At 35.0% G+C, this 144,179-nt stretch overlaps 2 protein-coding genes, 3 long non-coding RNA genes and 1 pseudogene across 6 annotated transcripts in view; 4 read left to right on the forward strand and 2 right to left on the reverse strand.

Moving 5' to 3' along the window:
* The first annotated feature begins 29,665 nt into the window (after positions 1–29,665).
* On the forward strand, positions 29,666–52,785 carry LOC145269419 (uncharacterized). The gene is made up of 2 exons (XR_013865047.1): positions 29,666–29,909; positions 48,377–52,785. It is a non-coding gene; the product is annotated as an uncharacterized LOC145269419 (long non-coding RNA).
* Positions 52,786–64,707: 11,922 nt separating this feature from the next.
* Positions 64,708–73,451, forward strand: LOC145269422 (uncharacterized). The gene is made up of 2 exons (XM_080125105.1): positions 64,708–65,195; positions 71,439–73,451. The coding sequence occupies exon 2, from the start codon at positions 72,109–72,111 to the stop codon at positions 72,967–72,969; it is 861 nt and encodes a 286-aa protein (XP_079981231.1). The 5' UTR covers positions 64,708–65,195; positions 71,439–72,108; the 3' UTR covers positions 72,970–73,451.
* Positions 73,452–86,293: 12,842 nt separating this feature from the next.
* LOC145269913 (U2 spliceosomal RNA) lies at positions 86,294–86,426 on the forward strand (annotated as a pseudogene).
* A 4-nt stretch (positions 86,427–86,430) lies between these two features.
* Positions 86,431–105,094, reverse strand: LOC145269420 (uncharacterized). Its single transcript, XM_080125102.1, has 2 exons — positions 104,845–105,094; positions 86,431–89,263 (listed from the first exon to the last, which is right to left on the reverse strand). The coding sequence occupies exon 2, from the start codon at positions 88,639–88,641 to the stop codon at positions 87,511–87,513; it is 1,131 nt and encodes a 376-aa protein (XP_079981228.1). The 5' UTR covers positions 88,642–89,263; positions 104,845–105,094; the 3' UTR covers positions 86,431–87,510.
* LOC145269427 (uncharacterized) lies at positions 105,073–106,810 on the forward strand. 2 transcript variants are annotated; one of them, XR_013865052.1, is made up of 2 exons: positions 105,073–105,358; positions 106,429–106,810. It is a non-coding gene; the product is annotated as an uncharacterized LOC145269427 (long non-coding RNA). The 2 variants fall into 2 exon arrangements; XR_013865053.1 differs by having other exon boundaries at positions 105,073–105,231.
* A 14,522-nt stretch (positions 106,811–121,332) lies between these two features.
* Positions 121,333–144,179, reverse strand: part of LOC145269424 (uncharacterized) — a 26,838-nt gene continuing 3,991 nt past the window's right edge. Inside the window, exons 2-3 of the long non-coding RNA XR_013865049.1 lie at positions 130,610–130,734; positions 121,333–121,591 (exon numbers count right to left, since the gene is read on the reverse strand). This is a non-coding gene — a long non-coding RNA (uncharacterized LOC145269424). The remainder of the gene's footprint in view (positions 121,592–130,609; positions 130,735–144,179) is intronic.

Consider the following 144,179-nt stretch of genomic DNA (forward strand, 5'->3'; position numbering starts at 1 on the left):
AGAGTTTTGTGTTTTTATTCCAAATAATACCAGAAACTGTAAAGGTTTTTTTGCAAAACATGCATCAAGTGGGTGTGGTTCGAATAAACTTATTTTATTAATATTTCTACAATAACAAATGGAATAAAGTCATACAATTATAATAATAAAGAAATAACAGCATTTTTACAAATTCAGATAATTACCTGTTTATCAGAAATACTTTAACATTAAAGCAATGTTTTCTGTAAAAGTCAGGATCTACTGTTGAGGTGTATGGCCTATGCATTTCATATTTTCTAGAATAAATCTGTAAAAAAAAAATCAATAAAAGTTTTACATAAAAAATGTGTACTTTTCATTCTTAATTGGTAAAATTGCATTTATGAAATTCTAATTTTTTTAAAATAAAGGAAATATGCAAGTCTAGTGGTACTGATGAGTTGTGATACAACGAAATAAACTACAAATATTTTAAGCCTGCCCCACTTTGGGTAGAGCACTATCGTAAGTAATCTCACACGCTACTTAATTGGCTGAAAAATGCGACGCTTGTTGTTTGTTTATAAACAAGCAGTTAGAGCACTGTAACAGTGGTGGACAAATGTTTGTTTAAATAGACATTTGGCGAGATTATTTATGGGCACTGCTCCCGTGGGTCGATTGGTAAAAATAGTGACTGTCAACGCGATGGTTGTAGGTTCAATCCTCTGCTTGGGAGAGATGCTAGAATAGCAGCACTGATGAGTTGCGATACAACGAAACAGGACTGTATGTCGACTACAAATATATATATATATATATATATATATATATATACACACACACACACATATGGCATAATCACATTCACAGACTGGTTCCCGTCAGAACACAGAAGTTAATCAACATTGAGTCTGGTCCGTACTAAAATTGGTTATTATTTGGAAATTCTAGGCATTGTATGTGCTTTCTGCTTATCTCAGCATTTTTTACAGTGGTCCTGAAACTCCAGAATTCCATTGCTTCACCACTCCACATAGAGTTCCGGTAAGTACCATGCCTCATTTCTATATATATATAAAAAAAAAATAATCATAATGGTTCGAACTTGCATGAAAAAAAAAAAAAAACAAATAAAAGTAATTGAATTTAAATAATACTTACCTTTTATTTACCAAATTGCTTTGAAGAAAGAAACAATTACAAGATCTGTTAATTAAAACGAGACGAGTTTTCTGATGGAAATCTACACTCAACATGACGACAGGAAAAGCAACTTCGCAGAAAATTAAAGTCAACTTAATTAAAATACGTTATTAACAACGCCGACTCAGGAGAGGTGTGGTTGGAGATTGCGCAACTCTTGCCACAAAAATGCCACACACAGGCAGTCAAATTTGCAATGGCGATTTTCCCAAAGATTCTGACACCGCTATGCAGGCACCCTTACAGTGCGTATCCATAGTCTGTGAAGATTGAATTAAGCTACCATGTATGCATGTATACAAATCGATAAGAAATGATAGTATAAAATTTTAAAAAATTGCCCATCTTCATTTACATGTAAACTCGAGACGATTGTCGGATTTTAACCGACTAAAACGGGGAGGGCGAGGCGTTTCTGCAACTTGATGGGTTAAAACAGAACTCGACGTAGAAGGCAAAAACAATGAAACTCTTGCCTTGTGTGGTGAATGGTGAACCCTTCACGCCTTTTCTTGGTCAACAAGAGTTGCAATGAATTGCCCCGTTGCTTACAACGACCGATCGTCTTTGTAACAGTAACTATGAAGCGGACTGCTGGACTAAAACAAAAAGACCAACCAACAATATCGCCGATAGGGGGTATTTTTATACCTACTAGTCGATTCTATGCAAATGTTAAGTCCGATCCACGTGAGTGAACAAAAAACAAACACTATTGTAAAATCAGTCGACCAAGCACTTTCAAACCTTTTGCTTGAGCGACTGCCACACAGAATTCCATTGCTTCAATGCTTCACATAGAGTTCCGGTAAGTAAAAATTACCACACCAATTAGCAGTGTCAGAAATTTCGTGAAAATAGTGAATAATTCCACCCCATCTTTCCAAGCTTATAACTCCTCGAAAAATGTAATTCAAGCCCTAATTTTTTTTTTCAATTAAAGGAGCAAGGACCAAGGTTTTATTAAAAAAAACAAAAAAAAAACAACAACAATGTGTTTTTTTTTTTTTTTAAAGGTTTTAAACTTCGGACTTTACAGGTAAATTTCTAAAAAAGCGATTTGTTTTTTTGTTTTAAATTTGAATATATTATTTATTGACCTTTTCTCTTCAATTTGTGATATATAAAACTCCACGACATAAATTAATTATTTACTTTTTAATAGACATTTCAAAATGAGAGGCGTGAATTATTCGACCCCCTATCTTTCTAAGCTTATAACTCCTCGAAAAATGTAATTCAAGCCCTATTTTTTTTTTTCAATTAAAGGAGCAAGGACCAAGGTTTCATTAAAAAAAAAAAAAGACAAAAAAAAAAACAATGTGTTCTTATAAAATAAGGTTTTAAACTTCGGACTTTACAAGTAAATTTCTAAAAAAGCGATTTTTTTTTGTTTTAAATTTGAATATATTATCTATTGACCTTTTCTCTTCAATTTGTGATATATAAAACTCCACGACATAAATTAATTATTTACTTTTTAAGAGAAAGTTGAAAATGGGTGACACTTGGGGGGGGCGTGAATTTAAAAAAAAACGTTTGTCTAAAATATTATATTCGGTTTATTGGAAAGAACATAAAATTTCACATTGACCCTGAAAATATCGTAAAAATAGAATCAATAGAAAAAATTTTATAGATTTTTAAAATTTAAAAATTGAAAAATATTGAGTTTAAAAATTGAAAAATATTGAGTTCGGAAAATTCATTACTGTTTAAAAAAAAAAAAAGAAAATATTTTTATTACTTTTAAAACAACTGTAATAGTTTATTTTGGAAGTATAATCCATAAAGAAAATAAATAACCCACTTTTAACAGAGAAATTACGAGATTTTTATATTGTATTCGCGGTTTCGTGTTAGGGGTGTCAAAAATTCCTACAAAAATTCTGATACCTCATTTCTATATATATTAAAAAAAAAAAAATCAGGTAATCGTGAAGAAAGAGAGAGCCTGTTTCCTCCGTTTGACTATAGGTGGCGTTACTGTCTGTCCACCCAGTTACGGAAGCACAAAATGTATATAATGCCACCCTTAAAATAAAAATAAATGTTTTTGTTATATTTTAATTTTAAACATGGTTTTTTTTGGGGGGGGGGGTGCAAACATATTTAAGTTTTGTTTTTTGTTTTTTCAAACATATTTACGTTTTTTTTGTTTGTTTTTGCAAGCATATTTAAGTTTTATTTTTCCAAACATTTACGTGTTGTTGCTTGTTTATTTTAAAACATTTACGGTTTTTTTGGGTTTTTTTTTTTTTTTGCAAGCATAAACTAAATATTTTTGAAATATTTTTCTTTTTGAAAAGTTTGCTTATGCACTTATTGGTACCGCGCTATTTTTTAATAGTAGTTTCAAGTAAGATTCAGGTTTTACAATATCCTTTTTCAAATATATATATATATATATATATATATATATATATATATATATATATATATACTTGCGGAAAAGGTAAAATAAGTGCAGAAAAATTAAGAAAAAGGGGGGGGTCCATAAAAAAGATAAAAGAAAAAACGTTGATTTTTTTTATTATTATCATAAGAGCGTAAAAAATACTCGCGGAAAAACGGTTGTACCCATAAATATGTTTAAAAGAAAAATATAGCAAAAACATTTAGTTTATGCTTGCAAAAAAAAAAAAACGTAAATGTTTAAAAATAAACAAGCATCAAAACGTAAATGTTTGGAAAAATAAAACTTAAATATGTTTGCAAAAAAATAAAACTTAAATATGTTTGCACAAAAAAAAAAAAAGAAACATGTTTAAAATTAAAATATAACAAAAACATTTATTTTTATTTCAAGGGTGGCATTATATACATTTTGTACTTCCGTAACTGGGTGGACAGACAGTAACGCCACCTATAGTCGAACGGAGGAAACAGGCTCTCTCTTTCTTCACGATTACCAAAAATCATAATGGTTCGAACTTGCATGAAAAAAAAAAAACACATAAAAGTAATTGAATTCAAATAATACTTACCTTTTATTTGCCAAATTGCTTTGAAGAAGAAACGATTACAAGATTTGTTAATTAAAACGAGACGAGTTTCCTGATGGAAATCTACACTCAACATGACAACAGGAAAAGCAACTTCGCAGAAAATTAAAGTCAAGTTAATTAAAATATGTCATTACAAAACTGTCCATCTTTTCGGTTAATATTAGAAATAATATTATTATTTAATTGCTCGCAACGTTGTCATAATTTATTGCGAAAAAACAAAATATCACAGGGCGGAGGAAAGATCATTTTGACCCGGTGAGTCAACAACCGGCGGTTGACGAAGACAAGCCATTTATTTTCTCTTAGAATAACGTCCCCAACTTGACATGTGTTGTATTTTAAACATGCGAAAATGTTGATCAAAACATAAGAAAATTGATTTTATTCATTGAAATATGTTTATTTACAGACAAGATTGAAAGTAAAAATATTTCTATATAAAATAAACTCGATTCTTATTTAGAATTCAACCTAATGTTTTTAAAAAATACAAAACAATCACGACGACATATACAGTCCCCATCATCACGGAACGAAAATGTAATATTTCGAACATTATGTAAATTTTTGAAGTAGTTTTATTTTTAAAATCAAAATCAAATTTTATTAATAAATAAAAAGGAGTCGTTGATTCGTTCTCGCCTCCACACACAAAAAAAAAGGTAAATTTTCAGATTAGGCCCACCTCCATAATTTTCTTTTAAATGATGAATTTTAAAAGTTTTTGAATATGCTGAATACGAAAATCGCATTGAAATTTTGCAGAAATAAGTAGTTATCGAGATATAAAAAGTTGTATTATGCATTGTATTCTTTGGGGGCCATTTTTTATGCGCGTGCGCGCGCGCCATAAAAAATCTATTCATGTATGACTGACACCTACCGGAAACACTTTTCTGGGATTGCCCCCCCCCTCCACTTAGCGGGAAAATCCACTTTTCTTTTTTTTTTTTTTTTACATAGGCATCCCCACATTATCAAGGCCAAGAGACCACTCAAGGATAAGGGTTAAAGAGTGTACAGAAGAAATTGGACAATATAGTAATCATTAGTAATGAAAATTTGGTAAATTTGATAACTTATATAGAACGGCTCATCAAGAACTTATTTACGTTAGACTTGAAGACAACCATATTGTAGTCAGCCGGAAAGCAGGAAAACGGAAGACAATTCCACAGGCGTGCAGTTCTAAGAAAGAAGCTTTGTTCATGGAATCTACGTTTAGGTTTAGGCACAGATAAAGAGTGGGGGGAATTATTGATAGTGTTTACAGGTAGACGAGTGTTTCTTGTGAAAGTTTGGCGAGAGGGGACCATAGATTGAAGCTCAGTCGAATACTTTTCATGAAAATAACGATACATCAGAGACAAACTCGCAACATCTCTTCTGTGAGATAGAGGTTGCAAGGAGGAGAAAAGGACATCTCCTACGAGGCTATGAAGTCTATTTTGAACTCTATCAAGGCAGGACAAGTCCTTTCTAGCAGCTCCTGCCCAGATGTGGCAACAGTATTCCATCCTTGGACGTACCTGGCTCTTATATAGGTAGAGAATAGCATCAGCAGTGAGATATTTACCGGATCGATAGAAAGATCCCACCATTTTTCCAGCGGCCCTGGCAACAGATTTGATGTACGTGTTCCATTTAAGATCAGGAGTAATGGTCAAGCCCAGAAGCTTGTCAAAACTTGAGGCCTCCTGAAGACGAGAGCCATTCATTTCAATTGATGCGAAATGTGGATTAGAATGTTGATGATGTAAAGAGAGAAGCTTGGTTTTAGATGCATTAAAAGTAACTAGCCACTCCTTTCCCCATTGTACTACGTGCTCAAGATCAGAGGAGAGAGAATTGGAGAGAACTTGGTCGTTTACTGTCTTAGATGTGCTACCATAAATGGTAGTGTCGTCAGCAAATGATGTAAGGATGTGATTTGGAAGATCATTAATGTAGATCAGGAAAAGAGTTGGGCCCAGGATGGACCCCTGAGGGACACCGGCATTAATACTGTGAGCTTCTGATTTTTGCCCCTCAACTACTACTCTCATGAACCTATCAGAAAGAAATGATTTAATAATTGAGAACACTTTTCCAGCTATACCATAGCTAGCGATCTTATGAAGTAAACCTTTATGCCATACCCTATCAAAGGCTTTAGATATGTCAAGAGCAATTGCCCAAGAAAGATTGCCACCATCGAGAGATTTGCTAATCCTATGCGATATAACTGTAAGCACATCTGCTGTAGATCTAGCAGAACGGAAACCATATTGAGTGTCACTAAGAAGGTTATTTTTGTTGAGATGTTTGATTACTTCTGTATTTAACACAGATTCTAGCAACTTACTCATGACGCACAGGAGACTTATTGGCCTGTACTGAGAGGGGGATGAGCGATCACCTAAATTCTTAAATACAGGGCATACTGATGAAATTTTCCAGGGAGATGGGAAACTATTCTCCTTAAGACAACGTTTAAACAGTTTTGCAAGTATGGGCGCTAGTTCAGGTTGAAGTTTTTTGAGTACTATAATTGCAATACCGTCAGGGCCAGTTGCTTTACTGGAATCAAGGTTTTTGATTAGCTTGGCAATATCACGTACAGATATACGTATATCACATAGCGTGTTTTCTGATACAGGAGGAAATATTGGGGGTTGCGGCCTTGGTCGCAAAGGGTAGAATTAGCTGCAAAGTTCTTGACAAAGAGTTTGGCTTTGTCTGATGCTGACGAGATTACCTCAGGTCCATTGATAATAGTTGGGATGGAGCACACGCTTCTGTTCAGGATTCTGTTTGCTATTTGCCAAAACTGGTGGGAACCAAGCCACTGCTCAGCTACTTTGGACTTAACAGATTGAGCATACAACTCTCTTGCGTTCTTTATTACTTTCTTACAATGGTTGCTGCAGTCCTGAAAGCGGCTTTAGTTTCCATACATCTATTACGTTTGAAGCAGTGGAAAAAGTGATTTATGTACGCAATGGCAGCAGCACATTCTGGAGAGAACCATGGCTGGCTGTTAGGTTTTTGCTGAAACTTTTTAGAGAGTATGAAACGGTCAATACCTACAATTAACCATTCCGTCAGGTCTAATACTATAGAGGACACATCCTTTTTAAACATGGAATGCAGAGGTAGATCAGATATAAATGTACGAAAGCTATCCCAGTCAGCCTTAGTGTATCGATATACTGTACGATGGAGAGGTACGTCTGGGGACTTATTACATTTCATTTTTATCTTAATTGATACAACAGAGTGGTCGGAAGATCCAAGAGAATGTCCCCCCTCCGGTAAAAAAAAAAAAAAAAAAATGGTGCCCGCAAAACTTAAAAAAGCAAAAAAATATTTTGAAAAATTAATTTAATGATTATTAAGAGAAGAGGGTTCTTTTGCTCGTTATGAAATTCTACTTCATTGCTCTCTGATTTACGGTCCATTTCTTTCCCGACGTGTCACGTAATTTAGAACCCCCTCTTATTAGTCATTAAATTTATTTTTGTTCAACATTTTTTATGTTAAGATACATAAGTCAATAATCTATGATCATCGTCGAAAATAAAAAAAAAAAACTTAGGGAAAAGGTGAAAAAAACAGATTTTTAAGGGGTGGGCAATATTGTACAGGTCTGCGAAAAATCCAATTTTCTGAGCCTGACAACGCCCCCCCCCCAAGAATTGATTTTTTTTGCCTTTATATCTCAATAACGACTACAAAATTTCAGTGTGATTTTCGTATTCAGCATAGTTGAAAACCTATAGAAGTCGTCATTTAAAGAAATTCAAATTCAACAATCACCTTTTAAAATTACTTTTACTGGTTTCGGGTATGCTGAAAACGGATATCACATGTAGATAATCGTTTCTCCATTCGGTGGAATCTGTCAGAGCGATCACGAAATTCCGTTTGGAAATTCTCTCAATGCCCCCACCCCCGGCTCCAAAAATAAACACGCTTTGGCGCTAACAAGAATATTTGATACGATTGCCTGCATAAACCAAATTCACAACCCAAAGATTTTTTCCGCCTGAATAGTTACATCGCTTCATACAGCATACACTCTCACCTTTTTTTTTTTTTAAATAAGAATTTCGGGTTTGTATTACTGTACACATAGATTCGAAAAAGTTCTCAAAAAACAAATATATAACAAATAAATGTTATCAAAGGCAAGATAAGTTACTTTTCTACCTAACTGGATATATTTTTCGGGTTTTTATTCAATGTAACATGTTTATTCAGCTCGAAAACCATACAGTGTTTACCAATGTATTGGAACATTCAAGATGGAGTCTGATTCTCTCTTTAACATGGTAAGTTTGGGAAAAGATGTTATAAATAAAAAAACGGATAAAATACTGTTAAAAACTCGCTCAATACATGTTACTGTGACATAGCTTGACATATATTCGGCGGGTTTTTAATAGTATTTTGTATAGTTTTTTATTTATAACACCTTTTTCCAAACTTACGGTGTTAAAGAGAGTGTGAGACGCCATCTTGAATTTTCGAATACATACTGTATGTTTTTCGAGCTGAATAAATATGTTACATTGAATAAAAACACGAAAAATATATCCAGTTTGGCAGAAAAGTAACTTATCTTGCCTTTGATAACATTTATTTGTTATAGATTTGTTTTTTGACAACTTTTTCGAATCTATGTGTACAGTAATACAAACCCAGAATTTAATTTTTTTTTCTTCACTTCAAAAAATCGCAGAACATTTTTTGCACATAATTATCATAAAAAGTTCATTTTTTGCACATATTTTATAAGAATTTTTTGCACATATTTTATCATAAGAATTTGATTTTTTTTTTCTTTCATAAAAATAATCGTTGACAATGAGTTCTACCACAGAATATTGGTTAAGTTCCTGATTTTTGGTGAATTTTTAAAGGGAGAGAGTCAAAATCAACATTTTGAGCATCCGCATTTATTTTGCCCGTACCTACAAGTATTCGGGTAATCTGGAAGAAAAAGAGAGCCTGTTTCCTCCGTTTAACTATAGGTAGCGTTACTGTCTGTCCACCCAGTTATGGAAGCACAAAATGTATATAATGGCACCCTTGAAATAAAAATAAATGTTTGTGTTATATTTTAATTTTAAACATTTTTTTTTTTTTGTTCTTTTGCAAACATATTTAAGTTTTTTTTTTTTTCAAACAAAATTAAGAAAAGGGGGGGGGGTCCATAAAAAAGATAAAAGAAAAAACGTTGATTTTTTTTTATTTTAAGAGCGTAAAAAATACTCGCGGAAAAACGGTTGTACCCATAAGTATGTTTAAAAGAAAAATATAGGAAAAACATTTAGTTTATGCTTGCAAAAAAAACAAAAAAAAAAAAACAAAAAAAAAAAACAACGTAAAAACAAAAAAAAAACGTAAATGTTTGAAAATAAACAAGCAACAAAACGTAAATGTTTGGAAAAATACAACTTACATATGCTTGCAAACACACGCGCACACGCACACACAAACGTAAATATGTTTGAAACCCCACCCCCCTTAAATATGTTTGCAAAAATATATAAAAAAAAACATGTTTAAAATTAAAATATAACAAAAATATTTATTTTTATTTCAAGGGTGTCATTATATACATTTTGTGCTTCCGTAACTGGATGGACAGACAGTAACAACGCCACCTATAGTCAAACGGAAGAAACAGGCTCTCTCTTTCTTCCAGATTACCAGTATTCGTTCGTTTAAAGGCTTCCAAATTCCTTTTCAAATTTTGAAGGGTTATAATTCAAATATTAATAAAAAAAAATATATCTGATTTGTTTACGAAAAAAAAAACAACAACAACAAAAAAACGTTATTCTTTCTGGTAGATTTAATTTCGTAATGACTCCAATTTATTTTTTTACTTTTTTTTATTTTCAATTTTTACATTACGCTCTAACATTTTTTTTTTATTTTAAATTATCGATCATGTAAGAAATTATCTTACTCGTTTTTGCCTATGGCATTATGAAAGAAACACAGAAAAGCAACAAAGGCTCACCTTAAATCCAAGAATAATTTTATTTACAAAAGGGTAAAAAAGGAGTCCATATTGCAAAAGAGTACCCTCTTTAGCTTCTGCCAAATGGCGGGTAGTTCTTGCCTTGAAAGGCGAAGGTAGTTTTCTTCTTGTTGAAGATGCTGGTAGAATCGGCCGCTCGTAGAATTGGTTGAGGGTTCTCGAAATCCTTCCAGACTGTCGATACGAACAACGCACTTGCGTTCGATGTTCATAAAATAATATGCCCTCTTGCGGGCAATGATAATGAAGTAATTAATCCGTAGAACATTTTAGCCTCCGGCTAATATCCGCATTTAAATGAGTGGAGAAATGAATGGGGTAGAACCATGCCTTAGTTCATTAGGCATAGAGCGAGATTACGCACGTCGGCTTTGCTCGACGCCAAATTGAAATCTGTTTTTTGAAACACAAAATTCCCGCCACTTCTGAATCCTCCGCAGCAACTGGACAATGCAATACCATTGGTCGAAATAATCGCGTGATGGTAAATCACGCCGTTATCGCCCTTGCTTCTGAAATTTCTCACACACTGCCAAAGGAAGGAAGAGAAAGAAATGGATACTCATTTCTTTCTTTTTTATCGGGAAATTAAGGATTGTCGCCTATTTGGACAAGTTATTACAATGAAATTCTGTCCCAAAGGACTTAATATTAACACAATAATAGCAATTAAATTCAATGTGTGTCTGTTGTCAATCTGAACTTATAACGATCTCTCTATGGCAAACAGAGAATGTATTAGTAATAAAAAGTATGACTCTACTGATGAGTCTATAAAAGGAATATACAATTATTAACTTGGTGTTTGGTCCGCACAATCCGGACACACCCAATCTTCAACGGTAACTTGTTGGTCCACCCCGACACAACTAAAATAGTACCACTCATTGCACGAGTCGCAACACATCATAGGTGTTGTTCCGTTGTTGATGACTGAACATGTGGGGCAAAAGAAGGGGCCTCCTTCTTCCACAAATTCTGCTAATGCAGGTTCAGGATAATGTTTTATCTTTAAAGGATAAATATTTTTTAAGGAATGAATTTGGACACACCCGTCTTTCAGCACTGAGGCCGAACGAACCTTGTTGTCCTTTCCGACCAATAATTTTACTACCCTACCCAACCCCCAGAAGGGCCGGGACTTATTAGGAGCTTTGACAAAACAATTTCACCCTCTGATATTTTAGAGGTTTCATTTTCTGTAATGTGGGCGTCTACTTCTCCAATTGAGAGCAAGTAGTCATTATGCCAAATACGTTTGAATTTACTGACAAATTCATCTCTCATTTCAAGGGAATGTAAGAGCGAATTTCTATTTAGAGGTTCTGGACAAGGGTCCTCTGAATCGCTAAGATTGATAAGCAGGCGGGGATGATATCCTGTCTGCAAAAAATGGTTGGGAGTCAACCCATCAAGGCCTTTATCAGAAGCTGAAATAAATGTTAGTGGCCTATCATTTTATGGCCTTTTGAACATCTGAAAGGGCGGTTAGGAACTCGAAATAACCGACCCTCCTCCTACCCAACAACTTGGAAAGACACTGTTTCACAGTTTTAATTAATCTCTCCCATACTCCACCATGCCATGCAGAGTACAGGGGAATTGTATAATGAACAATAGTAGTGGATTTGAAATATTCTCTAAATTCATCAGACACAAATATGTCTGATAATGTAATATCCGACGCTATGAAAGATTTGGCATTGTCGGAATACATATGAGTTGGTACACCGAATAAGTTGGTGAACCTAACGAACGCTAACAAGAAGGATCTTGCGCTCATGTCCGGTACCAATTCCAAGTGTATGGCACGTAAACTCATGCAAGTAAACAGTAGGATGTACATTTTGACATCCTCATTATTATTTTTGACAAAAAAAATGTCCAGTAAAATCCACCCCTACACATTTGAAGGGCCGGACAAAATTTACTCTATCAGAAGGCAGTTGAGACCCAGAGGGTTCTTTGTACGGTAGAGAATTAATTCTCTTACATATAACACAGTCACGGAGAACCGACTTCACCGCCTGTCTCCCTTGGGGGATCCAAAAACCCGATAGCCTCACCTTGCTAAGGGTTGAATTTGCTCCCATATGACAACAATTCTGGTGAGCTTCAATAATGACCAATTTGGTCAGGTGGCTATTTATTCCTAATAATATAGGAAATTTCACTTCATATGGAAAAACCTCGGAGTTCTGAATACGTCCTTGAGTCCGTATCAGTCCCTCCCTATCTAGGAATAACCCAAGGGCCGTAATTCTTGGTGGAGCAGCCCTATTAGATGGTTGTTGCAAATAAGCAAGTTTTCTGGGAAACGCTTCCCTTTGTAAATGAGAGAAGAGCAACAATTTAGCTCTCTTAACGGTGTCAGTCTTTCGGTGAGGTAATTTATCACCGAATCTCACAACTTTTTCTAAGACATTAATAGCCTTAGTTAATGAGGAAAAATCAGATATTTTAATTGGCAAGTGATTCTCGTTAGAAGCAGTTTCATCCAATAACATACAAGTTACCATCTTTCTGTTAACATTGTTAAGACAAGGCAAGGGGGACGTGGACCAGCTGATTTCAACTTGATTAAGCCAGTCTGGTCCGCAGGTCCAAAATTTGAAAAATTGTTTGAACTTAGAGGCAGTAATACCTCTGGTTAAAAGATCAGCTGGATTATCCGACGAAGGAACATATCTAAATTTAGGGTTTATCCCATATTTAAGTTTAATGTTTTCAATGAACTTATTAATGTCTGACACGCGATTTTCAATTAATATTTTTTTTTTCGCAGCCTTCCCATTCAAAATCCATGACAGGGCTACTTGTGCGTCAGACACAACAAAAAAGGATTTGATATTGATGGGCGCTAGAGCACCCAAAACTTGTGGAATAACTTTAAACGCTAGAAATATAGCTAATAGTTCCAAAACAGGTAGTGATTTTCCCTTGATGGGTGCCACTTTTGCCTTGGCGAATATCAAGGAACACTGAGCACCTTTTTCGCATACACGGAAAACCCATAAGCATGCTTAGAAGCATCGCTAAAGCAAATAATTTCAACAGGGGATTCCGCTAGGAGAGTACATCTAGGAAATTCAAAGTTCCCTATACAATTCAGCTCGCTGGCATGTGCTTGCAACGTGGCCTTAACTTCTTCAGGGATTTGTTGATCCCAAAACAACTCCTTTTTCCACAGTTGACTAATAATGATATTCCCCTGCACGGTGACAGGAAGAAGTAAAGATAATGGATCATATAGACTTGAGACGTGAGATAATATCTTGCGTTTGGTATTGGCATTGCCATCTATTACAGATGGAGCGAGTTTAAGGGTATCCCTTTCAACAGAATATTGATACCCCAGCACCTTTTCAAAGTTGGGGGAAGAAGACAAGATAGTACCGTCTTCCATCATTTTATTTTGTATGCTCGTGCAATTGGAGTTGCAGGATTGGAGTTCAAACCCCGCTTCTCCGAGTCTTTCGCGGACTTTATTATACACATCGGTTAGAGTATCTCGGTCACTATTAGTAGTAACTAAGTTGTCAACATAGAATTTATTGGAAATCGAATGTGAAGTCAAATCGGCTTCATATTTTTTGGCATGATGCTTAAGTATAAAGCTTAATATAAAAGGGCTGGCATTGAACCCAAATATAATAGTATTAAAACGGTAGGCGCACAATTTGCCATCTACCTTGAGGAAAAAACAAAATCTATTTTTATCTTCAATAGATTTTAACCTGATCTGTAAACAAGCTTTGCGCAAATCGCCCAAAAGCACATATTTTTCTTTACGGAAAGCTAGTAGAATATCTAGCAACAATGCAGTCATGTTAACACCCGAATAAGTAGCGTCGTTAATCTAAACGCTACCTTTACGTTTCAACGAACAATTGAAAACAGGGCGGATTTTTGTAGTTATTCCCAGACCTTCTTTAATTACTGGCCGATGGAGAATCCATTTATAATTCTCATAAGTTCCATGTGGAATGGAGAAAGGTTCGATAATTCCGCAGTCTTCGTATTCTTTGAAGACCTGTATATAATCGTTATACAATCCCTTTCCTTCCAAGGACTGGGCCACCCTATGCATTATTCGCAGTGAAGGCACATAATTGGACTCCACCTTGAGAAGCTTGTCATGCTCCCAAGGCAGCTCGACGTAATATTTTCCTTCCTTGAGAACTATAGCCTCTTCGAAGGCATCTATTTTTTCTTTATCAATTGGAGACAACTGGTTGGCATCCTCGTTACCTATGGAGTCCAGAGAAAAAAACTTTTCTACTCCACGTTCAACAGCAGGACCGTCAAAAAAAGTTTGCAGCACATCCTCGTAAGATGTTACTGGCTTTAATACACTATCAATTAAATATGACTGACACATAGGGAGTGTTTTAATAACTTGATCGAAGGCTGGCAATTTTCCCACAGCCTTATCATTTTTGTTTAAAAAATTTGACCCCTCACCGAAGGGAATGATATAATTGCGGAGTTTCCAAGCGGAACCTCCCAAGCACTTAATTAAACTGAGATTATGGATTCTAGGAATAAGATCCAGGCCAATGATACCGAGAATGTTAGAACCGTTTAGTTCAGAATAACCAGGGCAAAACTTATACCCTTTTTCAGTTAAATTCGACGTAATCTCATCGAACCTGTTTACGTTAAATTTCAATTTCAAGTTTTCAGCAAACAATGCATAATGATAAAAAGGACGCTAATGTCCCAATTTAATAGACACTTCCAGCTCTGAAAGACGTAAGGACTTATTCCCCACGAGGGTATTGACAGACATTTGTACCGTCTCAGGATTTAGATTACGGTTGTGAATCAACCGGTCCAAAATTGTTTTAGAGAAAAAGGATTTTCGGCTACCTGTATCTATCAGACAGAAAAAATAAACCGGGTGCCCTTTAACCTTCATAGATATCTTGAGTACAGGACTAATACTCTTGTCCTGATCCGCCACGAAAGTATGTCCCACAAAGGACTTAGATTCTTTTGGACACATTAAGGAATAATGGTTTTTTGTACCACAATTACTGCAAGGGAAGGGGAACCCCTTAACCCCCCTGCAACTGAACTCTGAGTGCTCACCGAGGCACCGGGGACATAATCTTAATTCTTTCGGTCGAATAATTTTAGATTCCAAATTTGGAAATTTAGAACAAACTTTTGTCAGGTGACCATCAACCTGACACAATTTACAAAATTTATTTTCGCCATTTTTGATGAAAGGCTTAGAGTTATTATTACTCTGAAAGGACTTGATTTGTTTTGGCTCCGAATTCTTCGCCACGAGGGTTCCAGCATTCAACGAACCCGACATGTTTGGCGGGAATTTTTCCTGCTTTGACGCATTCAAAGGCGACGCCATTATTATGTCTATAACGTCAACCGTATATGTTAAAATAGACTTTAAGGAAGGAAACCGTTCACAGGATTTATTCATTATTTCTCTGCGAACACTGTTCGGAAATTTAGCGAACAGAATATGAGCTATCAATCTTCCTGAGGTTGATTTATCTGTAAGAAAATCCGTGCCAAAGGAATTATCCATTTCCGTCAGTTCAAGTTTGACTCGCTGGACGAGGATTCTGATATCCCTCAAAGACGCAAAATGGTCTGGTTGTGGAATAATGTCATCGAATATTTTGTTCATAATTGCTGAAGGATTTAAATATTTTTCCTTCAGACACTCCAAGGCTGCTTCGTAATTCTCGGGAATCACATCAAACCTAGAAATAATATTAAACGCCTCTCCTGGTAATTTGGATTTTAGCAATAATAATTTATCTGCACTTTTCATGTTCGCAGTACATAATTAAAATTTCCTTAGGAACCCACGGAACTCAAACTTATTGGGAGTTGGATCCCCACTAAAGGGGGGGGGGCACTCCAACTCCATTTTCATGGGAACAATGTCCCTTGATTTCTCAATCTCCGGCTGGAGCTCAGCTAGCCTGTCGTGGACTCCCGCTTTAAACATTTCGAAATCACGACATATACTTAGTATTTCCTCATCCGGGGACTTGAAAATTAACTGATCCAATAAATCGTCTACTTCAGACAATCGTTTCTCGATGTGGGAAGAAAAATTATTTATACAACGCCCACCTCCTCTCTCGTTCATCCAATCCAAAGAAGCCGTTATACGAAACTTTTTAGCTTCTATTCGACCAACAAGATTTGAATTTGCCATGTTCGAAGGACACGACACAAGAAAAGAAAATGGCCGTTCCCACGTGGGGAAATAAATCAAAGGCGCGAAAAGGATTCTCCGACGAGAAGCACTACTATCTGAAGGGGGTTACGTCAACAAAATTCGAAACTCTCAATGAACAAGGAATTTAAACCCATAAGAACAGTTCAGACTGATATTCGACAACACATTTCAACAATGAATCAATTATAAATTCAAGAATCAATATATAATTTTTTTTTTCATACATTATTCAAACGATTACAATTATCGTAAAATATTTGAAAGGTATTTTTTTTTACGAATTAAAACTTCAGTTTACAATTTATATGAAATAATATTTATTTTCAATGAATAAGTTCCTTTATGGACCATTACAATTTAATATAAAAATGAATATTCAATATTATTTTTTTTTTCGTTAAAGCACATGGTCCCTTAAGGACCATTACAAATTAATATAAAAATGAATATTAAATATATTATTTTTTTTTAAAGGCGACACAATGAAAGGAAAAAAAATCCAAAATAATGTGGGGGGGGGGATATCTTTTGCAATAAAAACGATGTAAGAAATTATCTTACTCGTTTTTGCCTATGGCAGAATGAAAGAGACACAGAAAAGCAACAAAGGCTCACCTTAAATCCAAGAATAATTTTATTTACAAAAGAGTAAAAAAGGAGTCCATATTGCAAAAGAGTGTCCTCTTTAGCTTCTGCCAAATGGCGGGTAGTTCTTGCCTTGAAAGGCGAAGGTAGTTGTAGTTCTTGCCTTGAAAGGCGAAGGTAGTTTTCTTCTTGTTGAAGATGCTGGTAGAATTGGCCGCTCGTAGAATTGGTTGAGGGTTCTCGAAATCCTTCCAGACTGTCAATACGAACAACGCACTTGCGATCGATGTTCATAAAATAATATGCCCTCTTGCGGGCAATGATAATGAAGTAATTAATCCGTAGAACATTTTAGCCTCTGGCTAATATCCGCATTTAAATGAGTGGAGAAATAAATGGGGTAGAACCATGCCTTGGTTCATTAGGCATAGAGCGAGATTACGCGCGTCGGCTTTGCTCGACGCCAAATTGAAATCTGTTTTTTGAAACACAAAATTCCCGCCACTTTTGAATCCTCCGCAGCAACTGGACAACGCAATACCATTGGTCGAAATAATCGCGTGATTGTAAATCACGAGGTTATCGCCCTTGCTTCTGAAATTTCTAACAATAGTAAAAAAAAAAAAAAAAAAAACGTTTTTTTTTTTTTTCTGTTTTTAATCTTCAAGTTAAAATGTCTCTCCTTTAGATATCAACAAAAAATTTTTTTTTTAAATAAAAGATCATTTTTATTTGTTAATTCATTTATTTTTGGTTTCTTGCGTATTTTTCTGTTCGGAAAAAAAATCTTGTTACTTATTTGCCGGTTTATTTGACTGAGATATCTTAATACCTGGAGTTCGTGGAAAGTTTAAATGTGATGTTCGTTTTCAGTAGGCACTGCCAAAAATGGCCGCAAAATCAAGTTGTTGTTATTTTTTAAAAACTAAATTACATTTATTAAAATCCATTATTTCTGAGTAACTTTTTTTTTCTAGAAAGATAAAACCCTGAATTTTATCATATAGAAAACAGAATAATGTAAAACTTTTTCTACTATTTTTAATTAAATTTTAAATGTTAAATTTTCCCAAAAAGTTAACAATTGACATTTTTTGTCTTGCACAAAAAACGTACATAAATATTTAAAAAAAAAAGGTTTTTGAAATAATTAATTTATTTATTTATTGTCTAACTAAGATTTAGGATGATTTTCTAAGAGAATATGCAAAAATATTATAATATAAGTACCTGAATTTCTAATAATTCCACTTATTCATATAGGTAACCAGATATTTCGCGTCGATCTAGAGTCTATATCGACACTGTTTACGTTTGCGTTTGATAAGAAGCAAAGTATGGAAGACCAAACAGGCCAAAAAAACTTATTTTTCAGTGACGAAAATTTCAATGTATTATTAACGCTGAGGCTGGCCAGTACCAGATGGGTGACCATTTGTATGAGTTTGGTTTTTAATGTGTATGGGTGTGGGGGCCATGCTCCCCAAAATGGGGGGGGGGGCAATTTAAAGCAGAATTAAAAAAAAATTATTTCACCGTGTTTGGTCCACCGTAGTCGAAAGGCGGCAAACGTTTTCAAACGGGATCGAAAAAAATGATGCTATTTTTAACACAAAGGGCACAATATTTATTGAATTTTTTTTTGTATCGATTCTTCAAAGCATGCCCTGTTTAATAATGGTCATGCATTATTCGGCTCGCTAAAAAAAAATTGTTAATTTATTTATCAAAAATTTTAAAATGGCTTTTTTCGTATAAATATTAAAAAAACTTTTTTTTTTGTTTTGCTTAACTTAAATTAATTATTTTACTTAACATATTCACTTAATTTCACACTTCAAAACTCAAAAGCGGGATAATTAATCACAATCGAAGTTCTGATATTCAGACGTCAAAATAAGGTATGCAAACAATTTTTTTTTTTTTAAATCTATAATTCTGTCCCTTACAACAACATAATATCTTGTGTTCAGTTTCAGATTATTATTTTAAGCATATTTGTTCCCACTTCAAAACAGGGGGGGTTGTAAGCAAAAAATATATATATATATATATATATAAATATCGTTTATGAAAACTAAGTACACTGTTATAAAGTTCATTCTTCTCCTAATAATCGCTGAAAATTTCGTATTGATCGGATAATTACCTGATTTTTGGTAGATTTTTAAAAAGACGGTCCGTCAAAATGTACTGACCTCCCCCCCCCCAGTTTTGGCGGTGCCTAGTTTTCAGCATACCCGACCGATTAAAAATCGTAATTTAAAAGGTGAGTGTTGAGTTAGAATGTTCTCTCCTTTTATTTATTTATCTTCTTTTTTTTTCTTGCGAACATGAAACATTATTTAGTAATACATACTCAACATGGAGAGGGGATGATGTTTTGAAAATTTTAAAAATTGTCCTGTTGGACCGAATGTATAAAAATTACCAAATGTTTTGATTTAGGAAAACTCGTCCCCGTTTGCTAGGAAGGAAAACTGGTCTCTTCTCGAATAAACAAGGGACCAGTTTTCCTACCTAACAAGAAGGGACAAGTTTTCCGGGTACGAGTTTTCCAGAGTTTGGCAGGCACCATTTTTTGTGGGGGAGGGGGTCTCAGTTTCAGAAAAGTGGATATTTCGTTAAGTGGAAGGGGGGGGGGCATCTCAGAAAAGTGTTTCCGGTAGGTGTCAGTCATACATGAGTAGATTTGTTTATGGCGCACGCACGTGCGCGTAAAATGGCCCCCAGAGAATTCAATGCATAATACAACTTTCTATATCTCGATAACTACTTATTTCTGCAAAATTTCAATGCATCTTCGTATTCAGCATAGTCAAAAACCGGTATTCCGGCATAAAGCTCGAGACAATAGTCTCTAACCCCCTTTCACAACAAAAGGAACTAATTTCCCTATACACCGCTTTTGGTTACTATGGGAACAGCTAATTTTTGTGATGATTCGATTTTTAATAATAAACACATTTTATTATTTTAAACAATATACAGGACATTTTAAAAGTAAAACAATATTTGTTTAATAGTAATTATTAAAGAAAAAGTTAAAATTTGACTTTTTTGGCCTTTTTTATCTAAAAAATGTGGTTTTGTCTTTGAATTTGGCCTTTTTTACTGAAAGATTTGGCTTCAAACATTTATTATAGTCTACAATATACAGGATTTTTTTTGAAAGTATAAACAATATAATCACATATTTATTAATTTTTGTGATTCGAGGAATAAACCAATAAAATCTATTTTGTTTTTTTATTATTGTTGATTTTTTTATTATTGTTGTTGATTTTTTTTTTATTGTTGATTTTTTTTATTATTATTGTTGATTTTTTTATTATTATTGTTTTTTTTTTTTTTTTTTTTTACAAAGGTATCACCACATTATCAAGGCCCAGAGGACACTCAAGGATAAGGGTTAAAGAGTGTACAGTAGAAATTGGTCAATATAGTAATCATTAGTAATGAAAATTTGGTAAATTTAATAACTTATATGGAACGGCTCATCAAGAACTTATTTACTTTAGGCTTGAACACAACCATATTGTAGTCAGCCGGAAAGCAGGAAAACGGAAGACAATTCCACAGGCGTGCAGTTCTAAGAAAGAAGCTTTGTTCATGGAATCTACGTTTAGGTTTAGGCACAGATAAAGAGTGGGGGAAATTATTGATAGTGTTTACAGCTAGACGAGTGTTTCTTGTGAAAGTTTGGCGAGGGGGGACCATAGATTGAAGCTCAGTTGAACACTTTCCATGAAAATAACGATACATCAGAGACAAACTCGCAACATCTCTTCTGTGAGATAGAGGTTGCAAGGAGGAGAAAAGGACATCTCCTACGAGGCTACGAAGTCTATTTTGAACTCTATCAAGGCAGGACAAGTCCTTTCTAGCAGCTCCTGCCCAGATGTGGCAACAGTATTCCATCCTTGGACGTACCTGGCTCTTATATAGGTAGAGAATAGCATCAGCAGTGAGATATCTACTGGATCGATAGAAAGATCCCACCATTTTTCCAGCGGCCTTGGCAACAGATTTGATATACGTGTTCCATTTAAGATCAGGAGTAATGGTCAAGCCCAGAAGCTTGTCAAAACTTGAGGCCTCCTGAAGACGAGAGCCATTCATTTCAATTGATGACAAATGTGAATTAGAATGTTGATGATGTAAAGAGAGAAGCTTGGTTTTAGATGCATTAAAAGTAACCAGCCACTCCTTTCCCCATTGTACTACGTGCTCAAGATCAGAGGAGAGAGAATTGGAGAGAACTTGGTCGTTTACTGTCTTAGATGTGGTACCATAAATGGTAGTGTCGTCAGCATAAATGTCTACAAATGATGTAAGGATATGATTTGGTAGATCATTAATGTAGATCAGGAAAAGAGTTGGGCCCAGGATGGATCCCTGAGGGACACCGGCATTAATACTGTGAGCTTCTGATTTTTGCCCCTCAACTACTACTCTTATGAACCTATCAGAAAGAAATGATTTAATAATTGAGAAGACTTTTCCAGCTATACCATAGCTAGCGATCTTATGAAGTAAACCTTTATGCCATACCCTATCAAAGGCTTTAGATATGTCAAGAGCAATTGCCCTAGAAAGATTGCCACCGTCGAGAGATTTGCTAATCCTATGCGATATAACTGTAAGGACATCTGCTGTAGATCTAGCAGAACGGAAACCATATTGAGTGTCACTAAGAAGGTTATTTTTGTTGAGATGTTTGATTACTTCTGTATTTAACACAGATTCTAGCAACTTACTCATGACGCACAGGAGACTTATTGGCCTGTACTGAGAGGGGGATGAGCGATCACCTGAATTCTTAAATACAGGGCATACTGATGAGATTTTCCAGGGAGATGGGAAACTATTCTCCTTAAGACAACGTTTAAACAGTTTTGTAAGTATGGGCGCTAATTCAGGTTGAAGTTTTTTGAGTACTATAATTGGAATACCATCAGGGCCAGTTGCTTTACTCGAATCAAGGTTTTTGATTAGCTTCGCAACATCATGTACAGATATACGTATATCACATAGCGTGTTTTCTGATACAGGAGGAAATATTGGGGGTTGGCGGTCTTGGTCGCAAAGGGTAGAATTAGCTGCAAAGTTCTTGACAAAGAGTTTGGCTTTGTCTGATGCTGACGAGATTACCTCAGGTCCATTGATAATAGTTGGGATGGAGCACACGCTTCTGTTCAGGATTCTGTTTGTTGATTTTTTTTTTTATCATTATTGTTGATTTTTTTTTTTAAATTATTATTCGATATGAAAACCCGCACAAATTATTAGTACTTTGCCGCTAATTAATCGAAAAATCGTACGCGTTCTGCTGAGTGCTGCACTTATGGAGAAAATTGTTGATGATGTTATACCTGCAGCAGCAGCTGACCTGTGTTTTCTGGAGTATTCTCAATATTCATATTAAGCAATGTAATTCTTTGTTATCGGTGGTGGCCATTTCTATACATGCAAGCAAGCGCATTTAAATTTGTCACAAAAAAGTAGTTTTTGGAATATTAATTAGTGTAGTTTATTATTAAAAATAAATATTAATATTTAAAATGAAATAAAATGTGTTTATTATTAAAAATAAATATTAATATTTAAAATAATAAAATGTGTTTATTATTAAAAATCGAATCATCACAAAAATTAGCTGTTCCCATAGTAAGAGACTATTGTCTCGAGCTTTATGCCGGAATACCCAAAAACCTATAAAAGTCGTCATTTAAAAGAAAATTGTGGAGTTAGACCTAATCTGAAAAAATACCAAAAAAAAGAAAAAAAGACAGAAAAAGAACAAATTCAGATAACACAAAAATTCAAACACGTGGAATTAATTTTGTAATGCATTAATCGCTTTAAATCGTTTAAAAATGATTTTCGGCGCTTATGTCAACGGATCATTTAATCTAAGGGAGATAACCAGCGAAAATTAGCACATTTTCAAGCTATAATTTGGGACGCTCAAAAGAATCAGTAGAACAATGAAAGAATGATAAACGAAAAAAGGTGTCGTCTGAGTGTTGACTCGCTCTTGAATACCGTCCTGATGTTGTAGGGGGCACATATTCTCTGAATCTTTTCGGAAATGCTTCGTATGTATGGTAGGCAGACCGTTGGAGGTTTTGGGGTTTCATTCTCCTCTCTTCTACTATTAACACGTCTGGTGGATAGTATGCTATCGGGGTAGTTGTTACGATGGAGGGTATTCTTCAACCTGACCATTTGTTGGTGGTAAGTAATGGTGATGCTACTTATTGTCTCTGCTCGATGTTGTAAGCAGCATGTGATTCCACGTTTGATACTGTATGGGTGATGAGAGTTGAAATTAAGGTACTGTCCGGTGAAGGTAGGCTTGCGATATACGGATATCTTAAACCCATGCTCTGTGCGTGATATGAGTATATCAAGGAAAGCCAGTTGGTTATCTTTTTCTTTCTCCATTGTGAACTGTATCGATGGTCTTATTGAGTTCACATGTGACTATAACAACCAAGATGAGGAAGTCAGTCCGACAATCTCAATCAATACATTATATCGTTTTAAAGTTTTTGTGTAATCAAGTATATTCAAGTGAATAACAGTAAAAGTTTTTCTGTAATCATTATTCAATCGAAATATAACAGTAAAAGTCTTACCTTTGGCTTGAAATATTATGAAAAAGACATATATAGATATGTATATCCAGAAAAATACCACTTTAAAGAAGATAACTTAAACAATTAACTTCCAGTTTGATATGAAGGCTGTAAACTGAGAAAATATCCTTTATTATAAACTAGCATGGGTGCCCAGCGTTGTCCGAGTGTTTGGAGGTGTGTGTTGAGCAAAAAAAAAAAAAAAGGTGGTAGTAGGCAGGCCAGCTTGAACCCGTGACGTGAAGGTGGAAAAGAAAGTGAAAGAAAGAAGAGGAAGAACTGGAGTTTGTCAGCTATGTCCAGCAGATGGAAAGAATGCTGTTTGGTCTCTGTTCGTATGAACTTCGAAAACTGGCCTATGAACTTGCCGAAAGGAACAGTAAGTCCAGCAAATTCAACCACGAAAAGGGAGTGGCTACGATTGGTACAGAGAGTTTATTGCACAACATTCAGACGAGCTGTCACTTAGAAAACCTGAAGCGACTTCAGTAGCTCGGGCCATGGGCTTCAATCGGGTTGCAGTCTCATCTTTCTTTGGCCTACTTGAGGAGGTAATGGACAAACACCAACTGAATGCAGTCAGGATCTGGAATTGTGATGAAACAGGTGTTTCCACAGTTCCGAAGTCTCTCTCCAAAGTTGTGGCAACCAAAGGGAAGAGGCAGATAGGTTCAGTTACTCATACATAAAGGGGGCAGCTTGTAACCTTGGTGATATGCTGCTCTGCTGCTGAGCAATACATGCCACCGATGTTGATATTTCCTCGGCAACGCCTGAAACTTGAGCTGATGGATAATGCCCCAGCTGGAGCATGGGCTGAGTGCCAGCCAAGTGAATGGATTAAAACAGAACACTTCATCAAATAGATGACACAGTTTTCCAGAGCATCGAAGGAGAAGCCTGTGCTGTTGGTTGTCGATGGTCATGCAACACACACCAAACGCGTGAAGCTGATTGACATTACAAGAGAACATGGTGTCATTCTTTTTTTCATTCCACCACACTGCACACATCGACTGCAGCCCTTGGATGTAGCTTTCATGAATCTGCTCAGCACATTCTATGACCACCAGGTTCGGATTTGGTTGCGCAAACACCCAGGGTGTATGGTGACCAAATTCCAAATCGCAACCCTTTTTGGTTGAGCATACCTGCAGGCAGCAACAATGTTAAATGCAATCAATGGCTTCAAGACTTCAGGAATATGGCTCTTAGGCAGAAGCGTCTTTACTGATGCTGCCTTTATTGGATCTGAAACAGCAGATATCCCTGCTGTTGCTGATGACCTCAGCCTCCAGCCCACTGCCTCAACCGCCAGCCATCCCTCTGCCTCAACTGCCAGCTGTCCTACCATCTCAACCTCCAGCCATACCTCTGCCTCAACTCCAGCAATGCCACCATTTCAACCTCCAACCTTCCCACCACCTCAGCCTGCAGCCCTACCACTACACCACAAAAACACAAGGAATCAGCATTTGGCATTTCCCCACAAGCCCTCATACCCTTCCCCAAAGCAAACATTACTAAACAAGTGTCACGACAGAGAGCGAAGATTGCTATTCTTACGTTTTCTTCCTATAAAAAGTCTCTGATAGAGACTGACTACAACCTGGATGTCTTCAAGTCCAATGTAAACAAATTCCTAATGAACCGCCCTCTTAAGTAAACACTTCATTAAATCTCCTAACGCACTGCACTTGCAATAACCCTTATCCCTGAGTGGCTTCCAGGCTTGATAAGTGGTGACCACTTTGTAAAAAAAAAAAAAAAGGAAAAGGTGCTGTCAAAGACTCAAACCAAGGTGTCAGCTCAGCCTGAAAACATCTTTCTTCATCCCAGAGCCAGTGCCAGGAAGAAGATACACAGTGCTTGCACTGTGACGAACTGTACTCTGAGAGTGTAGAAAGCTGAGTAGCCTGTCAAGGGGACAGTAGGAGATGCGCACACTACGGCTGTGCAGGTCTAGATGAATGCAACAAGGCCCCAATCTTCATTTGTGAGCTCTTTGAAGACTGACTTATTCAGACCAAGATCCGTCTCGTTTTGCCTCAAGCATGGAGGGAAACGGGACAATGCAGTTAGCTGAATAAATCATCTGTATTTCTTTAGAAAATAATTTCTCATCTTTTTTTTTTATTGTGGCATTGTTTTCCAATACTTTGAATGTTCAGTATATAGAATATGATTTATATGTCAATGCTACCTTTGAATCGACATTTTTTTCCCTCCTTAAGTATCTTGTTTTGCCCAAGGTTCCCCTACAGTATCATCATCAGGATTGACAAAGTTGTCCTCGTGGACAACTGTGACATGCTGATAAATTCTATTTTCATGATGTTCTAATTCATTGTATGCTGCTCAGCCATCGGAGATTATTCTTGTTCCCAGCAATATCCATGAACGAATTATTAGGAATAACGTCTCATAGTCCTTTCTTTCTACCGCTGTTATGTTGCATCTGTGTTGTCCTCTCTCCACTGCTCCGAACACCCAAACGTCGTCTCTAATTCTTCCTCTATTATATTTCCCCTTGGAGAAAAAAGACCCATCTATCTCCACTTCCTTGGCGGTACCATCTTCATGTAACCCACCAAGTAATATTGGATTGTCTAACAGATGTTGCTCACATGAAACAATGCACAATTAGAGAGGAAATTGTAGATTGGATGAACTTCATAAGGGAAATAGTAGATTGGATGAACTTCATAAGGGAAATTGTAGATTAGATGAACTTCATAAGGGAAATTTGTGAGTAAGATCTGTTAGACAATCCAATATTAAATTATTCATGTAAAAAAATATTTCATATAAAATAAATCACAATTTTCGTTTAATAAAAATTACAATTCCTCTACAACTATCATTGCATTGCCATTATTTCTAATGCTAAAATTAGATGTTGGTGTTATTAATATTATAAGCTTTGTTGCATTAAAAAAGAAAGTCGCCACAGCTTAAAAAAAAAACAGTTTCAGCCTTGTTTTATTAAACATATCAAAATACAATTTTTGCTTGTCAATAGAGCAAAATATGATTTAATATAGGTTTTTTAAAAAGTTATTTCTAAAAATTTATTGAAATTTTTAATAATATTGCTTTCTTCAATATTGCACACTTCATGCGTGCAACAACATGGGTTTGCACCTATGTCGGAACACGTTGCTGATGAGATGCAGTACATTAAACTCCACTTTGGGTTTGGCGTTGTCTGTTTGTTGATGTAATCGCTCGATTCCATCTAATTCTGGGTTCTAGCTTTATCATGAAAAAGTGTATGTGAATGAGTATTTATATATATATATATATATATATATATATATATATATATATATATTTAGAGGAAATGGTAATTAATAAAAACTGAAGAAAGTGCTCAATACCGTTGTAGAGCAGATACGCGTTTTATTTTTTATTACCGTATCTTTCTTTTAAGTTACATTATTGTTTCAGCTACTTGGCCGTTTTTTTGGCCGTCTGTAGCATCCTCAGACTTTTACAGAAATGTTCGCTATTTTGGGATGAGAGAGTAAAAGAGTGAATGAGGTCAGTGGGGAGGGGGCGAGGAGGGTGGAAGAAATAGAGGAAGGGAACAAGGGGGGAAGATGGGGGCGCTTGGTATGTCGATAATGTTTTAGTTTTGGGGTTTAAGAAACTTTTGGGGGAGGGTCTGGGAAGTTTATTTCTGGTGTGGCTGAGGGCATAGGGATACATGGAGGGGAAGGGGAATAAGTGGGGGTGGGAGGAGGTACATTAAAATTCGAGTCTTAATGTTAAAGTTTTTATGCGTCTCCTTGGTGAGATGATTTCTTGGTAAGTATGTCTTGACCTGTTGGGTGTTTGCTTATGTTTGGAGGCGGGGGGGGGGGGCTATGATCTGGTTTATTTATTTTTAGTTTTTATTTTGTTGTTAATTGTTTTGAGGGTTAGTTAGCGGTCGTGGGCACGGGTACACACATGTGCACATACACACATATATACTTAAAAGAAACGGTCACATGTACACATGTGTACATGTGACCGTTTCTTTTAAGTATATATATATATATATATATATATATATATATATATATATATATATATATATAACCATTACAATACAAACTACCATTAGCATATTAAGGGATGCTCTTTGTGTAAACAAATTGAGCTTAGGTATTTGGACAATATCAAAACATTGTTAATCCACATACAATACTATTTTGCACCTCATCAGTGCAGTTAGAAAAGCAACTACCTCAAGCCAAATTCGAAACCCGACCGCCCAAACGACAGTCGGAGCTTCTAACCATTGTGCAATTTGGCTGCTGCTATGCGGGCAGTGAGTTAACAATGTTTTGAAATTGTCCAAATACTTAAGCTCAATTTGTCAGTCTATGTCACGGTAACATATATTGAGCGAGTTTCTAACATTATTTTTTATAGTTTTAGTTTTAGTTTTAACTCATTTTCCCAAACTTACCGTGTTCAACAGAGAGTCCGGCGCCATTTTTAATTTTCCAATACATTGGTAAACGCTGTATGTTTTTGAGCTGAATAAACATGTTACATTAAATAAAAACACTAAAAAAATTATCCAGTTAGGTAGAAAAGTAACTTATCTTGCGTTTGATAACATCTATTTGTTATATATTTGTTTTTTGACAACTTTTTCGTATCTATGTGTACAGTAATACAAACCCGACATGTTCTTTCTGTAATGAGTACGTATATCATGCGGACTTTACTTTTAATTGCCGCCATGAGTGCCAATTTGCATAAGCATCGTTTTATGATTTGTTAACAGTTTAGTATAGAGAAAATGAAACTATCAAATACAAAGAATCCGAAAACCTCAGCAGATGTTATATTACGCACAAAGTTTAATTTTAACAAGAGAATTTTTTGCCCTCGGCCCCAAATAAACAGACAGCCCAAAACCCCCTCGGGGGCCCGGGCGACAAGATCAAAGTGTAGTATCTGTTCCGGCAGATGCTGCAAGCAAAGACTAGCTATGACTAGCAAAGACCATATGTGGGGGTAACCCCACATATCTGACCTTGGTCACTCAAGGGGCAACCCTTCATACCAACAGTTTCTAATCCAGCTCCCATTTCCCACCTCTCGGGAGCTGGTCCCCCCTTTCCCTCCCCCCTCCCCTATCTCCACATTAAAAAACGGCCTTGTGCCTAATTTGCTCAGTGGGGAAGCAAATAAATAAACGGCCCCAAATAAACAGATTAGACCATTCCTCTAATAACCTGGTCCCTGCTGACTGCAGTGTGATGCTCGTTCTGTGGAGTTCTAGGAGGTCCACCCTCTCAGGCTTTGCCTTCTCCCTTTGAGAAGGGGGTTGTTTATTGCTAATCACCTGAGGTGCCCTTACCTAAGAATTCTACTGGGCTGCCAAGGCACTTTTTGCAGGTCAGAGTACACCTCCTGGAAGGTGCTGACTTCTTGATCCCACTTTTCCACCCTGGTGTCATAATTCTTGCAGTGGAACAAAACTAAATAGTTATGTGATTATGTGAAGACAAGACCACCCTCCCAGGCTTTGCCTCTTCTTTTTAAGAAGGGGGTCGTTTATAGCTAATTACCTGAGGCGCTTGTTCCGGTGAATGCCGATGAGATTTCATAAGCCTCTTTTGAAGGGCCAGAGTGTGCTGCTCCTCCTCTGGGCGGGGGGGGGGTAGATGCCTTTACAATCTCACTTTCCGACCCTAGCAGCATATTTCTCGCGGTGGAAGAGAAATAAATACCACCAAAGCCAACACGCTATTACTGAGATGGCTTGATCCATGTTGACTCCCAGGCTTTATCTTCTCTCTTGGAGAAGGGGTTTGTTTATTTCTCATCGCTTGTGTCACCCCCTCCGGGGAATGATGCGAGCCAGCAATATTTTACAGGCCAGAGAGTGCTTTTCTTCTAAAGCATTGAGTTCTTAATTTCCACTTCCGCTGTGGGGAGGAGATAAATGACACCAGGAACAAATATTTAACTGCCACCGTTTACTGCATATTTTGAGTTGGAACTCGTTCTAGTTTACAATTTTTAAAAAGTTACTGTTTTTTTATTAAATATTTTACTGATCGAATAAGATGAGCCACACATAAAATGACGCTCTTCAATGAGTGAGGAAGGAAAGAAAGTATTTTACCTTTCTCCCAAACGATGTTATTTCCCAGGTTGCAAACATCACAATTAATCCTCTTTAATCTTATATTTCCGCAACTCCAGAGACTAACAAAGATTAACTATTGGATTATCTAGTAAGTGTGTAAATCTTTATTTTTACAAATTGAGTTTCAGAAATTATTTTTTTTATGATGACTTTTAATACGATTAGAATTCCGTTAGTCTCTTAGCATTTATTTCAAGAATCTTTTGAATATCGGGCCATGATCACAATGTAGTATCTGTTCTTCTGCTACACTTCACCTTTTCTGTTCTCGGTCAGTGGATGAGAAATCCTTTATGACTGAGGCAAGTTTTATTTTTATCCAGAGTGATCGTAAAACAAATTGGCATGAAAGAAAAAGTGATTTTGGTACTAGTGAGTGCACTTATTGATTCATGCTGAAATAATAACGTTATTATTTAAAAAGCCATTCTTAACATGGGGAGGGGAGGGTGTTTTGTACCGATTCTATACTTGGCAAGACTGTAGTTTAGGTGGAAAAATAATCTCGAACCCTTTATCACATAAAAGAAACTAATTTCCCTAATCACCGGTACGTTACTATGCCAACAATATATAAACAATAATATAGGTATTTCAGAAGTTGTTTTTGAAAACAACTTACAAAAAACTTCTTTTTATATTTCTTTTAATTAAAATAACAAAGGTTTTCGTAGGTTACAAGTATGAAAAGTTCTATTCATATTTAAATGTCTTATATGTTCCGTGTTTTTTTTTTTTTTTTTTACATAATGAATACCTTTTTTAATGAAGGTGCTAGTGCAGAGAGTGAGATCATTTGCGCTATTTTTTAAATCGTATTTCCAAGTTTAATTAAAGTTTTATGATATGATTTTTTTTATTCAATTGTAAGGTTGAAGTATAAAATAGGTACAAAACACCCTCCCCTCCCCATGTGAAGAATGGCTTTTTAAATAATAACGTTATTATTTACGTCCGGATCACTCTCTGCACTAGTACTTTAATGATAAACAATACATAAATAGAAATAATAAATTGTCAGACTTTTAAAAGTTTAAGTTTAAACAATTTTTTTTAATTAAAAGAATCACGTGATTATTATTAAATTACGTGAGTAGTTATAAATGATACAAATTAATATTAAACGCGTAATCTCTTGCAATTTATTATTTCTCTATTTCAAATTTAAATTTATGAATTATAAAACGTTCGGTACTTATGTATTTTTGTTACCGTGCAAAAAAAAAAAAAAAGGTACTTAAGATATCGTGAAACGTTCTGTTTAAAATTAAAAAAATGTTGTTTAAAATAAAGAAGCAAAAAATGAGAGAAAAAGATATCGTGAAAAAAAAGATCGTGAAACGTTTTAAAATAAATAAGTAAAAAGTTGGGCTTCTTTAAGTTGTTTTCAAAAACAACTTCTGAAATACCTATATTATTGTTTATATATTATTGACATAAGTAACGTACCGGTGATTAGGGAAATTAGTTTCTTTTATTTGATAAAGGGTTCGAGATTATTTTTCCACCTAAACTACAGTCTTGCCCTATACTTGTTGGAAAAAAAAAAGTCATATAACTGAGAGTAGCTAAGCTGAAGTGAGGTTGCGAAAAAAATACAATCTTCTTCGCGACCTTCTTCTCAGGTCTTGTAACCACAGTAACATAAAATAAAGGAATAAAAACTCTTCACAAAGGAGGAAGGTTTTTATAACAATTTACTTACTCTATTAGTATAAATAACCACAAGGCTATTGTTCTTCATTATTGGAAGAGCATCCTCACCTCCGGCAGCTACACTCAGGTAAGCTATGTATTATTCACCGAATACTTTAACCTTACAATTGAATAAAAAATATATCATAAAACTTTAATTAAACTTGGAAATACAATTTAAAAAATAGCGCGGAAGTGTACTACTGCACGAGCAACTTGATTTTTACTTATATATATATATTTTTTTTTTACAAAAATAAGTAATATTTGATTAAATTGTGCATTAGAATGATAAAACTATATTACTTTATTAAATATTTATGGATGTCTTTATATTTTATATCAATTAGGACAATAGAATACAATGTTTTTCATTTTATTTACTTTTTTATTAATAATTAGAATACAATATTTTTCAATGGTTTTAATGTGTTTTAGTATTATAAAAATATTACATAGAAAATATTACAATGTTTTTTTTTGTTTAATTGTTATTTGAGGGGGGGGGATAGAATACGGTGCTTTCAATCATTTCGTTTTTATTACAAATATATTAAATATTTATTGATTTCTTTATATTTTTAGAAAAAAAGTAGAGGGTTTGTATTACTGTACACATAGATTCGAAAAAGTTGTCAAAAAACAAATATATAACAAATAAATGGGGTTCGTATTACTGTACACATAGATTCGAAAAAGTTGTCAAAAAACAAATCTATAACAAATAAATGTTATCAAAGGCAAGATAAGTTACTTTTCTACCTAATTGGATAAGTTTTTAGTGTGTCTATTTAATGTAACATGTTTATTCAGCTCAAAAAACATACAGTGTTTACCGATGTATTGGAAAATTTAAAATGGCGCCCGACTCTCTCTTTGACACGGTAAGTTTGGGAAAAGGAGTTAAAAATAAAAAATATGCAAAATACTGTTAAAAACCCACTGAATATATGTCAGCCTATGTCACGGTAACATATATTGAGCGAGTTTCACTCTAACGACAAGTTCCCTCTCTATGGAGAGGATTGCCAAGTTTGTAAGCTGTGTCTGACTCATTTTTGATCGAAGGTAGTTTTTTTATGAGCTCATAGCTTGGGTAAGGAAAATGTGTAGCAAGATCACAATATTAGAGATACAATCTCTGTATAAAGTTCAAAAGTTCCATTGATTTTGTTTTTTCCTGAAGCTTTCACAAAATACTCTAATCTCTTCCTTTCGGCAAAGAATTTATCTTTTTCTATATCTTCGTCAACTTCACCAAGCTGACAATCATAATTATCATCAAGAAGATTTGACGGTGTAAGAAAAGCGTATTTATTTGCAAGATTGTGAACTTGTTGAAATCTGCAAGATATTTCTTCAGTCACACTTTCTATGAGAGACAGCATTTCCCGTCTCAACTCCATATCAAACCCCAGTGCTGCATCAGTCAATCGTTCATCACTCATTCGTTTCTTTTTGCATATACGATGCTCCATGCTTATCCCCATTTCAGAACAGAGTTTTTTTGACTCATCTATTGCAGTGTCCACTATCTTTTCTCTATTCTGAAGAAGGCAACGCTGTCTGCCTGACAGAACTTTGTTGCAGATCCAGACCCTTTTTTTGAAGATACTTCTGGGCATCATTGATTTCTGAGAGAATAGTTTTCCAAAGGCTCAAAAATAAAAGAAACGGAAACAACAATACCGAGTTGAGAATTAAAGATGCATCTGATCTTGTGGTTGCAGTTTTTCTTTCTTCCGTGAGCTGTTCCAGGGCAATGACGACTTCCAACAATGTTTTTACCACAACATTTACAACATCTGCTCAACTACTCCATCTAGTTTCCACAGTCCACTTGATATGTAGCTCAACTGAATCAAGAGGTCCCAGCAATGTTTAGATGCAGAAAAGAACGAGAACAACCGATCCAATATGCCAAAAAATGTAACAGAGTGAACCACTACAGAAGCGGCATGTACACAAGTCAGATTTAATGAATGGTTTGTGCATGGCACAAATACAGCTTTTGGGTTGATTTCGAAGATTCGTTTCTGCACATCTGATCAGTGGCTTGCTATTGTCAAATGGCTGGCCAATACAGTAACCAATCTGAATCCATTTGTTCTCCAGTTCTCTGAAAATCAGTTGAGAAATGTCCACCGCGCTTTTACCTTTTGTCCGGATGAAGCTGAGAAACGACTCCTCCACTGTTACTTTATTTTCATCAATTTTTACGTAGCACAACACTTCACTCATCTGGTCCTTGTCAGTTACATCAGAAGTGCTATAAAAAATTATGCAAAATTATTTGCTTTCTTTAATCTGATCGATGATTTTCTTTCTTACCTGCCTTGCCAAAATGTTCACAAATTCATTTGGAATTCCGGTGACAGATAAGAAGTAGCGATTTTCTTTCCCAGGTTAACTTTCACCAAATGTCCACGGAGCACAGGGTCAGACTTGGCCAATAAATTTACCAATTCTAAAAAATTCACTTTGTTTTCTTGATCTTTTTCATCATTATGAATGTTTTCCCAATGACCCCGTAGTGCCAGATTCTGCTTAGCAAGAAATCTGATGATGTCCAGCAATCTAGCTAGAATTTGCTGCCACTCCTTAGTTTTCTTCTCAATAAGATGTTGCTCTACTTTGTCAACTACCTTACCTTCAGCAAGTCGGATCTCTTGATCCTTCCAGTTGAGAAACGCTTGAGAATGAGATGTGCTAGCTTCATGTTCATATACTTTTGGGTTTAATTTCCACCAATTCATAAAACCCACATCAGCAGAAAAACTCGACGGTCCTGTTAGAAAACAGTCTGCAGCAGAAGCAAAATAAGGCCTCTCTGGAAGAAGAATACACCGTCCATGTTCTCAAAATGTTCTCACGGTTGCACGATTCCTGATAGAACCATTTTCTAATTAGCTTTCTGACGTCGCCTTTTGTTTTTTTTCCTGGTCAGACTACGTCCTTGAATTCATGATCAAGGTGCTGCACAGTGGCAGATCCCTGCTGAACAAGCATAGCACAAATTTTACAAATCTCAACTGGCTATAAGCCAACATATGTAAAATTGTTTTCGCACCATGATTGCCTTTCAAATTTTTCAACTTCAGGTGCATCATCATCATTGACAGTTTTTCATATATCAACAATGTTAATGTCGACTTCTGAAGTAAAGTTAGTAATATCAACTTCATCTTCGGTTTCAGTATGTGGTTTGACTTTCGTTTCGACCATAGACATCTTTTCCAACATCATGCCTTTATTCTTTTTTTTACTTTTTATGGAATGCCGCACCACTTTCCTTCATTCTCTTCATTGCAGTACCTCTCTGAAAATTAACGCAAATATTCTGAAAAAAATTTTTCTATTTTTAAAAATAGAACAGCATTTCTCTGCATAAGCACCTTTTTGTGTTGTTCTAAACTAGTACCACAAAGGGTGAGATATCCCTCCCATAAAATTATTTTTCTGAGATACCTAACCCTAAATCTATAATATAAAGCTGAACGTTTGTGTGTGTATCTGGTCACAAAAAGGCTCCTATATGGTTGACTATTATAGAAAACTGATCACATATGATAGAAGATGTATCGAGACACAGGAATGGATATGTTTGATCTGGTATAATGATGATTCATTAAAATTGTGGAGTCTGCGTATGAGCCTGGTCCACAAAGTATGGAAATAAAAAATTTAAAAATTTAAAAAAATCGTTTACAAGTGTTTTTGATATAGATGTACATAATAATGCTTTGATAAGTATGTTTTAACTTAAATAGGGATGGTATAATAAAATTGTGGGGTCTGCGTTCGTGCCTGGCCTCCATGGAATGGAAGTAGGCACAAACTTTAATAAAGACTTTTCATATCTATCTGCGTAAGTATACTTTGTTAATTATGTTTCAGTTTGAAGAAATATGGGATAATAAAATTATGGGGTGTTCGTTCGCATCTAACCTCCATAGAATGGAAATATGTCACAAAGTTTAACAAGGTTTTTTAATATAGATCTATAGAGTATCGTGATAAGTGTTTCAGTGTTAACAGGTATGGTATAATAAATTATGGGGTTTATCTATTTTATTTTTACTTCCATCATATTTTGCTTTGGCTTTGATACCCTCAAATTCAAAGCTATCTCTTTACAACCCTTCCTTTTCATAACCTATCATACTTTCATAAATCAGAGTCCATTTTCCGTAGGCTGTTTTTGAACCCAGTCAACGACGGGTACTTTTGCTAGTATATATATATATATATATATATATATATATATATACATAGAAAGAGAGAGAGAAGGAGAGAGATAGAGATCCTCACTACTACCTCCCCCAAAACCAGAAACTTATGGCGAAAGAGTCTTTCATTTTATTTTCTATTTTAAATGTTATATATGTTTTTGACCACTCTGTTGAGTATTTCATTTTATATTTTTGAGCGGTTCAGTTTTCAAACATGTGCGCGAAAACAAATCTGAAAACGAAGCTCTTCACTCCTAACTCCTGCAGATGAAGACGGGGAAATGTTTCACCTTTATTAATTTTTACGACTCTTAAAAAGTTAATATTTAAAGTGAAAGTAAGAGCGTTTAAAACTACTTTAAAACTTTTTAAAACTACTTTTAAACACATATAAATGATTCAGGTAGGTTGCAAAGTAACTTTTATAGCCAAGGGGAACATTTATTTGTTGTATATTTGATTTTTTTACTACTTTTTCGAATCTCTCTGTATTGTAAAGCACCCCCCAAAATAATTACAATCCTATTACCAGAATTAATTCATCATAATAAACTTCGGTTTAATCATAAATATGTCAGTAATTATAAAATTTTGTTAATAGTTTGAAAAAATCACTTACTCTCTGAGTGTTTGAAATTTGACAGAAATTTAGCAGTAGTTAAACTATCGAATAGACAACCACTTAAATAATATTGGAGGTGTGCGGCTTAGTTCCCATTTAAAATTATATCCCCTGATATGACGATCATAAAATCTGTTTACAGTGGACTTTTATTCCGTACTTGCTTAATGTTTCTACAATTCCAAAATTACGTAATTTCCTGTTGCTAATTTTCCGTTGTATCATTTAATTATCAGTGATGTTTGAAAGTATTTTGCTTGACAAAAATGTTTTGTTTAATGTTTCAGCATTTTTTGGAACATGTAAATCAATTGCTTTCTTTGAAAGGTTACCTCGAGAATTTATGCAAACTTTTTTAAAACTTTGTTTTACAAAAATAAATTTACATCGTATTTTGATGTTATTATCATTTTAGTTTTAGTGATGATTTAAAAACAATAAATAAAAATTAAATTAAAAATTTCAAACAATCAGTTTTGGAATCGTAAATTATGGACACATTTTTCGATTCTGATACCTCCAAAAGTTCCAATTTCTTACAACATTTTTGGTATAAAATATCAGACTTTTTGTTAACTTTTATTCATCTTTTCTATTTTTACTCTCTCAAAATGTCGCCCTGATATATGCCGCTCGTAAAATAGGGACACGTTTTTCTGAATTCGATACCTCCAAAAGTTCCGATTTTTTTTCAACCTTTTCAGTATAAAATTTCAAATTTTTTGTCAGCTTTTATTTATTTTTCTGTTTTCTATTTTTACCCTTTCAAAATGCTGCCCATGACATGTGCTGCTTGTAAAATGAAGACACATTTTTCCGATTCCGATACCTCCAAAAGTTTCGATCTTTTAAAACATTTTTGGTAAAAAAAATTCAAATTTTTTTTAGCTTCTATTTATTTTTGCTTATCTTTTCTATTTTCTGTTTTTATCCTCACAAAATGCCACCCCTGACATGGGCTGCTAGTAAAATATGGACACATTTTTCTGATTCCAATACCTCCAAAAATTCCGATTTTCGGTATAAAATTTTCAGTATAAAATTTAAGATATTTTGTTAGCTTTATTTATTTTTATTTATTTTTCTATTTTTAGCCTCCCAAAATGCCGCCCCCTGACATGGGCTGCTCATAAAATAGGGACACATTTTTCTGATTCCGATACCTCCAAAAGTTAAGATTTTTTTACATTTTCGGTAAATAAATTCCGATTTTTTTGTTAGTTTTTATTTATTTTTTCTATTTTCTATTTTAAGCCTGTCAAAATGCTGCCCCTGACGTGTGCCGCTCATAAAATAGAGACACATTTTTCTGATTCCGATTTCTCTAAAAGTCCAGATTTTTTACCTTTTTCTGCATAAAATTTCAGATTTTTTGTTATCTTTCATTTATTTTTATTTATTTTTTACCCTCTCAAAATGCTGCCTGGGGTGGACTGCCCCCCACACCCCCTCCCCCGTTGAGTCGAAGGGAGAGTCTCTCGCTTTTGGGCGCTAATTGAACTATTTTTTGTACAAACAAGGTATTTTTTTAATTTAATTCAATATCTTAAGACTTTACTAATTATCTTTGAAATAGACTCAGAAAACTAATATTTATCTTTCAAAGAATTTTTACAATGAATTTATTTAACTTCAAAATTTAGCTGAATTTCTTAGCTCGCCGGATCGCTGTGAAAACATTTTTTGTTATAACTTTTTTATTCACGTGTGCAAATATTTTTTCCTTTTGGAAATTAACTTTTGTCTTTAATCTTTCAAGTACAATTAAAAAGCTAGTTGGAAACCTACAAAAAATTATGATAAACTGGTTTTCAAAACTATGTCTCCCTATCTTTATTCGGCCATTCTTGTCCGTACCTAATTTATAAACTCATTCTTAGTTTATTGTTAGGAAAACGTTCAGATAAGTTACAAAACACCCTTCCCTCCCCATATTAAGAATGGCTTTCTATATATCACGTTATTTCAACATGATGCCATTTAATAAACAAAACATGGAATTTAACTTGAAAATACCATGCACAAAAGAGCATGCCTCCTATTCTGTTTAAGTATTTAATTTTTTTTAAACTTGTTTAATGTTTCATATGACATTGTCTTCATTTGTATATTTTATGAGACTATTACTCACTACAAAAAAAAGTAAAGAAGAATCATTCATTTCTAGTATTAATTGTTCTTTATGTAATTGTCTCATTTACAGTTAGTGTTGGTCTGCTACTTGTTTCTTTTTCATCTAACAATTTCGTTTTTCTTTTGTCATTCGGCTATGCTTGTTTTATTCTGCCTTTTAAACCAGAAAAAATATTTTCATCTACAAACCATGCATTACCACATAATCTTTGAAGTAATACTTGTTTATATAGAGCGAGCGTGATAGAAACTTTATTCAGAACATGCTAGGCCGGTAAAGGTTACATCTAGTCTCAGACAGTCCAAGGCAAATAGTATCTGGGGTGCTATAACTCCCTTCCCTGTTTAGTTGTATGTGTATATTTATTGTTTGCTTTGTCATGGATTCATAGCATACGATGGTGTTTTGATCTATATGATAAAATCAGTCTTTATATCATGAAGATGCTCTTATAATTCTGCCCGATTTAGGAGTTGGCCGTATTTGTTTTTGTCTAGTGGAGTTATGGTGATGTTTACTTTAATGATTTTTTCTCAAACATCAATTTCTCTTGGTCTTATCGTCTTGTGTATAGTGTAAAATTCAAGCATATGAAGGTGAGCCTTGTCATTGGAATTGGTTTGGCACACAAAAGCGTGTAATCGCAACACAGTCTATTTCCATTGGGCGAATCTACTATGTAGCTTCTAGGCTCTTCATCATGATTTCAGGGTGCTATGTGTTGTCAAGTTTATTTAGTACCCATACACTAGGTGTGTCAGAAATTTTGTGAAAATAGTGAATAATTCCACCCCATCTTTCGAAGCTTATAACTCCTCGAAAAATGTGATTCAAGCCCTAATTTTTTTCAATTAAATGAGCAAAGACCAAGGTTTCATTTAAAAAAAAAACAAAAACAAAAAAAAACAACGTGGTTTAAAAAAAAAAGGTTTTAAACTTCGGACTTTACAGGTAAATTTCTAAAAAAACAGTTCTTTTTTTGTTTTAAATTTGAATATATTATTTATTAGTTTTTTCTCTTCAATTTGTGATATATGAGACTTTGGTACATAAATTAATTATTTACTTTTTAATAGACATTTCAAAATTGGAGGCGTGAATTATTCGCCCCCTGTCTTTCCAAGCTTATAACTCCTCGAAAAATGTAATTCAAGCCCTAATTTTTTGTTCAATTAAAGGAGCAAGGACCAAGGTTTCATTAAGAAAAAACAAATAATGTGGTTTAAAAAAAGAGGTTTTAAACTTCAAACTTTACAGGTAAAATTCTAAAAAAAACACTACGTTTTTTTTTTGTTTTAAATTTGAATATATTATTTATTGACCTTTTCTCTTCAATTTGTGAGTAAATTAATTATTTACTTTTCGGTGAGTAAATTAATTATTTACTTTTTAATAGAAATTGAAAATGGGGGAGGGGTGAATTAAAAACAAAAACGTTTGTCTAAAATATTATAATCGGTTTATTGGAAAGAACATAAAATTTCACATTGACCCTGAAAATATCGTAAAAATAGAATCAATAGAAAAATTTTGATAGATTTTTAAAGTTTAAAAATTGAAAAATATTGAGTTCGGAAAATTCATTACTGTTTAAAAAAAAAAAATTCTATTACTTTTAAAACAACTTTAATAGTTTGTTTTGGAAGTATAATACATAAAGAAAATAAATAACCCACTTTTAACAGAGAAATTACGAGATTTTTATATTTTATTCGCAGTTTCGTCTTAGGGGTGTCAAAAATTCCTACAAAAATTCTGATACACCTACTCATACACACTGACCTGAGAATAATGGTAGTAATTTTCTATTTCCGTTATAATGGTCATGATAGGTTTTCATGCATGCTGATCTTCCATGTAACTGTGGTGTTCTTTCTTTCCTGGTTCTGATTGGCTGGTTAAGGTGGTTGGTACAGGTCTTCCAAGAAGTATTTCAGCTGGTGATGGCAGCTTACTATTTATTAGTGTTGCCTAAACTGTAGCAGAGCAAGCTGAATGTTAATTCTCTTTTTTTTGCATTTTGTATATGTCTTATATGTTTCTCTATGAAGCCATTGCTTCTGCTGTAGTGGGGTGAGCTTGTGATATTCCTGAGCCCTTAGGAATTAATAAAGTTTGAAAGTGCTCTAGACCATTCCCTGTTATGATTTCCTCTGGAAGACCATAAAATGAAATACAATATTTTAGTTTATCTGCCACTGTATTGCTGGTTACTGGTGTTGACATTTCATTGAGGACTGGCTGCTTTGAGTGCCTGTTTGCAATGAGCAGGAATAGATGGCCATAAATTTCGAATAGGTCTAATGCGATGAACTTCCACGGCTGAGATGGAATATCATATGGATTCAGTGGTTCCAGTAGAGGTGTATATATTTCCCAAAAAGATATATTGGGCTACTTTATGAAACCCTTCTTCCTGTTAAATAGAAGTCCAGTTTTGGCTGCTTGAGGTTGTACAAGTATTTTTTTATGGCCCTCATTCTTTTGGCCAAATATGGCAACATTGTTTTCTATGCTGGCCAAGATATCAAGGCCTTCTGGGATTTGAGACATTTTTGCTTGGAAGATATATTGTGAGACATTGAGACCAAACAGCAATGCTTCCGGCATACTCACCCAAATGGCAGGTAGTCAACAAAAGTAATTCCTTATCTAGATGGACCAACCAGTATCCCGCCGTGACATCAAATTTATTGAACACCCTAGCCTTTGCAATGGCTGGGTTTAGTTCTTCCACTGTCAGTATTTTGTACAGACATCTTGAGTTTCTGTGGGCCCAAGCATATTCAGAAGGGACCTATGTTTGTGCTGTATGCCAAACAAAAACACCAGTCTGTGTTACTGAACATTCTGGAACACATCTTTTTCAAGGAGATAGTTAATTTTCTCCTTCAATTTGTCTTTTAGGTCGATGAAAGGCTCTGCATCTTTCTTGTCCCAGTAAATTGCAATCCTATCAAACTATTAAATTATTAAATCCAACCTAAGTCTGCAACAAACAATTGCTAAAATGAAGCATTTTTTGAATAATAACCTAAAAATAAAATTCAGCAAGGGGAATGATTTATTTAGAATTAAAGAAGATAATATTTGTCTACGTTTTTATAAGTTAATATAAAAATGAAATTAATCAGTGTCAAAATGCTTCAAGCATCAGAATTCCACATTCCACTGTTTGCTGATTGTCCTATTCAACTGCAAGGGAAAAGAATCAATATAATTTTGCTTTGGTCCATCAGGATGGTCTGCATTATTAATGAAAATAAGGGTGGTCTGATGTCTGCTTTGCCCCATTGTAATGAATGGCTCGCGCCTTGATGTAACATTCGGCTTTGACAAACTTCTAGGACTGACCCTTACTCCTGACCTGAAATAGAAATCCTACATCAGATTCATTGCCAAAATCACTCTCAAAAGTTAAATATGACCTAAGAAGGAGTACTATTGCCACATCTGGGTTAGAACCCACAAAAGCACCCTTCCCCACTGTAATAGGGTATAGGAACTCCTCAAAATTTAGTTGGCAATGACCATCTCCCTACTCCCTCTTTCATACAAAAGTGACATTTCAAGTCTGTTTCTAGTCTATTCATACTTTTGTATTGTGTTCGACTTTTGTACTGTGTTCGACAATCTATAGCCCCTCCCTGGCTAATAGAAGAAATAGGTGTATTTAAACACTTTTTAAATCTGTCTACATGTTATTAGCTTCAGAAGCCTTATGACGGTGGGTGCTGGAACTTCTACAAATAAAATGCTGTATTTGTCTATTTTATACAAACGTGGAAAGCTGATGGTTTAAAGACATTTAAACTGGTCGCCTTCATATGAAGTGAGTTTCAGGTGTGGACAGTGTCACAGAATCGAGAGGACTGTTAGTGATACATATGTTGGAAAGTTCTCAGTGGGATTGTCTTGTCAGATGCCTGAGAATCAATTTTAAATGTGGAGAATGTGGTGCCTTCTGCATTTTACTTGAGATGGTTTGATATTCAGTGTTGTGTTTCTTTCATAGTTATACTATTCATGCATTTAGCACTGATAGTTAAAGTGTGGAACTGCTCTGGGTAATCAGCTTCATTACTTCCAGTATCGATGTGGTCAATGTTTTTCTTTTGTCTCATGTGTTTAGTTTTTCTTGAGGACTGGTTCCATTGGTCATGAGACTTGTGTGTGTGTGTGTGTGTGTTTTAAGTGCTCCCTTGATTTTGTGCTTCTGCAGAACTTTATCCAAATGAAGAGCATTTACCACTTGGATTTGTCTTTGTGGCTTGTATCAGAGTTCCCACACTTCCTGCTTTGGTTACTGTTATACATTCTTTCTGTTTTCAGCATTCTGTGCTGATACAGCTCATCATTTTTGGTCGTACAGGCTTTGTATTTATGGCTTTCTTTCATACTGTAGCCTTTTGATTTACTATAGAGCTTGTTCCATTAAGTATCATATTGTGGAAAATAATATTTTCCTGCTCATCTGTGAAGTCACATTTTTAGGCTAATGTTGTGGTAGATGGTTTCCCTTTTCTTTCTAGATATGGTCAGCTATATCTGACTTTTCAGTCTCTCCATGTACTACAGCTTTTCGATGTTTTTCTAACCATACTTTCAACGGACGACACGTTTCACCTCTGTATAGTTTTCCACATTTACATGGGATTTCATAAACACAGTTCTTAATCATGATTGTTTTCTGTAGGGGGCTTGACTCTCCGGAGAGTTGAATCACTCCTGAATACTATCCTGATGTCATATGGATTTCATATTCGTTGACGTTTTTCAGACAAGCCCTTCATATATGTTATACAAACTGTGGTGAGTTTCTGCATGGTGTCCTTTTGTGTTTGGTCCCGATTTCTTGAAGCGAGTTATAAAATTTGGACCAAACACAAAAGGACATGAAGTATAATGATTCATTTGGCATAAGATGAACTCTGTTGATCCTAAAATTGACATTCATTCTAAGCTTCAAAGAAATTCTATAGAGGATTGGGTGACTTCTTTTGTTGATTTGTAAGGCAAGTAGCATTTAGTTAACTTATATCCTTCATCCTTATATCATGACATTTGGTTGTTTTGTTTCATTAGTTATTTCTTCATCTTCTATGTATAGAGTCATTTTTTTTTTAAAGCCATGGCTTCACTCAGATCTGGGACAGGTCAGTTCCTTGTTTGCATAATGTTTTTTTTTATTTATTATTATATATATATATTTATGATGTGAGGCATTTCTTATCTTCTGAGGAGACTTTTACGTTTGAAAGAATATTTGACAAAATATTCACTCATAGTTTACAATATGGTGACATGTGACATTTGCACTACATCATATGACGTGTGCTGTTTTATTTTTTGTTTTGTAATGTTGTGAGACTGATTTACAAAATTAAATTAAATTCTATGAGTTTTTAAATTTTTTATTTTAGTTATACTCAATAAATATAATCAGAAAACTTAAAAAATGAAAACTTTGAGTTTTGATCTCAGTTTCATGTTTCATTCATCCAAACAATCGCAACCTTAAACTATATCCAGTAGTAAGGCCCCAGCTTTTGGGATTTGGGGAGTGTGGAGCCACCCTTTAATTGCCATTACTCCCAGCTCCAAGCTGACCCGAAGTGGTAGTACCTGTTAGGATCCCAACTATGGGTTGAATAGAAACTGACTTGAAAACAACAAATCTATTCTATTAAAAAAAATTTTCTCCAAAATCTTTGGATTCGGCATTAAATAACCTGAAAAGGGTTGATATGCTGTTAAACAAAAACAACCAAACAACCAACCAAACAATTGCAAAGATTTAATCTCAAAAGAAACATGACAACAAAGAAAATACTAAAGCTGATGTCGGCTTTCTTTACAAAACCGAGCAATCTTGCAAAGAAGAAAATAAAATTGTAAAAGGTATTGCCATTTAACATAGTCATGCTACTAAATCTACTCTTTCAAAAGTAGGGATCAGTGAGGATGAAATGTCACCAAGAATTGTTTTGTTTTGTGCAGATGGAGCAAATGGGACAGGGGGATTGTGTTGTCTCACTGTTATGGCAGGAAGTTTCCCAAATTTTATTTATTTACATCGAAGTCACCACTTATTAAGGCCCGGAGGCCACTTGAGGATAAGAGTTATTGCATGTACAGTAATCAATGGGACAATATCGTAGTAACTTAATTCAGTAGAGTACACATTGGTATTCTCAAGAATGTTTCTTAAATGTACTTAGATTGATCTGCCCGCATCATTGATATAAGCTCAGTACCATCTCGTTTTCTTTGGCCTTTGCTAAAGGGGCAGGAAGACAAAGGAAATTTAAAACTATAACAAGAATTATCTGGAAAATTATTATCGCACTTGTATGTTGAAATATATATCTGTCAACCTGTCTCTCTCACTCTTTCTCTTGCTCTCTCTCTCTATCTATCTATTTAATTATATCTCTCCCTTTATATATTTCATAAGATTGTGCACAGAAATCATGCTTCCATCGTAATAGATGTATGGAAACTAAAGCTGCTTTCAGGACTGCCAGCAACTATTGTAAGAAAGTAATAAAGAATGCAAGAGAGTTGTATGCTCAATCCGTCAAGTCAAAAATAGCTGAGCAGTGGCTTGGTTCCGACCAGTTTTGGCAAATAGCAAACAGAATCCTGAAGAGAAGCGTGTGCTCTATCCCAACTATCATCAGTGGACCTGAGGTAATCTTGTCAGCATCAGACAAAGCCAAACTCTTTGCCAAGAACTTTGCAGCTAATTCTACCCTTTGTGACCAAGGCCGCCAACCTCCAATATTTCCTCCTGTATCAAAAAACACACTATGTGATATACAAATATCTGTACGTGATGTTGCCAAGCTAATCAAAAATCTTGATTCCAGTATAGCAACCGGCCCTGACAGTATTCCAATTATAGTACTCAAAAAACTTCAACCAGAACTAGCGCCCATACTTACAAAACTGTTTAAACATTGTCTTAAGGAGAATTGCTTCCCATCACCCTGGAAAATCTCATCAGTATGCCCTGTATTTAAGAATTCTGGTGATCGCTCATCCCCCCTCTCAGTACAGGCCAATAAGTCTTCTGTGCATCATGAGTAAGTTGCTGGAATCTGTATTAAATAGAAAAGTAATCAACCATCTCAACAAAAATAACCTTCTTAGTGACACACAATATGGTTTCCGTTCTGCTAGATCTACAGCAGATGTGCTTACAGTTATATCTCAGGATTAGTGAATCTCTCGATGGAGGCAACCTTTCTAGGGCAATTGCTCTTGATATATCTAAGGCCTTTGATAGGGTATAGCATGAAGGTTTACTTCACAAGATCTCTAGCTATGGTATAGCTGGAAATGTCTTCTCAATTATTAAATCATTTCTTTCTGACAGGTAGTAGTTGAGGGGCAAAAATCAGAAGCTCACAGTATTAATGCCGGTGTCCCTCAGGGGTCCATCCTGGGCCCAACTCTTTTCCTGATCTACATTAATGATCTTCCAAATCACATCCTAACATCATTTGTAGACATTTATGCTGATGACACTACCATCTATGGTAGCACATCTAAGTCAGTAAATGACCAAGTTCTCTCCGATTCTCTCTCCTCTGACCTTGAGCATGTGGTACAATGGGGAAAGGAGTGGCTGGTTACTTTTAATGCATCTAAAACCAAGCTTCTCTCTTCACATCATCAACATTCTGATCCCAAACTGGCATCAGTTGAAATGAATGGCTCTCGTCTTGAGGAGACTTCAAGTTTTGACAAGCTTCTGGGCTTGACCTTTGCTCCTAATCTGAAATGGAACAGGTACATCAAATCTGCTGCCAAGGCTGCTGGAAAAACGGTGGGATCCTTCTATCGATCCAGTAGATATCTTACTGCTGATTCAATTCTCTATCTATATAAGAGCCAGATAAGTTCAAGGATTGGCCAGGAGCTGCTAGAAAGGACTTGTCCTGCCTTGATAGAGTTCAATATAGACTTTGTAGTCTCATAGGAGATATCCTTTTCTCTTCGCTGCAACCTCTTTCTCACAGAAAAGATGTTGCGAGTTTGTCTCTGATGTATCGTTATTTTCATGGAAAGTGTTCGACTGAGCTTCAGTCTATGGTCCCCCTTCACCAAACTTTCACAAGAAACACTCGTCTAGCTGAAAACACTATTAATAATGACCCCCACTCGTTATCTGTGCCTAAACCTAAACGTAGATTCCATGAACAAAGCTTTTTTATTAGAACTGCACGCCTGTGGAATTGTCTTCCGTTTTCCTGCTTTCCAGCTGACTATAATATAGTTGTCTTCAAGTCTAACATAAACAAGTTCTTGATGAGCCGTTTCACTTGTTAACAAATTTACTGAATTTCCATTACTAACGATTACTATATTGTCCAATTTCTACTGTACACTCTTTAACCCTTATCTTCGAGTAGCCTCTTGACCTTGATAAGTGGTGATGCTTTTGTAAAAAAAAAGTTAAAGGGGTACTTAATGTTTCCACAAATAATAGAAGTTATTCATCTATTCACATGGCTAGTCTCAATAATCGCTCAAAATCAAAAATGAAACGAAATACTGGTAGAAATCCACAGAATAAATATCTACATAACTGGCCAGGTGACCGTCTAATGTCAGATATTTTTATTTTTGTTCTAACTTAAAACCCTGGACTACTTGTTTTCAGAGTAAAGAAATGCTTAAAAATAAGTTAACAGTAAAAATACTTAACCATATTGGTAGATGAGTAACTTATTGTGCCTTGGTTTACATTTTTTTGTATATATTTGTATTTTACCACTTTTTCGTTTTGTTTCCTGTACTGCAAGATTTAATATAAAACATAAATCCATGGTTGAACATAATACCATAATCTCATAAGTTAACTACTGATCAATCAATAATGTGTAAGCATTGACAAAAATGTGATGAAATAATATTGTCAAAGGAGAATAGAATGAAATGTTTATATTATCATGGATGTATTTCCTTCAATAATAAAAATAAATTTACTTTCATTTACAATTACAGATTAATTGACATAGTTTTGTAAACATGTAATTTTAGATTGAATTAAATGAATGTACTATTGTATCTTTCTATTTATATTCTCAGGTAATATTTAATGTATAAAGAAAGGAGAAATATGTTTGTGTCATATTTTTTGTTCCTGCAATTCTTTGAGATGAGGTTTCATAATTTGGGTATTCTTTTGCAGACTATTATCCTCATTTTTTATAGCTGTTGCTTCACCACGTTTCAGCCAACTCATCCTATGGCCTTCTTTACATGATTAACTATGAAATGATAGGAATGCTGAGTCTTGTAATTGTATTCCTGGTAATTACTGTCTTTCATAGTTGTTCTCTGGCCTGCTTGTGTAAAAGTAAAATTGCTATCTTCAGACAATGCTCATGTGGAATCATAAAGAATAAATGTCTCTATCAACAGCGCCACTGAAGAAGGTCAGAGGATGAGTTAGTCGAAACAAAACAATATTTGATTGTCTTCAAGTCTAACATAAACAAGTTCTTGATGAATCGTCCCTCTAAGTAATCCAATTTACAAAATCTCCACTGCTTATAATTACTACGCCATGATCTCATAACTAATGTATACCCATTAACTCTTATCATTGAGTCGCCTCCTAGCCTTGATAAGTGGTGACTTCATTGTAAAAAAAAGTGGTGAAACACCAACAACTATTAAGATATGGATAACAGTTTGCGAAAGAATAAATACACATATTTATATATGATAAAAAATCAATGAAAATTTTTTTTTTTAATTCTATCAACAGTGTCAATACATTGATATTGAATGATTTATAATAAATGTTTGAAAAGTTTTTTTGTGGAAAATTAACTCAATTTTTATTTTCTTCCTAGGTATCATTTGAGGTGAACAAGAAGCAATGACTCTAATTAATTATACAAAATTCTTCATCCAATGTTAAATATTCAAAAAGAAAATGAACATTAAATCTGACTTGTAACATAGTCGGTAATCTTCAGTGGTGTTGTTACATTTTAACACTTGTAACATAGTCGGTAATCTTCGATGGTGTTGTTACGTTTTAACATTTGTAACATAGTCGGTATCTTCAACGGTGTTGTTACATTTTAACATTTGTAACATAGTCGGTAATCTTCAACGTCGTGTCTGAGACAGTCACAAGGAAACAAACAAGGGGAAGAGATACGACTCGGCATTTTCTTTTTATTTTCTCGAGATCAATTGCCAAAGATAATTTGAAATAATATGTTCTAATATATATATGAAATAAAATTGAGGTGTAAGGACCTGAATACTCAACATTTTGCCCAATTTATGCAAGCTTTTCCAAGAGGGATGGTCATTGACGAGAGAGTCAGAAGATTTGGGGCTATATATAATGATGGAGAGAGCAGCGTGTTTTCCTTATGTAAATTAGATGTCTATATACATATATACATTTTATGAGAGAAAATAATTAGAGTAAACTAGCGTAGTGGATTACATCTAAAAGTTAAAATATTGTAGAGATTTAAAAGATTGTATCTGCAAATATAACTAATAAATTAAGTAAATAAAATGAAACGAGATTACGAAGGGAGTTTTTAAAAATTAGAGATAATTGAATTGGGATAAAATAACGGAGTAACTTAAAAGATGGCATCTAAAAATAAGAATAGGAGGTGATAAAATGAGGTCTAAAAATAGACAGTGATAATATATATATATATATATATATATATATATATATATATATATGGCAATAGTTAATGCTACTCAAGTATAATTGTAATAAACTGATGATGGAAATTTTAGTTGAAAGCAGTTTTTTTGTGGATAGATAATTATCTTTTTATTTATTTATTTGACAATTAAGTAACAAAATAGAAAAAAATAAAAAAAGGCAAGTTAAAAAAAATGAACTTCGAAAAACATGGAAAAACTGACACCAAATCTGGTGGAGTGCATGAATTTTCATGTACATGTATCAATTGACAATAATTTGTAATAAAATATTCTACTACATGGTAAGCAGCTGATGATCCTCGTTTTCTATTTACAAAATTGTAGTTAAGGTTTTATCTTTTCATATAGTCAAATACTCTTTTATAATTTATAACTTTGGAGAAATCGGCTAAGTCTCTTTCTATTTAACAATTTTAGTTAAGGTTTTTTTTTCTTCTCCTCTCCTTATATAAATGAATTTTCTTTTGTAATTATAAACTTTTTAGAACTTGGATTATATAGGAGCTAAGATTTAATAGTACTTAATGTAATAAATTGTAATAAACGAATAAAAATTCTAGTTGAAAGTAAAGATTTAAAACATAACTTATACTTAATTAAGGTATAGTTTCATTAACAAAATATAAAAGTGAAAAAAGGCAATTTACTAATATTTCTCTAGTCTAATAATCGTAATAAACTGAAAGAAACTAGTTGAAAGCAAAATATATTGGGGATAAATAATTATTTTATTTTTATTTAAAAATTAAGATTAAGGTATAGTTTAATTAACAAAATATTAAAAAATGGAAAAAGGCAATTTAGAAAAAATGAACTTGGAAAAACCGGTAAACAGCGACACCAAATCTTGTAAAGTTTGTGAATTTTCATGTACATGCAATATATCTACATCAACATGCAATATATCTACATCAACATGTACAGAGGCACAAACTGATGTGAAACCATATTGCTGTCAGGTTTGTGAGTCAGTATTTCCTGACCATGCAGCTTTGAAATTACACTTGCAGGGGCACACACTTAAGAAGAAGACGCACACATTTAAAAAGAAGACACACATTTGTGAAGTGTGCGGATCATCATTTTCACAGCAGTCGCATCTGAGGGTTCATGTGAGGACGCATACAGGGGAGAAACCATACAGCTGTCAGGTGTGCGAGTCATCGTTTGCTGACATTTCGACATTTAAAAAACACGAGCGCGTCCACACTGGGGAGAAACCTTATTCATGTGAAGTGTGTGGGGTGTCGTTCTCACAAACAGTAAACCTACGGTGCCATATGCGCACCCACACGCGTGAAAGACCGTTTTGTTGTGATGTGTGCAAGTCAACGTTTGCACAGAAGGCGCATTTGACTTTTCACATGCGAAGACACACCGGAGAGAAACCATATTGCTGCGACGTGTGCGGATGTTCGTTCTCGGTCAGTTCATCGTTTAAACGACACATGAAAACACACAGTGGTGAGAAGCCATACTCTTGTGCTGTGTGTGGGTCATGTTTTTCACAGAAACAACATCTCGTCGGCCACATGCGGACACATATTGGAAAGAAACGTTATTCATGTGAAGTGTGTAAGGCAGTATTTTCACGCAGTTCGCATTTAACAGGACACATGACAACACACACTCTTTGTTTGGCAGGTAACAAAAATTCCTAGAAAAGCCCACTTGATCTGTAAAAAAATAAGTTCCAGCTTTAATAGATACCACTGATCAAATATCAGTGCTAAATATAAAGTTTTATTCCTAAAAAAGACTATTTGATTTCTAAAATGTATTGGTAAGACATGAAAATGCACACTGGCTTAAATGCTTTTATAAGGAATGTTATCTCAAGTAACAACACAGACCTGTATACAGTCAGACCAGATGAGTTCTTGTCCTGGAATCCCGTAAAACCAAAAGAGTACAACTTGAAAGCTACGCAGTGTAAGATTTTAGAAGTACATTATCTGGGTTTCAAAATAAGTGAAAGAGATATATAGCCAAGCCTGGACAAAGTCAAATCGATAAAAATCTTGACTCCAACCACTGTGAGAAAAGTCAGAGCTTTCATTGGTATGTCATATTATCGGTGATTTATAAAAAAAAAATTCTGAGATTGCAGAGCAGTTGGTTCACCTAATAAGGAAATATGTGAGGTTCTAACGTGATCACACATGTCATATTGCCTTTATGGTTAATTGGGGAGATGGAAATAATGTTTTGAACTTTTTACTAACTCAATATTTAAAATATACACGAGAAATTTACTAGAATATTGCTGTGATGGATGTGGTTGTTTGGTTTAAACAAGACATGACAACACACACTCTTTGTTTTTGCAGGTCATAAAGATTCCTAGAAAAGACCTCTTGATCTCTAAAGAAAGTTTTAATATGTACTACTGTTGGAATTATTAATCAGGAATCAGAAAAATGCCATATGAGAACGTACACGTTTTGTTTGGAAGGTCACGAAGATACTTAACTGAACGATAAAATATTGATGCCAAACATGAAGTTTCATATGTAGAAAAGATCACTTGGTGTCTAAAAGAGACACGGTTTGAACAAGTACTCGACACTACTGTTGGGACAATCAATCAGAATTGGGTATTGGAAAAGGGCCACATGAAAACACACTCTTTCTTTAGCAGGTCACAAAGATTCTTAAATGAAGGATCAAATTTCGATGCTAAACATAAAGTTTCATTCCTAGAAAAGACCATGATCTCTAAAAAGCAAAGACAGTTTTAATGAATACTAGACACCAACCTATAATCTTTTCTTTCTCTATACCAAAAAAGAACATTGGAAATGAATCATATATAATTCACTATTGCTATCTAATTCCTACAACTATGTACATATTAAAGTTCACATGACAATGCACTCTTTTGTATTATTATTCAGCGGACTACTGTTCTCATCTTGAGTGTGATTTCGGTCGATGTAACCTCCAACCTTCTTCATGTGGATCTTGTCAAACGCGGTAATGTTTCTATTGAACTTGGGAATTTAGATGGAATTTCAAGCGGAACGCTTTATTTACTTCACGGAGGGTAGCGTGCTCTTGTTCCATCAGCCATGACTGGATAGAGGTCCTAACTAATTTGCAATTGTATTTATTCGGTCGCCCACATGCAAGCAATGATTAGAGTACTTAGAAAAATCAATTGTAAAAGTGATATTCTCTTGAAGGTTCAATCCTCAGTGTGGGCGCCCAAAAAATACAATTGCAAATTACTTAGGACCTCTATCTTGTCATGCCTGATGGAACAAGATCATGCTACCCTTGTGAAGTAAATAAAACGTTCCACTCGAAATACCGTCCAAATTTCCGAGTTCAACAAACATTCCTGAATTCGACAAGATACACCTGAAGAAGGTTGGAGGTTACATCAACCAAAACGTGAAAATCACACTCAAAATGAGAACAGAAGTAAAATGAATAATAATATGAATAACGAATCCTCATCTCAAAAATTCAGAAACACATTCTTTGTTTGGCAGGTCACAAAGACTCTTAAATGGACTATCAAATATCGATGCCAAACATAAATCAATTTTGATACTTTGAAAAGACCACAGAATCTAAAAAAAATGTTTTAATAAGTATTAGACAACACACATTAATGATTTATTTATCTCTGTATGGGTTTGTATAGACATCGTGAGATCAGATTAATTCTTATAAGTAAATCCTGGCCAAATTTTCAAATCACAGTGTAATATCTGTTCTGCAGATGTTATTATTAAGATAATTTGTCTCGGTACGTTGGAGGGGAAACCCTCTATACTGAGACAATTGTTACATTTGGTCTCAACCAGAGTGCCCCTTTTTCCTTTTTTTTGGGGGGGAGCTTGTTTAACCCCACATTAAAAACGACCTTGTGTCACATTTTGCTTTCGTGGGGAACCAAATAAATACCAATAAAAATAAGCTTTTTAAACCATCGACTACAAACGGGCTCAGAAAAAGTAACTTATGGTGCAACACACACACACACACACTCCCAAACCAGAACAAATGAAATTGAAATTCGGTGAATACTGCAAGAAAAAAAATTAAAATAATTAACTAGTTCATTCAGAAGAAACAAATGATTTGCAGTATAGACATGAAATGCACACACGTTTGAATGTCTACTAGACATCCTCAAGTGTCTAAGGACTTTCTATACATGGGTTTGTTAGGGCAACCTGGCATGATGATACTTTTCACTAGAAAAAAAACCTGACTATATATTCTAAATAGTATAGTATTGTTAGAAAGTTTATTTTAAGAAACAAGTAAATGAATATTTTTATAGAGTTCACTCATGAAATACAAAGGCAATCACGACAGTCATCAGCCAATATTGGTATTTATCCTACTGCGAGTATCATGGATTTTGACTGGACAATGTTTTAAACTTGTTTTACATGCGAACAGAAACTTTTTCATGAAGATTGACGATCATAATGGAGTTGGTAAAACTGATTGAGGTGCACCATTTAGATAATACACCTCCAACAAAATAACTATCTTGACGTAAAAGAAACTTATAGAATGTTATGCTTCATGGCGGCTTTGTTTTACATATCCATAGCATTCTCTTCCTGATTACTGTATACATTATAAATAAACAGTAGAAATTTATAAATTCTTATTTCTCTTTTAATAATCAATTTTTTTTTAAGTTGGTGAAGCATAAATATTTTTTAATATAGGTCAGCTTTGTCTTTTTTAGTGAAATTCAATTTTTAAGGGTTGGTTACCAGATTTATGTTAAGACGGGAAGAGAGAGAGTAAGACGAGAAATAAATAGGGAGAGAGATGGAATAACAGTCACAAGAGTGGGGTGGGAATAAGAAATGTGTTGGTCATTTTTTTTTATGGTGCGTGAATGGCTGCGTACGAGAGGGAAATTTAATTAAGTCAGCTGATATTATTCAGTAGCTCGTAGAATTTTCATTTTTAGCTCAACGCATAAGTTTTTCATATTTTTGCCAAGTTGTCTCGGCCATACAGTTTGAATTTTACACTGCTTCAGTTGCTTGGAGATGGTAAAAAGTCCCAGTCAAGAATCTGTTCTTGACAATCAGCCCGTCAGGTGCGAGTTTAGCAGCTGGCCCAGTACCTATGACTGAGGTACACCGCCTGGGTATTATTTAGGAAACCCACCTTCCCAGGCCTTGGCACCCAGCTTTTGAGTGGAACAAGTTTATCACCTGTTGCCTGAAGTGCCTTTACCAGGGACTTTCAATGGCAATGCGCAGGCAATTTTTGCTAGGCCAGAGTGCCCATTCTTTCCGACCTTGTGTTACATCTTGCTGAGGTAGCCAGCAAGTAAATATCTACAGTTTGAATTTTATTTATCTGGTCCAATATTCAGCATAATAAAACTAGTTTTCAGTTTAATATGATCCAACATCCAGTATAATAAAATCAGTTTTAATTTTAATATGGTGCATTAATCCAATATCCAGTACAATAAAATATAATTTCGATGAAGGGATAAAAACATGACAAAATATGTCTAGGCTGAGAAAAGAATCCACATAAATCTTGTAGATTGTGTATAATTGTGATAAAATTAGTTGTGAACGATAATGAACGAACTGTAAAGAGAATTGTCCCACTAAAGATAAAAAGTGCATCATCTACGTTTGCTTGTAAGCATTGTGTACAACAATAAATAAACTATTCTTAAATATTTTTCTTGTTTTTGTTTTTTTAAACTGTTTTCTGGAATTTTTTGCCTGTCTAAAATAAACGACGATATTGTCATTACTAAATTTACTGCATATAGAAACATCGAAACTGAAACCGAAAAGACAAAATTTGTAACGTTCGAATCTGAGATGTAACCACGTGAGTCCACTGTCAGTCAGATATTAAATTGCTAAAATAAATTGACAATAATGTACAAATGTGTCGCTTGATTTTTCTTAAAAATAAGTCATAAGAAATACACGCCTGTGGAACTCTGTTCCGTCTGCCTGCTTCCCACCGGACTACAACTTGGATGTGTTCAAGTCCAATGTTAACAAATTCCTAATGAACCGCACCCTTAAGTAAACACTCTATCAAATCTCCACACTAACGTAATGTACTTGCAATAACCCTTATCCCTGAGTGGCTCCCGGGCCTTGATAAGTGGTGATCACTGTGTAAAAAAAAAAAATAACATTTTAATTAATCCGAATTTTGTATTTATTATTATCGACTTAATTCTGTATCGATTATTTCATACGATATTGTATATAATATATAGTCGTGATTTCCAAAGTAAAACATCTATACGACTTTAGTATCATCAGCTAGAATCGAAACTGAAACCGAAAGAAAAACTTTGTAGTGTTTGAATCTAAGATATAACGACGTGCATCATCGTTAGTCGGATATTAAATCGCTAAAATAAACAGAAATGTATAAATGTATATATGCATAGAAACACAGTTTAAGTCGACTTACGCTTGGAAATTTTGAATTTATTTCAATCTTGACCTCTTCTGTCATATTATGAGTTATGTCCCCTTTAGTCAACTCTTTAATATAAAACAATGCAAGAGTTGCGTCCCTTGTGGTTAGTAAAAATAAATATATGAACTTGCTCCATGGCTTATCATGCTTAAATGTATCTTGTCTTCTGGTGTCTTTTTTAATAAGGTACATCCCATATCATATGATGAAACAAACATAATCGGACACCTTTTAACCAATTAGTAACTATTTTAGCCAGGTTAAGACCCATCACAAAAACAACACACAAGAAATGCAATCATTTGATGCATTTCGCGACTTTCAGTCTCGAACGAGATACAGATTGAAAAATTGAAGACAGACAAACATAATGAGTTTTATACATGAGATAAAATAACTGAAGAATACCATGGATAGAGATAGAGATTTATGACAAGAAAAGAAGTCTCATCCTTACACTTCAAAGCAACTTTATTGGTTATCTTTGTTAGTAAGAATATAGGAGAGAAACGGGTTAGTAGCTGAAAATCTTGTGTGGAAACGTAGATTGAATATTAGACAAGCTTGTTGAAGGAGAACAATGTTCATGTGCACTTGTATCTATAGTAGTCGTGGGAAGAGGTTTTGATGTGGAGACGTAGATTAGACATGCCAGATTCATGAGAAACAAAAAGAGTTTAGTGAGTACGTGTGTTGAAGATAGCCATGTTGGCCTGAATGTACTTGCGCTAGCCTGGGATCAAAGGACCTAGGCGAGGTCTGCTGCCAGCAAGAGCCGAGAAGAAGAAAAAATAAAGTCTGTCGCTGGTTAAACCTCTTATACTCTAGGTTACATAATCAAGAACTGGTCTACGATTTGATAAGCCAGGAAGAAAGTAAATTCAAAATCTCCAGCCGCGAGAATTCGCTCCTGCTACTGTGTTTTTGTTTCAATTTTAATCTTCTACAAATATACGTCTGCATCTTGTGAATTGTGTTGATCATCATTTTTATCACATCAATGGATTTAATGGATTTATTTTCTTTTTCTTTTTTCAAGACGTGTAAATAAATATTTCGATTGATATTAAGCATGCTATAGAGGTAATCGTTTGATTGTATGTACTCGCCCTAGCCTGGGGCAAAAAGGCCAGGCAAGGTCTGCTGCCAAGAAGAAAAGAAAGAGTCTTCCACCGGTTAAACCTTTTATACACTAGGTCACATGGCATAATTGGAGTATGATTGGATAAGCCAGGAAGAAAGTAGATTCAAAATCTCCAGCTGCGAGAATTAGCTCCTGCTGTTGTACTTGTTGCAATTTTCATCTGCTACAAATTTACATCTGCATCAATGGTTTTAATGGATTTGTTTTATTTTCATTTTTTTCAAGACGTGTGGAAATAAATATTTGGTTTGGTATTAAACACAAAAACCTTTATGTTGATGTGTCAATCATTTGGAAAGTTCAATAATGTACATAGGTCAAGGGGGGTCGGTTATGGATAGTTACATTTAGAGAATGTTTTCTACACAAAATGTTAAAAACTAAAAGAAATCCAAGGCAACACCTGGAAACTTAAGAAATTACCCCTTGCATCGTATGGATATCATAAAACATAGTTCACTGAAACTTATTATAATAAAGATTCATACAAAATTTTAGCTAGATCTGTTGAGTAGTTTCCAAGCAAAAGTGAAACAAACAGCTAAACATACTGAGAGAATTGCGCGAAAATAAATATTTAATCCTGCTAAGACTAAAATCATTTCATTGAACAATTCCAGACATTGATTGGCATAAATAATTTCATTTTAGACGAGAGCTCATCATTCAAACGCCTCAGCCTAACATTCATACACAGCATGAATTGGAACAAATACAAAAAAGACATTACCCACGATGATGTAACAAAACTGGGCTTCCTCTACCCTGCTAGAAACCGTCTTAGACATAACAGTATTCTAAATTTCTACAAAGCCAACATTTGCCGAGGCATCAAAAATTGTTGCAGCATATTGGCTGGTACATTAACCACCAATTTCTCACTTTTTGATAGACTCCAAAAAACTTTCCACTCTAACATAATCCTTCCGCCTCAAGCAAGCTCCGACCCTCTGCCCCATCATTACAAATACTTTAATGTGACATGCTTCATAGAAATCGCCACACTGGTGCCCTCCGCAATATGAATACATCTGATATACCTGACAAATAGCAAAATTCTACGCCTTCGATGTAGAGGTCTTAAATGTTTGTTTTTTTTTGTTTTGTTTTTTTACACAGGAATCGCCCAGAGACCACTCGAGGATTAGGAGTAAGAGTGTACAGTAGTCAATTGGACAATATAGTAATCATTAATAATAGAAATTCGGTAAATTTGTTAACTTAAGTGGAATGGCTTATCAAGAACTTGTTTACGTTAGACTTGAAGATAATCAGATTGTAGTCAACTGGAAAGCAGGAAAACGGAAGGCCGTTTCACAGGCGAGCACCTCTAAGAAAAAAAACTTTGTTCATAGAATCTACGTTTAGATTTAGGCACAGATAAACAGTGGGGGAATTATTGATAGTGTTTTCAGCTAGACGAGTGTTTCTTGTGAAAGTTTGGTGAGGAGGGACCATAGATTGAAGCTCAGTTGAACACTTTCCATGAAAATAACGATAAAGCAGAGACAAACTCGCAACATCTCTTCTGTGAGATAGAGGTTGCAGGGAAGAGAAAAGGACATCTACGAGGCTACAAAGTCTATTTTGAACTCCATCAAGGCAGAACAAGTCCTTTCTAGGAGCTCCTGCCCAGATGTGGCAAAAATACTTCATCTTTGGACGTACCTGGCTCTTATATAGATAGAGAATTGCATCAGCAGTGAGATATCTACTAAATCGATAGAAGGATCCGACCATTTTTCCAGCGGCCTTGGCAACAGATTAATGTACATGTTCCATTTCAGATCAGGAGCAAAGGTCAAGCCCAGAAGCTTGTCAAAACATGAGGCCTCCCCAAGACGAGAGCCATTCATTTCAATTGATGCCAGATGGGGGTCAGAACGTTGATGATGTAAAGATAGAAGCTTCGTTTTAGATGTTGGAGTATCTTTTACTCTAATAGTTTCTGAACTCGAGCTGTAAGAGTTTGGAATCACCTTCTGCATCCCCGTCCATACTAACATGCAAGTTTAATCTAATGTGACCAAGCATGGCATTGCTCAACTCCCTATTTAGATATACCTTTTAGACATAATCAATAATTCATAATAGTCTCGTGCATTTAGTATCAATGTGTCATTATTTACGAGAGGGTTTATATGGCTAATATAAAATGAACGCTTACATGTATAAATGCGTGCATCATAGGTTTCCTTTTACTATTTTTGTTTGTTTTATTAGGCTTTATATATCATTCAAACACTACCGTCTTTGAATATATGGTTATATGGCAGTTTTAGTCATTTAGAACTGTTTAAAGCTTCACTGCTCACTCATTTTTTTACCAAATTTCAAACAATTATTACAGTTTATAGATCACCTCAGCTATATTGTGCAAAAATGTATTTTCAATTTTCGTTCAGTAAAGTTATGATGAATTTACTCGTGTTCAAAATCATCAAAAAACCTAAGGAGCTGAGTGACGTTTTTTTATGATTGGTTTCCATAGCAACGACGTCGCTTCAGCAAATACTGTTGCTACCAGGTCACCACTCTCGCGAAAAGAGAAGTAACAAGTGAAACAGAGAGAATGAAAGAATAAGAGGGAGATAATTAGGGGGATTTTATTGAAAGCAGACGAGTGCCGTGCATTGTTTTTACATATATATATATTATGTTTATGAGGGCAAAAAAATAAGGCTGAAATTAAACAAAGTACAAGTAAATTTACTGGAAGTTTGGAAAAATCATGGATTACAATAGAAAAATGCGAGCATGAAAAATAATGTGGTTAAGCTTAAACATGGAAAAGCAAAGGACTAGCTGTTAAAACGGGAAAAGAAAAGGACATGATGTTCTAGTAAAAAATATAATAAATTTATAACTTAAAATATTGCAGCATTAAGATTTTTTCAAATTCAATTAATAACATTATATAATCAATTCTTACTGCTGCAATATTTGAAGTTATAAATTTATTATATTTTTTTACTAGAATATTTTGTCCTTTTCTTTTCCAGTTTTAACAAGGAGGCCTTTACTTTTCTATGTTTAAGCTTAACAATATTAGTTTCCATGCTCCCATTTTTCTATTGTAATATATATATATATATATATATATATATATATATATATATATATATATATATATATATATATATATATATATATATAAGTTATAAAATATATATGGGTATTAAGCTACACTGAATATTTCGCCGTATATATTTTATAACTTACTAACTAGCTCTACCTACGTATTGAGCACTTTCGTATATTAATTTTATGTGAGTAAATTAAGTAGTTATATATATATACAGCGACGACTCAATTATTTGCACAGTTCACATTTATAATAGAACGTGGATTATAGTATGAAGGGTCGATGTGTGCATGAATAGTTCTTTTTAAACATAGAGGGGGATACATTATTGATGAGGGGGATACATTATTGATGAGGGGGATACATTATTGATGAGGGGGATACAGTCACACTGTGGAAGGGATTTTATATAAAGTTTTATATTCAAGATGATGGGACAGCGTGATGTTATATAATAGCAGAAAACAACACATTACCTTGTTGAAATGACAACGAAGACAAAGGCTTACAACAATTAAAAAGACATTTATTTCTAGCAGGGGATGGGAATGATGGAAATTTGATGCCTGGCAGAATTACTATATTGTCTTGTCTTTCTCTATGCCTCGCCTCTGAAAGAGACTTAGGCTAATTCAACTCGAACTGAAATCTGGCTCCTCCTCTCTGACTACCTTCCAAACTCTAATATAACTTAACTGTATATATTGATCTATATTTCTTTGTGAGGTCAGAACGCGGCCTAACGTGCCTGGTTTGCAGATGGACACTGCATATACTTCCAACACGTGTTCTGGCAACACAAAAAATTCCTTAATTTCCATGGGACACATGCTACCTGCTCTGACTTAACTTTGTTGTATAGCTATTTCTACTATAATGGACAATTCACTACATTCCTGGAATCGCATCTAAATAGCAATATTTATTCGCTTTTACTTTTGATCACTACGTTCAATTTCAGCATTCCCATTAGATAAATATTATTTTCGATCCTAATTAGTTCAGTTCTCTAAATACCGAGATCTTTTAGTTAATAATGAAGGCAATAAAAGGAAGTCTCATTTCAACATATAAAAAACGACTTTATTCGTTATCTTCGTTAGTAGCGTGAACAAGCAAGAAACGGGTTTAATAGGTTGAAGTGTTCTTGTGTAAAGAGAGATTTAATGTATTGTTGAGGAGAGAATAGCTCAGTTTACACGTGTTTATAGCTAGTAGTCATCGGGATGAAGGAGGCCGGTTAAAGGAGAAAGAAAGGGAAAGGTATTCTGTGTGTTGTAGTGGGTGTGTGTGTGCACGCGTCAGTGTATCGACAAGACCAGTTCTGTAGTATGATAAAGAAAGATGGAAATAAGTGGGAGTTTTAAGAGAGCCATGTTGGCTTGTTGTACTCACTTTGGCCAGGAGCCAAAGCCCCCCACCCCCACCGATGATGTGTGCTTCCGAGCAGAGCAAGGAAAAAGAGGGAGGAGTTTCAGATTTCGCATTTTATGTACTCGGTCACGTGATTGCGAGCTGGCTTGTGATTGGACAAGCAAGGGAGACGGTTGATTTAAATATCGAGTCATGAGATTTCTCCCCTGTCTTCTTTTGTAGCAAGTTTCAACTTCAAAGAAGGAGACAATATACAACATATACAGCACTCCTTCCCTCGCCATTTAAAAAAAAAAAATATACGCATTTTTTTTTAATCTTCGTACATTTCTTTAAATAACCCATATCCTATTTTTCTTTCTTTCTTTTTTTTTTTTTTTAAATTTTATTAACTTTTTTCCATCCCCATCAGGACCATAAAATCAGATCACATGTTCTCATATTTTGTAGCAAAATGTAGTAGGCAAAAAATCAGGAACAAAGATAGGAAATATTCAGTTTCACCCTGCACCGTCCACCTCTAGAAGAGAGGGATTTCTTGTCTGCAATGACCGTAGAGAAAGAAGAAGAAGGAGACAGAAAAAAAAGGCATAAGAAAACTCGCTTCTCACAGATTCATGGTTCGTAACAAAGAACACTCCAATTGCCAGAACAACCTATGCACAATCTGCAAAACACTGCCTGACTGCTTCCCAGCGTCCTGCCTTTATATATTTGAATAATCGTGCGAGAGCACGCACTATTCTGCAAGAATTGCATGGGGTCAAAGCCAATAAAAACCCATGGACGCCATCTTGGAACTCTCTTTCGCTCGACCCACAACACAACAACAAACGTGTCTGAGGTAAGCTCTTTATTTCTCCCATTTCGGTTATTGCCAATTCCGCTACATATTTTTTCTTCCAACCTGCTTCAGTTTCTTGTAATTGGCTCATCTTATAACATTATTCCTAGGTGTAGATTACTCCTCTTATGACTGAAGACAGCTTCATCTACCCGTGCCATAAGCAACAGAGGTCACTTTCACGTTGCAATGTCGACAACATACAGTCAGCTAGATTTATGACTCTCTTTCCTTGGGTGTGATTTACTTCTAGGTCCCATATTTTCTAGCATTGATCCCATTAAGCCTGACTTACATCAAAACAGTAAGCCCCTTTCAAAAACATCTCCTCTGGTTAGCCTTCCAATCTACATATTAATAGAGACATTTTCATTTATATACTTATTTATCTATGTAAATTAATCATTTTTAAAATTCTCTCTTATCTTCTTGTGTATTTATTGATTATTTTTAAATTTAAATTTTATTTTTTTGATTTTAGCAAACCAATGATTATTTCAATTCCGAACAGCTGTTTTTGAGCGGAATCCACCGTGAGCGCTTGGTCATACGCCATGTGTAAGTCGAGTCTCTTGTTTTCCAAAAGTCTTTGTCTTATGTGGGATGATGAAATCCCGTTTATGAACGCGTCCTTTATGTATTCGTCCCTCGCCTGTATCGCCATCACAGCCTGGAATTCACAGTCCTTGGCAAGTTCTTTCAATGACTGTAGATACTGGTCCACACTTTCATTTGTCCGTTGTCGATGAGTAGCCAATAAATGTCGACAGAAGATGACGTTTTTGGGTTGAATAAAAACCTCCTCGAGGGCGTTCATGGCTGTTCAATAGTCGTTGATGTCCGATATATATTTATATATTATCGGAGACACCAAGTTGATTAGCAGGTTTAATTTCGACTCGTCCGTAAGGGGTGAAACCGTTAACCGCTTCTAGGAATATCGTGAACAACCGCTTCCAGTGTATCCACGTGTCGGCAGTGTCCATTTTTGTGGGATCCAAATCCAGCCGTTCAGGTTTCAGGAACTTCTCCATTGTTTGTGTTTTAGTTGTTCTTAGTAAAATAAATTGTAATGAAAAACTTTGATACGGAGTGAACTTTAAAGAAGCTTTATTTTACTAAGAACAGACCCGGGGAACGAGACCTGTTACTTCAAGGAAAGAAAGAGAAAAGAAGGAAAAACTCAAGGGAAGTAACTCACTTCCGGGGAGTAGAAACTGAAGTTAAAAGAAGTAAGAGAGTTCTTTTGTCAGCACATTAGCAAACCAATGATTATTTCAATTCCGAACACAAATGAGTGACGCTTTGAATAAATAATGTAGACAGTGTTTAATGTGAAATCTATTCGGATTTCTATTATGTGTATCTATTAATCTGCTGATCTTAATTTTTTTTTTATAATTACTAGTTCATCCGGGCTTTGCTCGGCCCCTATGTACTGTTCATAACTTTATGTGCATATTTATATATCTATCAAAAAGTTTGACGCATGTTCAGGTAACCTACATATAGAATTTCAAGTGTTTAGACCCAAAATTGGCGGAGGAGTTTGGTAGAGTCTACAAAGGTCAACTCTTTAAACTTTGACCTATTAGCAGCCACATTTTCGCCCCAAAAACCGATGATAAAGCTTGCCATATGTCTGAATACCCTTTATGTAAAATTTCAAATGTTTAGGCCAAAAATTAGCTGAGGTCAATTTTTTTTTATTTGACCTCAATTTTGACCCCGTTAACATTTATTGTTTTGGGTTTAAATCAAGTCCCAAACGTTTGATCCATGTACAAGGAACCTACATCTAAAATTTCAAGTGTTTAGACTCAAAATTGGAGGAGGAGTTTTGTAGAGTTTTCAAAGGTCAAATTGTTGAACTTTGACCCCTTGACAGCCAAATTTCTGGGTGAAAACCGATTAAAAAGATTTTTCCAAATCTCAGCACCCTTTATGTCAAATCTCGAGTCTGTAGACTTAAAATTAAGTAATTTGGTTGGGAAATGTACACACAGACAGGCACACACCCAGACAATTTCATTATATATATATGCTGGTTTTATTTTGTTTTCGAGTTTCCGATTTTGATGTTTCGAGTTTGATGAACGCGGACGATTTTTTTAGGGATGATTTCCGCCACCCACGTTACCGGTAAAATTGCCAAATAACCAAAAGCACAAATCTTATTGAAATAAATTAATAATATTTTCGGTATTTTTTTTACGAGAATACTCAACGTAGTAATTTTTCATATTAAAAATGGCTTTCGGAATAAACACCTACAACCTCGAAAGCCGTTTTTAACATGGGAGGTTGGAGGGTGTTTATTTCTGAATGGGGGAGTTTGGGGGTGTTTTTACTATGCTGGGTACTATCGTAAAAAAATACCATATTTTACCCCGTAATTACAAATCTTCTTACTTGTACAGTTTAATGAAGACATTAAAAAATGAAAATATCGAAAAAAAGTTTAAATTGTACGTATCCGTTTTGACATGAACATCTCCGAAAAAAAAAAAAAATTCACTTAATTTGATCGAGTAGTTTTTTTTTGTTGTTGTTGTTTTTTTTTTTTTTTTTTTTTTTACAGCAGAAAAACACATGTTTATGAGAGCGCATTGAAAGCAGGCATCTTGGATTTTTCAAAAATTTTTGTTTGAATGTTAGAACACGCCACGGGAGATAACTCCAGTTAAAGCGCCGACACTCCCTCTCTATCTTTAATACTAACTTTTCTTCCTAAAAATCGAACTTCTTTCTTGGTATCATAACAAATTGTTTTTTCGCTGTAAAAAAAAACAACAAAAAAAAAACTATTTGATGAAATTAAGTGAATTTTTTTTTGGGGGGGGGGAACTTCATTCCATACCGGATACGTACAATTTAAACGTTTTACGATATTTTCATGTTTTAATGTCTTGATTAAACTGTAAAAGTACCAAAGTCTTTTACTAAGTTGTACATTTAATTGTACATTTACATTTTCTGCGAACCTTATTTTCAGTCGCCATCTTGAAATTCCACTTCCGTCTTTAAGAAATCCCAACGTCAGTTTTTAAAAGAAGATATTTAAAAGTAAGTATTATTTGAATTACTTTGTTGGACGATTTTCCGAAAAACATACTACGGACTTTGTAAAAATGTTTTTTTGTTGTTTTTTTTTTTTTTTAAATTAATTAAACGATTCATTCAGCAATGATCTAAGGTAAATGTATTCAAATAATAAATGGGTTTAGTTAATTTTAATTAATATTCAAAGCGTCTACAAACTTCTTTGGGTGTTTGTATTACAATCTACGAAAAAGTGCTAAAAATTAAGAAATATACCAAATAAATGTTACCAAAAGCAAGATAAATTACTCTTCTACCTATCTGGAAATGTGTTTGGTGGTTTTATTCACTTTAAAACGGTTAATCGGTTTGAGAATCATACAGTAGTTCTTATTTACAATGTCTCCCCACGGGACAGAGTTAGACACCAGGGTCGTTTTTTAATGTGGAGAAAAGGGTCAAAAATAAAAATTGTCTCAGTCGTGAAGGATTTCTCCTCCACTGACAGAGAACAAGAAATTGAAGTGCAGCATCTGAAGAACAGATACTACACTAGTTTAGATGCAAACAAGATAAATGGTGACACGGTGTTCCCCTAAATATATACAGTTTGGAAAATGAGTTAAAACTCAAAAGAAAAGTATACAAAATACAGTTAGAAAACCACTAATATATGTTACCGTGTCATGTCATATATTGAGTGGGCTTCTAACAGTCAAACTTTACATATTTAGGGGATCAAAAATGGATAAATAAAGACAGGGGACCTAGCTTTGAAAGCCGATTTATCAATGTTTTGTAAGTCTCCGCCTACTTTTTGATTGTATTTAAAAGATTAAAGACTAAAGTTAATTTCCAAAAGGAAAAAAATATATGTACACGTGAAAAAAAAAAAAAGTTATGAAAAATGTTTTCACGGCGAGCTAAGCAATTCAGCTAAATTTTGAAGTTAAATAAATTCATTGTAAAAATCCCTTAAAAGATAAATATTAGTTTTCTGGGTCTATTTCGAAGATAATTAGTAAAGTCCTAGGATATTGAATTAAATAAATTAAAAGAAAACACCTTGTTTGTACAAAACATGAATTAATTAGCTAAAAAAACCGAGTGATTCTGACACTCGCAAAATGCAAAAAACAACAGGAAACCCAAAATTCCAGCCAGTCGAAAGACTGTAAAAATGACGTCACATAATTAAAAGGGGGATGCTAGTTTTCTTTCCCCCCTCCCCCAGACGTGCATCCGTACGTTTCTATTCTGGACGTTTGTATAATTTTTCCATTTTTTAATTGAATTATTTTTCTATGTTCCTGTTTTTAACATTTTTTTTTTCAAATTATTGTTCAATATTATATAAAAAATTATGTTGCATCGAAAGTTTCACATTTTTTCAAGCAAGGAAAATATTAAAATCTTACGCATAAAAATTATACAAAACCTGTAATTAAAAAAAAAGTAGAAATATTTTTGCTATTATAGGTTTTTTGTGTGAAAATATTAAATAAACAATGCTTAATTCAATGATAATATCGGTAGTTCGAGAAATTCATTTTTCTTCAAGTTATATAGAATTCATTAATACAGACTTTAGGGGCTTTTATCGTAATGTCCATGTAAAAATTAATTTTTATTTTAATTGTTATATTTTACGATGCTTTATTTTCATAAAAAAAGCAAAAATAGATTCATTTTTTTTATTACTGAAAACCATAACTTTAGTAAAGGTATTTTGTTTAAACAAAATAATAATTTCCACTAAGATTTAAATAAAAATAATGGGTTCACTGTATTTCGTGCTCATTATTTGATAAATACTGAAAATGTCATTAAAATTGGTTAATTTCCTGACTTGATTTTTTTAAAAAACATTATTAAATTTTTTAAAAATATTATTAAATATTAAAGGGAAGGGTCAAAGTGTTCATTCATTTTGAACAAGGACCCGTGGTGCAATGGTAAGAATACTGGAAAAATTCAATTGTAAAAGTGATATTCTCCTGAAGGTTGAAGGTTCAATCCTCAGTGTGGGCAACCGAAATATACATTTGTGAATTACTTAGAACCTCTATCCAGTCATGGCTGACAAAACAAGAACACACTACCCCGTGAAGTAAATAAAGGGTTCCGCTCAAAATTTCGTCCAGATTCCCGAGTTTGACAAGATACACCTGAAGAAGGCTGGAGGTTACATCGACCGAAACGTTGTGAAAATCACACTCAAGATGAGAACAGTAATCCAATGAATAATGATACATAAATAAATGAATATTCGTATTTGTTTTATTGAAATGAAACAAACAATAACTCATCTAGTGTCTACTACCATTTTTTTTTTTTTTTTTGCTCAACACACACCTCCAAACATCTGGGCAACGCGGGGCACCCAGACTAGTTTGTTTATAACATACACTATATATATGGCAATATATAGTTCATAAAGATGGTTTTGCATGTACTCATGTGGAGTAACCTGGGGCAATTCCGTACTTTTGCTTCGTTGAATTCTGACACAGGGTTAAGCATATCAAGAATTGATATAGATAAAGCAAATCTACACTCAGTTCAATTATCATACAATAGACTAAGAACAAATAGAATCAAACAGATAAATAGAAAAGTTAACTTTAAAAAATCATTCAGTACATATGAGAATGGGGTAATTTCATACCTTCCATTTTATAAATATATAAGGTGGAAAACATCAACAAATTAAGATAGAAATAAAGCCAACCAGTAAACTAAGCATTTATTTAACAGCATAGAATAGGCATAAGTGTGATTAGAAAAGAGAAAAGTTCAACTTCCAATTATCTCAAACAAAAGACGAATTGCACAAGCCTAAGTTTATAGCAGTAGAGAAACTTTCAAAAACGTTTCTTTTGACTTTGGAAGGTGCCCATTCAAGGTCGCCATCACTGTCTGCATAATTGCTGTTTTTTTTTGTAGCTATTTGATGTCAGTGTCCGACTCCGACCTGTCAGCATTTGCTGTCTAATACATACTTTTGGTGTCCTCATACTGACTGTTCTTCAACCTTGCCCTCGAGACACTGTCTTCTGTTTTTTTTATGCTTTTTTGAAGTCACTGCAAACATTTAGCTGAAGCCAGGACTCTCTCTATACTGCCTTTTTATGGCACTTTGTCTATTGGCATCGTTTTTTTCTTTCAGACCAAGCCAGCATGAGTGTCAACTTTCTCATGAAGAAATCCTTCATAGTCTTCTTCATTGGACTTTGTGATTGTAGGCATTGGAGAAATTAGGGTGGGTCATTTGCTGATGTGGAAGGCACTTCTACATATTATGTTGAAGGCATAGATAGCACAGCGGCACATGATTTCCATCTGAATGTTGGTGCCAAGTCGACTAATAATAGAGGGGTGCAGATTAATCAAACAGTGCTGCAGAGTCATACACAAAGGATGTCTTGACGAAACAAAATAATTATTCTAAGAAACATTAAATAGTAGAGAGAGAGTGAAAAATAATGAAAAATATATATATTCAAAACAAATACAAATAACATCTACATAAAACACGATACATTTCAACAATCGTACAACATAGCTTAATAGTAGACGTTTACGCTTCTGTCCATAGGGTCCCAATTTTGAATCTCACTAGATTCGTCCACTCTGATGAGTCATAGATGACGAAACTCATGTCAGTGGATAATTATATTTAAAAATAATATGTATGCTGCTCCTCATTTGGGGGGTACCAAATTGGTCAAAGGGAAAATTATTCCCAACTTGCATTTAGGTAAAAATACTCTTTTGTATAATTCAATTCAAAACAAGTATTGCAAAAACAAAAACAAATAACATATACATATATATATATATATATATATATATATATGTATAGAGAGAGAGAGAGAGAGAGAGAGAGAGAGAGAGGGAAAAATCACTAGTAACAAAAACACACCCAAGAATAAAAATTTTCGACAAGATTATGTCCGATTAGAGCTTCTGCAGGTCTTCATCATGCCATAATACGCCATAGGAATATTTAATTTATATAGTGATATGTGTCACATCAGTGACTTGTTTGTTTTTCTTTCAAGTGATGTGAACCCTAAATTGCATGACCCACTGTCTATGAATGGAATCAATTCAAAGAACTTTTCGTCATGGTCATCAACAGTTGGTTAAATATGTTTGACTCAACTTGTTCCGGTCTAGTTAAAGTCGATTATGATCCATGAATGTAAATAAATTTTTGTCCAACTTAGAGGGAGTTATCGTTTTTGAGATGACTAGCATGGGACTGTTCAACTATTACTGTCAGCAAATTGAGAATGAAATGAAAATAAATATTTTAGGAACATCTCATGTAGGTAAACTCCAGATATATTCTGTAATGCATTGTTAATCAAATATCGGTAATACGTATTAGGAATTCTAAACTTTTATATCCATTGGATTAAGTCAGTTGTACTGTCAACTAGAAATTTAAATCAATCGATATGATGACAAGGTCCTGGATATGACCTTAACCTATATCCAGTGGTGAGGCCCCAGCTTGCGGGCTTTGGGGAGTGTGGAGCCACTCTTTAATTGCCATTGCTCCCAGGTTCACTCTGACCCGGAGTGGTAGTACCTGTTAGGGTCCCATCTATGAGTTAAATAGAAACCGACTTGAAAACAACAAATATATTCTATCAAATTTTTTTTTCTTCAAAATCTTTGGAGTTGGCATTAAATAACCTGAAAAGGGTTGATATGTCGTAAAACAAAAACAACCAACCAAAAAATATGATGACAAGTTTGTCCTTTATTACTTTCAGTATTAAGATTATATCCAGTTTCAAGAATGTTCATTGATATGGCAGATTCTTTATAGAATTTGCTTTTGTTCTAAATGAAATAACTTAAAGTGTGCTTTTTGTAATGATTATTTGCTAAGTAAACTGTTTCCTAATTTTTTAATAGGATTTCTTCTATACACTTTCTGAATGTCTTATTATCTTGTATTTTTATTCCATTTTAACCCCAAACAAGGCACAGCATCACTTAGATGTAGGGAGCTACTATCGGGGACATAAGTTGCAGGGATACTATGTAGGGAGATGAGCAGCAAGTTGTCTGTTCACATTACACTTCTGCATGTCAGTACAGTTGGGAAAGAAGAATCCCAGAAAGGAGTTCCAAAGTCTAGCAGTTCTGGGGAAGAAAATATTGGAGTAGAAGGCTTTCTTACATCTAGGGATCTCAACTGTGTAGGGGTGGGATTTTGCTGCTTGTTGAGTTTGTCAGAGGTCACTACGTCGAGCAGGTACAAGTGCATGTAGTTTTTCAGAGTATTCACATGTAGAATAGGTAGAGGGATGTAACATTTCCTCAATGGGACAAAGGCTGAAGCTTAGATGACAGTTCCGGACCAATCAGGTTGGCAACTCACTTTTGACTTCTGTCTAGAATGTAACATCCCAAATGTGACAACAATATTCCATACATCGGCGAATGGTGGCCTTATAGAAGTACAGGATACTTTCAGGCATAAGTAACTTTCTAGCATGGCAGAGAGAGCCCACGTTCTACGCAGTGGCCCTGGCAATGCTTTCAATGTATCTGTTCCAACTCATGTTCCCTGTGAACATTAAACCGAGGAGTTTAAAAGAAGTACTTTATAAATGCTGTATCATCATTAATGTGAATTTTTCATATCTTTTGATATTATTTAGTGAAAAGGGTTTTGGGTTTCAGAAACCATCATTCATTGTATAATGCAGTAGAATACATTCAGTCTCATTTGCCATTTTATAATGTGGATTATACATATGGATCTTTTCAAGAATGATGCAAATTATGAACTTGTAGAGTTGAATGTAATAATCAAAGAAGCAAGCGCCCACGTGTGTGTGCCTTGTGTGGCTATATGACTTACCTTCAGGTGGAATCTAAGAGAGAGAGAGATTAAAGATGGTGGTCATGGCTTTATAAGGTGTGGTCTCGTGGAATGGCATAATGATGAAATAAATCTCGTTGTACAATAAAAATGCGAGTAGAAGTTCTGTTCTATTCTTTTTTGCTGAGGCAACAACGTATTAGTTCCCTTACAATGTTACAATTGTTGATCATTAAAAGCGGATGAGGAATATTTCATTTAGTTGATTGATTATGTAATGTTATATATATATATATATATATATATATATATATATATTGTTTATTATTGAAAAAAAGATTCTCATAATGTATTGGAATTGCATAAATATATAAAGTATGTTTAAATGTGCTGATTACATTTTTTTTCTTCATTTACAGATGGGAGGATGATTTTTATTTAGTTTGACACTGAACGAGGAAAAGTCTACACACACGAATAACTACCAATAACTGACAAAATACACAAAAGCAACAAAAAAGCATATCATTGCAAAATTTGTGCACCTAAAATTTCACAGAATCAGAATTATAAACTCACATGATTCAAATGTACAAATATTTTTGTGAAACTTGTGGAACCGCATTTAAAGGCAGTTGCTATGGAAAACAAACATTCCAACAGGGAATAGATAACTAAATACTAATGTCTTATGGATAACATGAAAATATCTGAATGAGGGACTATTAACATTTGTTTACAGAATAATAGAGACGAATGATTTCACAGTTAATGCGTCATCCTTTCTGTATACATGATTAGAAATCAAGATTTATTTTAGCTGAGAATGTATATAAATCAAGTTTATCACATGTAAAATCCTCATTATAATAGCAAGAACTGCTGTACAATAGAATGCCATACCTCCTGGAAAACAAAAAATTTAGAAAAATGAGTAGCTATAATTTTGTGATTCTTTTTAAATTGCATTTTCAAGCAGTTATGATTTGAAAAAAATTGGATACAAACACATGGGTGACAAACTTCAAAGTCAACTTCATAAATTGTAGACAACAGCATTTTCTATTGAATTCTGGTCTGGAAACTGACATGCAAATACACACAGGTGAAAAGCCATATTCTTGTCAAGTGTGTGGTACTGCATTTGCACAAAGCGATAACTTAAAAACCCACGTGCGAATGCATACTGGTGAAAAACCTTATTCCTGTCAAGTTTGTTATGAGGCATTTTCACAGAGTAACAAACTGACAATTCATATGCGAACGCATACCGGTGAGAAGCCTTATTCGTGCCAGGTATGTTTAAAATCGTTTTCACACAATTCTAGCTTTCGCCGCCACCTGCTAATACACACAGGGGAGAAACCATATTCTTGTCAAGTTTGTGGCAATGCATTTTCACAGAGCGGGAAACTTAAAACTCACATGCGTGTGCACACAGGTGAGAAACCTTATTCTTGCCAAGTTTGCAGTTCTTCGTTTATGAACGTTGGCAATTGGAAACGGCACATGCAAATGCACACTGACGAGAGACCGTATTCTTGTAAGGTTTGCGGCATTGGAATCTCAGACAGGGCAAATCTACAGAATCACATGCGAATACACACAAACGAGAAACCTTATTCTTGTGACGTTTGTGGAACGGCATTCTCGCAGAGTGTCAATCTGAAGGTGCACATGCGGATTCACACTGGAGAGAAACCATATTCCTGTGAAGTTTGTGGAAAGACGTTTGCACACAATTTCAGTCTTAAGTCCCACATGCGAACACACACAGGTGAGAAACCATATTCTTGCGAAGTCTGTGGACTTTCAGTTGCAAATAGGTCAGATTTGATAACTCACAGAAGAACACATACAGGTGAGAAACCATATTCTTGTGAATATTGTACGAAAGCATTTTCACGGAGCACCCATCTTAAAAGACACATGCGAGTGCATGTACTTTAATGTAAATGTAATAATTGTGGAAATGCAGCAAACGATCCTACACACAGGTGAGATCTCCCCATGCTTTGCTAGAACAAAATAATATGACATCTTTAGAAAGTGAGAGTGTTTAAATTATCTAGTCAACATCATCCTCAAACGATTTTGCACAAAGGTTTGTTAGGACAATCTCATATGAGGATACTTTACATGTAAACCCTGACCAAATGTTCATAATATATTTTGGTATTCGACCCCCCCCCCAAAAAAAAAAAATTCTGTTTTTTTTTTTCGCCATTTTGAATATCACTTTTAATATTCTTTTTTTTAAAGGGAGGATTTTTTCCCGCGATTATTTAAAAAAAACAAGGTCCAAAGAATGTACACTATCCTGAACATGTCAATAACTTAGCTTGCTGAAGTTTGTAAAATATTTTTATCAAATTTCTTTTAAAGATAAAAGTAAACAAAATACAATAAATCATTGTTTCAATATGACCTTATCTGTTTTGTTTTGTTTTTCTTTCACTCTTTTTGTCTTCTGCAGTGCTCTCGGCTTTTCCAATATCTCACACAATGTAAATAGTTTTCTTTTGGTTGATAGAGTTCTTGTAAATAAAATCGCTGATGGTGCTCATTAGATAAAAACTAATTCTAGCTTTCTGGTTCTTTTATTGCACTTACATTTGGGTTATGATACTTCAGGGCTAAAGGTGCCGACCATCAGATCAATGGTTAAGTTTCAATCCTGGCTTGACACACTTGCTGGTTTAACCACACTGATGAGGTATAAACTGTAAAACCGCTGTTTATGAATAACTATATATATATATATATATATATATATATATATATATATATATATATATAATAAATTCCACAGCCAAACAACGTCACAGCCCACAAGAGCCATGACAGTCAAAGAACCGGAAGTCCAAGACTCGAGTTTCGCCCTCATTTGGGCTCATCAGTTAGACACATTCGAACTCAGGATTCGAAACCCGAGCCTCTTGCATGCAAGGCAAGCACTCTACCAACTGAGCAAACGCCCTGCACATAAAATTTCAATTAACCAACACAGATCAAGCAAACCGCGCTGAAATCCGACTGTGAAATGAACCTACTTCGTCTCATCAAGGGACGCAGTCATCCAACCAGCTAATAACCCCAAGCTGATGTCTCACAAGTAGGAGTTTTAACTCGAAAGGACGATGCCATCCAGCAATACTAACCAAGCGAGCAACTTATGATAGGATTTTCAGAATGTGCGAGATTGTATATAATAAATTCCACAGCCAAACATATATATATATATAATGAAATCAAAGGAGATGCAGTGTTTACCTGATATAAGCAATGGTAAACTTAAATCTAACATAAATACTAGTATTTATATATAGATATTTTAATTTCCAACCGGAATAATTGTATTCAACTGGATTTACATTTGGATTTGATTCTAAGGAATTATTTTTGCCTTTTGGATTACCTTTGAAAGAGTCTTCATGCAAGCTGCAACTTTATACCCAGTTTTTTTTAATTATTTTTTACATTCCTTACATTTTTTCACTCGTTTTTAAAGGATGTACATCTTTGCAATTTATGACTATAATAAATCGTGGTTTTACTTAATGCCATAACCAGCAAATTCTAGCCTTGTTACAAATATAATTTGCTGATTTATTTCTGTCCTCTAATGAAAAGAATAACAAGAATAACGTTCTTTAAAACTCCACAAAACAAAAACTTTGTAAATTGTTTTTCAGAGTATTCAGTCGAACAATAAATTTGATTGTAAGTTTCAACTTACAGTTTAATTTCTTTTCGCGTATATATGTATATATATATATATATATATATATGGTTAACTATATTTTCTTATTCCTGTTTATTATTTCTCTTTTAATCTCGCATATATCTCATTACAGTTTGCAATACATTTGTATCTCTTACTATTTCTTTCAATTTCTCTTTCTGTTATATAATAAGAATAGAACAATTTGAAGTTTAAAACACAGTAAAATGACGAATCACTACCTAAGAACATTAAAAATCGCTATAAATGTTGCCCCAAATTATTCTGTTCATATGGTAAGTTTTCTCTATTGTGCTAGAAATCTACTAATACCTGAAAGTATCCTGTACCTCTGCAAAGCCACCATTCGCCCATGTATGAATTAGTGTTGCCACTACCACTCATCTTTCCTTATTTAATAGGGTCCAAAGAACAGGCTCCAATCTAATAGGTCACGCTTTGTCAACTAAGATCCAACCCCTGTCCCATCACACTAATGTTGCATCCATGTGTCTGTTTTATGAGTATTTTAATGTTTGTTTGTTTTTGTTTTACAGCATATCAACCCTTTCCAGGTTATTTAATGCCGATTCCAGTGATTTTGAAGAACAATTTTTTAATAGAGTATACTTGTTTTTTTAAATTGCCATTGCTCCCAGGTTCACTCTGTCCGACTTGGAGTGGTAGTACCTGTTAGAGTCCCAACTATGGGTTAAATAGAAACCGACTTGAAAAAAACAAACATATTCTTAAAAAATTGTTCTTCAAAATCATTGGATTCGGCATTAAATAACCTGAAAAGGGTTGATATTCAACAAAACAACCCGACCAACCAAGCGAATGTCAGAACGAGGCTCGTCTGCAAGACCTACTTATCTCAGCTTCACCCATTTTTCATTTAACTTCTTTTTTTGCACATGTAGAAAATATATTATTTCTATTTGGAAATCATCTTTAGGCTTTACTCTTTCAAATGCAATCAAATAGTAATCGGAAACCTACAAAAAAAAATGTCCTCCTATCAGTTTCCGCCATTAATGCAGGTACCTTGTAATTGTAAATTATCCTTAATGTGACTCTAAAGTTTATTCTAAAACAACAAAACTAATCTTAAACTCGTTTTATTTGAATTCATCGGACTACTGTTATTATCTTGAGTGTCATTTTCACGTTTCGCTCGATGTAACCTCCAACCTTCTTCAGGTGTATCTTACCTAGATGAAAAAAAAAAAAGCAGTTGTGAGATGAATCCAAATAATAGGAATAACCAGTCCTTATCTCAAAAATTCAGAAACCTAATCTTAAACTATTAGAAAAATCATTGAAACGCTTAAAAAGATTTATTGGTATTTGTACAGTTTAACCAAAGCATTAAAAAAATGAAAATATCGAAAAAAGGTCATATTGTACGTATATGTTATGGAACGAAGTTCTCTGAAATTTTTTTTTTAATTTCATCAAGTAGGGGTTTTTTTTACAGCGAAAAAACAATTTGTTATGATACCGAGCAAAAGGTTCGATTTTTAAGAAGAAGAGCTAGTAATAAAGATGGGGAGGAAGTGTCGGCACTTTACAGAGAGTTATCTTCCCGTGGCATGTTAAAAATTTCCATAATGGCTGACTTTAACACGCTCTCATGAAAACGTGTTTTTCCACTGTAAAAAAAAAAAAAAAATACTCGATCAAATTAAATGAAATTTTTTTTGAGAGATCCTCAGTCCAAAACGGATACATACAACATATCCTTTTTTCGATAATTTTTTATTTTTTAAGATCTTGATTAAACTGTACAAGTACTGATTTATTATTTTAAATACCATTTTTTAAAATTCCATTTTAAAATGTTCAAGTTATGGCACTTCTGCATAATAGTGATATGAGGCGAATGTGTGTATTTTAGTTTCAAGAACGGCTGACAGATGTTATTTGTCAGCCAAAAAAAAAAGGGGTCAATACCACTTCCTTTTCTAAAAGTGTGTGCAAACTAAAATTATATTTTGCTACATTTTTATACAATCTTTCTGTTCAAATATATATATATATATATATATATATATATATATATATATATATATATATATATATATATTATTCAATTTTCACCCCAAACAAGGCACAGTGCCACTTTGAAGCAGGGGGCTACTATCAGGGACTTAATTAGCGGGGTCATTATGAAGGGAGATGAGTAGAAAGATGTTTGTACCCATTACACTTGAACTTCTGCATATCAGTACAGTTGGGAAAGCAGAATCTCGGAAGGGAGTTCCAAAGACCCGCAGTTCTGGGGAAGAAACTATTGGAGTAAAAGGCTTTCTTGCATCTAGGGATCTCTACTGTAAAGGGATGAGACTTAGTAGCTTGTCGAGTTTGTCGGGGGTAGTTACGTCGGGGAGGTACAAGTGTTTGCAGTTCGTCAGAGCATTCACCATTAAAGTATTTGTAGAACAGTCAGAGGGATGCAACATCTCGTCGATGGGACAGAGGCTGAAGCCTAGATGACAGTTCAGGACCTATCAGGTTGGCGACTCTCTTTTGAACCCTGTCCAGGAGCGAAAGACAAGCAGCAGATGCACCAGCCCAGATGTGACAACAGTACTCCATACATGGGCGAATGGTGGCCTTATAGAGGTATAGGATACTGTCAGGCGTAAGTAGTTTTCTAGCACGGTAGAGGGAGCCAACCTTTCTTGCAGCAGCCTTGACAATGCTCTCAATGTATCTATTCCAGTTCATATTCCCTGTAAACGTTAGGCCGAGGAGTTTAAAAGTTTAAATATATATATATATATATATATATATATATATATATATATTCTTAAACCTCTATAAATGCTTCATGTTTTTAAAATTATATTTTGCTACATTGACAAAAGAAATTATATTTTGCTACATTGACAAAAGAAATTATATTTTGATGTATGTTTATCCAATCTTACAGCGAAAAAAACTATCTGTGTAAAAAAAAAATTAATCTTAAACTTCTATAAATGTTTCATGTTTTTAAAATTTGATATATGTTTATACAATCTTACTGTAAAAAAAAATCTTTCTATAAAAAAATTATTCTTAAACCTCTATAAACGTTTCATGTTTTTAAAATTCTATTTTGCTATATGGACAAATAAAATTCTATTTTGATACATTAAATCACTCACTGAAAAGAAATATTAATACATTCAAATTATATTTTGATACATTTTTTTATTCAATAAATGTTTCGATTTTCATATATTTGTGTGTGTTATCGTAAACACTGGTTTATATTTGAGGTTCACTCAATTTACGTAAATATAGGGGATGGTACCCTAAATCTATGACATCACCTTCTTATATCTAAAAATTTTGAATAAAATAGAATACGTTGGACGTGTCGAAACAATGGTCAATGTGATGCCTTCAGTATTTTCTACCTTACCTGTGATTTCGTTGCGCGAGCGTACCTGAGAAAAATATATCGTAACAAAAGTCTGCTGGTTGTGCGTGAGCGTATCTTGGAAGAAATATATCTCATCAAAGGTCTGGTGGTTATTTAAGTAAAAGGAAGAAATAAATTAATGTCTGTAAGACCACACACATTATATATATATATATATATATATATATATATATATATATATATATATATATATATATATATATATATATGTATGTATATATATTATATATATATATCAAACGGGCAGAAATCACCAGCATCGAGGCCATGCTGCTGAAGTCACAGCTATGCTGGGTCAGGCATGTCTCCAGAATGGTGGATCATCGCCTGCTCAAGATAGTCCTATATGGCAAACTCTCTAATGGCCGTCGTGACAGAGTTGGTTGGTTGGTTGTTTTTGTTTTCTGGCATATCAACCCTTTTCAGGTTATTTAATGCGGAATCCAGATACTTTGAAGAATACATTTTTAATAGAATATATTTGTTGTTTTCAAGTCGGTTTCTATTTAACCCATAGTTGGGACCCTAACAGGTACTACCACTCTGGGTCAGAGTGGACCTGGGAGCAATGGCAATTAAAGGGTGGCTCCACACTCCTCAAAGCCTGCAAGCTGGGGCCTTGCCACTGGATATAGGTTAAGGTCATATCCAGGACCCGTGACAGAGGGGCACCCCGGCACCGAAGAAAAGATATAAAGACTCTCTGAAGAAGTCCCTCGGTGACTGACACATTGACCATCTCCAATGGTCTGCTCTCACTACTGACCATGTTACCTGGCGATGTACTGTCCATCAGGCTGTCGCCTCCTTTGAGATCTCCCGCACAGAGAATCAGAGGGAGAAGCGCTGCATGAGAAAAATTCGGGAAGCCCCAGCAGCCACACCTGACGTGACTTTTGACTGCAGCTGCTGTGGCCGAACCTGCTTGTCCCGCTCTGGGCTCATCAGACACAAGCTTGCCTGTAGTCTATGTGGAAAATCTCCTTCAGAGAATCTTTATTTGTGTGTGTGTATGTGTGTGTGTGTGTAATTGTATCAAAATCTAATATAAGATCATGCATAAATGTGCATAAACAATCATATACAACAGATATGCAATAGATACTAAGTTTATTTACAAAATATACAAAACCTTGGTTGGGTTAAGGAAAAGTTTTTCAAAGGTAGTGACGTCATCACCTTCGCCCATGATCTGTTTAAGTCTTAGAAAGTTTGTAATCACTGCGGTTCCACTATACAATATTTAACTCTTTTGGGTGGTGGTTGTGTTGTGTCTGTATCAGAATCGTCTTATATGACAATACGTTCTTGTGACGTCATTTCCGGTGACAGTACCGGGATATTATAAGGTGTAGTATTGGGCATTGGTGACTGAGTCGGTGTGTACGGTTGAGTGGAAGAATCAGCTGTGCTCGTGTATAGAGCAAGTTCTTCATCAGTTAGATCTGTCTGTTGCCATATCTGGGCAGGAGCTGATAAAAACAGCCTATCCTGCCTTGACAGAGTACAAAATAGACTTCGTGGCTTAGTGGGGGATGCCCTTTTCTCTACCCTGCAACCTCTCTCCCACAGAAGAGACGTTGAGAGCATATCCTTGTTTTATCGTTATTTCCATGGCAGGTGCTCGTCTGAACTCCAATCTCTCGCCCCATCTCGCCAATCTTTCACGAAAAACACCCGTCTAGCTGAATCCACTGTGAAAAATTTCCCCCACTCTATATCTGTGCCTAAATCAAAACGCGGATTCCATGAACAAAGCTTCTTTCTTAGAACTGCACGCCTGTGGAACTCTGTTCCGTCTGCCTGCTTCCCACCGGACTACAACTTGGATGTCTTCAAGTCCAATGTTAACAAATTCCTAATGAACCGCCCCCTTAATTAAACACTTCATCAAATCTCCACACTAACGTAATGTACTTGCAATAACCCTTATCCCTGAGTGGTTTCCGGGCCTTGATAAGTGGTGATCACTGTGTAAAAAAAACAAAAAAAAACTGGGCATCTATGTGCTTTACACATGTGTGTTACACAATACTGTGATTGTGTAACACACATGTGATTGTGCGTTTGGATCCAATCTACATGGTCCATCGATTTCAATGGTTGATTGTTGTGATAGTGTAGTTGATTCGCTAGCTAATGTATTCACCTCTATCTCAGTCAACACAGTATATAGTTTGGATGTACCTATTTACTATGCCTCCCCACGGGACAGAGTTAGACACCAGGGTCGTTTTTTAACGTGGAGAAAAGGTACAAAAATTAAAAAATTGTCTCCATCGTGAAGGACTGATCCTCCACCGAAAGAGAACAAGAAATGGAAGTGCAGCATCTGAAGAACAGATACTACACTTTGATCTTGACCAAAAGGCCAAGTCGTAGGTGGTTTGGTTTTCCTCTCTAGTGTGTGCATAAGGTAACTATTATTTTTAAAGGATTGTATGTATGGACGTCATATAGTTAGCCACATTAATGGATTGAGTTCTATTATTCCCCAATCCTTCAATTCCAGCATAGGATGTCTAGTTGTGTTTATAAACATTCTGTTCATTATCGCCTCCTTCTTTCCTGCTACATGCCATCAAGGGTCCTCGTTAGATATAGATAGAGACGGAGTAGGCTTAAATTGCTTCCCGTCACCCTGGAAAAATCTCATCAGTATGCCCTGTATTTAAGAATTCAGGTGATCGCTCATCTCCCTCACAGTACATGCCAATAAATCTCCTGTGCGTCAATGGTAAGTTGCTGGAATCTGTTTTATATAGAGAAGTAATCAACCATCTTAGCAAAAATAACCTTAGTGACACGCAATATGGTTTCCATTCTGCTAGATCTACAGCAGATGTGCTTACAGTTATATCTCATAGGATTAGTGAATCTCTTGACAGAGGCTACCTTTCTAGGGCAATCGCTCTTGACATATCAAAGGCCTTTGATAGAGTATGGCAGGAAGGTTTACTTCACAAGATCTCCAGCTACGGTATAGCTGGAAATGTCTTCTCAATCATTTCTCTCTGATAGATTCATAAGAGTAGTGGTTGATGGGCAGAAATCAGAAGCTCTTAGTATTAATGCTGGAGTCCCTCAGGGGTCCATCCTGGGCCCAACTCTTCCTGATCTATATTAATGATCTTCCAAATCACATCCTTACATCATTCGTAGACATTTATGCTGACGACACTACTATCTATGGTAGCACATCTAAGACGGTAAATGACCAAGTTCTCTCTGATTCTCTCTCCTCTGATCTTGAGCAAGTGGTACAATGGGGAAAGAAGTGACTTGCTACTTTTAACGCATTCAAAACTAAGTTTTTCTTTACATCATCAACGCTCTGATCCACATCTGGCATCAATTGAAATGAATGGCTCTCGTCTTGCAGAGGCCTCATGTTTTGACAAGCTTTTGGGCTTGACCATTACTCCTGATCTAAAATGGAACACATACATTAAATCTGTTGCCAAGGCCACTGAAAAAATGGTGGGATCCTTCTATTGATCCAGTAGATATCTCACTGCTGATGCAATTCTCTATCTATATAAGAGCCAGTTACGTCTAAGGATGGAGTACTGTTGTCACATCCAGGCAGGAGCTGTTAGAAAGGACTTATCCTGCCTTGATAGAGTTCCAAATAAACTTCGTAGCCTTGTGGGGGATGTCCTTTTCTCTTCCCTGCAACCTCTTTCTCACAGAAGAGATGTTGCGAGTTTGTCTCTACTTTATCGTTATTTTCATGGCAGGTGCTCAGCTGAGCTCCATTCTATGGTCCCCCTTGCCAAACTTTCACAAGAAACATTCGTCTAGCAGAAAGCACTATCACTAGTTTCCCCCACTCTTTATCTGTGCCGAATCCTAAACGTAGATTCCATGAGCAAAGCTTCTTTCTTAGAACTGCACGCCTATGGAATTGTCTTGTTTTTTCTGCTTTCCAGCTGACTAAAATATGGTTGTCCTCAAGTCTAACGTAAACAAGTTTTTGATGAGCTGTTCCATATAAGTTAACAAATTTACCGAATCTCCATTACTAATGGTTACTATATTGTCCAATTTCTACTGCACACTCTATAACCCTTATTCTCGAGTGGCCTCTTGGCCTTGATAAGTGGTGATGCCTATGTAAAAAAAAAGAAATGCTCATTCTGATAAGTTTCCGTACCCTCGAGGATACATTTTCCCCTCTTCTACATTTTGTGGTGTAAACCACATCTCATCCATATAGATAATGGTCTTATTTACACATGATCCATATGTGAAGTTGTCCGATGCCTGACACCACATGTGGCCACAATTCATTAGTCCATTACAGATAGATCATAATACTTACCATTTCCCAGTATTCGAGACTCCTGTTATATTGAATCTGTTTATTTTAGGCCATATCTTGTGACACACCTTAAAAGTTTTCTTCATGAAATCTAGTGGATCGATGGAATGGTGCTAACACCAGGCCTCATAAATGTCCAGTTTTCTGGATTGGCCAATATCTGTTACTGTCCAATAGGAACAGGTCTTTTTTTGTTTGATTTGTTCATGAATAGGTGTAATTTTTGTGTAAATTACAGTTGTTGATCATATCTGTATTAATTAGTGGTTTGAATTGTAAACTTTTGTGTTTTCATTTGTAAGTGCATGCATCTCCTTTCTAGTTTCTTTTTTGTAGGTAATTTTATCAAATCATGTATGAATTTCTTATCAATACAGTCAGGTATCAATTTGGATTACTTTTTATTTGTCTTCTGTAATTCTTATATGAATATCTTCACAATTTCGCCTGATCAGATATTATTTGCTCTGTTTCTACTCATTAATTATGTTAATATTAAGTATAATTAACTATAATTAAGTTATTATTATATTTATTATAATTATGTTAATATTAAGTATAATTAACTATAATTAAGTATAGAAATTAATTGTAATCCTCATATATATATATATATATATATATTGTAATTTATTCTGCGTTTCATCGAACTATAGGATTCGTCAGGCTTATGCACGAATTGTGTGGTTGCCTCTTGCTTTTATATATGTTGAGGATTTCTAGTTGGCCAATCAGCTTTCTAGTATCCACCGCGCCCCTTTCTATCAGCCAATGGGCATGCATTTTATCAAACAAAGGATCTGTTTTAGAACTAGGTTAGTGGTTTTAGGTAGACGTTCTCCTTTTCTTTTTTTTTATACATTTAAATATACCTATGTGTACACACATATACATGCACACATATATATATATGTATATATACATATGTGTGTGGTCGTTTATGTATATTCATGTTTATTTAATTAATTTATTTTTTTTTGTTTGTTTTCTATTGTTATTGTTAGTTTTAAAGCTATTCTGTATCGCTATCCTAGAGTAAGTTTTATTTTGTGAGCACAGTTGTTTGCTATTTCCCGCCTACAGTTTAATAGATTTTGAGGTTCTTTAAAGTACAGGATAGAAAATTTTTCATGGAGGCATAATTTACATGGGTCGTCTAAATGTCTGCATGTGGTAGCTTGTCTCATTATTTTCCATTCGACTACCGGCGAATGTCCGCTTTCTTTGAGTTCCCAGTATTTATTCGCTATTGTTGTTTTTATACGGTGTTTTTTATTTTTGAATGTGCTTTTGTGGTCATAGTATTCAGTGTAGCTTAATCGCCATGTATATTTTATAAATTACTAACTAGCTCTACCTACGTATTGAGCACTTTTGAAGTAAATACTTTAAGTTTACGCATAAATCTATACTTTCGTATATTAAATTTATGTGAATAAATGAAGTAGTTATATATATATATATATATATATATACATATATATATAGCAATACAGATAAAAAGATGGTACGAAATTTTTAAATACCTGTTTGTTATTTCCTGGATTACTACGTCTGTTAATTGGACATATGTTGGTTTTCCTCTGTAAGTTGTTCTACGTTTCATTGTTGATGTTATTGGATATACGATATCCATGTTAAATTTGAAAATGGTACAAGGAAGTAATAACATGATAGACTTTTTCTTTCTGTTTTTACCATTTACCTTGTGATGTCATGCTTTACTATAATAATGATTATTATTATTCGTATAAAACACAGCAATTTTGTAGTTTTGCTTTCATGTTGTGTTTTATTTGTATTTTACTGTAGTCCCTGTTTTACTTGTGTGTGTGTATGTTTGGATTCTTAATCCGGCAGGTGGATGTGATGCGTCTAGTGTATTAGGTACAAGTTAGTGTTAAGTTCATGCTTGCATGCCTTCTCGCTTCCAGCTAACACCACTGGCTAACCTCATGGTGAAAAGGGAGCAGCTATGCATACGTCTTCTCTGTCAGTACATAGTCTCTCTATCATCAACTCTTACAGTACCTCCACATTGGCCACACGGTCACTGGGTGCCTTGTGGTCCTAGGCTAAAGTTGTAGATCTCACAGTAGTAGGGGGACACCAGAGGTAGTGTGTTATGGCCCACCGATGTGTGGACATGCCCTTACACACTACAAACCCCTACCCCACTGCCTTGTGGGTGCCCTTGGTTGGGGAAAGACTAAAGGAACCAACCCCAAAATCAAATGTGGGCCTTTCCACAGCAAAAGGCTAAGAGATGGGAAATCTGACTTACAAATCCTACTGCTGCCTTGCAGTTTTCCTTAAAAAACTATGGAACCTCATCCAGAAAGAAAAGGCGTAGTAGCAGACAAGATAGGGCGACTATTTACCTCACTGAGATTACTTTTAGCCAGAAGCTGCGGCCTCCTCTGCTGCCAGTCGTTGCGGGTTCGCTCCACTGGACATGAGCATTGGAGGTTCAGAGGGTGTCTATCTGATATGCAACAGATACTGCACCAAAACTGCGCAAGCCAGTTTGGAGCTAAGGTGGGAAATCCTGTGGAGATGGAGTGAGACTACGCCAACACCGAGGGATAAAGCACTGAGGCCCCAAATAGTCATCGTCAAGACTGACGCACTACATGATGATGATGATGATGATTGTACCTATCTACAATGCCTCCCCACAGGACAGAGTTAGACACCAGGGTCGTTTTTAATGTGGAGAAAAGGTACAAAAATAAAAATTGTCTCAGTCGTGAAGGATTTCTCCTCCACTGAAAGAGAACGAGAAATGGAAGTGCCGCATCTGAAGAACAGATACTACACTTTGATCTTGGCCAATGTAGTCCAAAATTAAAATTTATCTTGTCTGGTGAATTGTCCTGCTTAGTGCTGTCACCTATGGGAATTAGCTAGTATGCATACATAATGAAACTGTTTTAAGTTTTCTGGATTATTATTTTCTCTTCTATAAATTTATTCTGGGTTACTGCCTTTGAAGAGAATCCTTATATCTTACCGGATTATTTTGTGTATTTATATGAATGTTCAAGATCGACGCTCGTGTAACTGCAATTCAACATACTCCAAAGGAATAAGAGTTTTCTTTAGTGTTTATTCTCTTATCATTTTCCTAAGACGCCTTAGTTGAAAGGGATCTAACACGTTACAATAATGAAGCTTCTCTCCAGTGAATATTCTCATGTCTTTCAAAGATCCATCTCGCTATTAAAGATCTGTCACAAACTTCACATAAATATGGTTTCTCTCCAGTGTATAATCTCATATATAAATTCTGTGTAAATGATTTTCTACACTTAACACAAATTTGGCTTCCTTTCTTTTACTTGGGAGTCATAACTTATCAAAGCCAGAAAGCCACTCGAGGATAAGGGTTAATGAATGTAAAATGGAAGTGTAGTAATCGTGATAGGGTAAATTGGATAGAATTTGATTATTTATGAGAACGGCTCATCAAGAACTTTTTTACATTGGATTTTAAGGTTAACATGTTGTACTCAACTGAGAAGCAGGATAGCAGAACAGTGATCCACAGGTGGGCAGTTCTGGGAAAGAAGCTTTGTTCATGTTTAGATTTAAGCACAGATAAAAGACGGGGAAATTGTTTATAGTGGTTATAGATAATCATGTGCTTTTTGAAATCGCAACTTCATAATATATAAAAATCGATAGAAGATTAACTCTTTAATAATATATATGAAATCTTTAAGAATTAAAATATCATATTTAAGCATAATTTACAACCGGGCTACACTAGCTAGCTTAGATACGTTTCAAACCTTCTTGGCCTTTTGGTCAAGATCAAAGTGTAGTATCTGTTCTTCAGATGCTGCACTTTCATTTCTTGTTCTCTTTCAGTGGAGGAGAAATCCTTCACGACTGAGACAATTTTTATTTTTGTACCTTTTCTCCACGTTAAAAAACGACCCTGGTGTCTAACTCTGTCCCGTGGGGAGGCATAGTAAATAGATACAGTAATAATAGAGCATCTCCATTTACACTGAATATCTACAAAAGGCCAACATCAATATATTACATATGAATGAGTCCCCGCTGGAATTTTCACAGGTCACACTAGTTATTATTATTATTAAAAGCTGAGTATTTTTTCTTAAATACAACAATATAATGAAACACATCGAAGTTATTTTCCCGTGTAGCATGACATTAAAAAATGCTTGCTCTATTTAGGGTTTTCAGCACTTTTAGATTAAAATAAACAATTTATCAAATGTAATGCAGTATTATTTATTTTCCTTGTTTCTGTGCATCACTAAAAGAAAAAGCATTTAAGTCATTGATCCTGTGCAAAGCAGCATTTAAACGTGTATGTTCTGTCTATGACTTTGGGCACTTCTTGATTAACCTACAAAACTTACCAAAGTTAATACTGAAGTAATAGCATTACAGGCAACACCAAATACCCTCTCTAGTCTACAATATTATAATATAACACAATGTAAGTATTGGTACTGAGAAAAGTGTTTCCACACATGTGCTCCGTCTGGGTTATTCATCCCCGTCACTCATTTGAAAGGATACTATAGACCATTTTGTTTGGCAAGGAGAACCACAGATTGGAGTTTAGTTGAGCACTTGCCGCGACAATAACAATAGAGAAGAAAAAGGCTTACAAAGTCTCTTCTGTGGGAAGCTGGTTTTGAACTCCCTCATAACTGAGTAGGACGTGCTGAGCAGCTCCTGCCCAGATCTAGTAACAGCACTCCATGTCTTTCTTTTTTTAATTTAATTGACTTAGTTTAAAAAGATCTAAGGGCCCTCTCCAGTGAACATTTGAATACATTACTATTTGCATTTATTTCTGCAGACTTTTTCAAGAACAGACGGTATTCAATTTACAGCTGTTATCTGTATTTCGCTACAACTTGGTCTCACAGGGATTATTTCCAAAGATGTTTAAAAAAGATTTCTCCAGTGTGTATTTTCTCATGTGTTATTTAAAAGAATTCTTACACACTTTAAAAATAACTTCTATCCAGTATGTATTTTCAAATGTTTATTCAAAGGCGACTTCTGGGTAAAGGAAGCTCCACACACTTTACAAGAATATGGCCTTTCTCCTGTATGCATTCTCCTATGATAATTCAAGGCTGATTGATGTCTAAAAGATTTCCTACATACGTCACAGGGATATGGTTTCTGTCCACTGTGTACTCTTTGATGTTTTATTAACGCTGATTTTTGTGCAAAGGAATTGCCACACACTTCACATGCATATGGTTTTTCTCCCGTATGTGTTCTCATATGTGTTCTTAAGTTTGACATTTGTGTAAAGGAATTCCCACATACATCGCAAGGATAAGGTTTCTCTCCAGTGTGTGTTTTCATATGACTTTTCAAGTTAGACGAAATTGTAAAAGACATCCCACACACTTCACAAGAATATGGTTTCGCTTCTGTGTGTATTCTGCTATGTTTAACTAAGGCCATCTTCTGTACAAACGAATGTCCGCATACTTCACATGCAAATGGCCTCTCTGTAATGTGTTTTCTCATATGAACTTTCAAGGATGAATTTTTTGAAAATGAATAGCCACACACTTCGCAAGAATATGGTTTCTCCCCAGTGTGTACTTTAACGTGATAATTTAAGCTCGATGCCTGTGTAAAAGAAGCTCCACATACTTCACAAGCATATGGTTTCTCTCCAGTGTGTTTTCTCAAATGTGTTTTTAATTGCGACTTCTGTGTAAAAGAAGCCCCACATACCTCACATGAATATGGTTTTTCTCCAGTGTGTGTTCGTATATGAATTTTCAAGTTTGATTTTAATGTAAAAGAAGTTCCACATACGTCGCAGGAATATGGTTTTTCTCCAGTATGGATTCTCATATGAATTTTCAAGTTGGACATTGTTGTAAAAGAAGTTCCACACACTTCACAAGAATATAGTTTCTCTGTCTTTTCTTTCCGAATATGCTGATTTAATTTATTCTCGCTTGAAGATCTAATCTCACATTTCACAGAAGAAAATGGTTTCTCAATATCCACTTCTCTACAATCCTTCATCTTCAACATTTTAGTTTGTTTTTTATTCTGGAAAATATGATTTCTAATAATAAAAATGATTTCATGTATATAAACTTGTAAATACCATCCCATAAAAATCTGATACAAGAAAACGATTTCTTCTAATTATTTTTTACGTTCCAATTTCAATTAATGAAAATAATAACAGCTTCAATATGCTGAGTTAAATCTGTTTTTCTATATAAAATGTCACATTTCTGCACCATATTATTGCTCCAGTGTTATTTACATATTTGAAACCATAAGTATTACACAATATTAGGAAATTCCATGGTTAAAAAAAATATATAATCTATTGCAAATGATTTTGATAAAAAGTCGTAGCCATGGATTTCACCAGAATAATTTCTTTTGTTTTGCACTAACAGATAGTAGATCTGCATTGATATTGTTGTAGGGACATACACATCCTTATAACCGCTACAATTGACTTGTCCATTAGGAATATAATCAGCAAGTCTAGACTGCACAATGAGAGTACAGAGACGACTCCCCACGGATTTTCTGTACCACTAACCCTTGCTTGATATAAATGTTCTTATTCTCACCAAGTCATTATGTTCCTAATTTCGCCCTTTCCGGCTCCACTACAGATATACATGTTTTCATGTATATTTTCTCAGCAATTCTTCATTGTTTTCTATTTTTTCAGCTGTTTTTATGTATAAAAAGGATATTTTCTAACTTGGACGATCTGTAAATACAAGACAAAATACACATAGATTGATATGTTTAAAATGTTAAAAAGAAAATAAATCAAGGTTCCCATATTTAGATTACATTTCATAAATGAATTCAACTTATATATATTATTCCTTAATTGGAATTTTTTATTTTGAGATGAGCACTTTTATGTTAGTTTTATTTTTTATATCGGACTATTAGTCTCATCTTTATTAGTTGTTGCTTGTTTGTTTTTATTGGTTCACAACGTTTCGGCCAACTTCCTCTGGCCTTCGTCAGGTGGTAACCGCGACGGATAGGAACTTCGAATCTCCTAACTGCATTCTCAGCCATCACTGCCATCCGTAGTTGTCGTCGTCTCACCACATTTTTTACCAATTACCTCTGGCACGCTTTGGGTGGGATTGAAACCGCTATCTTCAGACAATGTTCATCTGGAACCGTAGAGATTCAACGTCTCTATCAACTGCGCCACGGGCCCCGAAGGGCGATCAAGTGGATTTATAAGATCAAAGAATCCAACCTTGATCGCCCTTCGGGGCCCGTGGCGCAGTTGATAGAGACGTTGAATCTCTACGGTTCCAGATGAACATTGTCTGAAGATAGCGGTTTCAATCCCACCCAAAGCGTGCCAGAGGTAATTGGTAAAAAATGTGGTGAGACGACGACAACTACGGATGGCAGTGATGGCTGAGAATGCAGTTAGGAGATTCGAAGTTCCTATCCGTCGCGGTTACCACCTGACGAAGGCCAGAGGAAGTTGGCCGAAACGTTGTGAACCAATAAAAACAAACAAGCAACAACTAATAAAGATGAGACTAATAGTCCGATATAAAAAATAAAATTAACATGAATTCAACTTGTTTCCTACGAATTTTGTAACCAGTTTAAACAATTCTTAAATAGATGTTTTAAAAAGAAAATTTGAAAAATATTTCAAACTTATTACAAATTTATTGGTATACTTTTCATGAACAATGATACTCGTAATTTTTATATATGATAATTTATGAACGAATTATTAATGAACAATTCATTTTTTAAAAATATACTTTTCTTACTTTTGCCATATAACATCTTCTATATAATAAAGTTGTAGCATGACCGCCTAGAGGAGCGATATTGTAATGTACAGTTTATATATATATATATATATATATATATATATATATATATATATATATATATATATATTCTTTTTCGCCCTGGACAAGGCATACTGCAAGTTGAAATATAAGACATACTGTTTGGAATCATGTCTAACAAGGGACTGTGAGGGGTTGAGCAAATGTCTGTTCATCCTACATTTAAATTTCTGCAGCTTAGTACAGTCAGGGAGGCAAGAAACGAAGGGAATTCTAAAGTCTAGCAGTTCACGGTAAGAAACTATTGAAGTAGACGCTTTTTTGGCATCTAAGGACCTTAAGAGTGAAGAGTTAAATTTTGCTGCTTGTCAGATTAGTCAGGAGTATTTACGTTGAAGAGGCACAAGTGCTATGAATTCATAAGAGCACATTGCAGCAATGGGACAGTGTGTTTGATTAAAATGAACCTGACGAACCCGTATTCAGGATGTCATGCTTTCTGAGTGCGAGAGATCAAAGTGTTAATCTTCTATGTGTGTGAATAAATTTGAGTTCTGATCCTAGATTCGCAAGCCTTGCAGAGGTCTACAAACACACAGGATTCGAGAATTCTCCAAGGGACGTGTTGAATCCTGATTGGTCGAGCGGATTTTCCCAACCAACCCTTTCCCTCAGAATATAAGCAAATGCCAGAGCAAAAAGCATCAGATTGAAGGTGAATCTCGAGAGAAACACACACATCCAAGAAGCACCACTCCCCCTCGATCCATCACAGTCGCTATCGTGGAGAGTGAAGAGTAAGATCTTGACTGCTTTCTGTTGTAATCGAATTGAACAATTGTACATATCTAAACACCTGTAATTTTTGTGAATTAACTTTTGTAGACTAGAATCCCCCATGTTTTTCTTTTCCGCTTGCATGAGAAGCTAATTTATTTTCAGCGGAAATTGACATGAAGCCTGCGATGCTGAGAATCCTATTAAGCACTCCTGGAAGATGATGATCATTGGTCATTGCAGTTTCAACAGGGTCAGAGGCCACATCTGGGAGGCTTACAAGTATCTTCTATATAATAATAAAGTTTTAATTCCATGTTTGCCCCGAAAATATTAAAGTCTAAACATATATTTATTTAAAATAATTTTATTGGTCCCCTGACAAAAGGAGGGTGGACCTGTAAGTTCACCCTTGTCTGTTTATCTTTCTGCACCTTTCTCAATAACTATGTTTTGGAATTTTTGAAATTTTGCACATGCATATGAGTACAAAAGTAACAGAACGGATTTTCTGGGAAAACTCGGGTTGTCCCCCTTAGGGGTGCCTTTTGGATTAAAATGGCTTAAATTGACACTTTTGTGCGTATTAAAATAAATTGATGCATTGAATTTTTATTAAACTTTTTGAAAAGTTGTAACTTACTGATTTCTATAAAATGTTGTTTGTCTATACTTTGCAATAACTCTTGGGTGTGCTCCAGGGGCTTTTTTATGGCTAATAAAAAAAATTCCATTTTTGGGACTATTTTACCATATTTGTCCAAAATTATCTGTGTATGTCTATTTAGCAGTTTTGCATGGTGCTGAGCTCAAAATTAAATATGTTAAGGCCTTGGGGACGTTTGGGGCTAAATAGAGGGGGGCAAATGATGGACTTAGTCATTTCTTTTTTTGCATGGTGCAGAACTCAAATGTACATATGTTAAAGCTTAAAATTGCACCGCTTGTTCATTTTCACCAGGATTTGATGTCCTCTGGGGAGGTTTGGGGCTAAATAGTGGGGAGGGGGCAACTATGCGCTCACAGGGGACCATACCTGCTTCACTTTTTCATTTATCATACTCACATCCCATTTCATTCATTAAACTAATGGTGAGAATATCTTTAGGCCCCTACTCAAAAGTAAAAATTATGATCTAAACCTTACCCTAACCTAATTAAATATAATCTGAAATAAGAATACATGTCTTCTTTTCGAATGTGTATATATGTATGGTGTTGGCTTCCTTCAGTCTTGACAGACTATGGATACTCACTGTAAGAGTGCCTGCATGTGAAATTTTTGTGGCAAGATTTGTGCAATCTCCAACCACACCTCTCCTGCATCCGTACATTGCTATCATGAACGTTTGTATAATTTATATCATTTTTCCTGCTTTTAAATTAAAAAAAAATAATATTTTTCAAGATTATACAAAAATTATGTTACCTCGAAAGTGTCACATTCATACAAGCAAGGAAAGTATTAGAATCTTACAAATAAAAATTATGCGAAACCTGTAATCTAAAAAAGTAGAACTATTTTTTGCAATTATAATTTTGTGTGTGTGTGTGTGTGTGTGTGTGTGTGTGTGAAAATATTAAATAAACAATGCTTAATTCTATGATAATATCGGTAGTTCGAGAAATTACTTTTTCTTTGAGTTATCTCCAATTCTATTAATACAGACTTTAGGGTCTTTTTTTCGTAATGTTCCTGTAACTTTTTTGAATTATTACAATTTACGTATTTTTTATATAAAAATAGCAAAAATAGATTCATGCTTTTTTTTTGCTACAGAAAGCCATAACTTTATTAAAGGAATTTTTGTTTAACCGAATTAATACATTTCCATTAAGATTTTAAAAAAAATTATGGGTTCATTATATTCCGTGTATCATAATTTGATAAATACTGAACAATTCATTAAAATTGGTTAATTTCCTGATGTTTTTTGTGAATTTTTAAATAAAGAGAATGGTTAAAATGTTTATACATTTTGAGCATCGGCATTCATTCTGCACGTACCTAGTGTTATCTGATAATTTATTTAATTTTGATTATGTGTGTGTGTATATGTGTATACACACATATATATATATATATTAGTCATCTATATACAGTACTATTTCGCTGTATCACAGTTTATTAGTGTGGCTACGCAGGCAACTACCTCAAGTGAGGATCAAAACCCGACTGCACAAAAAACAGTCAAGGTTTTTCACCATTATATATATATATATATATATATATATATATATATATATATATATATATGACTACTTCAATTAATCACATAAATTAATATACAAAAATATAATTTTATGCATAAATTTCTAGTATTTACTTCTACAGGTAGAGCTAGGTAGTAAGTTATGAAAATATATATGGCAATTAAGCAACACGTGTTTCATTCTCGTGAGAATTTATCGGGCTTATATATTATACAAATCTTAAAATTAGTCTATAATTATCAGTTCACATGTTTTTAATTGGCATACACCAATAAGTGCTGGCTACTTCAACTCTCAATCAACAATCAAAACAAATAGTCCTGCATGCTGTATGCCTACTAAAGAAACAAGTAAACGTCCATAACTAGATTTAATGGGCACATAGGTTTTATTTATAAAGCTCGTCTTTTTGTTGAGCACCTTTGCAACTAATATTGTTTTATAACACATTTAATAACATATTTGTATAATTATGTTTGTAAGTTATTATTAGTAACTTTTAGGATAAACTTGTGTGATTTTTCGAAATATATTACACCCTGTATACATTTTTAAATATTTCAGTGATGCCAATCAATTAAAAAACTCGTTCAAAAAGCTGCGAATGAAAGATGTTTTTTAAAGACATGGCAACAGTGCAGTTACCAACAGTATAAATAAATTAAGTTGTTTGGTTTATTTGGCTAAAACTGTCCATTTCCTCAGCACGTCCTATCCGAAGTTGGATTCTAGATATCTGGTATATATACCTGTGGAATCACAGCTTTTTCTTGGCAGGAGGAAGAGAAAGAGGAGTGGGCCCTTGAAACTTGTTCAACTTTTCTAAATATCTTTTTGAAGCATGTATACATTTTCGGTTTACAGAGTAGCTTAGTAAATAGTGGAAATTAGAGGATTGAGTGAATAAAAAGAGTGCTTGTGTTGGATATGCCGAAGATAAGAATGATAAGATCAAACTATATAGTTACAAAAAAGGGAAATTGCAATAATTGTTGCATAATATATTATCCAATTAAATTGTGGGCACGGATAATGTTTCTGGCTCTTTAGGTCAGTTGTCAATCACAAGTTTCTTGCATAATCTTGCTAAAATGGAGCTGAGCAGCGATGTGACAAAATAGGCCATAATTGTCTTGAGTAATCTTGTCAAAAGATGCTGAACAGTTAATGACAAAAGGAAGCATAGATTAAAACAAAATGTTTGATTAGTGTTGTCTCAAATAATCTCGCTATATGGAGATGAGCAATTAAGATGATGCCAGGCAAGAGGGTATGCTAATTAGTTTAATCAAATAATTTCAGAGAGGGAGTAAAAAAAAGACTATTTGGGCAGTCAACATGGGAATCTATCAAGCACAAGGTGAAAACTATTAATGATATGACTGATATGGTAGGTAGTGGAATTGAGAGGTTTTGAAGAGAATGAAATAATACATGGGAAAAAAAGAAATTGCATGACGAAAAAGTCTACAACACGTTGGGTCTACATGTATACATGTGTGTAAACGTGTGTAACATTACAAAATTACTACATGATTACATTAAAACTCGTTCTAAATGTCGATCTCCTGACTGGTTCTTTCAGGAATGTAATTTGGTAACAAGAGAAAAACCTAAAATCAAAATAAATCTTATAAACGGAAGATGAGGCATGCCCCAACATCAATTTCTCAACTATGGAGGGGGGGTGTTAAATTGAAGCATTCTACATTTAATCTTCTTAGGGTTTGCTATGGTAGATAAATTATGAGTTTTGTGGATGGATTTTATTCATGTTTAAAGGCTACTAAAATATAATAAGTACTTACCCTACCACTAACGTTAAATTCTAGTGAAAATACCCCTAAAAAACTTCTTTGCCCCTATCACTAACCTTAAGTTCGAGTGGCACTTCTTCATAAAAACTTTGTTACTTCTATTACTAACCCAAAGTTAAAGTGGCTCTAAACGAAAAATAAAATCATAAACTCCTGTATGATTATATATATATTAATAAGATAGTGTGTGTGTTATTTATTTTGCATGTTACGCTTATATCTGAGTGACTGTCGTTTAATTATTACTAGCGAGGGTGCCCAGTGTTGCCCTGATGTTTGTAAAATAAAAGTGTTAGTAGACAGGCAGGCTCGAACCTGTGACATGAAGGTGGAAAAGAAAGTGAAAGAAAACATGACATCTTATTGCTACAAAGTCATAGGAAGTGAGAAGCGTTCAAATTTTGTGATGCCAATCAAAAAGTTGACTTCTTTTTTTTATTTTTTACACAGTGATCACCACTTATCAAGGCCCGGAAGCCACTCAGGGATAAGGGTTATTGCAAGTACATTACGTTAGTGTGGAGATTTGATGAAGTGTTTACTTAAGGGGGCGGTTCATTGGGAATTTGTTAACATTGGACTTGAAGACATCAAGGTTGTAGTCCGGTGGGAGGCAGGCAGACGGAACAGAGTTCCACAGGCGTGCAGTTCTAAGAAAGAAGCTTTGTTCATGGAATCCGCATTTTGATTTAGGCACAGATATAGAGTGGGGGAAATTTTTCACAGTGGATTCAGCTAGACGGGTGTTTTTCGTGAAAGATTGGCGAGGGGGGACCAGAGATTGGAGTTCAGACGAGCACCTGCCATGGAAATAACGATAAAACAAGGATAGGCTCACAACGTCTCTTCTGCGGGAGAGAGGTTGCAGGGTAGACTTGCAGAAAGGAATGAGTTCACACAGGCACATAAATCAATGTTGGCTGAAGGCCAATTCAGCTTTCCGCCATTTTATTTACTTGTTTCCCCACGATGTTGGGGAAACCAAGCTCCCCCCCCAAAAAGGGGGAACTCTCAAATGAACAGAAATTGTCTGAGATGAAGAGTTTTCCTAACATTGATCAAAGCTAATTGCTTTCAACACGTTCCTGGCAGGAAAACCAGGCAGCCCACTTTGCTTCGATTAGTTTCGCTTTATTTATATGAAAAAGACAAACAAACATGTAGAAGGACAGAATAGAGGGAATTTTTTAAAAGACTATCAAAATAAATATAGAGACGATGTCCATTCACAAATCATAGATATTATAATCTAGAAAGTATAAGGAAAGTTCTAAATAAATGTAACCTCACTGAGAACTCCCCCCCCTCGAAAAAAGCCTTTTTTGGACATACAAAAATGTGTGCAGCCATTTTGCCTTTTATATATATATAGATGAAATTCCATTTCTTGTAATAAATAATTTTACCAAGAATTCTTCAGAAGTTATGGTTTCGATTATAGCTGATGGTACTAAAGTCATCCATTTTTTTATAAATGATTTTACCAAGAATTCTTCAGAAGTTTTGGTTTTGGTTGCGATTATAGCTGATGGACCTCCAGTAATCCATGTTTTTTTATAATTTTATCAAGAATTGTTCATAAGTTCTGGTTTCAGTTTGGATTATAGCAGAAAGAACTCAACTTATATAAACATACATATATTTTTTCATAAGTTTTGGTTTTGGTTTTGATTCAAGCTGATGCACCCAAGTTATATGGATATATTTTTTTATTTTTGAAATTGCAATTTTCTGATATATAAAAATTGCTAGAACATTAACTATAATAATATATACGAAATCTGCAAGAATTACAATATCATATTTAAGCATACGTTACAACCGAGCTATGCCAGGCATACCTGCTAGCTTAGATGGATACTTTTGCAGTTTTAACAAAAGAGCTACAATAATATTAGAGTGTCTCCATTTATGCTGAACATCTACAAAAGCTAACACCTAAAATATTACATATGTGTCCCCTGTGGAATTTAAACAGGTCCCACTAGTTATTATTATTATTATTATTATTATTATTATTAAAAGTCGAATATTTTTTCTTAAATTCAACAATTTAATGAGATACATCAAAGTTATTTTCCTGTGTAACATAACATTAAAACATGCTTGCTCTATTTAGGGATTTCAGCACTTTTGGATGAAAATAAACAATTTATCAAATGTAATGTAGTATTATTAATTTTCCTTGTTTCTGGGCATCATTAAAGGAAAAAGCATTGAAGTCAATTGATCTTGTGCAAAGCAACATTTAAACGTGTATGTTCTGTCCATGACTTTGAGCACTTCTTGATTAACCTTCAAAACTTACCAAAGTTAATACTGAAGTAATAGCATTACAGGCAACACCAAATACCGTCTGGTTTATTCATCCCCGTCACTCATTTGAAAGGATACTATAGACCATTTTGTTTTGTAGAAAATATAACCACACAAATACAAAATCTCCCAAAAAGGAGGTAAATTAAGTATAAACAACTGGTTCTTCTCCATAATAATCGCAAAAATCGAAATACTGAATTTTAAGTATAACCAATGGTGTCTACTAGATTGTTATGTCGCAGTAATGCAAATATCCAACAATTACAAAAATCGATAAGGTAGAAAAATTAACTATTAATGAAAAGAGTTTTTGAAGATAATTAGCAAAAAAAATTTTGTTCAATTGACCAAAGAATTTTAGTTTTCAGAAAATGTTTGCATCCCTTGTTACTAGTCGAACCCTCTGGTTTTGTTTTCTTGCAAAGCTCAATGTTCGCTAATTATTTTCAGAGACTATTTTCATTAATAAAGCATTTTTTACTTTATTGTTTTTCGTAATTTTTGGATATGTTCATTATTGTGACATTTTTTAATTTCACCATTATAACGAAGAAGAACAAAACATTTTATATCATAATTTTCTTCTTCTACACATCCGCTTTTTTATAACTTTATAATTTCTTAACAAAACTAATTTTGGGGGAGAATTTTCAAAATTTCTTTATTGTTAACCACAGTCATTCTAAGTCTGTGCTTTCCATACTTTTTATACCCTTCTCAGAGAAGTTGACCGAATTGTTTTTTCCTAATTTAATGTGTCAAGAGGCCAGTTAGAGATAGACAGGCAGGCATTTGCATTGTCAATCTATATAATTATAAAACTCAAATGACCTTGTAACGAGTGATGTAACACACTTTCTGGTTTATGACATCTGGTTGCGCATGCGCGCATCAACATTAACCCATAACAACATAAACAAATAAACACAAATCGCTTCTTTTGCAGATTTTGACCTGTACACTGAAATATTAACGTTATTATTTTGAAATTATTATTTAACATGGGAAGAGTGGGGGTGTTTTGTCAACTATTCTTTATTACAACTATATTGTAGCTATTTTTTTTCAACTAAACAACTTTAACCCATTGACAAACATGAGAACAATTGTAGTAAAGCAAAGACTACTACTACTACTGCTACTACTCTCTATCCTTCCCTATTCCTTTCTTCCTTCCTTTTTTATTTACATTTCTAGATACAAAATAGTTGTGTGAGAACGATGAATTTGTTGACACATTTACTAATCTGTTTCAATATTAGTTTTATTTTATTTTATTTATTTAGGTTTTATTTTTTTGCTTCAGGTTTTATTAATTATTTTTTTTTTTAGATTTTAAGTTTCTATAACTTGGTTGAAGGATTCCAATATGGGTTTTTCATTCTTATATTTCTTATTCGTAGGTTCATATGCATTTTTTGCTGCTAAATGACTTTCGTCTGCGTTCGATTCGTAGGAAAATTATGTTTAATTTTCGATTTATAGGCGATTATTCAGAAAAAATAGGTAACTTTACACGAATAGGGAGGACTTTTTTTCATGTTTGAGTGACCTGTCTGTGATTTTTCATTTTAATATACTCTCATAGAAATGTTTCTGTTATGTCAAAACAAAAATTATTTTCTTACATAACAAGTGTCACCCTCATACATGAATTCCATAGCTAATACAACATACTGACTTAACGGGTCAGGGGTAGTCTAGCAATTTATTTACTACCGCTTGCGAATTGATTTTGCCCGCCATTTCGCAATAACATCCAAAAGTTTACCCACTTATCAGGAAATTTTGCAGGGTTCGTTATGTTCCGTTCAAAATATTTACTAATTTATTTTCATTTTTGGCAAAAGAAGAAAAAAAGCTTTTTGTATCATTTCATTGCATTCTCTTTTTTTTTAGTTTGCTTTGTAATTTAATTACAAGCAGAATATGGCAAAAGGTATGAAAAGACTATGAAACATGAAAAGTTACAATTAGGGCAACCTAAAAATTGGATTTGTTAATTAGGCTGAATAATTAAAAAAAATAATTATATAACAGATCTAAAAAATGTTGGTGCTTCGACGAGATTTTGTAGTCGATAAATGGAGTTTTCAGATTAAAATATGATTTCTACTGGTTTTTCTTATCAATTTTATTATATTACAATGTTGGCTTCCAAACTATGCAGTCGGAATTACCTGAAAATTACTGAATTATTTAAAAAAACAAACTTTAATCGCGTTAGCAGGTGAAAAATTTCGGCCATCTTGTTTAAATTGAAATGAAAAATGACCTCTTATTTAAACTTTCTGTCTTACGGTCGTTTTTTATCAAATTATATTTTATTTTCTTTAATGAATAATTTTGTACCCTATCGATTTTCGTAATTTTTTATATAATCATCTTAAAAATACTAGGAATACATAGATCACCATTGTTTTTATGTGAAATTCAGTTTTACAATTTTCAAAGTTTTGTCTTAACAGTGTAGAAGCGCCAAAATTTCATAAATTGATACAAATATATTAATTATTTTACATTATAAAAACGTTCAATGAACATTAATTGCAATTTTTAGGTTGCCATAATGATATTAAAAAATTAAACGAAATGAAATTTTACTAAAATAAAACGAAAGAAACATAATTATAAAATCTTTGCTATGAAATTTCATCCCCTTAATGAAATGCAATTAGCAAAATGTCAGCTATGAATAAATGCAATGCAATTGAACATTGACTCACTATTTGATGCAATATCTCCGCACCCCCAAGGACTCTGGATTTCTTCTAAACTTCAACATCAATGGATCTTTATATTGCCGAAGAAGACAACCATATCATATGCCCTTCGAAATCACGGTATGGGACAACCAAACATTCTGGATATATCAGAATACTCAATTAGATCTGATTTTCCTCTTGGATCACTAATCATCCGACCTGGCAGTAATATCCTAGAAACTATTGAACTCATTCTGATATTGAACTGCCTAGGTTGTATGATATCCTATAAATGTGAGAGTGCCTCAGGAGTCTATCCTTGAACCTCTATTATTCTTAAATATTGATAAATTACCCCCCCTGACAAAATTGTCTGTGAGATGGATATATATACTGATGACACCACGCTCTAGAACAGATACAACAGGAAAACAAATGAACACATATCTAAAGAAACGGCAGAAACACTAGAGGACGACCTCCAATCTGTAGTGGAATTGGGACAAAAATGGATGGTCACATTTAATGCTGCCAAGACTAAACTTGTTTCCTTCAATAACTACAAGAAACCTTCTCTACTACCAATAGCAATGGCCAAAGACTCTTTATCTGAAAGTACATCTTTTAAACGCGTCGGTCTAACGTTCACAGGAAACATGAGTCATAACAATTACATTGAGAGCATTGCCAAGACCGCTGCGAAAAAGGTAGGTTCTCTCTACCGTGCTAGAAAGCTACTAACACCCGAAAGTATCCTGTACCTCTATAAGGCCACCATTCGGCCATGTATGGAGTATTGTTGTCATATTTTGGCTGGTGCATCTGCTACTTGTTTCTCATTCCTAGACAAGGTTCAAAAGAATCAACCTGATAGGTCCTGAACTGTCATCTAAGCTTCAGCCTCTGTCCCATCAAAGAAATGTAGCATCCCTCTGCCTGTTCTACAAACAGTGAATGCTCTGAGAAACTGCAAGCACTTTTACCCCTCAACGTAAATACCCCCAACAAACCCGATAAGCATCAAAATCGCACCCCTTCACAGCTGAGATACCTAGATGTAAGAAACCCTTCTACTCCAGTAGTTTCTTCCCCGGAACTGCTAGACTTTGGAATTCCCTTCCGGGTTCCTGCTTCCCCAACTGTACTGACATGCAGAAGTTTAAGTGTAACGTGAACCGAAATCTTGCTGCCCAACTCCCCACATAGTACCCTGTAGCTTATGTCCCTTATAGTCGACCCCTTTATTAAAGTGGCAATGTGCCTTGTCTGGGGTGAAAAGGTAATAAGAAAAAAAATTTTTTTAAATAAATGTTTGCAAAGGCAATATAATTTACTCTTCTACCTATCTGATTAAGTTTTTAGTGTTATTATTACAATTAAAATGTTTATTTAGTCCGAAAAACAAATCAGGTACTTATGTACTTATGTTACCATGCTGAAATAATAACGTTATTAGAAAGACATTCATAACATGGGGAGTCAGGGGTGTTTTGTAATTATTCTCTACTTTCACCTAAGATATTTTAAAAAATTGAATTTAATTTGAAAATACTAAAATTTAAAAATGGTGAGGTAACGTGCACAAGAAATAATGTAAGGTGAGAACAAGAAAAGTGGCCGCGAATTGGTAATTGAACTGAGAAGCCAACAAACAACTATACAAAAAATAAATATATGTAAGAAATGTTACTGTAGCCAATTATGGCTAATTTTATATCTACCTGGCTCATTTGTTTTGGTTTACAAGTAGTTTTATTGCTCTTTATTTAATCTTAAAAAAAAAGCCGTTTTTAACATGAGGAAATTGGGGGTGTTTATTCTGAAAGCCGTTCTTAACATGGGAAGGTTGGGATTGTTTATTTTTAAAGCCGTTCTTAACATGGGAAGATTGGGATTGTTTATTTTTAAAGCCGTTCTTAACATGGGAAGATTGGGATTGTTTATTTCTAAAGCCGTTTTTAACATGGGAAGGTTGGGGATGTTTATTCTGAAAGCCGTTCTTAACATGGGGAGGTGGGAGGTGTTTATTCTGAAAGCTGTTCTTAACATGGGGAGATTGGTGGAGTTTATTCTGAAAGCCATTCTTAACATGGTGAGGTTGGGGTGGTTAATCTACGCTGGGTACTCGCGAAAAAAAAAATACCAAAAAAATTGAAAATACCCGTAAATCTTGAATTCAAAACGAGACTACCTTCTTCCAAATTTCATTTCAAATCCGTTCAGAAAAAACTGAATTTTTTTAGATTAAATAAACAGCAATAAAAACTATTCGAAAACTAAAACAAATGAGCCAGGTATTGATATAAAATTAACTTTTATTGGCTAACATAACATTTATTTCTTGTATATATTCATTTTTTGTATAGTTGTTTGTAGGCTTCTCTGCTTCCTGCTAATTGACACCAAATATTGGAAGTCTGGATAATTACTTAAAAATAAAAAAGTACTGTTAAAAGACCCATCCAATAAAAGTCACGGTAATATTTACTGGGTGGGTTTCTACCAGTATTTGTTCTATTTGTAAGTCATTATCGACACTTCAAATATTTGATGTCAATTCATGGCCATTTTTCTTGTTCTGACATTACGTTAAATATTATTTGCTTTTCAAACCGAATAAACATTTTAAAGTGAGTAAAACCACTAAAAATTTTCCCAGATAGGTATAAGGGTTACTTATTTTGCCTTTGATAAAATTTATCTGGTATATATTTGTTTTTTTGACCACTTTTTTGTACCATGTATCGACAATATTATTATACTTGAGAAATGTTATTTTGTTTTCTCATTAATATATGCTAAAATCTATTTGACTGAAAATATAATACTCAAGCAAAAAAATATTTTAATTCTTTTAAGTGATATATGGTATTCTTAATCAAAAAAATATTGAAATTAAGCAATATATATATATATATATATATATATATATATATACACACACACACACATTGTTAATTAACTGCTCGCATAGCAGCAACCATATAGTGCAATGTTTAGAAGCTCTGACTGTCGATTGGGCAATCTGGGATTTGATCCTGGCTTGAGGTAGTTGCTTGTCTAGCTGCACTGATGAGCTGTGAAACACTGAAACAGTACTATATGTGGAGGACTATATATATATATATATATATATATATATATATATATATATATATACATATATATATATATAGTCCTAAGTTTAATGATTAAAGTTAAATACTGTAGATTAAACTATATACATATATATTTAAGTTAAGAATTTATTGTTTGAAACAAGGAATATATAGAGAAAAATTATATTTATTTCCTTAATCCATGGATTTTCAATAATGGCTCATATCCTCAGAGGAAATGAAATGCAATTAGCAAAATGTTCAGCTATGAATAAACAAATATCTTTGCTTTTCAGCATATATATTGAAAATGTTATTTGAAAGTTATTTAAATGGTGCTTAAAAGTCGTTTAGATGTACGACCGTCGAGAGCAACCTGGATTTTTCTCTTATCTAATGTGAAAAAAAGGATTAATGATTGCTCGAGAAGAGAAGGATCGGCGTGCACTTACCTTGAATACTAACCAAGAAGAATTGTTGTTGTTATTCACCCTTTTAAAGTTTTATTTTGTGCTCCGGATCACGTGATAGTTAATCATCTGATCCTTCTATTATATAAGAGGGGTCATTCCCTTGTCTCGTCTCTCTTTTTTTTCTTCACCACAAACTGATTCAGTTGCCGGCGATTGAAAGTAAATCTTTTCCACTTTCGTCTGGCGAAAATACTACAAGACGGTTACGTCGCGGAAGGGGGCAATTTTTTCGCAATCTAAGGTAAGTGCATTGCTCCCTTCTTGATCTTTCACGAAAAACACCCGTCTAGCTGAATCCACTGTGAAAAATTTCCCCCACTCTATATCTGTGCCTAAATCAAAACGCGGATTCCATGAACAAAGCTTCTTTCTTAGAACTGCACGCCTGTGGAACTCTGTTCCGTCTGCCTGCTTCCCTCCGGACTACAACTTGGTTGTCTTCAAGTCCAATGTTAACAAATTCCTAATGAACCGCCCCCTTAAGTAAACATTTCAGCAAATCTCCTCACTAACGTAATGTACTTGCAATAACCCTTATCCCTGAGTGGCTTCCGGGCCTTGATAAGTGGTTATCACTGTGTAAAAAAAAAAAAAAAAAAAAAAAAATCTGAGCGGTCATTTGATTCTTTGCTGGAAATTAATTTTTTCACACTAAGAAGGATTTAATTATGTTATGTATTCTTCCAGTGATACCGTATGATCTGATTTTCCCGAGAAGCCCTAGATGCTATACCCTGTCAAAAGCCTTAAATATACCTGGAGCTACCGCCCTACCCTCCCGTGCTTTGTCAAGTGAATGGTATATTTGTTATATATTTGTTTTTTGACCACTTTTTCGAATCTCTATGGATTGTAAACAGACCCTTATGTAAAGCTATTAACGTGATAGTGACCATCGTTTTCAAAGTGTGTTATAATTAATTAAAATAATAATAATAATAATAATAATAATAATAGTATTAGTTTGAGAGTTGATTTAAATAAATTAACCATAAACATGATTAAAGATGAAAATATTACATTTGATATTATTATTTTTGAGAAAGTATCGCATTATTCTTTATACAAATAAAATAAAAACAAAGAAAGCGAGAAATACTTACTCTTAATGAAATTTTCTTATGTATAATTTGTCAGCTTTAAAGAAAGAATTGATTATATTTGATTTGTAAAATTTAAATGAAATTCATTCTTATAGCAAATCGTTTTATAAATAAAACGTCTTCATCAAATGAAGTTTTTTTTTTTTTTTTTTTAACTGGTCGTCGTTGTATTCCTTTCAAACCGGAAGTAGATTTAGAATTATCTCCCATTGAATTAAATCGGAATCATTTATTTTCTCACGAAAAACCTTATTTGAAAGAGAAAATATAAGATACACATAAGCAATCTCCGTATTAATAATTTCATGCGAACGCTTTTTCGACACTTCTACACTATTGGGACGAAATTTCGAAAATTGTAATATTGAATTCCACATGAAAATAATGGTATATACGCATTCCTTGTATTTTGAAGATGATTATATAAAAAAAAATTACGTAAGTCAAAAAGGTGAAACTAAAAAAATAGAATTTGATGAAATCGATCGTAAGACACTGGAGAGTTCAAAGGGAGGTAATTTTCCGTTTTGATTTAAACAAGATGGCGGCAATTTTTAACCTGCTAACACGATTAAAGTTGTTTTTTTTTAATAATTCAGTAATATTCAGATAATTTCGACTGCATAATTTGTATTCTGTAGAAGCGCCTGTTTTTCGCTTTGATTAATGTCGCAATTGCCTTCGTCGGAGACATTTTTTTGCAACAAATATTGTGAATATAAATATAATCTTTTTACGTTACATTCTTTTTTTTTTTTGGTAAATTTTCAGATTAGGTCCACCCCCACAATTTTCTTTCAAATGACGACTTAAATAGGTTTTCGACTATGCTGAATACGAAAATCGCATTGAAAATTTTCAGAAATAAGTAGTTATCGAGATATAAAAAGTTGTATAATGCATTGTATTCTTTGGCGGCCATCTTTTTTACGCGCGTGCGCCATAAACAAATCTACTCATCTATGACTGACACTGAACGCGCGTAAAAGATGGCTGCCAAAGAATACAATGCATAATATAACTTTATATATCTCGATAACTAATTATTTCTCCAAAATTTCAATGCGATTTTCGTATTCAGCATAGTCGAAAACCTCCAAAAGTTGTCTTTTAAAAGAAAATTGTGGAGGTAGACCTAATCTAAAAAAAATACCGTTTTTTTTATATAAAGATGATGACATAACGAACGTTTAGCAGTTAAAATCAATTTATTATTTGCTAATAATTCAAAATAAAATGGCGTAACGGCCGTATTGATGTCAAGTGAAAACGTCGGATGGAGCTAATAATATTTATTGTAAAACAAATAAACAAACTGGCATGGAAGAAAATGTTTCACGTTTGTACACAATTTTATTTTTTTAGGTATTTTTTACAAAAAAATATCTAATACTTGAATTAATTTTTGCATAAAATAAAATGTTTATGTTTTCTTTTCTTTTTTTTTTAACATAATGCAATGTTTTTTCCAATAGTTTGAATCTGTTTTAGCATTTACTTTATTAAATACTTATTGATTTCTTTATATTTATTAGAAAAACAGAATACAATGTTGTTTTTTCTTTTACCTTGTATTATTTATAGTGAGCCGTTTAGACCTGCCAAACTTGCTTTGTCTACATTGAACACAAGGACACAGAACAAGCTGTGTGCATTAGCTCACACGCATGGAGTGGAGCAGTGGAGCACGTGCAGGCAGCACAAGGCTTCCGGTGACCTTTGACAATACTTCCATTTATCTCCTTTTATCTCTTTCTTTTTTTTCACTTGACACCAAGCCGGACACACGTATAAACCATGCGCTTCATAAGCATGCACCCGGAGAGCAACAACAGAAACATGAGGTAGGCTCGCATATTTTTCATATGGATTGTTACCTGTAAGATGCTTACACATGAAGCTACCCAATTATTGCACTAATGTATAAACTTTGTTTGGTTTTGAATAAATAATGTAATTTTATGTATATACTGGTATAATGGTTTTCTTTATTGCTAAGTCGTGAACATGCTTTATACAACCTCGCAACATATTAATGTAATTTTGAAAGGAAAAAAAGTTAACAAATGACATGCAGATATCATGTAAAATATTGGCGAAGTATTTTTTTCTTTTTCCTTTTTTCCTTTTTACTCTACGACGCTAAAGTTGTGGTTAGAAGCAAGAAAGAGAAGTCTTACCGTGGGTGCTCAGCGAGTGGGAACAGGGTGACACAGACGCCATCAAGGGTCGACTGATCGACGCTTTTGCAGAGGGGCCTTTTCTTCGCCTGAACTCACTCGCTGAGCACCCACGGTAAGACTTCTCTTTCTTGCTTCTAACCACATGCCATGTTCATTTCTCGGTGCTGGGCGATTATTTCCGATCAGCCAGGAGAGAAGGCAACGAGAGTAGAGACAGAGGACTGTAGCGATAACCTTTCTTGAACATTCCGTTTGTGTATTTGAAGTGACCCCCCCCCCTTATACTTCAGAACTCCTGCAAAATTCTAAGATTGCCAAATACTTTGTTTGAGTGGAGAGTGTTATCTAGGTATGGGCAAAAATGATGGGATAAAGATAGGTGGACATAGTTTTGAAAGCCGATTTATCATTATATTTTTGTAGGTTTCTGACTACTTTTTTATTGTATTTGGTTGGTTGTTTTGTTTTACGGCATATCAACCCTTTTCAGGTTATTTAATGCCGAATCTGGTGATTTTGAAGAACGATTTTTTAATATAGTGTATTTGTTTCTTTTTAAGTCATATTCTATTTAACCCATAGTAGGGACCCTAACAGGTACTACCACTTCGGGTCAGAGTGGACCTGGGAGCAATGGCAATTAAAGGATGGCTCCACACTCCCTAAGGCCTACAAGCTGGGGCCTCACCATCGGATATAGTTTAAGGTCATATCCAGGACCGATTGTATTTGGAAGATTAGAAACTAAAGTTAATTTCCAAAAGAAAAATAATACTTACACATGTGAAAAAAAGTTATTGAAAATGTTTTCACAGCGAGCTAACAAATTCAGCTAAATTTTGAAGTTAAATAAATTCATTGTAAAAATCCTTTGAAAGATAAATATTCGTTTTATGGGTATATTTCATAGACGTTTTACTAATTAGTAAAGTACTAAGAAACTGAATTAAATAAATAAAAAAACACCCTGTTTGCATAAAAATTAGCTTAATTAGCCACCCCCAAAAGCGAGAGATTCTTGCTTCCCTTAACTAAAACAAAACGTACTCCTTATCTCATAGATTATACAGAAGCCCAATATCTCAGACAGTCGAAAGGCTGTCTGAAAATGACGTCAGGTAGTTAAAGGGAGATAGGGTGCTGTTTTTCTTTTCTCCCAGCCGTGCACCCGTACATTGCTATCATGAACGTTTGTATAATTTATATCATTTTTCCTGCTTTTAAATTAAAAAAATTTTTTTTTCAAGATTATACAAAAATTATGTTACCTCGAAAGTGTCACATTCATGCAACCAAGGAAAATATTAGAATCTTACAAATAAAAATTATGCGAAACTTGTAATCTAAAAAATTAGAACTATTTTTTGCAATTATAATTTTGTTTATTTGTGTGTGTGTGTGTGTGTGTGTGCGTGTGTGTGTGTGTGTGTGTGTGTGTGTGTGTGAAAATATTAAATAAACAATGCTTAATTCTATGATAATATCGGTAGTTCGAGAAATGTCTTTTTCTTTGAGTTATCTCCAATTCTATTAATACAGACTTTAGGGTCTTTTTTTTTTCGTAATGTTCCTGTAACTTTTTAGAATTATTACAATTTACGTATATTTTTTTATATAAAAAATAGCAAAAATAAATTCATGCTTTTTTTTTTGCTACTGAAAACCATAACTTTATTAAAGGAATTTTTGTTTAACCGAATTAATACATTTCCACTAAGATTTAAATAAAAATTATGGGTTCATTATATTCCGTGTATCATAATTTGATAAATACTGAAAATTCATTAAAATTGGTTAATTTCCTGATGTTTTTTGAATTTTTAAATAAAGAGGATGGTTAAAATGTTTATACATTTTGAGCATCGGCATTCATGCTGCATGTACCTAGTGTCATCTGATAATTTATTTATTTTATTTAATTTTGATTGTGTGTGTGTGTGTGTGTATGTAAACATTTATTTTATTTAATTTTGATTGTGTGTGTGTGTGTAAACATTTATTTTATTTAATTTTGATTGTGTGTGTGTGTAAACACTTATTTTATTTAATTTTGATTGTGTGTGTGTGTAAACATTTATTTTATTTAATTTATTGTGTGTGTGTGTGTGTGTGTGTAAACATTTATTTTATTTAATTTTGATTGTGTGTGTGTGTAAACATTTATTTTATTTAATTTTGATTGTGTGTGTGTGTAAACATTTATTTTATTTAATTTTGATTGTGTGTGTGTAAACATTTATTCTATTTAATTTTGATTGTGTGTGTGTGTGTAAAAATTTATTTTATTTAATTTTGATTGTGTGTGTGTAAACATTTATTCTATTTAATTTTGATTGTGTGTGTGTAAACATTTTATTTAATTTTGATTGTGTGTAAACATTTATTTTATTTAATTTTGATTGTATGTGTGTGTGTAAACATTTATTTTATTTAATTTTGATTGTGTGTGTGTGTGTGTGTGTGTGTAAACATTTATTTATTTATTGAAATAATTTTTAAGCGATACTACTTTTTGTGTAAATTTAAAAAAACAAGAAGTCCATTCTGGTTAGCACAATTTTCAACTAACACCGGTAATGGTCTCCCACTCTTCTGTTACGCCAAGAAACCACATTTAGCAATTTCTAACAATTGCGTTCCCAAAATCAAGATGGCTGAAATGGATTCAGTTGATGTAAATACGCCAAGCATGAAACAAAATAGGAAACCTAATAGAATTATTTTTTTATTTAGTTTAAACACTTTTTTGTTATAAAGCAATAAAAAATTATAAACTTTTATTTCTTTACATTTATGTAAATTTCTTTTTTTTTTTAATATTTAAAATATATTCATATGGAAATATTTTATTTCCCAAAAATAATTTACTTTTAACACTTCTTGTTTTACGACGAAAATAATAAGATTTTTTTTTACCTAGGTATGTTGCAGCATTACATGTCGGTCGACATAAATTAATGAAAATAGATAACAAGTTTATATATGCACGTCTGTAGACCTTATTTAAAACAAGTAGAAAACATTTACACATTTCTTCATACAGACCATGCCTGTGTTTGTTGCCCTCTGGCGATCATGTCAACACACTGAGATTAAATATTTGCTTAACGTTGTTACAAAGATAATTCATGCATTGTAGAGTTCGTTCATGATTTTGCAAAGTTTAGCTTACCTCTGTAAGGCTGGATCAGTATGCAGTAGTTCGTTTACTGAATTGCGTGTGTAAACCAAATTCGGAACATGTGGTGTGATGCCCCTGACGCGTGCTATGGGGGAAAAGGAGAAAGGGAAAACGAGAGAGAGATAGATGGAATAGAAAATGGGGCAAAAATATTTTAAACGGAAATTAGTGACGATACCTGCCTGTCAGAGGTGAGGTCAAAAGGGCAATAATTGCTTATTCTTTACGTTTTACAATGTGTGTTCACTTTGCGTGAACATATTTGATAGAATAGTTTTTAAACTAATGTATCTCTACAGCCGTAAAACTAAAAAAAGTTTATTTAAAGAAATTTAAAAATAAAAGTTCATTATTTTTATTGTATCATCAGCGTCATAAGAAGTTGAAATGGAGCTACATTTTTGTGCCAATTTCCTGACTTGTGTAATTGTTGTAGACCCGTGCTAAGGGTTACAAATGAAAGAAACCATAAGTAGTGTAAAGTGTATAAAAATATAATATGTATTTATCATCAAGAATACAGGAGCCACTAGAGCGGTATGAGAGGAACGTGTTCGTAGCATGCGATTAAACATGGTATCAATGTCTCTGTTTAGTCTCTGAAACCAGTGGTATTCATATGACTGGTTGATTCCACTTAGTTCTGAAATAGGGGTGATTTGTACCCACAACACCTCCCCCCCGAGCTTTTCATTCCCCTGGAATGATCGTATAGCTCGTTTTTCTAGGGTTGATCTCTATCGGGTCGGTCATTTTCCTTTTTCTGGAGGACCAGCATTGTCCAGCTGCTTGTGGTGTTACCAGGTCTAACGTGTCATATATCCGGTCCATTACGTCTTCTTGTTCAGCAGGAGGTTGTCTTTCATCATCTGTGATACATTTCCGAATTTGGTTTGAATGTTTCTTGGGAGTAAATCTTGGACATTCGATAATGTAGACCATCTGCCCGATCCTTTTCTGGACTTTTCCTAGTTCCCATATTGTACTATTATTCGTGTGTACCTAGAAAACTATCTTTCACCAGGTAAATATCTCTTTTGTATTTGGCGGTTTCACTTGTTTTGGCAAAAGTTTCTCGAAGACCAGACTAATTTTCCCTGCGAACATTAACTCTGCCAGCAACATCTTCGCTGAAGTACTTTCATTTGTCATGATTCGGTAAACTTGTAAAAACTGCTGTAGCGCCTTTTCTGAGGGCGTTCCTTTAGCTTTCTTCAGGGCTCTTTTCAGCATGTCTACAAACCTCTCTGCCTGACCATTTGACCGAGGACGATAGGTTGGTGTCATTATGTAATTAACCTGGAAATCCTCGCAGAAACTTTTAAAATCTGCTGAAGTGAATTGTGTGCCATTGTCTGACACTAGACAATCTCCAACACAATCTACAACACCAAACCTAGCATACAATTCGTGAAGAGCACTGATTGTAAAATCCGTCATTGGGCTTTTACATCGAAATACCTCAGGTCATTTTGAAAAAACTGTCTCCCACTCTTAAATAATAGTTTCCATCCAGTGGGCCTGCGTAATCTATGTATATTCTTTGCCATGGGTGGTCCACTTTAGGCCACAGGCTAAATTGTATTGGGGGCGATTTGCAGCCAAAGTGCATCCCTTACGCGGTTTTACAGTGCCTTCTATATCAGTTTCCATACTCTTCCAGTAAACATAGGACCTCATGAGGCTCTTCATTCGCGTAGCTCCAGGGTGCCTTGTATGGAGATCCTTTAGAATTTTCTTTTGTAGTGTAACTGGGATTACTACTCTTTCTCGGTACAACATTACCTCATTGCACATAGAATAAGTTTCCGCCACCGATTCATCCGATTTAATTTTTTGTTCCATTTCTTTGATGAAACTATCTTTTTCAGCCTCCCTTATTATATCTTGCAAAGTGACTGGTAGTTCCTTGATCGTATTAAATAGTATTTGTGTATAGTCTTTTTCACTTTGTAGTGACACTATTACTGTATCTTCCAACAGTTCCCTTGATTTCGGGATTGATCGCAACAGTCTATCTGCGTGACTTAACTTCGCAAATGTAAGAAATTCCATACTGAAATCGTAATTCATTAGAATGGTCCCCCATCTTTGCAATCTGTTGGTCGTGTTAGTTGTCAGACCTTTTTTTAGAGCCAAAGATGGTTATAAGTGGCTTATGGTCAGTTTGTAATTTAAATTTACGACCGTGTAAAAATCGGTGGAATTTTGTAACACCGAATATGATTCCCAGTGCTTCCTTTTCGATTTGGGAGTAATCCTTCTCGGCAGGAAGTAAAGTCCTTGACGCATGTGCGATCAGCTTAGTGGACCCATCAGGCATCTTGTGTAGAATGCACACCCTGATCCCATAAGAACTTGCGTCAGTTGCAACAATAATCTCTTGTTTCGGATTTAAATAAGTCAGGGATAAATCTAACGTTAATACATCTTTTACTTTCTTAAACGCTGCCTGGCACTCAGGCGTCCAGACCCATTTTTCGTCCTTTTGTAATAGTACATTCAATGGCGCACGCAATTCATGCATTCTCCTAATGAACGTTTAGTAATAGTTCGCGAACCCTAAAAATCTCTGCATTATGAGGTTCTGGCATGTCTTTTATAGCTGTGAACCTGTCTGGATCGGGTTTCGTCCCGTCCTTATCTATTGTATGACCCAGGTATTTAATTCGTTCAAAAAAAAAATTGGCATTTTGCTTCCTTCAATGTGAAGCGTATTCTTTTATTCTGTCAAACACTTGAAATGCATGATCTCTTTGCTGTTCAACATTTTGACTACGCATAAGAATATCGTCCAGATATCCTATTGAAAAATCCAAACTGCTTAGCAAAGTATTGATTACCTGTTGGAAAATTGCAGGTGCTACTTTTATACCAAATGCTAATCTATTAAATTTATAAAGTCCTTTATGCGTTGAGATACACAAAAGTTTCGAGCTATGTTCCTGTACTGGTATTTGTAGGTACGCCTCGCTTAAATCTATTTTGGAAAAGATTTTTCCACCATTTAACTTAGCGAATATTTCGTCTGGGTTTGGTAGCAGGTTGTGATGCTCCTTGAGTGCTATATGCAATCTGCTTGAGAAGTTCGCACATACGGCATTATATAACAATGCAGTCTCGCCGAATCTCGTGTGCTCTCACGCACATATGCAAATTTAGAGGACTCTGTCTTTTATAAAAACAGGCTACTGGAGCAGATGGGAGAGACGCGAAAACGAGTCTGCAGGAAGTACTGACGGACAATGCTGCTGCAGTGAGCTGAAGTTTTTTTTCCTTTGCCAACGTAAGTAAAGAAGGTGACAATTTGGAGCAAGTCATTAGACAGAGAAAAATTATAACTGATTTCACCAGCAAGATTTGTGAGATAAGAGTGGGTAAACCAGTCAGAATGGTGAGTATTAAAGTCACTGATGATAAAAATAGAACTCTCTGGATGGAGTTGTAATGCATTGTCAATATTATTAGATATAGCATCAACAAAAGAGCAAATAGGAAGTGGAGTGCAGCAAAGACAACATCAAATACATATGAAGCAATGCATTGATATTTAAGAGTGATGACACGTTTGATAGGGAAATCCTTGCGAATAAACATAACAATACAATGCAAACGCGGGGAAGAGTCTAAACGAACAAGAGGCAAATAACTCTTCACATGCTTGGCCTTCGGGCCAAGATCAAAGTGTAGTATCTGTTCCGGCAGATGCTGCAAGCTATGACTAGCAAAGACCAGATGTGGGGGCAACCCCACATGCTTGACCATTAACCAGCTCCCATTTCCCACCTCTCGGGATTTGGTCCCCTTTTTCCCTTCCCCCTCCCTTCACTCCTCACATTAAAAATCGGCCTTGTGCCTAATTTGCTCGGTGGGGGAGCAAATAAACACCATCTGTTCCGGCAGATATTCCAAGCTATGACTAGCTATGACTAGCTACGACTAGCAAAGACCAGATGTGGGGGCAACCCCACATGCCTGACCATTAACCAGCCCCCATTTCCCACCTCTCGGGAGCTGGTCCCCTTTCTCCCTTCCCCCTCCCTTCACTCCTCACATTAAAAATCGGCCTTGTGCCTAATTTGCTCGGTGAGGGAGCAAATAAATACCATCTGTTCCGGCAGATACTACACTTAAGATAATTTGTACCAGTCAATGGAGGGGAGGGGAAACCCTCTATACTGGGACAATTATTATTTTTGGTAACCAGAGTGCCCCCTTTTTGCCTACTTTTAGGGGAGCTGGTTTTTACCTCACATTAAAAACGGCCTTGTGCCTAATTTGCTCAGTGGGGGAGCAAATAAACACCATCTGTTCCGGCAGATACTGCAAGCTATGACTAGCTATGACTAGCTATGACTAGCAAAGACCAGATGTGGGGGCAACCCCACATGCCTGACCTTTAACCAGCTCCAATTTCCCACCTCTCGGGAGCTGGTCCCCTTTTTCCCTTCCCCCTCCCTTCTCTCCTCACATTAAAAATTGGCCTTGTGCCTAATTTGCTCGGTGGGGGAGCAAATAAATACCATCTGTTCCGGCAGATACCGCAAGCAAAGACCATATGTGGGGGTAACCCCACATATCAGACCTTGGTCAATGTAGGGGCAACCCTTCATACCAACAGTTACTATCCAGCTCCCATTTCCCACCTCTCGGGAGCTGGTCCCCTTTTTCCCTCCCCCTCCCTTTCTCTCCACATTAAAAAACGGCCTTGTGCCTAATTTGCTCAGTGGGGAAGCAAATAAATACAATCTGTTCCGGCAGATACTGCACTTAAGATAATTTGTACCAGTCAATGGAGGGGAAACCCTCTATACTGGGACAATTATTATTTTTGGTAACCAGAGTGCCCCCTTTTTGCCTACTTTTAGGGGAGCTGGTTTTTACCTCACATTAAAAACGGCCTTGTGCCTAATTTGCTCAGTGGGGGAGCAAATAAATACCATCTGTTCCGGCAGATGCTGCACTTAAGATAATTTGTACCAGTCAATGGAGGGGAAACCCTCTATACTGGGACAATTATTATTTTTGGTAACCAGAGTGCCCCCTTTTTGCCTACTTTTAGGGGAGCTGGTTTTTACCTCACATTAAAAACGGCCTTGTGCCTAATTTGCTCAGTGGGGGAGCAAATAAATACCATCTGTTCCGGCAGATGCTGCACTTAAGATAATTTGTACCAGTCAATGGAGGGGAAACCCTCTATACTGGGACAATTATTATTTTTGGTAACCAGAGTGCCCCCTTTTTGCCTACTTTTAGGGGAGCTGTTTTTTACCTCACATTAAAAACGGCCTTGTGCCTAATTTGCTCAGTGGGGGAGCAAATAAATACCATCTGTTCCGGCAGATGCTGCACTTAAGATAATTTGTACCAGTCAATGGAGGGGAAACCCTCTATACTGGGACAATTATTATTTTTGGTAACCAGAGTGCCCCCTTTTTGCCTACTTTTAGGGGAGCTGGTTTTTACCTCACATTAAAAACGGCCTTGTGCCTAATTTGCTCAGTGGGGGAGCAAATAAATACCATCTGTTCCGGCAGATGCTGCACTTAAGATAATTTGTACCAGTCAATGGAGGGGAAACCCTCTATACTGGGACAATTATTATTTTTGGTAACCAGAGTGCCCCCTTTTTGCCTACTTTTAGGGGAGCTGGTTTTTACCTCACATTAAAAACGGCCTTGTGCCTAATTTGCTCAGTGGGTGAGCAAATAAATACCATCTGTTCCGGCAGATACTGCAAGCTTTGACTTGCAAAGACCAGATGTGGGGGCAACCCCACATGCCTGACCTTTAACCAGCTCCCATTTCCCACCTCTCGGGAGCTGGTCCCCTTTTTCCCTTCCCCCTCCCTTCACTCCTCACATTAAAAATCGGCCTTGTGCCTAATTTGATCGGTGGGGGAGCAAATAAATACCATCTGTTCCGGCAGATACTGCAATCAAAGACCATATGTGGGGGCGGCCCCACATATAAGACCTTGGTCAATGTAGGGGCAACCCTTCATACCAATTGTCACTATCCAGCTCCCCTACTCCCGGGGGAGCTGGTCCCCATTTCCCCTTCACTCCTCACATTAAAAATCGGCCTTGTGCCTAATTTGGTCGGTGGGGGAGCAAATAAATACCATCTGTTCCGGCAGATACTGCAAGCTATGACTAGCTATGACTAGCAAAGACCAGATGTGGGGGCAACCCCACATGTTTGACCATTAACCAGCTCTCATTTCCCACCTCTCGGGAGCTGGTCCCCTTTCCCTCCCCCCTCCCTTCACTCCTCACATTAAAAATCGGCCTTGTGCCTAATTTGCTCGGTGGGGAGCAAATAAATACTATCTGTTCCGGCAGATACTGCAAGCAAAGACCATATGTGGGGGCAACTCCACATATAAGACCTTGGTCAATGTAGGGGCAACCCTTCATACCAATTGTCACTATCCAGCTCCCCTACTCTCCGGGGAGTTGGTCCACATTTCCCCTTCACTCCTCACTTTAAAAATCGGCCTTGTGCCTAATTTGCTCGGTGGGTGAGCAAATAAATACCATCTGTTCCGGCAGATACTGCAAGCTATGACTAGCTATGACTAGCTATGACTAGCAAAGACCAGATGTGGGGGCAACCCCACATGCCTGACCTTTAGCCAGCTCCCATTTCCCACCTCTAGGGAGCTGGTCCCCTTTTTCCCTTCCCCCTCCCTTCACTCCTCACATCAAAAATTGGCCTTGTGCCTAATTTGCTCGGTGGGGGAGCAAATAAATACCATCTGTTCCGGCAGATACTGCAAGCAAAGACCATATGTGGGGGAAACCCCACATATAAGACCTTGGTCAATGTAGGGGCAACCCTTCATACCAATTGTCACTATCCAGCTCCCCTACTCCCCGGGGAGTTGGTCCCCATTTCCCCTTCACTCCTCACTTTAAAAATCGGCCTTGTGCCTAATTTGCTCAGTGGGGAAGCAAATAAATACCTCAAAGTGTAGTATCTGTTCTTCAGATGTTCCACTTCAATTTCTTGTTCTCTGTCAGTGGAGGAGAAATCCTTCACGACTGAGACAATTTTTATTTTTGTTCCTTTTCTCCACGTTAAAAAACGACCCTGGTGTATAACTCTGTCCCGTGGAGAGGCATTGTAAATAGGAACTCTTCACATGTATTCATTGAAGAATCTAAATCAATCTCACGAAAGGGCAATAATGTGAGCATATTGACCTCTGACGTTACTATAAGAAATAGTAGCCTGCTTCTTGTATGGATTCGTGGAAGGTATGATTAAATAAAAATAAATACATAAAATTAAAGGATAATCAGATCATTACAAGCTCGGAAGAAACTTCGCTATCAGCATTCCATCTCATTGATCCCAAAGAGACGAGACAAGAAGACAACCCCCTCAAGAGATATAGAGTGAGAGAATGGTTACTAGGTTAACCAGCAAAATGTTTACCCCTTAACTGATTATGTGGCTAACCAGAAACGGGTATTTTTTTTACCTTGTTTCCAAGAGATAAAATATCGAGATTGTCCTGTTAGAAAACGACCAGGAAGTATATAATACTGATGAAGAGTGTAAGATAAAATAATAAAAAAAGACTCGGTGTCAAGAATGAACATGAGCTAAACAGGAACAGAAATACAAAGGTTAGAGAAAATAATTATAAAAAAGAAAAAAAAAGTTGATAGAGTTAATACGAACGTGTAGTAATCCACAAGACCCATCGAAATGAGACCAACATCTATATATATAAAAGGCAAAATGTGTGTGATCATTTCGTGTATGTCTTCAAAAGGCTTCTTTCGCACGCACTCCCGGGGTCGTTACTATCGCTTAAAACTGTGTACATAGGTCCTATATCATATATCTAGGATTTGAGAATGCGGGTCGTCTCTAGATTTATTTACGTCGACTTTTATGAGATTCACGCTATTTCGCTATGTACATTGTTTGTCCTGCATTAAAAGTATAAATACAGTGAAATTAAAACGTGTTCTCGGCTTTCACGCGCTGCTTTCCCCCCTTCCCACCATCATCTGGGGGGGGAGTGAAAACTAAAAATAACGATCCAGCGATGACGTCATTTAGCGTCTTCCTGTCAATCAAACCTCTTTTACTAGCTTTATAAGCCTTAACTTAACAGCTAATCAATTACTCTCACTCGTAGTCGAGACGGTTAAGTAGTTGGCTTTGGTCTTCACCTCCGCGTCATCAAGGCTTTCCGGGTTCAATCCCTCTTCCCGACCTAAACTATTTTTTTTCTTTTACACCTTTAAACACCCGGGCAACGTTTTTTTTTATTACTTCGCTTATTCTTTAGTTTACCCCTCCCCCATACACAGGTTTATTTATGCCATCTTTTTTTCCGTTTTGGTTTTGGGTTGTTTATTTTTACATCGTCTTTTTTATAATATTTAAGCAGGGTTATTAATTACCCCCCCATAACACACCTACAAACACCCGGGCAACGCCGGGTACCCCCCCCGCTAGTCCTATTATAAATTTGTGTACTGTGTGTGTGTGACGCGGTTTTAGTCAGCTTACAAGCAACCCACCCAGGCAATTTAGGTACCAAAATGAAGCTTATGACCCAGCGGATGTTTTAGTGGTATTTATATCCATGTTTGGTTTATGGAAATGCAAAATAAATGCAAAAAATGCAAAGTAGTAGTGGTGATAGGAGTTGGTTGGTTGGTTGGTTGTTTTGTTTTACGGCATATCAACCCTTTTCAGGTTATTTAATGCCGAATCTGGTGATTTTGAAGAACGATTTTTTAATATAGTATATTTGTTTTTTAAGTCGTATTCTATTTAACCCATAGTTGGGACCCTAACAGGTGCTACCACTTCGGGTCAGAGTGGACCTGGGAGCAATGGCAATTAAAGGGTGGCTCCACACTCCCTAAGGCCTGCAAGCTGGGGCCCTCACCATCGGATATAGTTTAAGATCATATCCAGGACCGTGATAGGAGTTAAATCGGTGGGAGTAGTAGCAGAGACAAGATAGTAGTGGTGATAGCAGTTAAATTGGTGGGAGTAGCATCAGCAGCCGTTAGGCAAAGTGGTGGTGAGAGGCATTAAATCGGTGGGAGTAGCAGCAGTCAACAATTAATATTGGTTGAAAAATACAAGATTTAAATAAAAATTACTTCCATTTTCTCCGTCTGATCAACAAAACAAAAAAAAAAGGACTTTCTCTGATTTGCAACCAAAAAAAAAAGTAAGTAAAAAGTTTTCGATTAATATTGATTGAAAAATACAAGATTTTTTTGTTTACTTTTTAAAAAAGAATACTTCCATTTTCTCCGTCTGATTAAAAAAACAAAAAAAAAATGGATTTCTCTGATTTGACCATCATATTGTTGCATAGGGATGGGTTCCTTTTTAGAGATAGGATGGGAACATTCCTATTGATGAGAAGAAGATACATTTATACATTTCTGTGATGTTTCTTCTTCACACATACAGTGAGGAAAGAGGGAGTGATCAGTTCTTTTAACACACAAGGAGACAGTCATTACTTATGATGGAGAGGGAGACATTACTTAAGATGGGTTATACAAAGTTCATTAATAACAATGATTTCACATTGCCTTCAATTTGGTAGAATGATGACACGAAGACGGCAGTTACAAAAATATGATGATGTTCTTTTATTCCATTTGACCGGTCGAAATGATGATGACATCCAGGAATTCAAAGTCGTTTCTACATGTTTAATGTTCTAACCCTTCGCTTCTAAAGGGGGACCCTGATAATGTCAGTTCTGTCTCCGTCCGACTCGACTCTGGACTCTGTCTCTCTCTGTCCCGACTGCCCTCTTCTTCGACTGAACTAGATCCTATATGAAGAATTCATTTCTGCCATGACCTCATATGTGTGTCTGTAAACGTGATCGACCCACTTGGTCTGAACATGCATGGTTCGGCACTTGTTTCCGAACCATTTTTGCAGACAAAGAATTCTCACTAACCTATTTTTCGACCTTACTTGTTTTTCAATATGTTTTTATATTGCTATTGTTCATTCTTCTCTAGCTGACCTTATTTTAATTCAGTTTTCATAAAAAGAATTGAACAATCAAAATTCCTTTTACAACAAACATACCTAAATTATTTTATGTGAAACTGAACAATGCGAAATTCCATTTCTGAACGTTGCTTACAAAGTTCAAATCTCGGTCTATCCTAATCTCATTTTCACTTATCTAATGTTTTTCTTAATTACAAGAAAAGGGGAACCTTTCTTCAACAAAATGTATAAATTCTTATTCCTATTAAGGTCAAAATCAGAGGTAGAAAATGAGTTCATTTTATATATATATAGGGACTAGAATATCTTGTCTTTTTCTTTCCCAGTTTTACCAACTAGTCCTCTACTTTTCCATGTTTAAGCTTAACCATATTAATTTTTGATGCTCGCATTTTTCTATTATAATCCATGATTTTTCCAGGCTTCCAATCAATTCACTTGTTCTTTGTTTAATTTCAGTCTTATTTTTTGCCCCCATAAACACATATGTAATAACAATGTACGGCACTCGTCTGCTTTCAATAAAATACCACCAATTATATCCCTTTCATGCTTTCATTAGTGAATTACTAGCAACAGTAGTCGCTGAACCATACTACATGGGCGAGGGTAAAAATACGTACCTGTCTTAAAACAATTGCCGTGAATATCATTTTATTGAGAAAGAATGATTTGTAAAAGACAAAATAAAATGTCCATCAAGCCATTCGCAGTGTGCGCACACGCCCCTCACCTACTTTGTGGTTTTCATCTAGACATGAGTCTGGTGTACTTTTAGGGTTAGGGTTAAGATGAGATTTATGGACACGGTCAAGATTAGTGTCGGACTCACCACATGAAGGTCAATGAAATCCTTATATTCTGCGATAAAAATACTGAATCAAGTATAGCATGGAATGCATCGTGGAAACGTCGACAGCTTTGGGTACAGAAACATAAATATAAAAGAAAACATGTTTCGACAAATAGTGAAATATGATTTTCCCCGTATTTTGTCTGTTATTTATTATATTTTACTAGGGTAGCGGTGGAGCTCTTCTGCAAAAGACCATATAAAACCTTCTTCGCATCTGAAAATTTATTGAAATAAAAAAAACAGAATAATTTTCGTAATGGCTGTTTATTAAAAAAACTGATTTGGTACAATAATCGTGAAGCTAGTATTTTTTCTTTGGCGGAAGAAATAAAACGTTTTGCAGCTATTACCTTGATGATATACGCCACAAAGTCATTGTTTTTAATTTGGACAGTAGCACTTGTCCCATGGTTGATTGCAATCTTTGGGCTCTATAGTTCTGCAGTCTTCGCCACTACAACAACTGGTTGAATGTGGGAGGCAGTATTGAAAGAATGCTTTGCACTGTGAATAGAAAAAAAAACAACCGTTGATATTGTAGTACCACAGGAATACTATAAAATTAAAAATGTATATTGTAGTATAATATACACATTTTACATAAATAATAATAAAAAAAATAGAAATATATACATACAAATATATATATATATATATATATTTCATCCGCCCTCCTCGCACCCCCCCCTGACCTCATTCACTCTTTCACTCTTTCACTCTTTCATCCCATAATAACGAACATTTCTGTAAAAGTCTGAGGAAGCTACGAGGGCAAAAAAAAAAACAGCCGCGTAGCTGAAACAATAATGTAACTTACCAGAAAGATACGGTAATACAAATAAAACGTATATATATATATATATATATATATATATATATATATATATATATATATATATATATATATATATAGTTAGTAATTTATAAAATATATATGGCGATTAAGCTACACTGAATATCAGCCAATGGGCATGCATTTTATCGCTGATAGGAAGGGGCGCAGTGGATACTAGAAAGCTGATTGGCTAAAATCCTCAACAGAAGAGGACCATATAAAAACGAGAAACAACCACAGAATTCGCGCATAAGCCTGACGAATCCTAGAGTGGATGAAACACCGAATATTCAGTGTAGCTTAATCGCCATACATATTCAATAACTTACTACCTAGCTCTACCTACGTATTGAGCACTTTTGAAGTAAATACTTAAAGTTTACGCATAAATCTATACTTTCGTATATTAATCTTATGTGAGTAAATGAAGTAGTTATATATATATATATATATATATATATATATATATATATATATATATATATATATATATATATATATATATGTGTGTGTGTGTGTGTGTGTGTGTTTCCCGAGAATTTCAAACTGAAAGAAAGATACACACACACACACACACACACACACACACACACACACACACACACATACACACACATATATATCCGTGTGTGCGTGTGTGTTTCCCGAGATTTTCAAATTGAATTCAATGTAGGTGGAATTCAAAATCTTGACTGTAAGTGTCTTCATTCTCTAAATAACCATGAAAAGTGTTGATATGAAATGAAGATGACAAGAACAACCGTTCTTAGCATACTTTACTCGATTTACTTTAAAATTTTAATAATGAGAGTAGTTGCCGGTAGCAGTGTCGGTGTAACCTTCAAAGTCATTTTACGTACGCTTATCCAGCGCTGATGTTCTTAATAACATTTTTCGCTAGTCATATAGACGTTCCGTTCACTATCTGTCAGATACCGTTCTTTATCGAGTATTTCATATTATATTGTACCTAATATATAGTTATTTTTCGATAAAATGTTATGGTGATTGTTAAAAATACTATAAAATTAACAATGTATATTGTAGTATATAGTATACACATTTTAAATAAATAATAATAATTTTGGATATCGTAGTCAAAACAATTAAAAATCATGGATAGGAAAGTATCACAGGTAAACTATAAAGAATAATCAACGATATTTTTATATCGTATGCAAATTAAACATATTATCATAGCTCTTGCAGTATCACGTGCAAACTATAAAAAATATCCCATCGATACTGTAACTATTTACTTGCCCCTCTACAGTTTTAACTGTGGGGAAAATCCAGTTCCGTAATAAGGGGAACTCTGGATAGAGACAAAAATAAAAATTGTCTCAGTCATGAAGGACCTCTCTCTGCTGACCGAGGACAGAAAAGGTAAAGTGTAACATCAGAACAGATACTACACTTTTATGTTTCCCGAAATTCAAAGCTCATTAATAATGTAGTATTATATGCAAACTATTGAAAAACAACCCTGGACATTATAGTATAATATGACACTATTCGTCATTATATTATTACGCTTATCGCTCCGTCTGTTATCATACTGTGCATCCCTAAAAAAAGGAAATTATATATATATATATATATATATATATATATATATATATATATATATATAAATTGGTGTCGCTGTTGAGGCAAAACTAATAAAAATGATTTGTCTTTCTTGGCCTTTTGACTAAGACCAAAGTATAGTATATGTCCTTCAGGTGCTACATTTCAATTTCTTCTCTCTCAGTGGAAGAGAAATCCTTTACGACTAAGACATTTTTTCTCCACGTTAAAAAACGACCCCGGTGTCTAAATCTGTCCCGTGGGGAGGCATTGTGAATAGGTACTATGTTTAATGTAACAAAGTTTTAATATTAAAAAAAGTAACTGGAAAAAGTTATTTCTGATTTAATTACAAAATGCCTTGGAAATGTCACTTCTGATTAATTATAAAATGCCCTGGAAATTCTCCATTCTGATTATTTTTTTACTTGCCTCCCCACAAGGGCGGAATTGGATATGAGGTCGATCATAAATTTAGGGGGAAACCAGCTCCCCAAAGGGGGTGCTCTGGTCAATAACAAAAATAAAAATTGTATCAGTAATGAAGGATTTCTCCTCCATTAACCGAGACCAAAAAAGGAGGGATTTAAGTCACTGGAATGCTGAAACTGACACTACACTCAGAAATTCATGTTGAAGCAATGGTTGCCTAATCTCAAACCGTGTTAATGTTTTTATGTATTACTTTCGAAAAGCTGCTGAAACAGTTTATGATTTAAACATTACTTTATTTCAAGTATATTTTAAGCAGTGGGTTACGGGATATGAAGTCAGTCCCGGAAATTACTCAAACCGTTTATGATTTAAACATTACTTTATTTCATGTATATTTTTAACAGTAGGGTGGGGGGGATATTAAATCAGTCCCGAAAATGGGTGAAACCATTTACGCATTACACAGTACTTTATTTAAGTATATATTTTTAACATTGGGGTGGGAAATATGAAGTCGATTACGGAAATGACTGCAACCATTTACGTTTTGGATATTACTTTATTTAATGTATATTTTTAACAGTAGGATGGGAGATAAGAAGTCGGTCCCGTAAATGGCTGAAAAAATTTTCGATTTATACATTACTTTATTTCATGTATATTTTCAACAGTGGGTTGGGGATTATAAGTTAGTTCCAGACATGGCTGAAACAGTTTACTATTTAGACATTACATTATTTCATGTATATTTTTAGCAGTGGGTTGGGGATATAAAGTCAGTCCCGGAAATGGCTGAAACAGTTTATGATTAAAACATTACTTTATTTAATGTATATTTTCAACAGTGGGGTGGCGGATATGAAGTCAGTCCTGGGATTGAATGAGATGTGCAAATATATACTATCAGAAAGCGTAGCCCAGTATTGAATGAGATAGGTGGAAAACATATAGTAGCAAACTACCCAGCGTCGCCCGGGATTGAATGTGATAGGTGAACGATATATATCAGCAGAATATGCGTCGTCACCCGGGATTGGATAAGATAGGTGAAACATATATACTATGAGAATACCCAGAATTGATTGATTTGTTTGTAATGAAATAATCAGCCCAGGCAATATATCAAAGGTATTATTTAAGTAAGGGGGAGCGACATAGAGGGTTAAAGTTATGAAAATTATTGTCAAAATTAGTAATATATCCAAGAATTATGAAACACTAGCGAGGGGTACCCGACGTTGCCCGGGTGTTTTTCGATGTATGTGAAAAAAACCTGAAAATGTGAAAAATAAAAAAATGAAGCCTTCACGACGCGCAGTTGGAAAATAGTAAAGTGTTTTTAAAAAAACAGGTCCGCGTTTTTGATTGACGTGACAGCGATAGGTATTCAGCAGTAAGCATTTTGTGTGGGGCAGTTTTAAATTAGGTGAATAAATCGGTTTGTTTGTTTTTAAAAACTCGCTCCCTGTTTATTAGTGTTTGAAATGAAATTATCATCCCAGATAATGTATCAAAGTTATTATTTTAGTAGTAGGGGGTTGATAATGTGGGTTAAAAATATTAAAAATAATTGTTGAAATGATTAACATATTAACATATTAATTAAGAAAAATGATTAAGTGTGAGTTAATTGATAGTTGTGTTTTTATGAAATAATCAGCCCAGACAACATATCAAAGTAATTTTTTTAGTAAGAGAGGGCGACGAGGGTGGTTTAAATGATAAAAAATTATTGTCGAAATTAGTAAAATATCCAAGAATTACGAAAAAATGATGAAATATTAGATAATTTCTTGATGTGTTTGTAAGGAAATAATCAGCCTAGACAATATATTAAAGTTATTATTTAGTAAAGAGGGAAGGGCAAAAATGTGGGTTAAAATTATGAAAAATGATTGTCGAAAGTAACATATCCAAGAATTATGAAAAATGATTAAATGTGATTTCATGTATTAGTGTGTTTGTAATAAAATAATAAGCCCAGACAATATTTCAAAGTTATTATTTTATTAAGGAGGAGGCGATAATGTGGGTATAAATTATGCAAAAATGATTGTCGTAATTAGTAACATACCCAAGAATTATAAACAATGATGAAATGGAGGTTAATTGATTAGTGTGTTTGTAATGAAATAATCAGCCCAGCAAATGTATCAAAGTTATTATTTTAGTAAGATTGAGCGACAACGTTGGTTTAAATTATAAAAAAATATTGTCGAAATTAGTAGCATATCCAAGAATTACGAAAAATGAAATGTGAGTTGATTGATGTGTGTGTTTGTTATGAAATACTCAGCCTAGACAATATATCAAAGTTATTTTAGTAAGATGTGCGATATGGCGAGTTTAAATGATGAAAAATTGTCAAAATTAGTACCATATCAAAGAATTATTAAAAATGATGAAATGTGGTTTTATTGATAGTTGTGTTGTTTTTAATAAAATAATCAGCCGATACAATATATCAAATTTAATATTTCAGTAAAAGGGAGGGGCGATAATGTGGGTTGAAATTATGAAAAATTATGTTCGAACATAGTAACATATTCAATAATTATGAAAAATGATAAAATGTGAGTTAATTGACCGGTATGTTTGTAATGAAATAATCATCCCAGGAAATATATCAAAGTTATTATTTTAGTAAGGGGGCAATACAGTTTTAATAAAAAGTAGAATAATATGATTGTGCCTTCATTCATACTGAACAGAACGCTCACAGCATGCCGATCAACAATATATTGCATATGAAAAATGCTGCTGTGGAATTTCTACTGGCCCCGCTAGTAGATATTATAGTACCACCAGGAAATTATAAGAAATAATAATGGATATGGTAGTATAACATGATAGCTATAAAGTAATCTCTATATATATATATAAAATGAACTCATTTTCCCCTCTGATTTTGACCTTAATAGGATTGAAAATCAAGAAATTTCATGCAAATGTAATATGCACAAACTGCAGCACAATATCTGAGATGTGTTATAGGCCTATAACCTCTACACTTACTCGATAATCGTAGATTCCTATATTTTTTCTGCTGAGAGTTCACTGCCAAAATCGGTTAGAATCAATGGAAGTTGTAAAATCTTTTCTTTCTAATAAATTCCTCCTTCCCCACCACCACTTACACCGTTGCGGGAACATTCACAAGGAGGAGTACGAAGAAACACCGATTTGGGTTTTCTTTACTTCGTAGTTGCTTAAAAAAACTGGAATGGAATTTTAACGTTCCTTTTCATTCTATGCTTTCTACTGGGCGAAACGCACCATGGACTTAACCGATTCGAAGGGTTATTTATGCCATTTTTTCTTTTGCTTTATTTCGTTTTGTAGTTGCTAAAAAAATGGAATGAAATTTTAACGTTCATTTTCTACTGGGTGAACCGCACCATTGGACTTAAGCAAATCGAAGGGTTATTTATGCCATTTTTTCCGCTTTTCGCTGTGTTTTTTTGTTTTTGTTTTTCAAAACACGTTCATTTTTTTCCCCTGATTTTTGCTTTTTGTTTTTTCGATTTCTTTTTTAAAGAAACTTTACGTTAGTTTGCTGTTTTTTTTTGGGGGGGGGCGATTTTTTTACATCGCTTTCTTTTATATTTAACCAGCGTTATTACTCCGCTTATTCTTTACTTTGCCCCCCTACTTACACACACACACCTCCAAACAACCGGGCAACGGCGGGTACCCCCACTAGTCATGAATATTGTAGTGTCATGTACAAACTATAAGAAATAATAAAGGATATTGTAATATTTCCTGCAGACTATTCAAATAAGCATGCATATTGTAATATCATATGGAAACTATAAAATCTAACTGTGGATATTGTAGTATCTATGATGTTCATCAAAGAAACAAGTGGCCACGCGTTTGTGCCTTGTGTGGCTGTACAAACGATAAATAAATAATCAACACTCATATTGGAAACGTCCTTGTGTCCTGCGCGCTGAGAAGAAAGAAAAATAAAAAAGATCCAAGATGGCGTCTGTGATCTTTTAAAGCCTTCAATCATGCACAGTTCTCGCATGGTCACATGACATACGTGCTAATGACGCATGCTGGACACAATAAAAGCAGATCGCTGGGACAATTTGGGAGAGCGTTCAGATCTGCATACTACGAACAGTGCTCTACGTCTCATCAGATTTTTCATGCAACGCATGTCGTAAAATTTGCTTTGCATCCCGTTAGACCTTTTCTTTTTTGATTTTGCTACAGTATCATTTGTAAATTTAAAAAAATTATGATACAGACGGTATTATAGCACGATGGAAACAGCACTTTACAAATTTGTTTATAATCTGTTATAGATTAAGCAGTAGTTTCAAGTTTGCCCAAGCGAAATATTATTAAAGAAATGATGATAGAACCTCACCCTTTATGAAATGAAATGCTTCATCAAGTAAATTAATAATGGCAAAGCACCAGATTTGGATGGGATACCAGTAGATCTGTTGCTCTTTGGTGGTGAAAACATTTCTAGTGCAAACTATAGTTTCATTCCTATTGCATGGCTAGTTAGTAATATCATTCAAGATTAGGTGTAAAGTGTCGGCAAGACGCACGCTCGTTGCCGTGGATGTCTTGTTTAAGTAGCCCGCTCTCGCCTCTCAATCTACTTCTAAGGGTGTGTGACGCCAAGACCACGCCGGACTTGTAATTGGGCGTGTTGGGTTCGATTCCACCTCTAAATTAGGTAGATACAATAATGTTACCACTTTACAAAGAGTTACAAAGTTATGCTATTTGCTCGGTAGACATACTGAATGTTGGGACCGTAGAGGGATCCTGCTGCTTGAAACTGTGGTATAAAGCTTCAAGTAAATTAATAATGGCAAAGCACCGGATTCGGATAGGATACTAGTAGCTTTGTTGCTCTTTGGCGGTGAAAACATTTCTAGTTCAGACTATAGCCTCATTCCTATCGTATGCCACGTTAGTAATATCATTCAAGATTAGGTACATGCAATAATGTTACAACTTTACAAAGGGTTACGAAGTACTGTAGAGGGACCCTGTTGCTTGAAACTGTGGTATGTTACTTGCAAAGGTTCTGTTGAACAGATTGCTTTTGTATATTTACCTCTGTAACATTCTTAAAAGTCTGAATCAAAAACAGCCATGAGAAAGTTGACGTTATATTTTTCTGCTCACCAATAAATAGAATATGCAACGATAAACATGTATGGTTGTATCATGTCTTTGTTGACCTCACTAAAGCCTTCGACATAGAATAAAATGAAAATACTTATTCGTCCTAGTCAACAGTTTTACTCAATACAGGGTAGAACGATAAAATTGTCGCCCCAAAGAAAACAACACTACAGCTTTATTTTAAAACTTTTATTGAAAAAATCAATTCAGGTCACTTGATTATCTAGTAGAGCTGACATCTATTCAATGTAGCTGCCTTAAGCCTCAATCAGCGCCTAGATACAGGTCCCTAACTGGGAACATACTTTTTCACAAGCCCAGGCGGGAGCTCAGCGAATACTCGGCAGATGGCGACAATCAAGTTGGCTTTGGTGTTGTGGGAGGTCATGTTGGTGATGTTCTCGACATATGACCAAACGGAAATAGTCTAGGTCGGAGAATGAGAGGAGTAAGTGAAAGAAGAGTTCAAAGTCGTAACACTCCTTCTGAAGCAAAGCTTGGGGTCTTCGGACTTGTGGGCCGGCGCCGAGCCCTGCTGCTACACCCAGGGTCTGCCAGTGATCCTCTGATTGCATTAGGGAATCACCACGCTCCTCAAAATTATGACGTCTTGTCTATGGCGACAATTTTCTCGTCCCACCCTGTAGACAGAAGTATTTATATGCAAAACATGTACAAGTAAAATATACATCTTACAGGTATTGATTGCAAGATTCAGTGTAGCGGAAATTATGGTAGTTGAAAATGGTGCACAATTTTCATGAAAAAATTCTTATGTTTTGTACAATATTCTCAATAGATAACTTATTTTATCACGTAAGTTCATTTAACATATTTCTATGTCTATTCAAAAGATCGATTAAAAGGTAAATGGTATCGAAGAGGAAATGAAAACTTCAAAAAGTTATCTTTTTATCAAATAACATGAATGTTGTCGTTTGGGCGGTCGGGTTTCGATCCTGGCTTTAAGTAGTTGCTTGTCTAGCCGCACTGATGAGCTGTGAAACAGCGAAACAGTGCTGTATGTGGATGACTATATATATATATATATATATATATATATATATATATATATATATATATATATATATATATAAATTCAGATTATTGAAAGGATCGATACTTTAAGAAGTCATCGAGGGTTAGGTCCTGAAACGGTGCCTATTCTCTCCTGATGAACCTATATTATCTGGCGGGCGAAATAATATATTCAACAAGTGAAGAAAACCTGATAAAACATACTTATTTACAATCACACAAGGAAAGTTGTTACTTAGCAACAAAATCTTGCGTCGTCCATTCGCTTCATAGTAACGTTATGCTACTCTTTTGGTAGCAAGCTTTATTTACATAAATAGTGAATGCAAACACGGGCGAAGCATAGTTTTCCTCCTTTAATTTAAAAGGGGTATCTAAGCTATTAATCAATATAACAATATGATCAATGAACGACTAAACATGCAATTAGCAGAAGCGATGCTGTAATATTCAAATCAAATCGATATGATTGTGATCGTTACCCAATTTTCGTTTCCTTTGTTTGTTTCGTTGCGTATAGTTCGTATATTGACGGTCATCGAAAAAGTGAACACATTCTCCATCAAAAGGAAAACGGCAAAGAGCAACCCCATGGGACAGTTAAAGGCTGTAAAATAAAGGAAGAAAAGTGATGATACAAATAATGTTACAATATTTTTGACTAATAACGGGGTATGATCCCACACAGTCGGAAGATCCTATTTATAAACGATGCTGCTAGGAACTGACAAATCGAATTAATTCACGTCCTGCTACCAACCAATCAGAAGCCAGAATTGCTCCATAAATATTAAACCTTTCTGTAGCAATTCTGCATATGTTTTCTTCGTGCCAACACGGGAAGAATCTTTTGGTCTGTGGATTCCAACTCGAGAACTGTCTACTGCAAACCAGTCAACTCCCGGGACTTGTGTAGAACAAACTATCGGAAATTCTTCTGTCTACTGCAAACCAGTCACCTCTAAGAACCATCGGAAACTGTTCTGAAACTAAACATGGCTTACACTTCTAGAAATAACATCAATTCTGATGTGTGTTGTTCTTAATTTATTTATTTTAAGTTTTTTTATCATTTTGTTCCGCCTAAGGATATGGCATCTTATGAGATGCCGGACATTCACAGGCTATCTCATACATTGAAATTGAGAAATCCTTATAAGATTCTATTCGTCGTTTTAAGTGTTATTGCTTAAATCTCTCTTGCACTTGGTTCATCAGGTATGTTTGCCAGGTAGTATTTTAAAATACTGTTCATGCGTCTAGTTGATTTTATAATAAATGAAATGATGGAGTTTCTTTTCATGTTGTACATATGACTTTGGTATTTCGTTATCATTTCCCTCTCAGCTCTGTTAACCCGCCTTCGTTGGAAATACTAACTTCTAATAAGGTTGCTTCTTTCTCTTTTTTATCCCATATCACTATTTCAGGTTAAATAGCCCCGTTTTCTAGGTACGTAGCTGTAGGAATTGCAAGTGCATTGTGTATGACTTATTTCATACTTTCTTCTTTCTGGTATAAAGTTTTCGATAATGTTTTGTAAAAAAAAAGCTATAAATGACGGGAATTCAATTGTCTTGTAAAAAAAAAAACGAGTTTAAGATACATTCATATATTCGGGGGGGGGTATGAACCCAGCATTTTACCCCAGTTACATCATCTCTGCTTATTTTGTTTCGGCCTTAAATGGTCCCAAAGTTGTTTATATGCATAAATATGACAAACCAGAATCAACCCTCTGAGAATCGAGCCATCGCATTCATTTTCTTACCTCCAGCAAAGAGGTTGTCTATGATCGAATTTGTCACGAGGTTGCTAAAGCTTAGAGTACACATCGCTCGACCAACTGTAACTAAACTTGATCTAACACCGTTAATTATTTAACTTAAAACTGACTTTATTTGGGATTATCTATTTTAATGACTGAAGTATATCAACATTAACAATGCATAATGAATAAAAATGCACAAGACAAAATAACATTATAGATAGATCGGCAGACGGTACGTCTCGTAGGGAAAGATCGTCTCCCTGTCCTTTTATTTAAAAAAGAACAAGATTTCAAGACTGTCGCGCCCTCTAGTGGTAGTTCATTGAAGTGCAAGGGAGATAATCCTGTCCAATATATTACAATGACTAGGGCTACGAAAAGCAAAATATCACAATTCGTAAAATTTGTGCTTACACTTTGTTAAAAAAAAATTGGCCAGTGTTTTTGCAAAAAAAAAAAAAAAAAAACGTTTTTATTCGGAAATTTCTGGCATTTTACGTGACCTTACCGGAATAAGCTTACGATAAAGCGATACGTATTCTGTATAATGGTGAAGTAGTATTAGTATATCTTGGTTCTTCCTCACAAGTGTTATATTACAGAACTGAGCGTATGGAAGCAAGAAAGTGACAAACGAAAAGGGTGAGTTTAAACTTGTTATTTAAAGTTAAAACAATCGTGAAACGAACTGTTTGGCGTGTCAGGATAATTCGATGGCGGCTGCGGTGGCGGGGCGTCGGTAGGAATGCTGGTCAGGTGTTGATATGAACTCGACTACGATTTAAGTTATTGTCGGGCTGAGGTGAGGGGCGACGATGGCAGAAACGTGGCTTGTGTGTTCTGGCGTCTGAAATATGTGTGCGGTGGCGGCGATGACAGGAATGTGGCTTGAGAGGAGTAATCCTAATAACAGGTGTCGCTGTTGAGAGTTGGTGACATATTGGCGGGCAAACCTCGCTGTCAGGTGACCTGGCGGCGGCGGTGGTGGAGGAGGGGTGATCTTTTAGGCTTGCTGCCCAGTATCACGAGTGAGATGGCGGCGGTGCGGTGGCGGTGGCGCAGTAATTTCAATAGCTGGTATTGCTGGTGAGGTGTTAACAACTGTTGGCTGGTGAGCTGTGGTGATCTGGCGGTGGCTTGTTATCCAGTATCACGAGTGAGATGGTTGTGGTGCGGCGGCGGCTGTAATTTCAGTAGCTGGTGTCGCTGGCAAGGGGTTAACTACTGCTGGCTACGAGTGAGATGGCGGCGGTGCGGCGGCAGTAATTTCAGTAGCTGGTGTCGCTGCCAAGGGATTAACTACTGCTGGCTGCGAGTGAGATGGCGGCGGTGCGGCGGCGGTGGCGCAGTAATTTCAATAGCTGGTGTTGCTGGTGAGAGGTTAACAGCTGTTGGCTGGTGAGCTGTGGTGATCTAGCGGTGGTTTGCTATCCAGTATCACGAGTGAGCATTAATTTCAGTAGCTGGTGTCGCTGTCAAGGAGTTAACTGTTGCTGGCTGCTGACAGAGCGAGATTCGTTGCTGACACGCAGGGGCCAATCTGTTTGCTTGTCGAAAAGGCTGTCATTTTTATACTCGCGATGAGGATGTAGTAGTACACAAAAGGCGACTTTAATCACTTGGTCATCGTTTTTGCTTTTTATTTGTGTTTGATTTTTGTGTTTTAATGTGCGGTAGGGAGTCGTCTGTTTGGTGTTTGTATACATATGTTATATCGATTTAAAGCTAAGAAAGTTGTGAATGTGTTCTAGTAAGTGTTGTACTGTTGCAGTGTTTCGTGAAATAAATATTTGTATTTATATGCTGCCGGAGTTGCATCTGCTGTGATGTTTGTGTCTTTTATTTGGATTTTTCTTTTGGTGCACGACTTCTTCTGGCGGGTTTCTATGTTGAAGTGAGATGATAATTATTCCGTTGATGTGTGTACATAAAAAATGGGCTTTGATGTTTTCGTATGTATTTAGTGTGTTCGTTTTTGTTGTATCGACGACCGGGCTTTGTCTTAGCGTCGTCATTATTATCACTGTCGCTGCTCCTGCTGGTTTCTGGTTTATTCATGTAAATATGGAGGCATATGCGATATAGCACAAGACAATTATTGGTTAAGCCATAAATATCAACTGGCAAAGCAACGTAGACATAAACATTGAAAGGTACACTGATGGCTCACGATAAGTATATACCAGTCAGCGAAGCACGTCTTCCTGATACAAACCCACTGTAACAACAGAAGCAGCATATACTCGCGACTTAAGATTTGGAAAATCTTTAGTTTGTAAACTAAGTGTTGATTGATGCTAGCATTCAACTTTTCTTCTGGCTTACCTAATCGGACGCCATCTCTCTGGCAAGCTTAACACGTGACGACGTGCATAAAGATTAAACCACAGCAGCTCTGTCTACCTTGTTTCCCGCTCCCGAACCAGCAACATTTTCACAGGGCTTTAACCTACCCACACCGTCTCTCCAGGGTATGCAACAGAACTCACCTGGGTATTTGGGCCCGTGGGAGTCGGCTAAGAAGAGACAACGAATAATCCACCATGGCTAGCGCAAACCCATAACTTCAACCACACATTCACAAACTCTCCTCTTACTGGACTTTCTAATTTTTTTTTTATCCCCGTCCATACATGGACGCACGTTTTTATCACTAACTTCAACACACATCCATGAGCTCTTTTTCAACAGTTATGTCTGATCTTTCATCTACGTCCATACATATAGACTCTTTCCAATACTAAGCATTTTCTACACTCGTTCAAACGAAGGTAATCAATAAAGTTGTTTTATAAATGTAAAAATGGAACTTGTTATTCTATTCTACGCCGCCATCCTCTCCCTTCGTCGTTACCAACCCCCAAAACCCACAGAAAAAAGCTGTTGTTATATTTCTATAAATCAAAAGGCTGCCATACTTTTGAGTACAGCCATGGTACTACATATTCTCTTTAGTGCCGTGGCCTTTCTGTCTATACGAAACAGTATGGGAGTGTGGGGTGCACACATACAAAAAGAACATGTGGGTCAAAAAAAAAAAAGAAATGTTATAGGTTACTGAAGTGAAAGAAAGGTGTTTTTCATAAGTGAAGATAAAAACGTGGGCATAACCGATACGGCGAAGATGCATATTGATACAGGGACGCATGAACCCATATAAGATGTCTGTATTTAACACCGTTCAAGCAAAGAAAATCGGTGTATTCCCCAAGTAATGAAATGATGCATGCAGAGGTAATTGAGAGGTCCAAACGCTCATAAAGTTTCTAGATAGTTTTAGAGGACAAAATGATCACAACAGAAGATCCTGTATTGATTTTAGAGCACTAAAAAAATAAGGAAGTACTTCCGGACATTCTCGGTTATTCATGATATATTGGCCTTGCTCGGGTTAGCAAAGTTCTTCGGAAAATTTGATTTAAAGTAGGATTAATCGCAGATCAATCTAAGCAAAGATGATGAAGTAAATATTTGCGTTTACCTTCCACCGGGATTTATACTACTTTAATATGATGCTGTTCATATCCTCAAATGCTCTTAGTGTCTTCTATAAAGTCTTCTATAAATTGATGTAAATTGTTTAACAGAGTAAAGAGGATTTTGCTTTGGCATATTTGGACGATATGTTAATGTTCTTCAATACAATGGAAGCTCACTTAAAGCACATAGACAATTGTTATATTTTTGTCTTATTCAGAGAGAGTCTTATTATACGTGATGCTTAGAAAGAGTCTTATTACAGTGTTTGTCGTTGAGAGAAGGAGAAGAGATGTTGTTGTAAGAGACTTAGAGAGATTGTTCGTTTATAAGAGATTGTTCATGTTATTACGATTCCTATATTTTAAATGTTCATTCCTTAGACTAATAGATGTGTTGCTATGTGAAGCTCTTAGAATGATGAGATATTGTTCACTGTTCAGACATTGTGTAGACATGCTGATGTAGATTCACATTGTAATATGAGAAGTCGAGATGTGTATGAAAAGACATTTTATAACACAAATATATAATACAATTTCACTTTACCTTTTTGTAAGAATCAGAAGACAAGACGACGTTTTTATAAAACACATGATGAGGTTTATTCTTCACACGACCGGCCGTGATTTCCATCATCAAGAATTCAAAGCTTCACATTTTAGTTTCAAAGTGATCGTCTCGCTTCTAGACGTTCAGACTCTCTCTGAGTTTCTCACCGACTGTCTTTCTGACCGTCTAACTAACCTATATTGAGAAATCCATGCATGTCCGGCCACGTGACTAAAATTCACGTGCCCTCAACATGCGTGGACTTGCACGTTTCCAATATTATGATTTCCCAATAACCTTTTTTTCTTTTGTTGTTTTCACAAAAGAATTCAACCTACATATCTAATTTATTTAACCCATATTTTATTATCCACATTCTTTCTCACAATTGAATAGTTTATTTATTATTTATTTCATCCGAATTAACAATTTACTGGACATTCTATTTAAACCTATTGTTCTTTAAAACTTATGTCCAGGATTCGATTTCTGCTTTCTCTCATTCTATTTTCATTTGAACTAATCTCTCTATTTTTATACTTACATGAAAAGGGGACAGCCCTTATCATGTAACACAATGTCTTGAGAAAAACATTATCTAAAGCTGAAAGCTATTAAGTATGACTTCTTAAAATATCAGTAACTGGGGTTCAAAAGATGGTAAGTAAGGTACACATCCAGATCTGGACAAAATCAAAACCATAAAAAAAGAAAAAAAAAAAGAAAAAGAAAAATAAATAAATAAAAATAAAAAAGTTAACAAATTCCTAATGAACCGCCCCCCTTAATTGAACACTTCATCAAATCTCCACACTAACGTAATGTACTTGCAATAACGCTCATCCCTGAGTGGCTTCCGGGCCTTGATAAGTGGTGATCACTGTGTAAAAAAAAAAAAAAAAGATTCCAACCACTGTGAGGTGAGGAATCTTCATCTGAACGACCTCATGCTACCGTCGATTTATATAAAAAAAAAATTCGGATATTTCTAAGATACTTATTTATTTAACGATGCGCGTTTTCAATGGGACGATGCATGTACGACCGCCTTTGATAGTTGAAAAATGAAGCTTGCAGCGACCCTTATACTGACTTATCCTGATCTACATGAGGACTAAAAATTATATACAAACGCTTCCGATCATTCGATTAGTGGATGTTTGTCACAAATGGTTCATCACCAGAGAAAGAGTAAAGAGGTAGGAAAACATTTTACTTTTTTTTTGATTTCATGTGAAGTGACATCCAACGTAAATCACACACATCCAAAGATATCAACTATAAAGAAGGATGCATTTGCTACAGACTATGTGCCCTTCATAAATTAAACTAATACTTCCCTGCTGCAGCATCCACCATCTACAGGAGACATGCTCCCCTAGAGCATTTTACTCAAGTCATCCATACAAAATAATAAATAAAATGCGGAAAACTCAAAAAAAAAAAAAAACGAGTGGACGTAGTTAGAGATCGAAAAACCGACAAATAAATTTTAGACGTAAAGATTAGAATAAAAATTGTAGAGCATCTTTAATTAAACCAAATAAATATACCGTAATGGACGAAATAGTGTGGTGCTGGATATGACCTTAAACTATATGCGATGCTGAGGCCCCAGCCTGCGGGCTTTGGGGAAGGTGTAGCCACCCTTTAATTGCCATTGCTCCCAGGTCCACTCTGACCCAGAGTGGTAGTACCTATTAGGGTCCCAACTATGGGTTAAATAGAAACCATCTTGAAAAAAAAAAACAAATTTTATTTTAAAAAAATTGTTCAAAATAATTGAATTTGGCATTAAATAACCTAAAAAGGGTTGATATGCCGTAAAATAAAACCAACCAACCAACCAACCAACCAACCAACCAACCAACTAGTGTATTACTTGTCTCAACGCAACATGTTGTCATGTTTTATGTGCTGTATCACCTTAGAAAAGTGGTCTTGTATAATACCTTGATGGCAACGGTCACATGCGGTGGAGAAAACGTTTCATGCAATTAATCCGAGATATTCCTGGCCTTCCTTACTCAGTGAGGTAGTCGTGCTTGTAGGTAAATTTATTCCGTAAAAAGTAGAAATCTGAGGAAACAAACATCTCACATGCAGGAGTGTTTCTTGTCCCATTTTTCCTTCGCTAAAATTGCTTTAGATGTTTGCGGGCCCTACCCAAAAGCTCTTTCGGGTAACTAATACATAGTTGATTTCATAGATATGTAAAGTGGCTGCCTGGAAACTTGTGTTGTTCATAATAAGAAGGCATAGGCAGTCATGCATCTATTGATTGATGAGATTTTCCATAGATTTGGAGTGCAGCTTCAGCTTTTGACTGATAACGGGTCAGAGAATATCAAAGCAAGGAAAAATATGGACTTATTAACTAAGGCGAAGAATGTAGAATACAGGGTTGATGATTTAGTATACTATAAAATGATTTAGTATACTATATACTACAAATTCCTAATGAACCGCCCCCCCCTTAATTGAACACTTCATCAAATCTCCACACTAACGTAATGTACTTGCAATAACGCTCATCCCTGAGTGGCTTCCGGGCCTTGATAAGTGGTGATCACTGTGTAAAAAAAAAAAAAAAGATTCCAACCACTGTGAGGTGAGGAATCTTCATCTGAACGACCTCATGCTACCGTCGATTTATATAAAAAAAAAATTCGGATATTTCTAAGATACTTATTTATTTAACGATGCGCGTTTTCAATGGGACGATGCATGTACGACCGCCTTTGATAGTTGAAAAATGAAGCTTGCAGCGACCCTTATACTGACTTACCCTGATCTACATAAGGACTAAAAATTATATACAGACGCTTCCGATCATTCGATTAGTGAATGTTTGTCACAAATGGTTTATCACCAGAGGAAGAGTAAAGAAAGGGAAATTGGATGTATGCTGACGACCATATTATGAGGTAATCGAAAAGACTGACTTTGCCTCTTACAGAATTAGAGACCAGTTGATGGGCTCAGTTACAAAGACGATCAGCGTCTATCGAGGAATGGGAAATCTACATTAGACGCCGTTACAGAAAATCATATTTGCCGTCCTAAGGGAATCCACTAAATCGAACAGCGATTCCATAGAAGAACAATCCGACTTTCCAACTCAGAAATGCCGACATTAACGTGAGAATTCAGACGGCGAGTCTAACGGCCCATTTATAAAGCGCGGCATCGTGATACATAATATGATGTCAGGATAATGCGGATAATAATATAAAAGATACGTTACTAACGCATCGACTAACAAGGCTGGTTCCTCAGAAATATGGCCACCTCAATCAGTAAGTATAGAGAAGGTACTAAGTGAATTACCTTTGAATCAGGCACTAATATCCAGGTGGCTTAAAGATCTACTGAGGCGGAGGATAGGGGAATTGGTTCAACTTCAGGTCGATTTCCTGATTCAGATATAGTATGTTGAAATTGAAAATATACTTATCCAATTACGAAGAGTTGAACTCGAGCAACACTAGGTGTGTCAGAAATTTCGTGAAAAATAGTGAATTATTTTACCCCGTCTTTCCAAGCTATTAACTCCTCGAAAAATTTAATTCAAGCCCTAATTTTTTTTAATTAAAGAAGCAAGGACCAAGGTTCCATTAAAAAGAAAAAACAAACAACGTGGTTAAAAAAAAGGTTTTAAACTTCAGACTTTACAGGTAAATTTCTAAAAAATACTACTTTTTTGTTTTAAATTTGAATATATTATTTACTGACCTTTTCTCTTCAATTTGTGATATATAACACTTTGGTGAGTAAAGTAATTATTTACTTTTTTTTGGGGGGGGGGCGTCAATTTAAAAAATAAACGCTTGTCTAAAATATTATATTCGGTTTATTGGAAAGAGCATAAAATTTCATATTGACCCTGAAAATATCGTACAAATAGAATCAATAGAAAAATTTTGATAGATTTTTAAAGTTTAATAATGGAAAAATATTGAGTTCGTAAAATTCATTACTGTTTTAAAAATATATATATATATATATATTTCTATTACTTTTAAAACAACTTTAATAGTTTATTTTGGAAGTATAATCCATAAAGAAAATAAACAACCCACTTTTAAAAGAGAAATTACGAGTTTTTTTTAATATTTTATTCGCAGTTTCGTGTTAGAGGTGTCAAAAATTCCTACAAAAATTCTGATACACCTAGAGCAACACTGCGCGTGGTAATGGTCGATTGTCATTTACCCGAGTTTTTAAAATTGAGACGTGGTTACCGTCAATGGAAACCAAATGGCCACGCAATGGGCTAGAAATAAATTGTTGAGAGAGAGAGAGGGGGAGAGAGAGAGAGAGAAAGAGAGAGAGGGGGACAGATGCGAAAGGTCACAGGCGATTACATAACAGCAGCCTGGATAAGGTTGAAGTTAGTTTTGCTTTTATGTGCAGAAGCCCAAGAGCTAGTCAGCGAGTACCTGTGTTCGCGTTTTTCCCTACTAACTCATCATCTCTTCTCCTGATCGAACGTATCGCCGCCCACCACCAAACCCAACAATAACGCTTATTTATATTTTTTATAAATCAAGGTGTTGCATTATTTCGAGTACGATCGTAATGATACAAACATATCACATAAGCACACAATATTTTTATACTGACCTGTTTTTATTACTGCACTTGCAGACGATTTTTATTTTTATATTATACATAGTATATATCAAAACACATTGTAAATGAACATGCCGAGCGGGGGGGGGGTAGTAAAAATTTTCACCCGAGAATGCTGTTGACGGCAAACGAACGTCAAACAAAAATAATTGAAATTTTGAAAGGCCATTTGAAAAAACTAGGGTACGAAGCTGACGACTATCGAATATCATAGTGCCTCATATATATGCGGCACTGCGGCAGTCAGCTTAAAACGTGGATCGGAACGGTTAATCAAGATACCAAATTGACTCTGGGTCTGACAATCTACGGTGTTCACCATTAGAACAGTGACTGGCTGTCGATAGTGTCAGCACTGCCGATTCATCGCCAAGCTATGTCAGCTTTCGCGGGCGATGCAGTGAATGCATTGGAAGGATCCAGCTTACCCGATCTAGGGTGAATACCGCCTCAAGACAAGACGTAAAGGCTCGGAATCAATGTCAAGAAAGAGAGAGAGAGAGAGAGAGAGAGAGAGAGAGAAAGAGAAAGAGAGAGAGAGCGAGAGAGAGAGGGGAGGAAGGGAGGGAGAGAGAGAGAGAGGTCAGATTTCAAAGCTCACGGGAGATTACATAATAGTGGCTTGAATTAAGTTGCAGCTAGTTTCTTTGACAAGCAGAGGCAGAAAGTTAATAAGTAAATCTTCTGCCCGCGTTCTCCTTCTTCCAATCCACCATTCCACCCAAATTAGAAATTAGACTCATCACCGTCTACCATCAAAACCAACGATAAATCTGTCGTTATATTTTTATATATCCAAGTACTGGCATTCTTCTGAGTACTGCCGTAATACTGCAGACATACATACCCGACTTTTTGTAAGCTGAGCTGTTTTTCTTACTGTCCTTGCAGAGGAGTTTTAACTTGATATTATACATTTGCATGGTATATGTCCAAACAAACCCAACCTTGATCGCCCTTCAGGGCTCGTGGCGCAGTGAATAGAGACGTTGAATCTCTACGGTCCCATGTGAGCATTGTCTGAACATAGCTGTTTCAATCGTACCCAAAGTCGGCTATAGGCCTAAACGTGGTAAGACGACAACAAATATGGAAGGCAGTAATTGAATAAAAGGAGATTCAGAGTTCCTATCTCCGCGCGGTAACCATCTGATGAAGGCCAGAGGAATAGTTCGCCGAAACATCATGAAACAACAACTAAAAGATGAAGATAATAGTCCGCCTTAAATAAATGAACAAATTTTGTCTCTTTCCTATTCAAGAACTTTAAAACTTCTTAACAAATTTAGTTATTCCAAGTATATTTTACATTTCTGTTAAATTATTGATATAAACATCTTCTGTTCATTACTTCATGTGTTTTAATTTCATTTCCCCAATCTCGTTGTTAATTTCTCACTTACTGTACCCAACTAAGGCAAACGAAGATAAATTACACATTTGGCTACAGTGAGAAATTTGCCAAACAAATAAGTTCAGCAGTTCATGGATGTCATTTTACTGCCAATGTGCGTGTTGTGTTCTCTACGAGAACTTTATTACCATCTTCTCGAAAAGACGTTCTACCCCTCCCACACCATAATAGTAACGTTATTTACAATTTTGAATGTGGTTGTGGTGTCAACTACTTGGGTCGAACGACATCAGGATTAGATGGAAGAAACCAATAACATGTATCCAGTAAAAATAGGAATGGAACCTACCGGGCAGCTGACGTTGCTACTAACACATACGGGTCCTCAATTACTGATCATTTACTTAAAAACCCGTCTTGTGCAGCGAACTTTAGCACGGACTCTTTTTCTATTCTTAGTCGTGCTCATTCACTATATCACCTTAAGATCTTGGAGACTATTCACGTTCGACTCAGAAAACCTTCCCTTTACAAGCAAAGGGAATGCCTCCTGGGTTTGAACGTGATTAATCTCTAGGGCACGGGTCACCAAACTACGGCCCGCAGGCCGAATCCGGCCCGCGACGTCAGTTCACCATGCCCGTCGACGTTGAACTGACGTCGCTTCCTCGGCTCGTGGTAGCTCCGCCTACGCTCTGACGTCACCATGGTTTCCATCGCTATAAGACCTTTTTGAGAAGGTTGTTTATCTTAAAAAAATAGATTTGCCAATGATGTTTTAAAAAAAGATTCTTGCAAATTTTCATCGACTTATTCATTTATCTCAAAGGTGTGCAAAGTTCAATCAAAAAGAATAGGATATTTGAAAAAATTTGTTAAAATAATAGAAATATCATTCTTAACTAAATTTCTTAGAAAAGACATGCCAACATCAAACTGAAAAACTTTTTATTTTACTTATGGAAGAACTAAGTGGAAAAAATTTAGAAATACTATTCACAACAACTTTCGACCTTTTTCCACTGAACCACTACCATCTCAGAATGGTAAATGTAAAACGATTGATATTTATTAATTTTCTCGCTTGAGTAGTTTAGCTCTTTGTCTACTAAGTGTCAGAGTACAGAGCGATCAAACACAGTACAAGGCCTGCCGACCAGTTTTACCCCCCTCACGGCAGGGAGGTAAGGATTTTAAAAATGAGTCAATTTTGACTGTTTTTATATTGTCTTCAAACAAGGTGAAACATCTTAATTTTGTATGATTAAAGTTTCTAGGTGAAAATAACCCAGTAAATCACCAAATGATAATCAAATTAAATTTTTTTGGATAAATAGATATAATATTATAGAATTAATAATAGTACAATTCTAATAATAAAATAAAAATTAAATCTTTGTCGGATTGTAATTGAGTTAATTAATTCTATATAGCTGTTTTTCGTTGTCTCAAAAAATTTATGGTTGGGGTACTTTTCGCCAAAAGTTATAAATAATTTATTTGGAGCTATTAATATTAAGGAATTTAATGGTGTTTTTTTAAGCATATTTTTGATAAATGTTTATTAAAGACACAAATTATAAATTTACTTAAAGTAAATTTTGTACCTTTTCTGTTACTGAAAATCGACTAAAGCAAAATAGACTATATTATGATTGTGCATCCTTTTTTGAATCTAAGATAATAATACAAAGATTTTCTTGAAGTTTTAAAATTTAATGATCACAGTAAAAAATATTATTTCCCCATATTTTTTTAATTAAAAAAAATGTTCAGGCATGATTATTTATTAATTTCATTGATAAGATGCTTAAAAAAATAAATTCTATGATTTTTCAGATAAAATAATCTTGTTATAGATCTCTTCAAGGTGCACAGGTCAATTTCAATATGTCATGTTCTGCATTCTAATCAATGGGATTGGTATTCAATTATTTTTGGCAGATATATTAATATTTCTTTTAATCAATTAGCAAATTTTAATGTGATTATATAAGTTCAGAAAATTTTTGAAAAGGGAAACGTTTTGCTCCTGACTCTGATTTTGTTTTCAGCATATTAAAAATTTTTATCAACCCTGGCAAAGATTTGTTTTAATTTATTATTAGAATTACTTAATTTTTATCTATTTACTGTTATTCAAAAGTCATTTTAAGGATCAAAAAATATATTCATAATACTTATATTCAATTTAAAAAAAATGAGGGATTGAATTGATAATTTGACTGTCATTTGGTGATTTATTGGATTACTTTCACCTATA

The sequence above is a fragment of the Euprymna scolopes genome, chromosome 45, assembly GCF_053919585.1.
Source record: "Euprymna scolopes isolate OS-2025 chromosome 45, ASM5391958v1, whole genome shotgun sequence".
Classification (NCBI taxonomy): domain Eukaryota; kingdom Metazoa; phylum Mollusca; class Cephalopoda; order Sepiida; family Sepiolidae; genus Euprymna; species Euprymna scolopes.

Excerpts from the sequence above, each read along its gene's own strand:
- LOC145269422 (XM_080125105.1), top strand. The coding sequence starts at position 72,109 with ATGCAAATACACACAGGTGAAAAGCCATATTCTTGTCAAGTGTGTGGT.
- LOC145269420 (XM_080125102.1), bottom strand. The coding sequence starts at position 88,641 with ATGGGATGGTATTTACAAGTTTATATACATGAAATCATTTTTATTATT.